General features: G+C 43.5%; 1 protein-coding gene across 1 annotated transcript; it reads left to right on the forward strand.

The window, feature by feature from the left end:
* The first annotated feature begins 24176 nt into the window (after positions 1-24176).
* Positions 24177-102906, forward strand: oscp1b (organic solute carrier partner 1b). Its single transcript, XM_087977019.1, has 10 exons — positions 24177-24393; positions 59081-59235; positions 59681-59848; positions 66539-66619; positions 68200-68303; positions 81478-81606; positions 86540-86609; positions 100358-100497; positions 101488-101551; positions 102086-102906. The coding sequence occupies exons 1-10, from the start codon at positions 24282-24284 to the stop codon at positions 102200-102202; spliced, it is 1140 nt and encodes a 379-aa protein (XP_087833145.1). The 5' UTR covers positions 24177-24281; the 3' UTR covers positions 102203-102906.
* The last annotated feature ends 368 nt before the right edge of the window (positions 102907-103274 follow it).

Consider the following 103274-nt stretch of genomic DNA (forward strand, 5'->3'; position numbering starts at 1 on the left):
GAGTCTGCTAGAATATGGGCATTTTATTCCCCGCAGCGTCGCCACAACCAACGGGTCTGGCTTATACTCACTCTACATGTTACCGGAACTGGGAGCCGTCAGTTCTCGTAGAGCGGTTGCCAACAACCCACGCTCGGCGGTTAAACGTAACCCCGGAGCAGACTCACCGAACTGGAGACTTTTCCAGCTGATATACTCTTTTCCAGATATAAACATTCATGTGAACAGCAGAGCAAGGCTAAAAAACACATTCCATTCTGGTTACATACAGATAAGAAGATTCACACGGGGAGGTGTGTAATAAGATTCACACGGGACTAAGCAACACCTCCATTCCGGTTAGATTCACACATGTATTGGGACATAATTTTTAACCGTTTCACCACATTCCACTGCTTGGCCCAATACATGTGTTACATTATGATTCACACATGTATTGGGACATAATTTTACACCACATTCCACTGCTTGGCCCAATACATGTGTTACATTATGCTTAATTCAGTTCAATTCGTTTCAGTTAATTTCAGTTCAGTCAATTCAGTGTAGTTCAATTCAGCTCAGTTCAGGTCTGTTCAGTTCAATTCAATTGTGTTCAATTCAGTTCCGTCCATTTCAATTCAATTTAGCTCAGTTCCATTTTGTTCCGTTCAATTTGATTCACTTCAGTTCCACTCAGTTCAGTTCAGTTCAATCCCATTCAATTCTGTTAACTCCGCTTCAGCTTTTTGGACATGCCCACATCCTCCGCTGTACCCCAGGCAAGGGGTTCTTCGGCAGGACTGGGATCCTCTCTCAAACAAACTGCCACGTACATGCCCACATCCATGCCATCCCGGGACGGTCGGGACCTCCACAGTTTGTTCTTCTGGTTTCTTAGTCTTTTTCCAAAACATTGTTCTGTATCAAAATCTCTCTTCAATTGCGATTGACCCTGCTCGACTACGCCAAATGTTTTAAAAAATTCTCAAGGTCAGGTTCGTAGGAGAGTAGTCTGACACAGAACAAACGACCAAGAGGCGAGTCTGCTAGAATATGGGCATTTTATTCCCCGCAGCGTCGCCACAACCAACGGGTCTGGCTTATACTCACTCTACATGTTACCGGAACTGGGAGCCGTCAGTTCTCGTAGAGCGGTTGCCAACAACCCACGCTCGGCGGTTAAACGTAACCCCGGAGCAGACTCACCGAGCTGGAGACTTTTCCAGCTGATATACTCTTTTCCAGATATAAACATTCATGTGAACAGCAGAGCAAGGCTAAAAAACACATTCCATTCTGGTTACATACAGATAAGAAGATTCACACGGGGAGGTGTGTAATAAGATTCACACGGGACTAAGCAACACCTCCATTCCGGTTAGATTCACACATGTATTGGGACATAATTTTTAACCGTTTCACCACATTCCACTGCTTGGCCCAATACATGTGTTACATTATGATTCACACATGTATTGGGACATAATTTTACACCACACAAGCCCTGAACAGTACAGACATGGTACACTCTCTCTCTTTTCCCAATTTATAAGGCAGAAGTAGATAGTTTTTTTATAAACAAATAGGTGAAAGCTCTTGGGGGTAGGTTGGAATGTGGAGCAATCAGATTGAAGTAGACTTGATGGGTTGAGTGACGTACTGCGGCACGGAGGCTCAGTGGTAAGCACTGCTGCCTCACAGCACCAGGGACCCAGGTTTGATTCCAGTCTCGGGTAACTGTCTGTGTGGAGTTTGCACATTCTCCCTGTGTTTGTGTGAGTTTGCTCCGGTTTCCTCCCGCAGGTCAGGTGAATTGGCCATGGCAAATTGCCCATAGTATTAGGTGCATTAGGCAAAGGGAAATGGGTCTGGGTGGGTTATTTTTCGGAGGGTCAGTGTGGCCTGGTTGGGCTGAAGGGCCTGTTTCCACACTGTAGGGAATCTAATCTAATCCTGCTTTGAGACTCCATGTTCATATGGCAAGGCAGCCATGAACGTGGCTCCAGTTTGAATCTGACGTAAGATAGCGATAAAGCTCCTGTGTGCCTTGAGTTAGACTGTGCTGAACAGTGATGTTAATGGAAAGTGAACAGCCTGGCCACTTGATAGACGGGAAGCCTTCTGTTCTTGGATAGTGATGCTTGAGGCCATAAGGGAGTAGAGGAAGCTCCTCTTCCCAGGGTATGTCACCCAACCGTGGCTACAGAGTCCTGGGTTGAAGTAGCAGAGGCTGTCAGTGCCTGGCATGTAAGCAGAAATAATGCAGTCAACAGGTTTAATGACTTCATATTCTCTGGTAAGTGCAACCACCCAGCCCTCAGGGCCGATATCGAGGCTTGCATCGTTAGCAAATATCCCACAAACAGAGGCCTTAGAGCACATTTTGTTCCCAAGTGTGGATAGGGAATGTGCCCAGGACACACAGATTTCTGAATGCCATGTGACAATAGCACTGCTGAGGACCTGTCACCACAGAAACATTAAGCTTCAAATGGATAGGGACAGATGTGATTGGCTCAGAGAACAGCAATAGAAATCAGAGTTAACATTTCAGGCTAGGTGATTTCTGAGGGACGGTTACTCGACCCAAAACTTTAGCTCTGATTTCTCTCCACCGATGCTGCCAGACCTGCTGAATTTTTCTAGCAATTTCTATTTTTGTCTCTGTTTCCATCACAATTTGAGGAAGAGTTCCAAAAGCTCGTGACCCTCTGTCAGAAAAAAAAAATTCAACCCATCTCTGCCCTAAATGGGTTATGTCTTCAGCGTGTGAATTGGGCTCACATTTCACTTGATCTACCTCCATTTCATTCCCTACCCAGTGTTCTCCCAAACTCCTATCCTTCCTGATATCATTTGCAAGTTCATCCTCAAATTCTCTGTTTTTTTTTGCTTTTATTTTGTTGGTTTATAAAACTTTCCCAATTCTCTGGCTTATCACTAATCCTTGCCATACTTTAAATTTAATATTATTGTTAAATTGCCTGGTTAACCATGTTGGGCTTGTCCCCTTCCTTGCTGGGAGCCATGAACTATTTTCTTAAATGTCTCCCATTGTTCCTCAATTGTGATTTCTACTAAAACCCTTTTCTAATGCATGCCTGCCAGTTTTGCCCTCATTTCTTTGTAATCAACCTTACTTAAGCATAAAGCACATATTTCCAACCCAAGTCCCTCTTCTTGAACTGAATGGTAAATTCTACCATGTTATAATTACTGTTTCCTAAGGGATCTTGTATTCTGACATCATTTATTAAACCTGTCTCATGGCACATTATCACATCCAAAATAACCTGATCCCTGGTTGGACCCACAACATATTGTTAGGGAGTCATTTGTGTCTGCACTGGTCAAAAATAACCAAGTCACTAATCTAATCCAATTTTTCAACATTTGTCCCATAGCCTTGTACACCTTGGCATCGCGAGTGTACATCTAAATACTTCTTTCATGTTAAGAGGGTTTCTGCTTCTTCCATGCTTACAGGCAGTGAGTCCTAGATTCCCACCACCTATTCTTTTTCTTCACATTTCCTCTAATCCTTCTGGCCCTTACCTTAAATCTATGCCTCCTCATCACTGATCTCTCCAACAAAGGGAAAAGTTTTTACACTATTTATGCCCTTCATCATTTTAGGCATCTCAATCAAGTCCCCTCTCAATCTCCTCTGCTCTGAGGGAGGGAACCCCAGTCTGTCCAAACTATCTTCATGACTGAAACTCTCCAGCTCAGGCAACATCCTGGTAAATCTCCTCTATTCAATCTCGAGTGCTATCATGTCCAACCTATCATGTGGATTCCAAAACTGCACGCCATACTCTAGCTGTAGCTTAACCAATGTTTTACACAGTTCAAGCATACCCTCTCTCCTCTTAAACCTTATGCCTCAATTAATAAAATTTGTTCAATAAATCATATCAGCTGCATGACACTGGGATCTTTTGTTATAAATTGTGTGTCTTATGATCCTACTCGATGATGAAGGAGCAGCGCTCTGAAAGCTAGTGCTTCCAAATAAACCTGTTGGAGTATAACCTGGTGTTGTGTGATTATTTTTATAGATTATTTTTATTGAAAGAGAGGTTTTTTATAAAATTACAAAAAAAAGCAATTGCATAACAACATCAACAAACCAATGAGACAAAAAAAATTACTCAATATGTATACAACAGCAAAAGAGGAGAAAAAAACACTACAACACAAACAAAACACAACTATACTCGTGCAAAATAGGCACATCAATAAAGGGAATTAATAAATCAATAAGTAAAACAGCTCAACACAACAAAACATTAGCTCCCGACCTTAGAGCCCTAAATGTTACACACGAATTTATCCAAAATTCTTCCTTCAAGGACATCAAGTACAGATGTACTAGATCAGACTGTCATGACTACACAGGAGCCCAAATTAAAATGGCAGATAAATCTACATCCAAATAGTCCAGAAAGGGCTGCCATATCCAATAAAAATTTACAGTTTTCCGGTGTACCACATTCATAAAAACGTCCAGAGGAATGTGTTCCATGATAAACCTATGCCAACCCAACAGACCTGGGGGGCATTTTCAGAGGTCCAACCCATTAAGATATTTTTCTTTGTACAGAAAGCAAGAATATTAAAAAGTTTATTTTTCCCATGAGAGTCCAGAGAGGATACTTTGGGTCGGCCCAGGAGGAGAGAGATAGGGTCCATCTTAACATGAACCCCCAAGACCCTGTCTATAACTCCTGCCACAGCCCTCCAGTATATACAGAACCTGCGGCAAGACCATAAACAATGAGTGAGAGTGCCAATGCTTGCTTTAGACTTTGGACCAAATGAAGACACTCCTGCCTTAAATTTTGAGAGACTGTCTGGTGTCAATGAACCCTATGCAAAATCTTTAGCTGCATGGCATGGGTCCTATTACAGATTGAAATCTTCCCTGCATTCTCGCAAATGTCCCCCATGTCTCCATAGAGGTCTCAACCCCTAATTCTCGCTCCCAAATGCCACAAAGCCCTCAATGTCTTCTGAAAGATCACCCCCTAACATAGCACCTTCTAGTGTGCTAATAGAGAGGCTACTTCTGGCACAAAGCACCTTCTTCTCCATAACAGATCTGCTGGGGTCGGTCAAAAGCGTGGTCCCTTTTTGAACAAAACCCCTGACCTGAAAAAAAATGATAAAGGTCTCAGCTGGTTAAACCATATTTCCAGATTATTTGGTCAAGGATATCATTATTTCACTTTCAAATAAATTGCCCAAACATGAGATTCCCTGAGCTGCCTAAGCCCGGGGTCTATTATCCCCGGTTGAAAGCACAGCATAGCAGCTATAGGGGTAAGCTATTTGGATGTATTACCCTCCCTCTGCAGCATTGCCCTCCATGCCTTAACAGTATTAATAATTATCGGATTACGGCAATATTCCATGACCATCTTCAATTTATCTAAAAACAGCAAGCTAACGAGGGGACATTTTGCCTGGGAGGCCTCAATATACAGCCATATTGACATTGGGTCTTTACAAACTGAGTCACTAACAAAAAATAGAAGGGAACTTACTTGATATCTTTTAACATCTGGGAAATCCACCCCTGAGGCAACTACAATTTAGCCAGCTTGACAAGAGGTCGCCTGCAGCGTCAAATAAAGGAGCTAAACCATCCATTAAGTCTCTGGAATATTTGCCTAGGAAAAATTAAGGGGAGCATTTGTATAGGATATAATAAACAGAGGAAAACAATTTTGAGAAGAGCTACCCAGCTTAGCCAGGATATTGGAAGGGCCTCCCCTCGCTGAAAATCTTGCTTAATCCTGTCGAACAAATGGGCAAAATTGGCCTTAAACAACCAATCAAAGACAGGAGTAACAAAAATGCCTAAAGAAAGGAAACCGTCCTGTGACCATTTAAAGAGGAACTGTGATTCACCCTCCAATGCAATGATATGTACTTCTTGTTAGATGTGAGTTTAAAGAAAGTTTAAGGGTTACTGTGGATTATATCTGCCATAAATGCTGTTGGATGCGAATCTTATCAGATCGAGTGGATCGGTTAGAGGCACAGATAGAAGCGATGAGGAATTTGCAATAGCAACAGTATGTGATGGATGGCAGTTATAGGAAGGGGAGAAAGTCTCAGATACAGTCACATAGATGGGTTAACTCCAGGAAGGGTAAGCGAGGTAGGCACCTAGTGCAGGGGTCTTTTGTGGATATACCCATTTCAAACAGGTATGCTGTTTTGGAAACTGTAGGGGTGATGGATTCTCAGGGGAACGTAGCACGAACAGCCAAGTTTCTGGTATTGAGACTGGCTCTAATGCAACGAGGGATACGTCGGCTTCCAAGAGATCAATTGTGTGAGGGGATTCTGTAGTCAGAGGTACAGACAGACGTTTCTGTGGCCAGCAGAGAAAAAGCAGAATGGTGTGTTGTTTCCCTGGTACCAGGATCAAGGATGTCTCAGAGAGGGTGCAGAATGTTCTCACTGGGGAGAGGGGCCAGCAGCAGGTCATTGTCCACATTGGAACCAACGACATTGGAAGGGAAAAGGTTGAGATTCTGAAGGGAGATTACAGAGAGTTAGGCAAAAATTTAAAAAGGAGGTCCTCAAGGGTAGTAATATCTGGATTATTCCCAGTGCTATGAGCTAGTGAGGGCAGGAATAGGAGGATAGAGCAGATGAATGCATGGCTGAGGAGCTGGTGTATGGGAGAAGGATTCACATTTTTGGATCATTGGAATCTCTTTTGGGGTCGAAGTGACCTGTACAAGAAGGACGGATTGCACCTAAATTGGAAGGGGACTAATATACTGGCAGGGAAATTTGCGAGAACTGCTTGGGAGGATTTAAACTAGTAAGGTGGGGGCGTGGGGGACCCAGGGAGATAGTGAGGAAAGAGATTGATCTGAAACGGGTACAGCTGAGAACAGAAGTGACTCAAACAGTCAGGGCAGGCAGGGACAAGGTAGGACTAATAAATTAGATTGCATTTATTTCAATGCAAGGGCCCTAACAGGGAAGGCAGATGAACTCAGGGCATGGTTAGGAACATGGGACTGGGATATCATAGCAATTACAGAAACATGGCTCAGGGATGGACAGGACTGGCAGCTTAATGTTCCAGGATACAAATGCTAGAGGAAGGATAGAAAGGGAGGCAAGAGAGGAGGGGGAGTGGTAATTTTGATAAGGGATAGCAATACAGCTTTGCTGAGGGAGGATATTCCCGGATATACATCCAGAGAAGTTATTTGTGTGGAACTGAGAAATAAGAAAGGGATGATCACCTTACTGGGATTGTATTTTAGACCCCCCAATAGTCAGAGGGAAATTGAGAAACAAACTTATAAGGAGACCTCGGTTATCTGTAAGAATAATAGGGTAGTTATGGTAGGGGATTTTAACTTTCCAAACATCGACTGGGACTGCCATAGTGTTAAATGTTTAGATGGAGAGGAATTTCTTAAGTGTGTACAAGACAATTTTCTGATTCAGTATGTGGACGTATACTGCAGCATGATCTGAAATAGTGATATTTCCAATTAACAGGATGTTACCGAATCCAAGGATCACGCAGGGGTTAAGAAGATATCAATCTTGGTTTGACACGTGTGCACATTAGAGAAAAAGGAAAAGTCCCTACCCCTGGGGCGGAGACACCTCCAAACATCTACCAATCCCAATTCTGCACATAAATCTACTGGTTGTTTAGATTGTGAAGAACGTGTTTAGGGGCTCCCTAGGCATTCTATCCACCGTGGGATCCATAAGGCAATTAAAGTCTCCCCCTATAATAATCTGCTGCAGTGCAAGAGCCATCAATTTGGAGAATGTATCTGTCAAAAACTTAAGGGGGTGCGCTGAGGGACAATAAACATTCAAGATACCATACACTTCTCTACATATTGAGGCTTTGAGAATGATAAACCACCCATGCACACCTTTAATCTGCTCTAGCAACTAAAACGAAAGGTTCTTCTGAATGAGTATGGCCACTCCCCTGCTCCTAGTATTGAAGGAAGGGAAATACACCCAATCAAATCCATCTGTTGCAATGTCAAATGTCCTTTATCATTGAGATGAGTCTCCTCTAAAAAGGAGAAAGTGAGGTCTGCAGATGCTGGAGATCAAAGTTGAAACTTTATTGCTGGAACAGCACAGCAGGTCAGGCAGCATCCAGGGAACAGGAGATTTGACGTTTCGGGCACAGGCCCTTCTTTCCTCTAAAAAGGCAATGTCCACCTTCTCCTTTCTAAGACTAGAAACCACCTTGTTCCATTTAATTGTCGAATGGATCCCTCTGACATTCCAGGTACACCATCTGAGAATGCAATTAGCCATGACTTTCTATAGCATTATTTAATCTCCAAAAAGGAAGAACTCAACTTATCAACTGCTGAGTGTAAACAAAAAAAGATTCACAGAACCTAAAAGAAACATAAACTAAAACTACTACAGCTAACATCTTAATAACTGCATATACAAAAAAAAGATGAAACCATATACAACACACTTAACAAGGGGCTCTATCCCCTGCCCACAAGGGGCACTTACATATCCCCAAAACACCTTTCTATCTCCTTCCAGCTTGAGCTGCATCCCAGACTCAGGCCAAAAAGGAGGAAAGTAAAAAAAAACGTAACAAATATTAGAATTTGTGTTAAAAGTAGAAAGTCTACCCATCTCCAAACATACATTATCGCTCATTAATATCAGAACAAAAAGGGTTCAGCTACATCGTCTTTAAAAAAAGGGTAAAAGAACAAGGAAAAAAGAAACACTATTGTCCACACACTTTAAGCCTATTTTAAAGTGCCCTAAACATTTTTCACTTTTTCCAAGGAGTCAAAAGAATGCACAAACCCATCGCAAATAAAGGGAAGCACTTTAGGAAATATTGGATACCAAGGTCTCTCAATTTTCTCTTGAGTTCATCAAAGATCTTCCTTTTCCGAATCACAGCTGCAGAGAAATCCTGGAGAAACTTAATCTTGCAGTCTTGGTAAATTAAGGCCTGTGGATTGTGTCTCTTTACTCTGGAGGCTTCCATAACTTTGACTTTGTCCCAATAGCTGTGGAGTTTGGAGGGTGTTGGTCTGAGCCGGGCCTGCGCATCATGACTTGAAAATGGGCCTTTCCCATTTTCACCTGGTCCAACCCGGTCTCCAGGCCCAGATATTGCGGTAGCCAGCTTTCAAAGAAGCTCATTGGCTAGTTGCCGTCTACTCTCTCTGGCCACGTGAACTTTCTTCTGTGTTCCAGATGGTTGACATGGTCCTATGAGTTAAGTACCCGCCTCTCCAGTACTCATACCCATTCCTTTTAGAATCGATTTCAATTTCAAAAGCCGTGGTCCTCCTTTCAACTTCCTCTGTTTGGTGCCTTTGGCCTTCCAGCTGCTCCTCGTGCTTTTGGAGCATGGCTGTGACCGGGTCGAGTCTGGCACAGAATGTTTCTTCAATCGACGACTCAATCATTGCTCGGAGTTTCATAAACTCCGTAGCCAGGGTCTGGTGAGTGATCGACTGCGGTCGGCTGGCAGAGGGAGCTGCAGCTGCAGCCGCGGAAGTGCCCGCATGCTCCGGGGAGTGTCCTGTGTGTTGGGACTTGCTGGCGCCTTTACCGTTCATCATGTTTCTTTAGTCCTGCAAACTTTATAATAGAATTTGGGGAAGATCTATAGGTTCAGAAGCTCTTTAAATTCTGAATTTTCATAGGAGTAATTTAATTGGGGAAGTGAGAGTGCCACTTTGCCTGAACCGGGATGCAGAGCTCAGCAAAGCAGACCGCTCAGATTGCCGCCATCTTGGATCCCCCGTTTTGTGATTTTTAATTTTGTCCACCGCAGTCCAGCACCTCCACAACTCAAATAATAAAGGCAAATGTACATTCTTAAATATTTTATCCAACTGCCCTGATACCTTAAGGGTCTGGTGTACATGCACACTAAGATATCTTTGAGCCTTGATGCCTCTCTGGGTCCTACCATTCATTTTGCATTCCCTTGCCTTGTTCATCCTGCCCAAGTGCATCACCTCACATTTATCCAGATTGCCTGATCTGCCCCTTGTAGTCTAAGGCTATCCTTCACATTATTTATAATTCTGCCAATTCTGCAAATTTACTGACCAACTCTCCTACATTAAAGTCTAACAGACTACCAGTCAGAAAAACAGTCAGAAAGACTGTCACACTCTGCTTCCTGCTGTGAGAAACAAAGCTCACTCACTTCAATAATTTCAGTCCGAGACAAGATCTGAATCAGTAGTGTCATTTATTTTACCCTTGCAAGAGGGTGTGATGTCCACTGTCTACAAGGCAGACACACACACACTGAATTCAACGAATATATTTATGTAATTTGGTTCCTTTTTTTTATCCCATTGCTCCTCCCTGTTTACATCTTCCACTTCTCTAAGACCGGCACCCATTACTCCTGTTTATCTCTTGCCTTATCCGGACTTGTCTGTGACAAAATTCTTATTTCTGGCTTCACAAGTCTGTTTGACCTCATCCCGCTGTGGCCCATGGTTAGATATTATCCTTTCTTCACCATTATCTACTCCCTCCATCTGTGCTTTCCCCAACCATACTGATCCTTATGACCTTTTAATTGGGGTTTGTTCCTGTGTTTCTGTAAAAGTGGGAAACAGATGCTTATAACTACTGCTAGTGCAAGCATTTCTGGCTTAACCTACATCCTCACAGCACCTTATCTATTTGTCTGTAACATCTACCATTGTTTTGCAGTTACGTTTCATTCTTGCATACAATTTTAGCTAATACAAAAGCAATTATGTATTTCCTCCACATAGTTTGCATTCTAGTTGACTCAGCTCTTAGTTGAAGCAATTGCACACTGGCGTGAGTTCATTTACCTTGCATAAGTAATTAGAATTGCAGAAGTAACACTACTTTACCTATATCCCCACACTGCCAATCAGCCAGTTGTGCATCTAATTTGCCAAATTTCCTTGGATTCCATACGCTTTTACCTTGGCCATCAGCCTCCTCTGCAGGACCTTATCAAAAGCCTTACTGATGTCCAAGTAGACCACATCAAAAGCACGGCCCTGATTTGCATATCTGGCCACTTCTTCAAAATATTCAATCATGTCTGTTACATATGAACTCCTCTTAACAAACCATGCTGACTATTCTTGATTAATCACTGCATCTCCAAGTGCAGATTAATTCTGTCCCTCAGAGTAATTTTCCTACCATTGAGGTTAAACTGACTGGCTTGTTCTAGGAAACTGTCTGAAATATGTATTATGAATTCTTCCTTGTGGCAACCTCTACCAACTGACTACTCCAAACTACAGGAAGTTTAAAGTCATCATAATTAATGTATTGCCGTTTCATAATGCAGCATTATTTCCTGATTTATTCTCTGTCCCACTATATAGCTACGGTTATGGGGCCTGTAGACTTTAAATGTCTTCTTCCCTTTTTTATTTCTTGTCTTAACATCTTTGGATTCTACACCCTTTGATCCTAAACGTTTCTTGCTAACAATACTACTCCACTGCCCTTTCCTTCCACTCTGTCCTTTTGAAAAGTCAGACACCCAAATATGTCAGGTATAGACAGGATACATCGAGTGAATCCTTAGAAGAGTATAGGGGCAGTAGGAGTATACTTAAGAGGGAAATCAGGAGGGCAAAATGGGGACATGAGATAGCTTTGGCGAATAGAATTAAGGTGAATCCAAAGGGTTTTTACAAATATATTAAGGACAAAAGGGTAACTAGGGAGAGAATAGGGCCCCTCAAAGATCAGCAAGGTGGCTTTTGTGTGGAGCCACAGAAAATAGGTGAGTTACTAAATGGGTATTTTGCATCAGTATTTATTGTGGAAAAGGATATGGAAGATAAAAAATATAGGGAAATAGATGGTGACACCTTGAAAAATGTCTATATTATAGAGGAGCAAGTGCTGGATGTTTTGAAATGTATAAAGGTGGATAAATCGCCAGGACCTGATCAGGTGTACCCTAAAACTCTGTGGGAAGCTGGAGAGGTGTTGCTGGGCTTCTTGCTGAGATATTTGTATCATCAATAGTCACAGTTGAGGTGCCGGAAGACTGGAGGTTGGCAAACGGGGTGCCACTGTTTAAGAAGGACGGTAAAGACAAGCCAGGGAACTATAGACCGGTGAGCCTGACCTCGGTGGTGGACAAGTTGTTGGAGAGTATCCTGAGGGACAAGATGTACATGCATTTGGAAAGGCAAGGACTAATTTGGGATAGTCAACATGGCTTTGTGCATGGGAAACCATGTCTCACAAACTTAATTCAGTTTTTTGAAGAATTAACAAAGAGGATTGATGAGGGCAGAGTGGTAGATGCGATCTATATGGACTTCAGTAAGGTGTTTGACAAGGTTAGATCTCATGGAATACAGGGACAACTAGCCATTCGGATACAGAACTGGTTCAAAGGTAGAAGATAGAGGGTGGTGGTGGAGGGTTGCTTTTCAGACTGGAGGCCTGTGACCAGTGGAATGCCACAAGGATCGGTGCTGGTTCTCTACTTTTCATGATTTATATAAATGATTTGAATGCTAGCATAAGAAGTATGGTTAGTAAGTTTCCAGATGACACCAAATTGGAGGTGTGGTGAACAGCGAAGAAAGTTACCTCACATTACAATAGGATCTTGATCAGATGGGCCATTGGGCTGACAAGTGGCAGATGGAGTTTAATTCAGATAAATGAATGGTGCTGAATTTTGGGAAAGCAAATCTTAGCAGGACTTATACACTTAATGGTAAAGTCCTAGGGAGTGTTGCTGAACAAAGAGACCTTGGAGTGCAGGTTCATAGCTCCTTGAAAGTGGAGTCGCAGTAGATAGGATAGTGAAGAAGGTTTTTGGTATGCTTTCCTTTATTGGACAGAGTATTGAGTGCAGGAGTTGGGAGGGCATGTTGCGGCTGTACAGGTCATTGGTTAGGCCATTTTTGGAATATTGCGTGCAGTTTTGGTCTCCTTCCTATCGAAAAGGGTTGAAAGGGTTGAAAAGATGAAACTTGAAAGGGTTCAGAAAAGATTTACAAGGATGTTGCCAGGGTTGGAGGATTTGAGCTAGGGGGAGAGGCTGGGACTGTTTTCCCTGGAGCGTTGGAGGCTGAGGGGTGACCTTATACAGGTTTACAAAATTATGAGGGCATGGATAGGGTAAATAGACAAAGTTTTTTCCCTGGGGTCAGGGAGTCCAGAACTAGTGGGCATAGGTTTAGGGTGAGAGGGGAAAGATATAAAAGAGAGCTAAAGGGCAACTTTTTCACACAGAGGGTGGTATGTGTATGGAATGAGGTGCCAGAGGAAGTGTGGAGGCTGGTACAATTGCAACATTTAAAAGGCATTTGGATTGGTATATGAATAAGAAGGATTTGGAGGGATATGGGCCGGGTTTTGGCAGGTGGGACTAGATTGGATTGGGATATCTGGTCAGCATGGACAGGTTAGACTGTAGAGTCTGTTACCACGCTGTACATCTCTATGACTCTACAACATGCATTCAGATAAAGAGCGATTAAGAAACTTGCATTTATATTCTGCCTTTATGATAGAAAGCCCAAGGTTTTGCTGAGGCATTGTCAGATAAAATGGACATTGACAGCAATATTTGAACAGCTGACCAAAAGCTGAGGCAGATTGAGAGTTCGATAAGACCACAAAGTATAGGAACAAGAGTAGGCTGCCAGGTGTAAATATATGGCTTCGTCCACACGGCATTCAGAAGCTTTTGATGATGTATCTGTTTCATGTGCAAGAGGAGGTCACGTGGTGCTCTGTTTCGCGGGCAGAAGGAGGTCACATGGGGTAAGAAATCCGGGAATGCGAGGGGGCGGAGAGTGGAGTCAGATCAATAGCCAATCAGAAGACAATCCCACCTCAGTGATTACATGTCGTTCTGTACTACATAAAAGACTGGGTCAGGGACAGGAATACGTCGGACTTCATGAAGTGACACACTGTGCTGTTTGTCAGGGACGGGAAGACCTAGACCCAGAGCTCTGTATACTTTATCCGCTTCCTGCTAAAATAAACTAAGAGTTTGAGACCGAATATCTTCTCCTATTGCTTCATTGAAAGAACACGCAGGACTGGGCTCACACATAGAGGAAAGTAAGCTGGTAGATTGAGCCAAAGCCCAACAATTTGGTGACCCCGACGTGATGAAGATGGAGAAGTGACGGAAAAGAGACAAAAATAGAAACAATGGACAACTGACGTCTGATGACAACAACAAGTGGCGCCGCATAAAAGGGTGAGCAGACACCTGTTTATATCGAAGTTCTGCAATTGGAGATACCAAGTTGATTGTTGTCATTATACTGCAAGTGTCCTAGTAATAGTAAGTGGATAAAGTATTGATATAGTACGCACGGGTTTAAAGTCCCATGGGGTTAGAGTCCCCATAAAAGCAACAAGGTACGTAAGTGTGAGGAGGTTTAAAGTCCATTGAGCAGGATCTCATAAAAGCAACGCTCACAAATTTTGGTTTATGATTGATGTGTTGTAAGTTTTAAAATTATATTGGGGAATGTACGGAGGATGGCAGAAAAGCCAGTAGTGTCTTGAAGACAAAGACGGTGGTGTCTCAGCGAGAGAGAGTCGGCAGTGGAAACCTAACGGTGACAACGAAACTGCTGATAATTCTCACTGAAAGGGTCAGTTGCTCGGGTGTACTCCATACAAACTGACTGGCCACCGGGTTTGTCTCTGATTGGGTTGGTTGCTCGGTTATATTATATTCAAACCAATTGACTACTGGACCGGAGGATTAAAAAAAAAACACATAAAATGGAAGAGGAATTTGATAAAGAGTGTGAAGAATACAGAGGATGTTCTTCCGACTTAATGTTGCCCGTAAAACAGCAGTGGGGTAAAGCCAGAAGTCAGTTAGTCAGTGGGCTTGCAAAGAACAACAAAAAACAATAATGGAGAAATATGACAAGGTTTGGGAAGAATTACAAAAACAGGGCAAAGTCCCTAAAGATGAGGAGAGGAAGAAATTGTCGCAATTTTTAGGAAAAGCAGAAGAGCAAGTTAAATTAGAAGTAGAAGAGCACATGAAGGGAAAGAAAGGGTCAATATTAGAAGAAAGTGGACGAAAGAAGGCAAGGAGAAAGAAGAGAGGAGGATTCATCTGCACAACATGACGTTAGCCTGTGTAGCGGTAGAAACATTACAAAAGAGAGTAGGTGGTACCGCTAAAATAGAACTGGCAAAGGAGACAGAAAAGGCAAGACCATCCGCACCATTATATCCTAAACTGCTTGGGGTACAACCACTGCCCCCATATCCTGTAACACAAATGCCACTCACGTATGTTCAAGAAGGGGTGTTAGATGTGCAAGAAGTAGGAACAAGCGAGTACAACGTAGCAAAAGAGAGACTGGCGGAAGCAGTAGAAGAAAGCATCAGAAAAGTAGAAAAACTAAGACTAGAAGCATCCTCCGGGTGCTCTGGTTTCCTCCCACAGTTCAAAGATGTGCAGGTAAGGTGAATTGGCCATGCTAAATTGCCCGTAGTGTTAGGTAAGGGGTAAATGTAGGGGTATGGGTGGGTTGTGCTTCGGCGGGGCGGTGTGGATTTGTTGGGCCGAAGGGCCTGTTTCCACACTGTAAGTAATCTAATCTAATCTAAAGCCGAACAGACAGTTAAAGAAGCGGAGGAAGCAAGCAGGGTGATAATGACGCACAGTGGAAACAAAGAACAGCCGAAACAGAGGAGATATTCATCAGTGCAAGAGCCAGATGCTCACTCGACACCATATAGTGCTGAGAGTGAAAAGAGGGGAAGATTACATAGCTCAGGTCAGTTACTAGATGATGGGTTCTTAGACAGAAGAGGGAGAGAGTTGAGGGAAGAAAGAGATAGAGAGAAATTGGATGAGGAGGTGTCTCAAAATAGTACGGAAATTGAGGACGAAGAATCCCTGACAGATGATGACCCACACACCTACCCCGTCACTTTCACAGGCTCACTCACAATGCACACGGAACATGGCCCTCCAGTGAAGCCCCTACCTGAAACAAGTTATAACCTGCGTCAAAGAGACACATTACAACAACCCACAAAGTATCAGCACCACCAAATGCCATTAATTTATAGAGGCTCTTATATGGGGGATGTTTATCAGCCCTTCACATTTACTGACATGAACTGCATCCTGGATAAAATACCCCCACCCATGGAGGGAGGTGGGCCCTGGATGACTAAATTTTGCCAATATACACTAGGCCACAAGTTAGCTATGGGCGACTGGAGAGTATTGTTGGGCAAGCAATTGAGTATGTGGGAAATACAGCAGATTGAAGCTTCTGTGGGGACCACCTCACGACCTGATTCAGACCTGTTCACGCAGCATGCCACCTGTGTGGGAAGGAGAACGTGAGGTCTGCAGATGCTGGAGATCAGAGCTGAAAATGTGTTGCTGGAAAAGCGCAGCAGGTCAGGCAGCATCCAGGGAACAGGAGAATCGACGTTTCAGGCATAAGCCCTTCTTCAGGATTCCTGAAGAAGGGCTTATGCCTGAAACGTCAATTCTCCTGTTCCCTGGATGCTGCCTGACCTGCTGCGCTTTTCCAGCAACACATTTTCAGACCTGTGTGGGAAGGGCAATGAGGGATAGATTTCTGATTCCACCGGGAGCGATCCACTCACTCACCTTCACAATGAAGGAGGGTGAGGATATGCCTGCCTTTTTGGCCAGATGTAAGGGCACGTGGACAGATACTGCGGGGAGCCATCCAGGGTCGGGTCAGCTACAGAACACGTTATTTAGAAATGCCGTTATGGCAGGGATGCCTAAGGAGATAAAAGAGGCAATGGAGAGTAATCCCGACATCCCAGGTTGTTCTACAGAACAGTGGGAAAAACACTTGACGCACCACATGAAGCGTCACAGGACAAAACAGGATGAAGATAAACAGAGCAACAAGTCAGCTCAAGTGCAGTTGCTGAAGTTACAGCTCGATGAGGCTAGAAGGGAGGCTAATGATACAAAGAAGGCCTCCCAAAAGACGACCAATCAGATGGTTCGGCAGCCGTCACCACAAAACAACCTCCCGAGTCTCGATCCAACACCTGATTGGATGCCACACCACCCCCACTATGGGGGCAGGCCTATAGGCGTAGCAGGAGGAATGCGTGGTAGAGGAAGGGGCCGCGGAGGACTCAGAGGTCAGCCACCCAACACCTGTTTTGAATGTGGCCAACCCGGGCATTGGAGAAGGGGTTGTCCCATGTTGTGGGGACCCCAGGGAGGCCAGGGATCGATCCGAGGACAGTATGTCCGCTCAGGTCAGCCTCCTTCTCAACAGGCTGTCCAGCCTTACTAAGCCTCAAATGCAGCTGTAGCCCCGGTGCAAGGTCAGTACCCCCAAACCATGCTGGAAGGGCAGGGGTACGAATATTGATGGGGCCCGAGGACTCAGGGACATGTGGGGTTGGCAGACCCCTACATGCAAATGAGGGTAATGGATAAGAATCTGTCTTTTTTGGTTGACACGGGTGCAAGATTTTCTACCATCACTTGTGACATACCTCAGTCAAACATGCCATCCTCCAGCGTCCAGTTAGTAGGGTTCTCGGGTAAACCAGAAAATCTGCCTTTGACTTCGCCACTGATCACATCAGTGGCCGGACAGACCTTCCGTCACCGGTATATTTCATCACCTGCATGCCCTGTCAATCTGATGGGCCGCGACTTACTGGTGAGATGCGGGCCTCGGTTCTGTGCGGACCAGACAGGCTGGTAGTTGACCTTTCCGAATGGCTATTCTGTCAACTGTTCTATGACAATGATTCACTCTGGATCCCAAATGATGCTATCAGCGGACACATCGACAACGGCAGAAGGGCAGTGGGCAGATATATACTGGGGACTCCTAGAACCCGAAAGCAGGCAGAACAATGGCATACAGTCTTTATACAACCAATGGCGACCTGGGTTCAGATGCTGCATCCTTATGCTCCTCCTGCAGATCCCCTCCATGTTACCCTATATTATGATAGAGATGACAATGAAATCTATCAGCATGCATTCTATCAGCACCTAGAAGGGACTCAATGGGATATTTCCTCCAGTTGCATTCTGCTAGGGAAAGAAGGTGTGGCGGGTGTTGTTGAACTAACTGCAGAACAGTTGGAATGGTATGAGATGTCAGAAGAAGCTATACCTCATGTCACATTGGCCGTGCATGCTGAACATCAGGCCAAGGATCTGGGACCTATGTCCAAACGTTTGATGGCGCTAACTGATTGGGTTTGGACTCAGCTACCCGGTTTACAATATTCATCATCAGAGGAAGCCTATAGAATTATGTACAGGACAACTGACAAGGTACTGCTGGAACATAGGCAGATTGAGAGGTTTCATGGCAGGGAAAAAACAGACCATCCACAGGCTGCAGCGATGCTTGACACTCTACCAGATACCTTGTGGTCAGCAGGTTCAACGGACGTTGGTCACTGCAAACACGTCACACCAATCACATTCGATTTAATAGACCACACTCCGATTTGGCAGAGACAATACTCACACAAACCAAAGGCTGAAGCCGGCATTGCTGACACAATTGAAGGATTGTTAGCAGCAGGGGTGCTAGAACCCTCCCAGTCAGCCTGGAACACTCCTGTCTTACCTGTAGAGAAGCAGAATACTGGTAAATATCGGATGGCGCATGATCTTAGACGGATCAATAGTGTTGTCTCTACTCCAACAGTTCCAGTTCCAAACCCCTACACTGCGATGTCTGTGCTGACCCCTGACCATAAGTGGTTCTCGTGCATTGATCTGGCCAACGCGTTTTTCTGTTTGCCTCTAGCTGATCATTTGAGGGACATTTTCTCGTTTACCTACAAAGGCCAACAACTACGTTACACAAGGGTTCATTTTGTCCCCGGGGGTGTTTAATCAGGTACTGAAACAGCAGCTGAAGGACCTGACACTCCCAAAGGGGGTGATACTGATCCAGTATGTGGATGACATTTTTCTGGCGGCACCCGATCACGTTTCTTGTCTGGCAGCTACAAAGTCGTTGCTGATTCACCTGTATAACGTCGGTTTCAAAGTTTCACGGGCTAAATTGCAATGCTGCAGACAAGCGGTGTCTTTTCTGGGTAGAGTTATTTCCGCTAAAGGAACAGGTGTGTCTCCGTCCCATAGATCCTCTATTCTGCATCATACCAAACCAGTCACTGTAAAAGACATGCTCTCATTTCTTGGGTTGGCAGGGTACAGCAGACAATTCGTTGCATCATATGAGGAGCTCACTTTCCCTCTGAGGGCCATGGTAAATGAGCAAGGCATGAGAAATTTGTCGGCCCATTTGCAGTGGACCATGGAGGCAGACGAAAGTTTCATAGCTCTCAAACAGGCCCTAACGCGGGCTGCTGATTTAGCAGTCCCGGATTACAAAGAGCCATTTTTCCTCGATATTTCTGAAAAACTACGCACAATAAATGGTGTTCTTTTTCAGAAAAAAGGGGGGGGGGGGAGGCAGGCAGGTGCTGATGTATGTAAGTGTTACCCTTGACTCAATAGAGGACAGACACCCGCCGTGTACAAGACATGCAGCAGGGGTAGCAAAACTTCTCTAAAAGGTAGCACATATAGTCATGGGCCATTCACTAACGGTACTGACGACACACAGTATAGTGGCCTATGTGACCTCAACAGCCTTCACAATGACGTCACTGCGGCAAACCAGGTTAGAGAAAATTCTGAATGCACCACATATAACTTTCACACACAAAGGAATCAACATGGCTGACAACATGGGAGAAGGAGAGCCACACATGTGTGAGGAAAGGGTACAGAGGGACGTCAAAGTTAGGGCAGACTTACGGGCAAAACCACTAGTAGACCCAGAAGAAGTGTTGTTTACAGATGGTTGCTTTTACAGACATCCAACTGAAGGACTTAAAGCAGCCTATGCAGTGGTGCGACAGACAAGTGAGGGATTTGAGGAAGTGTTGACAGGAAAAGTGACAGGCAAAGAATCAGCCCAGTTGGCTCAACTACAGGCAATGATAGCTGCGTTAGAATGGTCAGAGGGAAAAAGAGTAACATCTACACCGACTCTGCATATGTGGTAGGAGCTATACAGGTAGAACTCAGTCAATGGATCAGAGCAGGATTCTTAACAGCAGCAAAAACCCCAATCAAACATGAAAAAGATGTGAAAAGATTAGCGGAGGCCCTAATGAAACCCGCAAAAGTGGCAGTGGTCAAGTGTAGAGGACATGATAAAGCAGATACAGTAGTAGCGAAGGGCAATCAGGAAGCTGACTTAGCAGCAAAAAAAGCAGCAGGATATGCACCCCAGTACATAATGATGCAAACAGAGAGAACAGTGTATGACCTGCTGCCCACCTGCGATATAAATGTGTTAATTAAAGAGCAGCAGAAAGCCTCTCCTCATGAACTGACAGTATGGAGAGAGAGAGGGGCCACGGAGTCAGAAGGGATTTGGAGGTCACCGGACGGTAGACCAGTCCTACCCCCAGGTTTGATGGCTTCCATGCTCCAGGAAGCTCATGGGTTGACACATTGTGGAAAAACACAGATGCAGAGGTATCTGACACATTGGTGGCATCCGTTCTTGCCAGCTATGATTGAAAATTATATCAGAGAATGTAAAACGTGTACAGAATACAATGTAAAAGCAACAGTGAAACCACACGAGGGAAAATTCCCTCTCCCAAGAATGCCAGGTCAGGAAATAGTGATTGACTACACTGACATGATAGAGAGAGTAAACGGATACCGGTACCTTTTGGTAGCAGTGGATGCATACACTGGTTGGCCAGAAGCGATACCTGCGAAAAAGGAAGATGCAAAAACAGTGATCAAATTCTTGATAAACCAATACATTCCAATGCATGGGTTTCCAAAGAGAGTCAGGTCAGATAATGGCACACATTTCAACAACAAAGACCTGCAAGAAGTTGAAGCAGCTTTAGGACTGAAACATGCGTTTGGAACAGTGTACCATCCTCAGTCACCGGGAAAAATGGAAAGAATGAATCAGTCCATAAAAGGAAAAATAGGAAAAGTGTGTGCACAAACAAAGTTAAGCTGGATGGATGCCCTACCCTTAGCTTTAATGTCCATTAGAAGCTCAGTAAATTCTATCACAGGGTTCACCCCGTACGAGCTAACAACAGGGCAGCAGTTCCCGGAACCAGGAGCTGGAATACAGATGTTAGAGGGAGGAGGAGCCTCTCTAAGATACAAACCTTACTATGACCAACTAACAGCTTTGGTGTCAGCTTTCTCCAAACAGGTTGGATCGGCAAAGGGGGACCTACAGAGCCAGCCGCCATCTACCACAGACTGGGTCCTGTTGAAGGTGATCAAATGGAAGTAGTCGGAGCCAAGGTGGACAGGACCTTACAAAGTGCTGGAGAGGACATCTCATGCGGTCAGACTACAGGGGAAAGGAGAAAGCTGGTACCATTGAAGCCAGTGTGCACCCACGGAACCGCCAACGAGAACTCTAGAACAAATAAGAACAGAAAAAGAGTAGAAGGGTCTTAAACTCTTAACTTTTGCAGGAAGAGGGTTCTGGAAAAAGGGGGAGAGGTTCTAAAGATCTCCAAGGAAAGGTTTTTCTGGAGAGCGAATGTGATGTATAAAACTGGTTTGTTGGTCTCATTTTCTTGAGACCAAAAGGGGGACTTGTAAATGTATGGCTTCGTCCACAAGGCATTCAGAAGCTTTTGATGATGTATCTGTTTCACGCGCAAGAGGAGGTCACATGGTGCTCTGTTTCGTGGGCAGATGGTCACATGGGGTTAGACATCCGGGAATGCGAGGGGGCGGAGAGTGGAGTCAGATCAACAGCCAATCAGAAGACAATCCCACCTCAGTGATTACATGACGTTCTGTACTACATAAAAGACTGGGTCAGGGACAGGTATACGTCGGACTTCATGAACTGATACACTGTGCTGTTTGTCAGGGACGGGAAGACCTAGACCCAGAGCTCTGTATACTTTATCCACTTACTGCTAAAATAAACTAAGAGTTTGAGACCGAATATCTTCTCCTATTGCTTCATTTAAAGAACACGCAGGACTCGGCTCACACATAGAGGAAAGTAAGCTGGTAGATTGAGCCAAAGTCCAACACTGGGCTTCTCAAGTCTGCTTTGCAATTCAATAGGATCATGGCCAATCTGACATTACTCATGTCTATGTTCCTGCCCTTTCCCTATAACTCTTGGTTCCTCTACTGATCAAGAATGTGTCAATATTAAGTATGGTGTTAATGGAGCTTTAAGGGCAGCATAGTGGCTCAGTGGTTAGCACTGCTGCGTCACAGTGCCAGAGACCTGGGTTCGATTCCAGTCTTGGGCAAACGTGTGGAGTTTGCACGTTCTCCCCGTGTCTGCATGGGTTTCCTCCGGGTGCTCCGGTTTCCCACCAAAATCCAAAGATGTGCAGGTCAGGTGAATTGGCCATGCTAAATTGCCCAAAGTATGTTCAGGGATGTGTAGGTGAGGGGCATTAGTCAAGGGTAAATATAGGATAACAGGGGAATGGGACTGGGTGGTTTGGAGTGGACATGTTGGGCCGAAGGGCCTGTTTCCACACTGCAGGGATTCTATGTAGAGAGGCTTAGGGATGGAAATGGGTTTGGCAACTGAAGGAATGCTGGTGGTGCAGCAATTATAACTGGAAATGCACATAGACTAGAATGAAAGGAGCACAGCTATGATAGAGGGTTTGGGGGTTACAGGGGTCAAGGAGGGAAAAGGCCATGGCTGGATCTGAAAATAAGGACAGAATTTAAAATTGCTGCTATAATCAAGTGGGAGCCAATGTGGGTCAGTCAGCACGACGTGGTAAGTTTATGATTAAAGTAAGTCAACCCCCGGTGCTGGCGGGAAAAGGGACAGTCACATGGGGGTTTATTGTCGGCTGACACCAATAGACCATCCCTTTAACCCACCCCTTTAACGGCACCACGCAGCCAGCGGATTGTTGATTGGTGCCGGCGTGATTGCGTCACCGCCCTGACAACCAGAGCGTCAAGGCAACGGGGAAAGCCAGCCCCCAGCCAGGACCCGGATTCACAGAGAAACCCCCACCCCCAGCTCAGGGAGAGAGAGAGAGAGATCCCCACCCCCCAGGACAGAGAGAGAGAGAGAGAGAGATCCCCACCCCCCAGGACAGAGAGGGAGAGAGAGATCCCCACCCCCCCAGGACAGAGAGAGAGAGAGAGATCCCCACCCCCCAGGACAGAGAGAGAGAGAGATCCCCACCCCCCAGGACAGAGAGAGAGAGAGAGATCTCCACCCCCCAGGACAGAGAGAGAGAGAGAGATCTCCACCCCCCAGGACAGAGAGAGAGAGAGAGATCTCCACCCCCCAGGACAGAGAGAGATCCCCACCCCCCAGGACAGAGAGAGAGAGAGAGAGAGAGATCCCCACCCCCAGCTCAGGGAGAGAGAGAGAGATCCCTACCCCCCCAGGACAGAGAGAGAGAGAGAGAGATCCCCACCCCCAGCTCAGGGAGAGAGAGAGAGATCCCTACCCCCCCAGGACAGAGAGAGAGAGAGAGATCCCCACCCCCCAGGACAGAGAGAGAGAGAGAGATCCCCACCCCCCAGGACAGAGAGAGAGTGAGAGATCCCCACCCCCCAGGACAGAGAGAGAGTGAGAGAAATCCCCACTCCCCAGGACAGAGAGAGAGAGAGAGAGATCCCCACCCCCCAGGACAGAGAGAGAGTGAGAGAAATCCCCACCCCCCAGGACAGAGAGAGAGAGAGAGAGAGAGATCTCCACCCCCCAGGACAGAGAGAGATCCCCACCCCTCGGGACAGAGAGAGATCCCCATCCCCCCAGGACAGAGAGAGAGAGATCCCACCCCCAGGATAGAGAGAGAGAGATCCCCACCCCCCAGGACAGAGAGAGAGTGAGATCCCCACCCCCCAGGACAGAGAGAGATCCCCACCCCCCAGGACAGAGAGAGAGAGAGAGAGATCCCCACCCCCCCAGGACAGAGAGAGAGAGAGAGATCCCCACCCCCCAGGACAGAGAGAGAGAGAGAGGTCCCCACCCCCGACAGAGAGAGAGAGATCCCCACCCCCCAGGACAGAGAGAGAGTGAGAAATCCCCATCCCCCAGGACAGAGAGAGAGAGAGAGAGAGAGAGAGATCCCCACACCCCCAGGACAGAGAGAGAGAGAGAGCTCTACCCCCCTCCCCCCCAGGACAGAGAAACAGTGAGAGAAAGTACCCTAACCCCCAGAACAGAGAGAGAGAGAGACGCCTGTCCTTAGTGAAGATGTCACTGCGGACACTGCCACTGCTCTTCATTAACCTGGGTGGGGAGATGCTGTACATCTTGGACCAGCGGCTCCGAGCCCAGAACATCCCGAGTGATAAGGCCAAGAAAGGTACCTCACCCAGGGAGAGAAGGGTGTTGGGGAGGACATGCACCCTCTAAACACTGCCCTCATGGGCTTCACACTGACATCTCCTTCCTCCTTCTCAATACCCCTGTCCTTCCTCCATTTCCGCTCCCCCATCTCTCCCCATCCATCTTCTCTCTCCTCATCTTCTCCCCCTCCATCTTCCCCGCCACCATCTTGCTCCCCCGTCTCCCCCCTCCATCTCTACTCCCCCTCCATTGCCCCACCTCCATCTGTCTTCCCCCTCCCCCTCCTCTGTCTGTCTTCCCCCTTCCCTTCCCTCCCCTCCATCTGTCTCCCCCCCACTTCCTGCCATCCGTCTCCCCCTTTACCTTCCTGCCGTCCATCTTTGTTCTGTTTTGCCCCCTCCACTTCTTCCTCACTGTCTTGTTCCCCCCTTCCACTCTCTTATTCTGTAATGTTGGTTGGGTTAAAGTGTTATTTTTAATTAAAGTTGTTTGGACATGTTAGGACACACTTCTGGGACTTGAAGTGAGATCTTGTGGTGCGGGGGGGGGGGGGGGGGGGGGGGGGGGCAAGTGTTAAATCTTGCTGCACTACAAGATCCCCTTGTGTTTCACTTGAGTTATTGTTTGCCAGTTTTTCATTGTTACTATTTAGAGAGGAACTCTGCAGTTTCCTGTGGCTTTATCTATATGCTATTGATTTAGCCAACACAGTATAACTAAGAATTGATTTGCATGTCTTTGTTGTCATTTCATTTGGTAAAATTGGTGTTTTTGCAAGGATTGTGAAAGGATTTGGTAAAGTTGGTGTATTGATCCTCTGTGGTGCTGGTAAAACACAGCAGGTCAGGCAGCATCAGAGGAGCAGGAAAATCAACATTTCGGGCAAAAGCCCTTCATCTGCTGTATTGATTCTCTAACTGCTCAGGATTAGTTGATAGTCGGTAGGCCTGCACCAGTTGGCTTTGGTGTTCATGACCTACAGCAAAAGCATTGTCCAGGGCTTTTGCACTCAATGGCTGGTGACGTTTGCATCTTTGTGGGCATTTGATGAGGGGAAGGCTGACTTCATAAGAATTTCTGCCATTGTCTGTTTTGATTTCTGGCATTTGCAGCTTGCAGTCTCAATGCTGCCACCTCTGAGAGTGGAAATGAGATCAAAGATATTTTACAATAATCACACATTAGCTCTGAATGGTGACCAAAGCAGCAAAAACATCAGTGCTGGGGGTGAGAGGGCAGACAGCTCCATGACTGCGGTGCCTGCAATATGGGAGCCTGCCCTGTTCCTACCCCTCATCGCTGCATTTTTCAGTTTAACCTTTTGAAACCCATGATTATTTTGTAACTGCACCTTCTCCTTGGAGAGTGCCATTCAGGTGGTGAAAGATTTGTGGAGTGGCTGTGTTTGACAGAACGCAGAGTGGTCCTTCCTTTCATCTTGGAATCCTGTAAGAAGAGGGTTTCATTTACTGGCATTTACACACCTTGTCTGGGCTAATTTGTATGGTAGCCTTTTAATTCATATTTCTGTCTCTGGTGGCTGCACAGTACAAAAACGTAAGGAATTGGTCATTTGACTCTCTAAGCCCCCTTGCTATTCAGTAAAATAAAGAAAGATCATCCACTTGCTTCCCTTAGTACCAAAGAAATCTGTCAATCTCTATTCTAAATAGAATGAATAGCTGAGCATCCACAGCTGTCTGTGGTAGAGAATTTCAAACCTTCACAATCCTTTGAATGAAAAAATGTCTAGTTTGAGCCCTAAACTGACTCACTATTCCCGTGAATTGACTCTTTGGTTTTATGCTGTACATAGCCAGGAGAAGATCCTCCAGATCTTTGTCAAGCCCCTTAGGAATTTGATGTAACTTACCTCTTATTATTCTAAACTCCACTAGTGTAGGTGAAAGTGAGGACTGCAGATGCTTGAGATTAGAGCCGAGAGTGTGGCACTGGAAAAGCACAGCAGGTCAGGCAGCATCTGAGGAGCAGGAGAGTCAATGTTTTGGTGAAGGGCTTTTGCCCAAAACATCAACTCTCCTGCACCTTGGATGCTACCTGACCTGCTGTACTTTTCCAGCACTACACTCTCGACTCCACTAGTATAGGCCTGATCCACTCAGTGTCTTCTAATGGGCAATGCCCACATCTTGGCTATCACTCAAAGAGACCCCTTTTGTTGTACTTCGTCTAAAATAATATCATCCTTACGTAAGGAGAGCAAAACATGTCACAATATTCCATGTGATTTTCACCAAGGTCTGTATATTTTTAAGAAGATTTAGTTTCTCATAGACTGCACTCCTCTATACTGGGCTAACGAGATAGCTCTGAAAGCCAATATTATCCTGTTTGACTGTTTATCCTACTGAATTGATTAACAAATTTCTCCATATTACATTGTGCCTGCCAAGTTTTGTCCATTTACTTAATGGTATATGACAGTGACATCAGGTTAGTTCAATATGGTAAAGTTGTGAAATGAACCACCTTGCCTCATGTCGAAATCAAATTTAAAATAAAAACAGTAAGTGCTACAGAAACTCAGCAAGTCTGGCAGCATCTGTGAAGAGAGACAGAGTTAAAGTTTCATGTCTAAAATGACTTGTCTTTGCTTTTATTTCCTGATGTATTCACTGAGTTGGAATGTTATTTGTTGGTTTTTCCTCTTCTTGCCTTTCTTCTAAGTTTTTGATTCATGTTGTGGAAATAGCAGTGCTGGTCATCAAATATGGTCCATGGGGGCAAATCAACTTTCTGTTCTCCCCTGCCTCAGAACAAGGCATAATAGAAGATAAATGTGACAAATGATAGATTGATCCAATCCTTTAAACCTCTGCACCTCCCTCTCCCCATTTAAGATGTTCACTGAAGTTTATCGCTATGACTAAGCACCATATCTGTGTCAATTGTTTTCTGATGATACTTCTGTGTAGCACCTTGGAATGTTCTACTATGTCAAAGATGCTTTATAAATGCAAGTTATTATTCTGTACAGAGGATTTCATTGAACAGTGCAGGAATAGGCCATTTGGCCCAACGTTGCTGTGCTCCTTGACAGTCTGTTCCTATTCTGCCTTCCTCCTTTGCATATATTTCCTTCTCATAGGGTCACAGAGATATACAGCATGGAAACAGACCCTTCGGTCCAACTCATCCATGCCAACCAGATACCCTAAATGAACCTAGTCCCATTGGACAGTATTTGGCCCATGTCCCTCCAAACCCTTCCTATTCATACACCCGTCCAGATGCCTTTTAAATGTTATAATTGTACCAGCCTTTACTACTTCCTCTGGCAGCTCATTCCATACACACACCACCCTCTCTATGAAAAAGTTGACCCTTAGGTCCCTTTAAAATCTTTCTCCTCTCACCTTAAACCTTTTGGACTCTCCTACTCTGGACGAAATACCTTGTCTATTTACCCTCATGATTTTATAAACCTCAATAAGGTCAACCCTGTTGCGCCTGCCACACAGCGTTTAACTTTTATGTCGAGCAAAAAAAACTGTGAGTCTACTCAATAATAATAAATAATAATATTAATTTATTTGACATGATTAATACTATCACAACAAAATACACTATAAAGTAACAATGTACACTGCAAATCTATCTTGTCCTTTAACTTAACTCTGGATGATCATATACCACCACAGGAGATCTTGGCCTTGATCCACGTGGCGATGATTGTCTGGTCTTCTCCTGCTGGTCTCAGGGGCGTCTTCTCCACTCGGTGGTTTGTCTTGAGTTACTGACCTGAGTGTGGTTTTGTGGTGATTCTTGTACCTGAGAGTCTTTGCGCCCTTTCGGGAAGACCTTTACCATTCACCAGAGGATCGATTGGGCTCAATCACCCTGATTGATCAGACCCAACCAGGTGTTGGCATGTTAATGGCAGGGTGGTCCTTTGGCATTCATTCTTGGAGATGCTGGGCCTACGCAGCCTCCTCCAAATAAGGGTGTGAGGCGGTCCCGGGTCTGATACACACCCTGATGTTTCCAATTGCCCTGAAGATGATATTGTTTTGACTCTATTCAAACCTAAATTTGGATGTGTATTGTCGTGTCTGCAGCTACCAGGTTGATTGCAAACTGCCTATTGGTAACTGCTGGATCAGTGGTGCTGGAAGAGCACAGCAGTTCAGGCAGCATCCAACGAGCAGCGAAATCGAAGTTTCGGGCAAAAGCCCTTCATCAGGAATAAAGGCAGTGAGCCTGAAGCGTGGAGAGATAAGCTAGGGGAGGGTGGGGGTGGGGAGAGAGTAGCATAGAGTACAATGGGTGAGTGGGGGAGGAGATGAAGGTGATAGGTCAGGGAGGAGAGGGTGGAGTGGATAGGTGGAAAAGGAGCTAGGCAGGTCGGACAAGTCCGGACAAGTCATGGGGACAGTGCTGAGCTGGAAGTTTGAAACTAGGATGAGGTGGGGGAAGGGGAAATGAGGAAGCTGTTGAAGTCCACATTGATGCCCTGGGGTTGAAGTGTTCCGAGGCGAAAGATGAGGCGTTCTTTCTCCAGGCGTCTGGTGGTGAGGGAGCGGCGGTGAAGGAGGCCCAGGACCTCCATGTCCTTGGCAGAGTGGGAGGGGGAGTTGAAATGTTGGGCCATGGGGTGGTGTGGTTGATTGGTGCGGGTGTCTCGAAGATGTTCCCTAAAGCGCTCCGCTAGGAGGCGCCCAGTCTCCCCAATGTAGAGGAGACCGCATCGGGAGCAACGGATACAATAAATGCTATTAGTGGATGTGCAGGTAAAACTTTGATGGATGTGGAAGGCTCCTTTAGGGCCAGCCTATCTGGATTGTTTAGTATGTTCATTAGCACAGTCACTTTGGTCAAGGCTTGCCTCAGTTTCCCAGCATGCCTTGGTCATTGTCCAATCTTTGTAAATCCATCATAAATTCATTGTTTTGAGCAGCCCATCTGGCCACAGTTCCTCATGATCCTGAATGCGAAGTACGATGGATTACATAATCAGAGAACGATTTCCATGTGATGACTACATGATCATCCAGGCTCAAGCAAACCACAACACACACTAAAGCAGCTAAACTCTGATGGATAACCTGGGAGATTAAAATAAAAATAGAAACAATACAGAAAACAAAATCATATTGAAAATCAAACAGTATAATACTGTAAAATACAAACAACATCATAGCAAACTACATTTAAATGGAATTTAAAAATATACTCGTACTTAATGGCTGACCAAGCAAATGTAGTAAATTAACAAAATAAACATTGGAGAAATAAACAAATACAAAAAAAATCATAACGAGAAAAAATATTCATAACGGAAATCGATCAAACATCGTAAACGCAGAGAATATTTTATACAAACAATAGGATAACTGATATTTACTAGGTTAACAAATATTTATCCCCGGTTGTGCTGTGTTTCGTATGTGTGTTCCAGATGATGATGACAATCCCAATGAGGTATATTTCATGCGGTGATGGTTGTCCTGGGAAGAGATCAAGGTTGTTTCTGTTGTTATCCTTGTCTAATATCTGAATAGTTTTGAACAGATGTAATGCTTATGCCCTAACTGTTCCCCACTTTTTTTTTCAAAAACAAAACAAATTAACAAAAAGGAATGTGAACCTCATGTGAAATGTTAAGTTGGGTATTTAGAGGCCTGGTAGGCTCCAACCTTGATTTCTAGTGGTAGGGGGAGGGTGGTTTAAACGACCTGACCATGAAGTTGTCAGGAAAGACTGAAATGAGGTGGTCAACATGACCAATGACTTAAATGTAAGTGAAGACGGAAATGATGGTAGTCATGACCAATAGAGTCACAGAGATGTACAGCACAGAAACAGACCCTTTGGTCCAACTCATCCATGCTGACCAGATAACCTAACTAATCTAGTCCCATTTGCCAGCACCCGGCCCGTATCCCTCCAAACCCTTCCTATTCACATACCCATCCCGATGCATTTTAATTGCTGCAGTTGTACCAGCCTACACTACTTCCTCTGGCAGCTCATTCCATACACGCACCATCCTCTGCCTGAAAACGTTGCCCCTTAGGTCTCTTTTATATCTTTACCCTCTCACCCTAAACCTATGTGCTCTAGTTCTGGACTCTCTCCACCACCCTCCCGTGATTTTATAAACCTCTATACGACCACTCCTCAGCCTCTGACGCTGGGGAAAACAACCCCAGCCGATTCCACCTCTCCCTATAGTTCAAATCCTCCAACCCTGGCAATATTTTTGTAAATTCTTTCTGAACCCTTTCAAATTTCACAACATCCTTCCAATAGAAAGGAGACCAGTATTGCACGTCTTATTCTCTGGGAAGCCAGGGGGGAGATAGTGGAGCCTTTGGCTTTGATCTTTGAGTCGTCATTGTCGACAGGTTAGTACCAGAGGACTGGAGGATTGAAAATGTTGTACTCTTGTTCAAGAAGGGCAATAGAGATAACCCAGATAATTATCGACCAGTGAACCTTATGTCTGTTGTAGGAAAGGTTTTGGAAAGGATTGTAAGCGATAGGATTTATAATCATCTAGCAAGCAACAGTTTGATTGGAGAGAGTCAATATGGTTTCGTCAAGGGCAGGTCGTGTCTCACAGACCTCAGTGAGTTTTTTGAGAAGGTGACCAAGCATGTGGCTGAGGGTAGGGCAGTTAATGTGGTGTACGTGGACTTCAGTGAAGCCTTTGATAAGGTTCCACATGGTCGGCTTTTGGAGAAGATGCGGAGGCATGGGATTGAGGGTGATTTAGCAGTTTGGATTAGAAACTGGCTTTCTGTAAGAAGGCAGTGAGCGGTGGTTGATGGAAATATTCAACCTGGAGTCCAGTTACTAGTGGTGTGTCACAAGGATCTGTTTTGGGACCACTGCTGTTTGTCATTTTTATTAATGACTTGGATGCAGGCATTGGTAGATGGGTTAGTAAGTTTGCAGATGACAGTAAAGTTGGTGGAGTAGTGGACAGTGTGGAAGAATGTTACAGGTTGCAGGGGGACTTGGGTAAACTGCAGAATAGGGCTGAGAGATGGCAAATGGAGTTAAATGTGAGGTGATTCACTTTGGGAAGAATAACAGGAAAGCAAAATACTGGGTCAATGGAAAGATTCTTGGTAGTTTGAATGTGTAGAGGGATTTTGGTGTCCATGAACATAGATCCCTGAAAGTTGCCACCCAGGTTGATAGTGCTGTTAAGAAGGCGTACGGCGTGTTAGATTTTATTGGTAGAGGGATTGAGTTCCGGAGCCATAATGTCATGCTGCAACTATACAAAATGCTAGTGTGGCCGCACATGGAATATTGTGTACAGTTCTGGTTGCCCCGTTACAGGAATGTTGTGGAAGCATTGGAAAAGGTGCAGAGGAGATTTACCAGGATATTGCCAGGTCTGGAGAGAAGGTCTTATGAGGAAAGGCAGAGGGACTTCTATTCTCATTGGAAATAAGAAGGCTAAGAGGGATTTAATAGAGACATATAAGATGATCAGAGGATTAGATAGGGTGGACAGTGAGACTCTTTCCTAGGGTGATGATGTTGGCTTGTTTGTACAAGGGGGGCATAGCTGCAAATTGAGGGATGATAGATTTCAGACAGATGTCAGAGGCAGGTTCTTTACACAGAGAGTGGTAAGGGCATGGAATGCCCTGCCTGCCAATGTAGTTAACTCAGCACATTAGTGGCATTTAAACAGTCCTTGGATAAGTACATGGATGATGATGGGATAGTGTAGGGGGATGGGCTGAGATTAGTTCACAGGTCACGCAACATTGATGTCCGAAGAGCCTGTTCTGCGCTGTATTGTTCTATGTAATATTACAAAAGTGGCCTAATCAATGTCCTCAACAGCTGCAACATGACCTCCCAACTTCGAAACTCATTATTCTGACCAGTAAAGGAAAGCATACCAAGCGCCTTCTTCAATATCCTATCTATCTGTGACTCCACTTTCAAGGAGTTATGAACATGCACTCCAAGGTGTCTCTGTTCAGCAACACTCCGTGGGACCTTACCATTAAGTGTATAAGTCCTGCTCTGATTTGCTTTTCCAAAATCCAGCACTTCACATTTATCTGAATTAAACTCCATCTGCCGCACCTCAGCCCATTTCCCCATCTGATCAAGATCCTGTTGTAATCTGAGGTAACCTTCTTCGCTGTCCACTACACCTTCAATTTTGGTGTCATCTGCAAACTTACTAACTATACCTCCTATGTTCATATCCAAATCATTTACATAAATGACAAAAAAACAGGCCAGGAAAACTTTTCCAGTCGGGTTATGAAACCCTTGAGATAGGCAAGTCCAGCTATACTGTTGTTCTTGGAAGGTAAATGCTAATTTGTACTGGCAAGACCAATTTAAGTGTTTGGACCAGAAGCCATTACTGATATCAAGTACTGTGAAGTATTTCGCTTGTGGGGCTTGTTTCGTTATTGTGTTGGAGCTGGTGGCTACTGTTGGTGTAGTGAGAGGGGTGACTTTATTAAGTTCTCGATAATTGATGGTTAAACGCCATGAACCATCTGGTTTCCTGACCGGCCAAACTGGAGTATTATCACTGGAGGCTACAGGTCGCAGCACTCCTTGCTGTAACAGACCTTGTTAATCACCTTAGCCACCTCCAACTCTGCCTCTCTGGGGAAACCGTATTGTCTTTGGATTTTTGGTCATGCCCCTCAATTATCACCTCTCCCTGGATATGCCTGCAGTCATGCTTATGCTGGGCAAATACATGTTTGTGTTTCACAATCACCTCTCGCATAGCTAGATCTTTGGTTACTGTCAGGGGATTAAACCAAAATTCTGCAATTGTGTTGATTCGACTAGCCTGCTGAAATGATGGGTGGGACATTGCTAACTGGAGACAGTTGCCATATGCAGGTTTCACTGGATCAAAAGTAAGATTGTCCCTCGTCCTGTAATCAATGCCATGGATGTGTTCTGCACCTGGGAGAAGGTTGACTAAAATAGCAGGGTACTGGCATGTAATGTTGCCCAGTTTAAATTCTATCGGTTCTGTTTTGTGCCCTTCCTGTATGTGGCCAATAAACCAACTTAAAACAATCGTCCCTGTGGTCCACCAGGGTAGATTATTAAATCGCGAGGTGTTCAGGGTTGTGCGGGAACCTCTGGATTCCCAAAGGAATTCGACAGGTTGGCCTTCTACCTTGCCATTGACTAGTGGTCTACCTACATTCCCCCACTTGGTATTGCAGACCCATATTAGAGAGGTAGAAGCCTGACACTGTCATGCGGATGTCTAATAGGTTGGGAGTGGGGTGTACGTGGGGTTGGCTCGTGTCCACGACATGGACTGGAACCTGCCGGTTTGGGCCTTCTAATATGAATGGTGACTCCTTCTATCACCTCTTGGTCCCGCTGCGGTCAGTGGTCCCTGTGGCTGTGAGTGCAGACGCACTTGGTCTGAACATTCTCGTGCAGTGTCCTGTGCGCCTGCAGTGGTAGCACCACACTGGCTGCCACTTGTTCTCCTGTTGTGCCCCTCTACTTCTCCCTGTGGCTGTGTAAGGTGGAACTGGGTTCCCTTCATAAGAGCTCCCCCCTCTTCCTTCATTCCTCCACACGAGACCCTGATTGGAGGTTTAGAAAGGAAGCATTTACCCTCCTTTCTCTGCTTTACTTCTGTTTAATTCATGGGCTTCTTTCTCCCATATATGGGTCATTCTCCGCAGAATCCATGCCTCATCCATGGCTTGGCTGTATGGGACCGAAATTATACATGCCTTCCTGCTCTCTTCGGTGGTATGATAAACTAAAGTTCTGGCCCACACTGCTGAACCAGGCTCGGATAACTGACCCCTATCTAAATCTCCGTAGACTCCTGTAAAGTGCATCCATAAGCGACTGGTAAAGACAGTCGGGTGTTTCCCCTTCTTTTGTCTTTATTTGTTTAACCCATCTATGGGGTCTCCCTTATTGTGCCCAATTGCTATTATGATCACCTTTTTTGTGTTGGCAAGGGTTCTGTCTCCTATATTTAGTGGGCCTGGGATCACGAACTGCACTGACTGGCTTACACACATTACAGTGAGTTTTACTTCCTCTGTCTCATCTAATCCATGTAAAACCGTCTGCTGCCTGACCCTTTCAAAGAACATTAACGGATCAGCTGGTGGTTCAAATGCAGGAATCTTTTTCCCTGATCTCTGCTGACTGCGCCACTGTAAATGGGGTGGTCTATGTGATCGCTGGGGCTTTGATATCCCCAACCTGTCTCTCAGTAGTGATCGGATTGATCGTGACAGTGGTTGTCCCAAGGGTCACTGAAGGAATTGACTCTTCTGGAAAGGGTGGTGGTGGACCCCAATCCTCCGTGCACATGGCATACTGGTGTGTGTCTTCCCTGAGCTCATCCCAGTCCTTCTCCTTCCTCTTTAACCTTTCCACATGTGCAAATTATTCTGTTGCGGATTGAGAGCTGAGCTTTTAAATTTCTCCATCTCCTGCAGGTACTTGCTATGGTTTGTGGCTACCTGTTTCTTTTCCCCATGTGTCTGGTGCAGTACTTTGACTGCAGCTTGCAAATCTGCACAGTTGTTTCTCAATTACCTTGCTTTGTTCTCAGTGGACTCTTTCTCTGACACTGTGCACTGGGTATCTTGGTATGGTTTTTCACTCTGGGTTTGGAATTGCTTTATGGGGAATAGGTTTGCTTGATTTCTGTGATCCTGAGCTGCATTTTTCAGCTTTAAATCTGTTATTTCCTTTTCACGTCTTGTAATTCCTGACAAACGGTTTTAATTCCTGCTCTGTCCCTAATAATTGTCCTAGACAGCACATTATTGCTGTGATCTTCTCAAGTTTGGAAGTCCACTTTCCTTGAGTTCATAGAGATGTACAGCATGGAAACAGACCCTTCGGTCCAACTCATCCATGCTGGCCAGATATCCCAACCCAATCTAGTCCCACCTGCCTGCACCCGGCCCATGTCCGTCCAAACCCTTTCTAACTAACTGTACCTCTTATGCTCACATCCAAATCATTTATATAAATACCGAAATGTAGTGGACCCAGCATAGTTCCCCTAAAGTCATCCCAGTATTTCTGTCTGAGGGATCCTGGGCCTGTTTCATCATTGCAACAAAATTCTGCCCATATGGGCCATTTTTCCTTACTAATATACTGCCTCAGTTTTGTTTCCCATGTGGGACAATCCTCTTCTCCAACGCCTTTCTCATCCATTTCCAATTAAACTGCGAGGTATTGAGGATAGATCAGATTGAGGGTATGGCTTTCGCTATGCTCCAGTCCTAATCCCACCAGGTTTCTACCGACTTTCAGTGTTTTACCTTACCTATCCCACTCAGACACACAAAGGAAAGTCATTTGCTGGATCAGGAGTAAACACCTGTTGATGTTATCTTTAAAGAACAGCTCAGTTTAGACCTTTCTATTCCCTTTGATTTATTTGAATTCCTGGCCTTCGGGTGGGACAGCTGTCCCCTTAACAACCGGCTCAGGCAAAATCTCAAAGAATTAGGTTCCATGGGCTTCGATTCCGGAGTGATAAAGTCACTTCTTATCGAGGTCCCATCTATGTCATCAGTTTGTTGCACCTGCCACTCTGTTTATCTCTTGTATCAAGCAAAAGTACTGTGAGTGAACTCAATAATAATAAACAATAATATTCACTTATTTGACACCATTAATACTATCACAACAAAATATGCTATAAATTAACAATTTACACTACAAATCTATTTTGAGCTTAACTCTGGATGATCATACACCACCACATGAGATCTTGGCCTTGATCCAGATGGCGATGATCGTCTGGTCTTCTCCTCTTGATGGTTGGTCTTGAGTTACTGTCCTGAGCGTGGTTTTATGGTGATTCTTGTAACTGAGAGTCTTTGCGCCCTTTTGGATCACCATTTGATTGATCGGGCTCAATCATCCTGATTGATCAGACCCAACCAGGCTTTAGTATGTTAATGGCAGGGTGGTCCTTTGGCATCCATTCCTGGAGGTGCTGGGTCTGCGCAGACTCCTCCAAAATAAGGGTGTGAGGCGGTCCCGGGTCTGGTATACTCCCCGATGTTTCCAATCGCCCTGAAGATGATATTGCGTTGACTCTATTCAAACCTAAATTTGGGTGTGTATTGTCGTGTCTGCAGCTACCAGGTTGGTTGCAAACTGTCTATTGGTAGCTGCAGCCTGTCTGGATTCTGCAGCATGTTTATTAGCACAGTTAATTTGGTCAAGGCTTGCCTTAGTTTCCCAGCATGCCATCATCAATGTCCAATTTTTGTAAATACATCATAAATTCATCATTTTGAACAGCCTGTCTGGCCACACCCCTCAGCCTCTGGCGCTCCAGGGAAAATAGCACCAGCCTATTCAGCTTCTCCCAGTAGCTCAAACCCTCCAACCCTGGCAACATCCTTGTAAATATTATCTGAACCCTTTCAAGTTTCACAACATCTTTCCTATTGCAGGGAGACCAGAATTGCGTGCAGTATTCCAAAGGTGACCTAACCATTGTCCTGCACAGCCGCAACATGGCCTCCCAATTCCTGTACTCAATGCACTGACCAATAAGGGCAAGCATACCAAGCACATTCTTCACTATCCTATCTACCTGGGATTCCACTTTCAAGGAGCTATGAACCTGCACTCCAAGGTCTCTTTGTTAAGCAACACGCCCCCGGACCTTACCATTAAGTGTATAATTCCTGATCTAGTTTGCCTTTCCAAGATACAGCACCTCACATTTATCTAAATTAAACTCCATCTGCCACTCCTCGGTTCATTGGCCCATATGATCAAGACCCCGTTGTACTCTGAGCTAACCGTCTTCGCTGTCCACTACACCTCCAATTTTGGTGTCATCTGCAAACTTATTAACCATACCTCCTGTGTTCACATCCAAATCACTTTTATATAGATGATGAAAAGCTGTGGACCCAGCACCGATCATTGTGGCACACTGCTGATCGCAGGCCTCCAGACTGACAAGCAGCCCTCCATCACCACTGTCTGTCTTCCAACTTTGAGCCAATTCTGTATTCAGATAGCTAGTTCTCCATGTAATCTAACCTTGCTCGCCAGTGTCACGTGAGCAACCTTGTCGAATGCCTCATTAAGGTCCATATAGATCACTTCCACTGCTCTGCACTCATCAATCCTCTTTGTTACTTCTTCAAAAACTCAATCAAGTTTGTGAGACACTATTTCCCACACATAAAGCCATTTTGATATCCCTAATCAGACCTTGCCTTTGCAAATACATGTAAATCCTATCCCTCAGGATTCCCTCCAACAACTTGCCCGCCACCAATGTCAGGCTCACTGGTCTATAGTTCCCTGGCTTTTGCTTACTACCCTTCTCCTTCCCATTGAAAGCATGTGAACTATTTGATTAGATTCTTTGATTAGATTCTCTACAGTGTGGAAACAGGCCCTTTGGCCCAACAAGTCCACACCAACCCTCCGAAGAGCAACCCACCCGGACACATTCCCCTACAATTACCCCTGACTAATGCAACGGGCAATTTAGCCTGGCCAATTCACCTAACCTGCACATCTTTGTACTGTGGGAGGAAACCAGAGCACCTGGAGGAAACCCACGCAGACACGGGGAGAATGTGCAAACTCCACACAGACAGTTACCTGAGGTGGGAATTGAACCCGGTAACAGTGCTAACGACTGAGCCACGTGTGCCGCCCCAATCATTGCCTGTGGTTGTGAGGTCTACATTAGAACCACTCTTCAAATTTTCAAAAATCTTTTATCCCCCTATGGGATTTATTGACAACTCTCTTTTGTTTATTGTCCCTCGTCTTGGACTCTATTCCAAGTGGAAACATTTTTTTCTATGTTGTTCTTATCTAATCTATTGCTAATTTTAAATAAAAAAATACTGGTTACATTTTTTTGTGATAAATGTATTCTCTCATTTTTTGGTACCTTGACGTTAAATCAGCTTTGCACTTTCTTCAGTGCCCCTGAGTCTATTAAAAGAAACAAAAGCAGTGCACTATGTAATAGGTGCAGCCTGACCAGTGCCCCATAAAATAAGCAGAATGACAACACTAATTTTGATTTTTTTATATCCTAAGTTGTTTAATGCCACCTCTGAACAGATTGATTAGGAAATATCTACCCGCAGAAACAAATCCAAATGATTTGTTTTCATTTTAATTCCTTTGCTGACCGGTGATGTTACTTTTAATGTTATGTTCATCTGGTTCTTCATGCTTCTTTTATATCAATTCAATTTCTTACTTTTGAAAAAGTGAAGTGTTTTCTGTTTGTCCTACCAAAGTGTATCACTTCATATTTATCTCTTATTTTTGAAATAACTTTATATCATTCAATCTAACATCAGCCTTTTGATTTCTTTTCATTCTTGAAGCACATTCAGTGGACTTTGGTGCAATTTGTAATATTGATTGTCCAGAAATTACATCCCTTCCTTTTTTTTAAGCAATGCTGCCACATTGTGTAATTATGATATCGTTCAGTACATTTTAATGTTGTGTTAGTCTTTGACTCCTCCCCATTTAATTGCTTCCAGTATTAGATCAAAATTGAAGCACTTCTAACTAGCGTCATCAACAACTTGCATTTATGTAGCAGCTTTAGAACACAAACATTCCCAAGATTTTTGCACAAAGCCATGCAGGGTATTTAGAAAAGGAGTTTGTAGTATAATTGGAGAGCAAGCCTTTAAGGAAGCTTTTCAAAGTGACAGCTGATATAGTGAGGATTTAGGGTCAAGATGGCAAATTGTAGGCTCAACTAATGATGATGGAATTGAGCAGTATGTGGGGAAAGCCGGATGATAAGCTACAATTTTGGGTGTGTGAATGGAGAAGGTTGGGTAGATTATGTGAGTGAAGATAGTGAAGTATTTGCAAACTGGAATGAGTTCAATAAGTGAGGTTCAGGTTTGCTTGAGCTGGACGGTTGGTGAAGATCAGAGGATTGGAATATTGGATGATTGGGATGGAGAGTGAAATAGGAATTGAACACCAGTGCATCAGCAAAGTGTTGCATACACAGCTCCAATGGTCTGTCCAGATTCCCTTTAGTTTTGGAAGGACGGCATAGAATTGGACTGCTGGTGTTTTTCACAGTTCAAGTTCATTTGACACTGAAATCCCAGGGTTCTGAATTGCTCAATTTGTCTCAGTTCTCTTATGCATGTCCCAAAAAGTTTCTTATGAATCAAAGTGTTTTACAGGCTCAGTAAGATCAATGGAAAGAAGACAGCTTTTTTTTTGAAGGATGAGGTGGGTGAAAGAAAAATAAGTGCCATTCTGTGTTGCAAAAAAACCTTATTTTACATTTATTTCTTCATTAGTAGTGCATGAAATTATTATCATCAGGCTACAGTAGCTTGTAAATAATATAATTATCTTTTTAAAAAGTCATTCACTTTTTTCTTGTGCATCTTGTAGATGAGTGGCCAGAGGCAGACCGACAACAAGGTATTGTACTTTGTTTTGTTTAGCTGCGTAGTTGCATCCTGTGCTGCTCCACCTCAGCTCTCCTTCTAAATAGGTACATAAGATTGTAGAGAGAGTATTAGCCCCTCAGCCCTGGACTTTATTGTTTTGTTTCTTAGAGGAAGAGGGCAGGGCTGATGGTCATGAGAAATCAAATCCTGTTCACTGTTTAGCTTGAAAGTAGAACAGAGATAATGCACTGTTCATGCCAGCGAGCTACTGCACAGGGAAGTCCATAGCCATTCTGTCTGACTCTCAGCAGTCGGGAGATGAGAGCACTTGTGCTTTGGTGAGGTCCCACTTGTCACGAAGTGACAACACTGAGACCCATTGTAATTTCATGCGGCATCACCAGTGTCACCTAGAATAGACTTAAGAGAAACATCATGCCATTCCAGTTGAGAGATTGCATCTTTGGAAGCAGTGCAGGCTTTCTGATGCATGGTACACATGTTGAAAACCAAAATCTGTTATGTTAGCCCAGTGTTAAATTTATATTAGATTCTTTGACATTCTTGATGGAGAACAAGGCTGACTGTGATGTCTGTAAACATAAATTTAAAAATAGAAGTGGATTATAAAACAGTGGGATTTCTGATCCAACTTTGCTATTAAACCCGCAGACAAAATGGGGCATGGTGGTATTATGGTATACTGACCTCTACATCACTGAGGCCAGCGCCAACTCTGACACCTCCTCCTGCTGTCCCCTTGATCATGACCCCACCTCTCATCACCAAACCATCATCTCCCAGATGAGCAACAACCTCATCACCTTGAGAGATCTCCCATCCATTGCCTCCAACTTGATAATTCCCCTGATGAAGGGTTTATGATTCTCCTGCTCCTTGGATGCTGCCTGCCCGTCTGTGCTTTTGCAGCACTACACACTTCAACTCTGATCTCCAGCATCTCCAGTTTCCCAGCCTTTTTTCTATCTCCTACCCAAAATCCACAAACCTGACTACCCTGGTTGATCCATTGTCTCTGCATGCTTCTGCCCCACTGCACTCATCTCCTCTTATCTTGATTCCATTTTTTCCCTTTTGGTCCAGGAACTCCTCACCTATGTTCGGGACACAATCCACACAAAAGGCCTCTGTTTGTTTCTTCCTCTCTCTCAGGTCCAACCAGCCCCCCCTCCACCAACACACATTCACTTGGCAAAACTGGTCCTTGCCCTCAACAATTTTTCCTTTGACTCCTCCTACTTCCTACAAACCAAAGGGATGGCTATGGGCAGCCGCATGGGTTTAAGCTATGCCCACGTCTTTGTAGGATACGTGGAACAGTCCCTCTTCTGCAGCTACACCAGTGCCATCCCTCACTTTTTCCTCTGATGCATCAGTGACTGTATCAGTGCAGCCTTGTGCTCACACAATGAGCTTGAACACTTCATCTACTTCACCCACACCTTCCACCCAAATTCACTTGGACCATCTCTGACACCTCCCTCCTCTTCCTGGACCTCTCCTCCAACTCCAGCAACTAACCCAATACGGACATCTATTTCAAACCCACCGATTTCCACAGTTATTTTGACTACACCTCCTTCCACACCCTGCTCCACCCCCGCGCCCCTACAAAAATTCAGTCTCATACTCCCAATTCCTCCACCTCCGTTGTCTCTGCTCTTAGGATGATGGATTCCTCTCCAGGACATTCCAGATGTTTTTCTATTTCAAGAACAGTAATTTCCCCTCTCCTGTGATTAATAATGCCCTCAACTGCATCTTCTCCATTTCCCGCACCTCTGCCCTCAAACCCCCTCCTCCTAACCACAATAAGGATAGAATCCCCCTGGTCCTCACATTCCGCCCCACCAATCTCCGAATCCAATGCACGATCCTCCGGCATTTTCGCCACCTACAGTCAGACCACACCTCCAAAATGATATTCCTTGACCCACCCCATCTACTTTTTGTAGGGACTGTTCACTCCGTGACTCCCTTTGTTAGGTTCTTTTCCCGAGGTTTCACACACGAGATGCAATTCACGCACACCAACTACTACAAACAGTTAAAGTTTATTAAAGCCTGTACAAGCTAGGTGACCCACTTTGACCCTCTTCACAGGTGTGCAAAGCCGAGTCAAAGAGGCTCCGAACGAAAAAAGCACATCCCCTTTATACAGGTCAGTTGGCAATGCTCACTGATACTCTGGCCACTCCCCCACAGTCCCATATTACCCCAGGATAAATGGTGGAGTGAAATTATCCTTGGAGATAATGCAAATGTAAATACCCTAATCCTGAGGAAACTTTATGCAGACGATTTCCTGACTCGGTGATTCCCCAAGACAATAATGTAGGTTTGATATACCTAGCTTCAGGGGATGGCTATGAAAGCATGGAAGGCACTGAATGATAGCCGGCTAGGTGAATGCAGCATTCTTTGCTGCTTCTGCTCCCGCTCTGCTGTTAAATGTAACAAAGCCAACTGGCTGTCTTGATGTTAGCTTGATCAGTGAACCTTCATATCCCTTAAATGATCAAAAGGTAAAGCCCCCCACCGTTTAATGTTTGTAGGAAGGCCATTGACGATAAGCATACCGACCTCCTCTTCACTGTTGTTAGCTTCTTCACTTTTCATACTCATGACTGAGGAGCAGATTGTATCTGTTGGATCAGGTTGTGGAGGGCTGAACGGTGGTCCAAAGGCATGCTTTACCTGTGAATGGAGAAACTCGAGAGACAATGTTAGCTGCTGAAAGTAGCTTTGCATTTTTTCCCTCAATGCTTCCTTGCCAAGATGGATATCAGTATGAAGACAATCACACATTTAATTACGCTAAATTGTGTCTACCTATTTCAACATTCCTTGAATTTGCAATGTGAACGGGGTCAATGAAGTCTCAACAATAACGGCAAGAACCTAAACAGCTCAGCTTCAAGTTCTAATATTCTAACATCTTAACAAAATATCAAAGTAAAAATGCACTCTTCTTTTGGTGAATTCTCTGTATTAAAAATGCTGCAGCAAAGATATTATAATACAATACTCTCATCTGGCTAAGACTACTGACACAATAGTTTTTTGAAACAGGCGTTGTACAATTTCAAACAAATCGTGGCTCAAGGCCCTCAATCGATTTATTTTAAGGTTACATGTTTGGTAATTTTGAAAAGGACCTAATGTTGTACAATTTCAATGTAAAAACAAAATCTGCCCCATTACACAGTACACAAAACACATTGAATTGAGATCCTAATTCAGATAAGGCAAAACAGTTACTAAAAAGGATTTTCTGAACCAGTATTTCAGCAAACCAAAATATTTAAATATCAAACTCTCAGCCTGGCACAATTCCCCCCTTGACCCAAATATTAGTACAACCTTAATTTCAGCATTTCTCTTTTTTTTCATCCACTCGACGAAATTACATTTAAAAAAAGAAAACCCTTGCAATGGGCCAAATGGCGCCACAGTCCAAGCCACTCCCCTTCTCCAGAACACAGCCCAGAAACTGAGACTCCCACAACAAAAACCCAGACAAAGCTTCCCTGGCAGTCAATGTACTTTACTGTTGGGATCTGAGTGGACCAGCCCCACTTTCTTCCCCTTTCCCCGGTGATGCCATGTTGTCCTAAAAGTACTTCTAAGGGGAGCTGTAGGAACAAAGGCAATAATTTTAAGAAGTACCAAATTCTAATTGTTTTTATGCTCTGTAGCCTCAAACCTAGTGTCCGTAGAGAACATAAACACCTTTCTCACGTTACTTCTCATGGAGACCCTAACCCCAATCAAAACCCTGGGGACCTAACTCCGATGTGACCCTGGGATTCTAACCCCGATTTAAAACCCTTGTTTGTGCAAAACGGCTCATAGGTGTGCAAGTGTGCGAGTTACCTCAAAGATTCCATCACCACCAAGTCCCAGGAGATGAGGGGTTGATTGAGTAGTAGGTTTACAGAGAGAGATTGATCAAGGTGAAGCTTACCTTGTCGGCCCATCTGTTTCATGCAACGAGCACTCAGATGATTGCTTAATCAGTCCCCCTGGAAGCTCCGTGTATGTTGGAATCCCATCGCTGCCACCATGTGTTAGATTCTTTTCCCGAGGTTTCACACACGAGATGCAATTCACGCACACCAACTACTACAAACAGTTAAAGTTTATTAAAGCCTGTACAAGCTAAGTGACCCCCTTTAACCCTCTTCGCAGGTGTGCAAAGTCAAGTCAAAGAGGCCCCGAACAAAAAAAGCACATCCCCTTTATCCAGGTTAGTTAGCAATGCTCACTGATTAGATTAGATTAGATTAGATTACAGTGTGGAAACAGGCCCTTCGGCCCAACAAGTCCACACCGACCCGCCGAAGCGAAACCCACCCATACCCCTACATTTACCCCTTACCTAACACTACGGACAATTTAGTATGGCCAATTCACCTGACCCTGCACATCTTTGGACTGTGGGAGGAAACCGGAGCACCCGGAGGAAACCCACGCAGACACGGGGAGAACGTGCAAACTCCACACAGTCAGTCGCCTGAGGCGGGAATTGAACCCGGGTCTCTGGCGCTGTGAGGCAACAGTGCTAACCACTGTGCCACCGTGCCGATACTCTGGCCACTCCCCCACAGTCACATATTACCCCAGATACAATGGTAGAGTGAGATCATCCTTGGAGATAGTGCAAATGTAAATCCCTAATCCTGGGGAATCATTATGAAACAATTTCCTGACTCAGTGATTCCTAAGACAATGTAGGTATGATATACCTAGCTTCGGGGGATGGCTATGAAAGCATTTCTGAATGGAAGGCACTGAATGATAGTTTGATTTGATAATAGTAGTAGCAAATGACTGTCTAAATGGAGTTGGAAGCATCTGCATTCCTGCATGAATGTTGTTCCCACTCACTTCTAGGATGTTCAGTCAGTGCAGTTTAACCCTTTAATATTACATTAATGTCCAGAGAGATATTCTAATTTAATCTTTTAACATTCCACCTTGTAAGTTCCATACTCCCCACTAACCTCTCCTCCACACAGCACCTTTGCCTGCAGGAAGTGCAACACCTACCCTTTCACCTCTCCTCTCACCTCCATCCAAGGCTCCAAATAGTGATTCCAAATCCGGCAGAGGTTCACCTGGACTTCTAACCTGGTCTATTGCATCCTTTGCTCCCAATGTGATCTCTACATCAGAGAGATGAAACACAGCTTCGGGGACCCATTTGCAGAGCATCTGTACGCTCCAACCAACACTACCTTCTGTTGCCAGCCATTTCAACTCCACCTCCCACTCCCTTGGTAGCATGTCCATCCTGGGCCTCATTTCTCTTGTCAAAATGAGGTCACATGCAAACTGGAGAAACACCTTGTATTCCACCTCAGGAGCTTACAGCCCAATAGCCTGAACAGAGTTCATCAGCTTCAAAATCGCTCCTCCCCCAAACTCATCCCATATCCATACCTCCCTCTCCTCCCCACCTCCTTCACCTGAACTAACCTGTCCATCTTCCTTCTCACTTATCGGCTCCACCCTTCCCACTGATCAATCACAATAACCCCCACCTGCATTCACCTATCACCATCCCATCCACCTTTCCCGCACCCCACTCTCCTCTCTCTATTTATTTCTGAGCTCCCTTCCCCATTCCCAGTCCTGATGAAAGGTCCCGACCCAAAACGTCAACCTTCCTGCTCCTCCGATGCTGTCTGACCTGCAGTGCTCTTCCAGCTCCACATTTAATCGACTCTTGTCTCCTGAAAGTTGCACGTACATATTTCATTATAAACGTATCTAACCTCCTGTATCACTGCAATGAAGCTACAACTGAATTGCTACAGCTGGATGCTCTTTACACACTTATTAACAAAACATTTTTTGAAAGCCTGGTGTAATTTTGGTACTTTCAGCTCATGCTCGTCTTTATTCCATTCCAATGTGATCCTGTTGTCCATTCAGGTGAAAAACAGATTGTGGAATGGAAACTTTCATGATGGTTGTCCTCCTTCCCAGCAAAGCAAAAGAGAATCTTCCTTTCTTCTGCTTTCCTGAAAATGTACAAATATTGGAAAAAAATGACATGTCAGCTATATGGCAACTCATTTTTTTCCCTCTCCTGCAGGTAGACGTTGCAATCTATTTAAAATGTTGGTAGTTATGGGCATCCCATAGGCCTCAGACTTAATGCTGGGAATTGGTAAGCTGGTGAAAGATCTTATCTTAACATTGGCTGAATGATAGACTGTGCCACGTGCAGCATTATTAAAATATAATGAGGTCAGGCCAAGGTCATTTCATGTTTGAATATTGTTATCATATTTGCTGGATCACAGTCCACTTGTCTTCATAAAATGGGGATTCTCTGCCAGGAGCCACTGTCTAATATAAATGTTGTCAAATTGGAAATTGTTGCCCCAATGACTCAGCTCACACAAGCAACAGGAGTAAGCCATTCTGCCCTCAACCTTGGTCTGCCATTCAATAATTACTGATTCTCAATTCCACATTCTTGTCTGATCCCCAAGTTCCCTGATCAATTTAGAATCTAAAAATCTCTCATTTTTAATTTTGAATGTATTCAACACAAGAGCACCCAGGTTCAAATTCAATGAATGGAAAAAATTTTAAATCCAAAATGGCAACCCCTTGTACAGAGACTATGATCCCTGTTCTCATATCTCCATCCAGGGGAAAGGTCCCTGCAGCATTAATCTTTTCAACAACTCGCCTCAGAATTTAGTATGTTTCAATGAATTATACTTCTAAACTAGAAAGTAAGCAGCACTGCATTAATTTGTCACAAATTCCTTTTTATCGGGTCTCTATATTGGAAGAACACCTTGTACAGCTTTCACTGTCAGCTGTGGCTCGACTGATGGTGTCCTCACCTCTGAGCCAGAACTGCCCGGATTTAAATCAGTGCACAAAAATTAAAGCTGATATGCAGTATAGTACTGAAGGAGTGCTGTATTATCAGAAGTGCATCTTCAGGATTAGATATTAAACCAAGGCTACCCAAACCGGATCAACATTAAAAAAAAGTAATGGCAGCAGCACAGGGCATGTATCCCAAGTATCCTGGCTGATATTTAATTCTCAACTAATTTACTTAAATCCTGGGGGTTGGCATTGCACTTTGTGAGAGCAGCGCTTTGCAAATTGGCAGCTGCATTTCCTTCATTAGAGGATACTTTGAGATGTTCAGTGCTTGTGAAAGTTTGTGAAATGTGAATCTTTCTTTCTTGACTACACTCCTGGAATCCTGCCATCCCTGGTATCAACCTGGTGAACTGCCTCAGCTTTCAGTCTACGGCAAGTAACTCATTTTTGGGGTGGGGAAGACCAAAACTGTACATAATACTGCAGGTGTGGTCTCACCAAAGCCTTGCATAACTGCAGTAAAACATTCTGACTTCTGAACTCAAATCCTCTTGCAAGAAAGAGCAATCTACCATTTGCCTTCCTAAATTGCTTGCTGCATCTGCTTTAATTGACTAGTGTACTAGGACACCCTTTGTACATCCACACTTCCCAACATACCACCATTAAATAATCGAGGTAAAAACAATGACTGCAGATGCTGGAAACCAGATTCTGGATTAGTGGTGCTGGAAGAGCACAGCACTTCAGGCAGCATCCAAGGAGCTTCGAAATCGACGTTTCAGGCAAAAGCCCTTCTTTATTCCTGATGAAGGGCTTTTGCCCGAAACGTCGATTTCGAAGCTCCTTGGATGCTGCATGAACTGCTGTGCTCTTCCAGTACCACTAATCCAGAACACCATTAAATAATACTCATCCTTTCTCTTTTTCATAGGAGTATATAACTTCTCATTTAGCTACATTGCACTCCGTATGTCATGTATTTGCCCATTCACTCAACAAGTCTAAATCATCTGGAAGCCTCCTGGCATTGCCCTCGCAACTTTCAGTCCTGCCTAGTTTTTGTGACCTCACCAAACTCGGAAAAGTTACGTTTAGTTCCCTCAGCCAGGTCATTTATATATATTTGGAACATCTAGGGTCCAAGCACTTTTCATTGTGATACTCAACTAGTCACTGCCAGCTATTCCAACTCTGTTTCCTGTAGGTCAATCAGTTCTCAATCCATACCAAATATTACCCCAATCCTATGTACTTTAATTTTTCCCATTAACCTCTTATCAGGAACCCAAATCAAAACCTTTCTGACAATCCAATTACAGCACAACCACTGGTCCTCCCTAATCTTTTCTACTCGTTCTTTATTCAAAAACAAAAAAGACTGCAGAAGATTTATTAAGCATGATATGCCTTTCGTAAACTCATGTTGGCTTTGTTCAATCCCAGAGTTGAAAAGTGTGGTGCTGGAAAAGCGCAGCAGGCCAGGCAGCATCCAAGGAGCAGGAGAATCGACATTTCGGGCATTGGCCCTTCTTCAGGAGTGAGGCTGGTGTGCCAAGCGGGCTGAGATAAAAGGTGGGGTTGCGGAATTTGGGGGAGGGGCGCTGGGAATACGATACCTATCGTATTCAAAGTTTGTGAGAAGATTTGTAGCTCGGGTGCTCGTTGTTGTGATTCTGTTGGCCGAGCTGGGAATTTGTGTTGCAGACGTTTCGTCTAGGTGACATCCTCAGTGCTTGGGAGCCTCCTGTGAAGCGCTTCTGTGATCTTTGTAATCATTAAAAACACAGAAATAGAGAATACACACCAGATCATCAATGCCACACTCACAGGAATCCGATTCACTAGAGAGGAAGAAAAGGACAACCAACTTCCATTCCTAGACGTGATGGAGAATTCACCACAAAGGTACACAGGAAAGCCACACACACAGACCAAGTCCTGAACTACGAAAGCAACCACCCCAACACACACAAAAGAAGTTGCATCAAGACACTGTTCAAAAGGGCCACAACACATTGCAGTACACCAGAACTGCAAAAAGAGGAAGAAGAACACCCATATAATGTATTCGCCAAAAACGGATACCCACGCAATTTCATCAACAGATGCCTAAGGGAAAGACAACAGAACGAGGACATGCCGCAACCCAAAGGACTAGCCACACTACCATACATCAAGAGCATTTCCGAACTGACAGCCAGACTACTGCGACCACTAGGACTCATAACAGCACACAAACCAACAGCCACTCTCAGACAACAACTCACCAGAACGAAGGACCCGATACCCAGCATGAGCAAAACCAATGTAGTGTACAAAATCCCATGCAAGGACTGCACAAAACACTACATAGGACAAACAGGAAGACAGCTAACGATCCGCATCCATGAACACCAACTAGCCACGAAACGACACGACCAGCTATCCTTAGTAGCCACACACGCAGATGACAAGCAACATGAGTTCGACTGGGACAACACAACTATTATAGGACAAGCCAAACAGAGAACAGCCAGGGAATTTCTAGAGGCATGGCACTCATCCACAGATTCAATCAATAAGCACATCGACCTGGACCCAATATACCGGGCACTGCAACGGACAGCTGGAACTGACAACCGAAAGCGGCAGATTCAAACCACTACAAACGGCGGAGGAAAGATCACAGAAGCGCTTCACAGGAGGCTCCCAAGCACTGAGGATGTCACCCAGACAGGGGACGAAACATCTGCAACACAAATTCCCAGCTCGGCGAACACAACCACAATACCTATCGTATTCTCAGCGCCCCTCCCCCAAATCCCCCCCCCACCCACCCAGCACCACACTTTTCAACTCTGGTCTCCAGCATCTGCAGTCCTCACTTTCTCCTATTTGTTCAATCCCATCAATGCTTTCCAAATGTTCTGCTTTCACATCTTCTATAATAGTCTCTAGCATTTTCCCACTACTAAAGTTCAGCTTACTGGTTGGTAATTATGTTTTTTTTCTATCCCTCCTAGTTACATTTACCACCCTCCAATCTATAAGAACTACTCCAGAGTCTCAGAATTTTGCAAGATGACCACCAATGCATCAGATATTTCCAGGACCACTCCCTTTGGAATGTAGATTATTAGGCCCTTGGGAATCTGTCAACCTTTAGCCCCTTTCATTTCCCCGGCATCAGTTTTTTACTAGTACTGATTTCCTTCAATTCTGCCATCTCAGTTTACCCTTGCTTCTGTAACATTTCTAGGAGGTTATATGTAGCTTCTTTTGTGAAGGCACAAACCCCAAAGTTTATATACAATCTTCTGCTGTTTCTTTGTTCCCCATTATAAGTTTATGGGTTTCTCATTGTGAAGGATCTACATTTATCTTTACTAATCCATTTATCTTCTCATATTTATAGAAATATTTATAATCATTTTCTATGTTTCTAACAATTTTATTCTCATACTTCTATTTCCCGCTTGATCAATTTTTTTTATCCGCTTTCAAATCTGAATTCCAAAATGCCTCAAACCTTCAGGCTTACTATTTTTTCTGGCAATTTTGCTTCTTTATATCTATGTATATCCTTAATTTCTTTTGTTACCCGTTGTTGAAGCACCTTTCCTCTTAATTTTGTGCCAGACAGGAATTAATAATTGTTGTAATCCATGCATGCAAACTTTAAATACGAACCACTGCTTATCCACTATCAACCCATTAGATAAGGTCTCCAAATCCATCATTGCCAATTATTAATTAGTGTCCTCATAGTTCTCTTGTGTGTGACTTGGTGGCTCAGTGGTTAGCACTGCTGACTCACAACTCCAGGGACCCAGGTTTGATTCCAGCCTTGGGCAACTGTCTGTGTGAAGTTTGCACATTCTTCCTATGTCTGCATGGGTTTCCTCTAACAGTCAAAAGATACGTGGGTTAGGTGGATTGGCCATGCTAAAATTGCCCATAACGTCCAGGAATATTCAGGCTAGGTGGATTAGCCATGGGAAATGTGAGGATAGGGTAACAGGGTGGGATGCTCTTTGAAGGGTTGGTGTGAACTTGGTGTGTTGAATGGCCTGTTTCTACACTGCAGGGATTCAATTACTCTTTTGAGTGTTAAGTTTAAGCTGCACAATCCTATGCCAATTGGTGCATGGCTTTGGTAACAATCCAAAGATGATCTTGATACTCTGTATTTTCATTTTCACCCCAATGCCTTAAATTCTCTTCACAGGATTTAATTCCTAGTCCTAGACATTGTGAGGGGCATGGAAAGGGTAAATAGCCAAGGTCTTTTTGCCAGAATGGGGGAGTCCTAAACTTGAAGCCATAAATTTAAGGTGAGGGGAAAGAGTTTAAAAAGGCCTGAGGAGTAACTTTTTCATGTGGAGGGTGGTGTGTGTGTCGAACGAGCTGTCAGAGGAAGTGGTGAAGGTGGGTACAATGACAACATTTAAGAGGCATCTGGATGGGTATGTGAATGGAAGGCTTTAGAGGCATATGGACCAAATGCTGGCAAATAGGACTAGATTAATTTAAGATAAACTTGTCTGCATGGGCGAGTTGGACCGAAAGATCTCTTTCTGTGCTGTACAGCTCTTTGACTGTCTCTGGTTCTCACATGTATTTCAACAATTGAATCTTCAGCCTCAAATTTCCTCTACCTAATTCCTATAGACTTAACCCTTGAAGTCCAGGTATCATTTTTGTAAATCTACCTTGTCCTCCCTCCAAGGGAAATTCTTTGGCAAGTAAATCACCTCCTATATCCTCAAATCCTGCCCACCTCAAATCTACAAGACACAAGATGGGACTGTGATAAAATGTTGTCCATTTGTCTGGTTAAGTGCAACTCCAAGAACACTTAAAGCTCAACCCTATTCCAGACAAAGCAATGCACATGATCAACATTATCTATTACCTTAAAAATTCACTTCCTCCAACATTAGCAACAATGCGTACCATCTACAAAATCCTCTAAACCTGTGACCTCTACTTGGGGAAGGGCAATAAATGCAGGCTCATCCTACATCCCTAAATGAATTTAAAATAAATTTAGAAGAACAAAGTGTAAGCAGATGGACACAAGTTGTATGCCATCCTGACTTGAAACTACGTCACCATTTCTTCAATCTGCCCGAACAAAAATCCTGGAAATATTCGCCATAACAACAAAGTTATGGCAGTGATTCCAGAAGGCAGCTTACCTCCACCTGCTCAAATGCAATTTGGTTTAGGTAATTAATGCTGGTTTGTCAGCATTGCCCCACATATTTTGAACAAAGTGAAAAATCAACATGAGATTCAACAACCAAGTTAAAAATCAGACAACACCAGGTTATAGTCCAGCAGGTTTATTTGGAAGCATTAGCTTTAGGAGTGCTGATCCTTCATCGGGTGGTTGTGGAGCAGGACCATAAGACACAGAATTTATTGCAAAAGATTACAGTGTCATGCAACTGAAATGATATATTGAATAAACCTAGATTGTTCTTACGTCTTTCATCTTTTGGAATGGGTTGCAGATGTCGGTTCATTAATATGTAAATTCCAGAACTTCTTTTAAGTCACATTCTTGAGATAACTTAAGATTTTATTTTTAAAAAGTGACATCTCAGCTCAGGCAATGCATTAATGTTGAGAGGTCAGAATCTGTCTGTATCCCAAACTTGAGTCAGGCTGGTTCTATTCCAAAGTGGAATTTACAAAATATTACATGGATTGATGCCTGCAGATTGTGTGTTTTTTGAGCAAAATAGAATGTATCTGCAAACATAATTCTGTCACTTTTATAAAACCTTAAATTTTATTTAAAAAGTGTAGAGGTTATAGAAAGGGTAGAAAGTAGAACAATCAACATCAAAAGGGAAAAGGTACTCAGCAAACTATTAGGATTGAGGGCAGACAAGTCCCCTGGGCCTGATGGCCCACATCCAATGGTATTAAAAGAAGTGGTGGCAGTGATAGTGAATCCATTGGTGACAATAGTCCAAAATTCTCTTGTCACGGGAAAAGTTCCAGTGAATTGGAAGCATGCTAATGTAACACCTTATTCAAAAAGGGAGGGAGGCAATATGTGGCAAGTTTAACATCTGTTGGTGGGAAAGTGTTGGAATCAATCATCAAGGAAGCAATATCAGGACATTTGGAAAGTCAAATCACTATCCATCAGAGTCAGCATTGTTTTATGAAGGGCAAATCATGTTTGACTAATTTGCTAAAGTTCTTTGATGATGTAATAAGCAAAATAGTTAATGGGGATCCTGTAGATGTAATGTATCTGAACTCCCAGAAGGCTTTTGATAAGGTGCTGCACAAAAAGTTAATTCACAAGGTTGGATCAAATGGGATTAGGAATAATTTATTAGCTTGGATAAGTGACTGGCTGATGGGCAGAAGACAGAGAGTTGGAGTAAATGTTTTTTTTTCTGGATGGCCATAAGTAACTAGTGTGATGCCCCAGGGTTCCTTGGACTCCAGCTATTTTCAAGATGCATTAACGACTTGGATACAGGAATAGAAGGCTCTGTATCCAAATTTGCAGATGACATAAAATAGGTGGATGGTGAATTCCAGTGAGGAAATAAGATCCCTACAAATGGATATAGATAGCTTAGGAGAGTGGGCCAAAATGTGGCAGATGGGTTTTAATATGGATAACAGCAAGGTCATGCATTTTAGTCAGACAAATGGGAAGGAGAGCTATTATCTAAATGTTGAGAGACTTCAGAGTACAGAGGGATCTGTGTGTCCTTGTTCATGAGTCACAGAAAGCTAACATGTAGGTACAGCAGATAATAAAGAAAGTGAAAGGAATGTTGGTTTTTATAGCAAAGGCAATAGAATATAAAGGTAAAGAAGTATCGTTGCAACGATACAAGGCATTGGTGAGACCGCACCTGGAGTATAATGCACAGTTTTGGTCCCCTTATTTGAGGAAAGATGTAGTGGCATTGGAGGCAGTTCAGAGAACATTCACTAGATTGATCCCAGAGATGAGGGGTTTGTTGTATGAAGAGAGATTGAACTGTTTAAGCCTATACTCTCTGGAATTTTGAAGAATGAGGGCAGATCAAATTGAGGTTTTTAAGATGATAACAGGTATGGATAAAATATACGTGGTGCGAATGCTTCCTCTTGTAGGGCATTCTAGGGTTAGAGGTCATAGTCTTAGGATAAGGGGTAGCAAATTTAAAACAGAGTTGAGGAAAAACTGCTTCTCCCAAAAGGTTGTGAATCTGTGGAATTCAGTACCCCAAAGTGCTGTGGATGCTGGGATAGTGAGTAAATTTAAGGAGGAGTTAGACAGATTTTTAATTGGTAATGTGTTGAAGAGTAATGAGGAGAAGGCAGGAAAATGGGAGTGAGAAGCATATCAGCCATGGTCGAATGGCGGAGCAGACACAATGGGCCAAATGGCCTAAATCTGCCCCATGTCTTATGAACTTAACCAGCAACACAAAGCAATGGGAGGTTATTGAGCTATTTCTTTGATATATATTTCACAAATGTGAACAGTATGAACATGATGAAAGTTCTACAGCTATAAGAAATGTGATAAAGCAAGTCATTAATATACTTAAACAATGTGTCAGCAGCTGCTGGGATAAGAGTCTTAGGGTTCAGCAAGTACATGTTAAGATTCTTTATGATCTGTTGTGTACTGCACAGCATCAATATAATTACACTTTGGCAAACAGGCAAATTCACCCCTGTAATCCTCAAAACACCTTTGAAAATTCAATCGCCAGACTGACCAGTCAGAAAATTCATTTCCTAATGGCATTGTGGGTCAACCCACAGCAGGTGGACTGCAGTGGTTCATGGAGACAACTCACCAATACCTTCTCAAGGGCAACTAGGGATGGTCAATAAAATCCTGGCCAGCCAGCAACGCCCACATCTCACAAATTAATTTTAAAAATCCACCCTCTTACCTTCCTCCTCTTCCCCTCTAGTAAAATGGACAATATTGGAGAGTGGCTGTACCACCAGTCATTGGCTGATTGTTTTCCATTTGCTGGTTCCATTATGGATCATTATGAACCTATATGAACATTAAATGCTGGAAAGAAACATCCTGTGATTGGAGGGACAGTGAGCAGTTAGGAAAATTTTGTCAGCAGTGAGACAGTTGGCAATAGAATCCAACCTGCCTTTAGCCCTCTCTGGGAGGCTGGTGAGGGGACAACCTCTTGTCAAGGCTGTGATGGGGAGCTAGGAGCTGCTCTTTGTCAGTGCAGCTGTCTGCCTTAGGGAACGGTGGCTGCACTGTTACAGTAACTGTCTCAAGGAGGGCAAATGGTGGTGGTCGAGAAGGCAACAGTACAAAGGTGAAGGTTAGAAGGAAGGGATGGAGAAAGGGGGGAGGTTGCAGGCAGGGGTCGGGTTTTGAGCAGGCTGTGTGGGGCTCTGAGGAGGGAGCCTACAAAAGGAGATGACATTTTTAAATGGATCTGCAAAAGAATACTCATTTAACAGGATCTAGGAGTTGTTGAAATCATTGATACAATGAATTCTTTACAAATGAATTGCAAAAACTACACATTTTACTTGAAAGTGTAAGCCGGAAAATGGATGTTTGGATTATTAGTTTTCTTTTTACAATTGTAGAGAGAGTGCCACTGCGTGTTGTTTTCCTGGCACTGGATTTTATACTTCAGGGATTCACACTGACACCCCATTTGTTTGGGGGAAAAGAAAGTAACTGTCCAAAATCAGTTTGTGCATTGATTGTGCAAGTCACTCAAATCATTTGCAAAAATGACTGCTAAGTCAAAACAAGAGCCAGGTCCAATTGATTAGCAAATTGAGGATGGTCATGGTTAACAATAATGTGATATAATTGTCAAAAACCGAAAAGGAACTGAAAACGTCACCCCATTCAATCTCTTTTGGATTAGGCTCAAGTGCAGAATTTATGCCTATTTTTCATTCACAATATTCTTGGTCTTGTCAGTTCTGTAGATAAGTTTGTTATAATTTTTTTATTTTACATTTTATTGGTGAAACCTGGTGTGAGTTTCTTTTATTGTAGAGCTTAAATCAGTCGTATGTGGCAACTCGTGGAATAGTGGGGTGTGATTTCCAGTATACTATATTCAGAGTCAAACAGAATGTGGAATCTCTAGCTTAAAGTAACAGTTGCTCAGGAGTTCACGTTCGAGGAAAGCCTGTCATGCAATGCTGTAGTAATGAACACTGGATTCATTGTTAAATTTAAATCCACCATCAAGATTGGAGATGCAGTAAATGAGTAGTAACCGGATTTAAAAATTCTATCTTTGTGCATGCTTGATAGAAGTAAATTATTTGTGATCTCACAGGGAATGAAGTGTGAAGAATTTCAATCAAAATGGCAGTAGAATTCATTTTGAAAAAGCTTTTGCTTAATTATGCCTGCTGTGTTTTACCAATTGAAACACTGATTTAAGAAATTAATGGTCTCCTTGTGTGTTGTGGCTTCAAGTTAATTGTGGGTTGATATGGGTGACGTGGAAATGCAAAAAATGGAGGAGAGACCCATCAACAGCAGTGGACAGGAATCATTAGTTGAGCAAAAGGGAAGATATTTTGGAAGCATAATTGTTGAAAGTGGCATTCTCAGAACACTTAAAGAGAAATTGGAAAATGGAATTTAGTCCTCACAGGGAATGAGGTGTGAAGAATTTCAATCAAGGTGGCAGTCAAATTCAGTGGCCTTGCAATAGATAATGGTGGACAGTCCATTCCCTTTAAATAGAGATTTTTTAAGAAGGGAATGGAAGAAACAGCGAAGGTCCTGCATTTAAATAGATATTTACTCCAGGATACTGACAGTGTTAATATGGGTCAAACTTGGGTTGAAAGTGATTACAGCAGAAGCTATGCTGGAGAGGCCTCAAAATGTGTTTAAAATGAAATTTTAAATGCAATTAACATCCTGCTCACCCACCCCTGCAAGCACTCTCGACCACTGGACCTTATGGGCTGCTGACATCAGAGTGTGCATGCCCTCAGTGCTCTATGACCCATGGCTGCCTTTGAGAATGATTCGATCTTTCAGCTCCTGGTAACTGATGTCCTGCGCCAATATCTTCCAGATCCCAATGAAACATAGTCAACCTGAAAATTCTGTTGCTGCAGATCCCTCTTGACCTGCTGAGTATTTAAATTTTCTATTTTTGTTTAAGATTTCCAGCATCTGTAATAATGTATACTTGGTTTGATATTAATACAGTCTGCGAATAACAGTTTTGTTTCTCTTTTCCATAATGGTAGGATCAAAAAAGGGTGGATAAGCAAGCTTTTTGAATTTTTGTGCATGTTTGTATCCACTTGACCCCCCCGCAATTTGCAAAGGTTGGTATCTCACCAGGTTGAGTGCAGCACGACACAGAAGTCATCATAAGTGACCCAAACTTAACATTGATCAAAGACTCTGTGTCTAGGTAAAACCTGAACTACCAAAACAAAATGCATCATGTGAGCCGCAGGAGACTAAAACAGAAAGTGTGGCTCTTATGATATATGTTTTGACATTTCCTGAAAAAAACTGTAATAAGTGTGAGGGAGGTTTTATGTCTTGCTTATGCTAGTCTCGCACATATTTCCTGGCAGGTAATATACTTCCAACTCTCTGTTTGGTCTACTGTACACAACCTGTGGATACAGCATTTTGGTTATTTTTCTGGTCACCAAACTCCCTTAAAGGCCTGCAAGGAAAGCAGCTCAACACATTCTCAAACCTGTAATGGTGGATGTGAATGTGAATTCTGCCTGAGCTCCAAGACTGTGTCACTGTACTGTTCCTCCTCACCTCCTTTTAAGTGTTCATTCATTTCTCCAATTTATTTCCTTCCTTTGTGAAATAACTGCATAGAGGCTGGTATCTTGTCACCAAGTCCGCTTTATTTACTTGTGCACAGTACATTGGCTGCGGCCAGCCAGCTCAGTCCCCTGAACTGAGGAGATTCTAAATTCCCTATTTATAATTTATTTAACAGAACCTAATTTTCCAAATCAACCTGTTCAGAAATGTTATTACACACCTGTGGGGCAGGTGGGACTTAAACCTGGGCTCCTTGGTTCAGGGCTAGGGACACTACCTCTATGCCCCAAGAGGGCCCCTATCCTCTGCTTATATAGTTTTTTAACGTTAGCAATTGTTTAATACTCATTTGCAGATTGTTAATTACATATTTTTTTCAAAGCATTTAATTCACCTTCAACTATTTGCGATGGTGGGGTTCAAATTTGTGTCCAGAGAACATTAGCTGAGTTTCTGGATAAATTGTCTCAGGCTAATACCACTAGGCCATCAGTTCGCCTGCTTCCCGGTTTTTTTAATTCAACGTTATACAAATTTACAAACACGTGATACACTAACAATTAACAGTTACAAAAAAACTACAAAAAAAGGGTCCCAACAACAGATATCTCAAGTCCCCCCAAAACCAGCAGGAAAAGCAATACACAGAAGCAATAAAGCAAACCACTTAGCAATCCTCTAAAAAACACATTGCAAACAGCTGGAAAACAGGGCATAAAAGGAAACCCACACACCAGCACCCCCAGCAAAAATAACTCATCCCAGAGATGCACAAAACACAATGGAAACACGGTTCAATCAGAACCTACACAACAAGATACAGTGCATACACAGTAAAAAAAAGTGCAAACCACATTAGGCAGAATCCACTCATAAGGCAGAGTCTCCCCTGTTTATTTATTTATTTATTGTTTTTGATTAGATTAGATTCCCTACAGTGTGGAAACAGGCCCTTCGCCCAACCAGTCCACACTGACCTTCCGAACAGTAACCCACCCAGACCCATTTCCCTCTGACTGATGCACCTAACACTACGGGCAATTTAGCATGGCCAATTCACCTGGCCTGCACATCTTTGGACTGTGGGAGGAAACTGGAGCAAAACCCATGCAGACACAGGGAGAATGTGCAAACTCCACACAGGCAGTCGTCCGAGGCTGGAATTGAACCTGGGACTCTGGTGCTGTGAGGCAGCAGTGCTAACCACTGAGCCACCGTGCTGCCCCTCGCCCTTGTTTATATTGGTCAGCCCAAGTTAACAACCCCAATCAAGGATCTTGTAGTCGACAAGTTCCCCCGGTTCCAATCACTGCACTTTGGTAAAGTGATGACTGTTGTGTAGATTCATAGTTTTCCTCCACTAGCTGTTCTTGTTCCTATCACATGCACCTTTTTTTATCAAGTCAAATATTGTAATCAGGTAACTATACTGGGCAAACCCCTACTGTCACCCTGAGCCCAGCTCAATTAACTCAGGACTGATTCAGGATTACATTTGTGGTCTTAGTTCTAGCTACATGTGATTGAGTTCTACCTTGGGCAGTTCCTCTATCTAGTACATCAATATAAAGGATTCTGATGAATTATTCATTAAATTATATGTAACTCTTTCTCTTTTTTCTTAGTAATGAATGACATTATCAGCACTATGTTTAATAAGAAGTTCATGGAGGAATTGTTCAAATCCCAAGAACTGTATTCCAAGAAAGCCCTAAGAACAGTGTTTGATCGGCTGGCTCATGCCTCCATTATGAGACTTAATCAGGCCAGCATGGACAAGGTGAATGGATCAGTTCAATATAATTGCAATATTTAATCCTTGGAGAAATATGGGAGTATTTTGGTTATAACATATGTAAATACAAATGGTTTCTAGTCTCCTCTAACAACATTGATCAGACAAAGCTGTTGGGAGCAATCACTGTTCATTCTTTTTGACACCTGAGTATTAAATATTGCTATAGGAAAAAACAGGGATAATCTGTCAGGCCCTCAACTGTGCAATCGATGAAAATTCACAATGCTAGCTCAAATACTAGCCCTACTTCACCCTTCACAAAAAGATATGGATGATGCCGTTGATCGCCAATGCCAAGTGTCCATAGCTGAAGGGGTGGGAAAAGAATAAAATAATTCCAAGGTGATACTTGTTTCCAGAAAAGAATATTGTTCATGTAATTTAATGTGCAGTAAGTATCTGAGCTTTGTTTCTCTATAATCTCCAGCTCTATGACCTGATGACAATGGCATTCAAGTACCAAGTACTGCTCTGTCCAAGGCCCAAAGACATCTTATTGGTCACATTCAATCATATGGATGCAGTTAAGGAATTTATTCGTGACTCGCCAAGCATTCTCAACCAGGTAGATGAGATATTCCGACAGCTGATCGAGGTGGGTTTTATCTTCACTTGATTCGAAGTCGGTGTGGCTGAGGCCGGTGTTGGCCCAGGCATGCGAATTGAAAATGTCACGTCATATTGGCTGCAAGGGTCATTATGTGAACCACCTATCAGGAATTACGGAGACAGATGGTGAGGAGGACTGTTTCTGGACAGGTTACTTGACAACATGCAAAAGCTTTGGAAAAATGGTCAAGGATCGAATTATTTTGAGGAGATGGGTAATGAGAGCAGGAAGGGAGGGACCCAGGAACTGAGCAGAAAGGAAAGTTCACAAAATTGGTTGTCAGGGACCATTAAAGCAAGTTGGGTGATCAGTAGTTCTGTGGGAATAGGTTTAACACAAAATTGTGAGGCCATGCAGAGAATTAAAAGAGAAGTTAGCAAAATATGCAAATTTTGCATTGAAACAAGGAGGGAATCTTAGAGGGTAAGGCAAAGCAATGAGCAACCCAGCAAGAGCGAAAATGCTACTTGACCTAAATCTGACTAACCTACCTGTTGCAGATACATCTGTCCATATCCATGTTGGACTGGGATGGACAAAATTAAAAATCACACAACATCAGGCTGTAGTCCAACAGGTTTATTTGGAAGCACTAGCTTTCGAAGCGCTGTGTCTTCATCAGATGGTTGTGAAGCAGGACAATAAGACACAATTTATGGCAAAAGATTACAGTGATACAATGATACATTGAACAAATCTAGATTGTTAAATCTTTCACCTTTTAGAATGGATTTGCAAGTTTCAGTCCTTTAATATGTAAATCCCAAAACATTTTTTAAATCACATTCTCAAGATAATTTAAGCTTTTATAACAAAAGGTGACATCTCAGCTCAGACAATGCTTTAAAGGTGTGAGTCAGACTAATCTTGAGGCAGACTGGTTCTGTTTCCAAAGTGGAATTTCCAAAGTGTGCATGAGTGTGAGTACACATCAGAGTGTGTTTCCATGTGTGCAAGTTTGGTAAAGTGTTTGTGCGAGTGTGTTGGGGCATAGTCGTGTGTGTGTGTGTATGAGTGTGAATGAGAGGGTCACCTGTAGTGTGACATGACCCAAGGTTGAGGCCATCCTCATGGCTATCAGCCTCTGCCATCCGCCTTGGAGGTTGGTCACCCGAAGGTCCAAGGCCGAATATTCTTTACCGCTGAAGTGTTCCCTGACTGGGAGGGAACACCACTGTCTGTTGATTGTTGTGCAGTGTCCATTCATCCATTGTCATGAGCATCTGCTTGGTCTCACCAAAGTACCATGCCTCAGGGCATCCTTGCCTGCAGCGTATGAGATAGACACCATAGAATGAGTCACATGAGTACCTGCTGTCTATATGATGGTGGTGTCCCCACGTGTACTGGTGGTATCCATGTCAATACTCTGACAAGTCTTGCAGTGGTTGCCATGACAGAGTTGTACGGTGTTGTGGTTGTTGTCCTGAAGGCTGGGCAGTTTGCTGCGAACAATGATCTGTTTAAAGTTTGGTGGTTGTTTAAAGGCAAGAAGTGGAGATGAAGGGAGGATCTTGGTGAGGTGTTCATCTCATTGATAATGTGTTGCAGGATGCGAAGAACACACTCACTCTGTCTTTCGCTCCTGCACGTGCGCACACATATAGGTTTATGGGGTGAATTTGTATTTGTCGAATTATATTTGCAGATACTTTCTATTTTGCTCAAAAAATGCAGAACCTGCAAGCAGTCAGTGCAGGCAGTGAATCCATATAATATTTGTAAACTCCACTTTGGAATTAGAACTGGTCTGACTCACACCTTTAAGGCATTGTCTGTGCTGAGATGTCACCTTTTGTTATAAAACCTTAAATTATCTTAAGAATAGAACGTAAAAGAAATTCTGCAATCTACATATTAAAGAACCAAAGCCAGCAAATCCATTCTAAAAGATGAAAGACTTAACAATCTAGGTTTGTTTAATGTATCATTGTAGCACTGTAATCTTTTGCTATAAATTGTGTGTCTTATGGTTCTGTTTCACAACCATCTGATGAAGACGCAGTGCTTCAAAAGCTAGTGCTTCCAAGTAAACCTGTTGGACTATAACCTGGTGTTGTGTGATTTTTGACCATGTCATTGTTGGCAGGAGTAACCACTGCATAGTCCGTCTTGAGACAAAAGTCTAGTTTTGGTAATGAGGACACTCAATGTCATGTTGTGTGGCGCTATACTATATTGGATAGATTCAGAATCTATCTAACAACTCAAAATTGGGCTTCCATAAGGCACTGTGAGCTGTCAACAGCAGCATAATTGCATTTGACCACTATCTGTAACCTCATAGCCTGGCACATCCCTCACTCTACTATTACCATTAAGCTGCTGGCAATGCAGAGGCAGGACTAGGCATAACTAAAAATATGTTCCCAACCTGCTGAAGGTACAAAAACACAGGACTACAAACATACTAAACAGCAGAAGTGGCACATTATCGACGGCTAAGCAGTTCCACAAGAATAGACCAGGTCAAACCTCTACATTCCTGTCGTATCCAGTTGTGTTTGGGGTCAACAGCTAAACTGCTAACTGGAGAATGAGCTTTGACAATCATTCCGATCCTCATGGATGGGGTAAACCAGAATATAAGTGCTAAAAATGAGTCTAAAGTATTGACAATCATCTTCAACCAGAAGTACAAAGGGATGATCTGGTTTCAACCACTTCCTGAGATCTCCACCATCACAGATGCCAGTCTTGGGCCAATTTGATTTTCTCTATGTGAGACCAATAAGCAGCTGATTACATTGGATACAGCAAGGGTTATGCACTCTGATAATACCCCAGCCAAATGTTGAAGACTTGCAGTTCAGGACAAGCTATGCCATGAATCAGACTGTTCTGTTTCAGCTGCAACAATGGCAACTACTTGGGCATGTTGAAAATTGCCCAAGTGTGTTCTATCCCCAAAGTGTAGTAGTATTAATCCTCAAATACAGGACTTAATCAAGATGATGGCGGAGTGGCATGGCTGCATGCGGGCTCTTGAGCCTGTGATTCGTCCGCACCCGTCTGCTTGCTTCTTTTTTTTGCTTCTGTTCTTTTTTGTCCTTTTCATTTTCTCGTTCGGTTTTCTTTTCTTTAAAGGCTTTAGTAGTAGGTTAATCAGAAGCATCGGCATGGCAACGAGAGCAGGTCGTGCACAGACTGGCAGCAGCCTCTTGGCAGTCAGCAGTAATGGACGTGACTCCTCTGAGCGATTAGAGGCAGCAGCAGCAAGGACACCCTCTCAGTGTTCAGGGCGACGGCAGTGACATTTCAGAGGAGGGTGGCTGGAGCAGAACTCGTGGCAAGGCAGTGGCGGCCTAGCCTGGCATGGCCTAGAGTGGAGCAGAACCCCCAGTGACTCCTGGTTGCGGTTGCAGCAGGGATTCTTGTTTATTGACGAGGTGGCGGCAGCGGAGCAGGGACTCCTGGTTTTGGGGCGAATGTAGTTCAGCACGGGACCTTGCAGTGGTATCGATGAGGTCAGACCAGTACCAAAGAGATGGTGCCTAAAGTGTGGTGACTCTCACATTGCTGCATCCGGTGCAGGTAGTGGCGTGGAGGCCTGGCGTTGGAGGCACAGGTGGTGTTCATGAGCCAGCTCAGGATTCACGGTGGAGGCAGCGGAGGGGAAGATAGATTCTCTTTCAGTTATATCTTTTTATTCTAAAACTATTCAAAATGGCACTGGATTGTGGTGACAGTTGAAACTTTTCGCTGTATTTTCACTGTAAAATGCAAATGACAATAAATCATTCAAATCAAATAATCCAATTCATCCATACCTATCTTATTAACTTACTTTGGTTCATCAGAAAATTAATGAATGGTGTTGCTGACAGCGTTCTTGAGCAGCACATACTCAGCAATAATTTGAATTCTGTTTATCTGTCACTCATCTCAGATTGCACTACATCATTTGTCCAAACATAGAAAGAAAAGTTAAGTTCCAGAGGGCAAGTGAGAATATCTGCCCTTGAAATCAGGCAACATTTGACCAACAAAAACAGAAGTTGCTGGAAAAGTTCAGCAGGTCTGACAGCATCTGTGAAGAGAAATCAGAGTTAAAGTTTCGTGTCCAGTGACCTTTACTCAGCACAGTTCTGAGGAAGGGTCACCAGACCCAAAACATTAACTCTGATTTCTCCTCACAAATGCTGCCAGACCTGCTGAGCTTTTCCAGCAACTTCTTTTTTGTTTTTGATTTATAGCATCTGCAGTTCTTTCAGTTTCTAATTCAACATTTGACCAAGTGTGGCATCAGAGAGCCCTGAGAAAACTGAAGTCAATGGTAATCTGAGGAAGACTCTCCAATGGTTTGAATTGTACCAAGCACAAAGGAAAATGTTTGAGAGTTTTGGAGGTCATTCATCTGGAGTTCCTCAAGATCGTGTCCTCAGCCTGGCTATCATTGGTTTCATCAGTGATCTTCCTTTGTAAAACCAGAAGTGGAGAATAGTTCATTATGAAGGATGATTTTGTGGAGTAATTGGAAATCCATAGTGAAATAGGGCTGTGTTGGCACAGCTTCATCAAAGGGAGATCATGCCTGATCCATCTGTTAGACTTCTTTGAGGAGGTAACAAGCAAATTTGACAAAGGAGAGCCATTGGATGTGATCTATTTGGATTTCTAGAAGGCCTTTGGCAAAGTGCTGTACAGAGGCTGCTGAATAAGATGATAATCCATAGTGTTGGCAGGTATTAGCATGGATAGAAAATTTAGACCACACTCATTCATATTACAAATTAACAATCTGGACAAAGGAACTAAGGACATTTTTGCTTAGTTTGCAGATGATACAAAGATAGGTGGAGGGACAGATAGTATTGAGGAGGTGGGGAGGCTGCAGAAGGAGTTGGAGAGTGGGCAAAGAAGTGGCAGGTGTAATAGAGTGTGGGAAAGTGTGAGGTTATGCACAACATAAGGAAGAATAGAGGCATAGACTGTTTTCTAAATGGGGAGCAGCTTCAGAAATCTGAAGCACAGAGGGATCCCTTTACTGCTTAAGGTTAAAATGCTGGTTCAGTTGGCAGATAGGAAGGCAAGTGCAATATTAGCATTCATTTCACGAGGGCTAGAATACAACAGCAGAGAAGTACTGTAGCAGAAAAGGGTCACGTCAGACCACACTTGGAATATTGTGAGCAGTTTTGGGCTCTACCTGAGGAAGGATGTGCCGTGAATGGAGTCCAGAGGCAGTTCACAACAACGATCCTGGGAATGAAGAGCTTATTACATTAGGAATGGTTGAGGACTCTGGTTCTGTACTGGATGGAGATTGGAAGGATGAGGGGGGGCATCCGATTGAAAAAGACAGAATACCAAGATGCTTGGTACTAATAGGAGAGACTAGGACCCTCAGACTGAAGGGATGACCCTTTAGAACTGAGATTAGAAAGAATTTTTCAGCAAGAAGGTGGTGATTCTGTGGAATTTATTGCCGCAGAAGGCTGTGGAAACCAAGTCATTGAGTGTCTAAGCTGGAGACAGAGACAGGTTCTTATTCCGTAAAGGGATCAATAGTTTTGGGAGAAGGCAGGAGAATGGGGTTAAGAAACATATCAGCCATGAGTGAATGGTGGAGCAGACTTGATGGGCTGAATTGTCCAATTCTGCTCCTATATCTTCTGGTCTTATGTTTGCTGAGTTTTATATGATATTTGCAACTCCTTTGATAGCGGAACAATCTATGACCATACAAACAGGGACAACGTTCAGGTTTGTGCTGTTAAGTGCCAAGTTATACTACTATAACAGAGGTGAAAGGTAATGACCATCTCCAATGTATAGGTGTGTCGTAGGAGATGGAGGGTAGGGTAAAAGGTTTAAAGAGATGGTGTAGTGGAGAAAACTCGTGGGGGTTCTGTTTGTGAGATCCTGGATTTGTGATTTTCACAGAGGTGAGTAGTACTTAATGGGACTTGTTGTAGTCCAAGCTGACAATGAATAGCCAAACTGGTTGTATTTCAAACTCCAAATGTGACTCTTGGAATTGAAAGTGAAAGTTGTAGCCATAACAAGAGGAAAGACTGTGCTGGATGTGTGTGTATGATTTTGCTGGTGACAAGTGCATCAGAGTTGGGATGAGATTGTGATTGGACTTTGTCCACTGACATAAGCTCCCACAGAAATGCATGACCCCAATTCTCACCAACATACTGTTTCTTCATACAAAAGATGTGAGCTGCCAGACAGAAACCCCTGCCCCCACCCCACTCCCCACTCCCCCTGCAATCATTCTCCTCACATCTATCTCCCATGAATGCTTGCAAACTTGGAAACTGTAGCCTCAGCTCTTCAAATTTCTGAACTTGAAAAACAGATAAATATTGTCCTCTTCAAGGTTAATGTCGATCAGTCAGCAAGATGCTATTTTGCAGCAATGAAAGGGAAGTTGTTTTCTACTGTTCAAATGTGGAAAACTTAAGGAACTCTTCAATTAAAAGGAATATCAAGATAGCACAAGCATGCAAAGATAATAGGAGCCATCAAAGATTACCAGCTGATGAACATCTCTATACTAGGCCTTTGGAGGAACTGTATAAATTCTGACTTGGGCACTTACACCGAATGATAGCCCTGCACTTGGTGGGGCATCTAGTCAACTGTGTTTAGTGCTGTGAAACAGATTGCATGTTTCTGATTTGGAATGTAATACATGTCTTTTTGCCTTTCTCTGATTAACAGACATACAGCTGCCTACCTGCAGGAGAGTTTCAACTCATCAGACAAACCCTGCTGGTTTTCTTTCAGGATCTTCATATCCGAGTAAGTGTACCAGGTCCCTTCAAGGTCTGTGATCCATCAAGCACATAACAGATAGAACTTACTGAGCCCACAGTTTCACAGTTGTGTTGCAAAATATTTACTGTGCAGGCAAAGATATTTGGTGAATTTCTGCAGTGTATCTTCATAATATTACATACTGCTGCTATTGACTGTCATTGGAGGAGGGTGTGGTGCCAGTCATGCAGGCTGTTTTGTCCTGGATGGTGTCGAGCTTCTTGAGTGTTGTTGGAGCTGCACCCATCCAGGCAAGTGGGGAATTTCCATTGCACTTCTGACTTATGCTGTGTAAGTCGTGGACAAGGTTTAAGGGAGTCAGGAAGTGAGTTTCTCACCATAGTGTTGCTAGCCTCTGACCTGCTCACTCAAGCCACTCACTATCCTGACTTGGAAATATATTGCTGTTCCTGCAGCGTTGGTGGGTTGAAATCCTGGAATTCCATTCCTAATAGCATTCTGGGTCTACATACAGCACACTAAGTGTGGAAGTTCACCACATCTCCTCGGAGGCAATTAGGAATGGCCAATAAATGCTGGCCAGCCACTGATGCCCATATGCTAGGAATGAATTTTTTAAAAGTCCAATATGGAATTCCAATGCAGTTTCATCACCTGAAGAGTGGTGAGAATGTGGAACATGCCACTGTGTGGAGTGACTGAAGTGCCTATTATAAATTAGCCATTCCCAAGAAACAGCAGATAAGGTCAGAAGACACGAAGTGACATTAATCCCTCCTCCATGACCACACTTCCCAACATTGTCGAAGCAATGTGATGTATCTAATCGAATTACTAGTGTTGGACATTATCTGTGGCAGTTCTAATCAGATGTTCTGTGCTGTAGTTATGCATTTGCTTAATTATATCAAAAGATTCTTGAGTGGCTTCTGAAAGCAGCACTGGTGAAGGTGGATGCTGATTTAGCAGCCTACTGCACCCTGCTCACACAGAACCTGGGATTCTCATTGCAGACGTTTATATTTATATGATGTGTTACGTGTTGACCTATCATTTGCTGACATTAATAGTTATATGCTTAGTGTTACCATGCTTCATTATTGGTCTGTTGTCTTTGTGAGCATCTGAGACTATGTTATCCGTTTGGGAATTAACAGATGAATTTCAAGGGAACCTAGGCAAATATGAGGAAGGAGGGATTATAGGGCTACAATGATACATTTAAAGGCAGAAGGATGGGAAGATTTTCGAGTGGAGCACAAATACAGATTGAACAAAAGCAGAAATTACTGGAGACACTCAGCAGGTCTGACAGCATCAGTGGAAAGAAAGCAGAGCCAATATATCGGGTCCAATGACTTCTTCAGAACAGAATGGACAAAGGGTCACTGGACCCGAAAAGTTGACTCTGCCTGCTCACCACAGTTGCTGCCAGATCTGCTGAGTTTCTCCAGCAATTTCTATTTTTATTTCCGATTTCCAGCACATCTGCAGTTCATAGTTTTATTTTCATGATAGATTCATTGTCGAGTTGGCTGACTTAGTGCTGTATATCTTGTGCATTATGGCACCGTCAATAATGGCGATAAATGCTTTCTTCACAGGTGTCCATCTTTCTGAAAGATAAAGTTCAGAATTCCAATGGACGATTTGTGCTGCCAATTTCTGGACCTGTTCCTTGGGGAACAGAGATCCCTGGATTGATCAAGTAAGTTACATCGTCTTCCTTCTATAAACTCTATGCTCATTGTAATTTTTCCATTCGTGATCCCCTGTGCACACTCTCACCAATTTAATTTTGATCTTCACTGTGGTAGAAAGAAGACAATTTGGTTCAATTGTTTATGATTTATTGTTCCTTGCTCCTCCATAAATCCCACTATTTAGATCCTGGCACGTATTTCCATGGCCACAGAGGAGTATGTTTTCTTTTTGAGTGTTGTTTAGTCATCTTTCTGTGCAGCAGATATAAAACATCAAAAGGCCACTGATGGTCCACCCTATGCTTAACCATCCATGAAAGGGAATTTGTATTTCCCTACCATACCATTGAAGTTGTCCTCAAATAGCAGTAACAGGATAGGTCAGAGTCAGCATGGATTTATGAAGGGGAAATCATGCTTGACTAATCTTCTGGAATTTTTTGAGGATGTAACTCTGAAGATGGACAAGGGAGATCCAGTGGATGTAGTATACCTGGACTTTCAGAAAGCCTTTGATAAAGTTCCACATAGGAGGTTAGTGAGCAAAATTAGGGCACATAGTATTAGGGACAAAATACTGACATGGATTGAAAATTGGTTGGCTGACAGGAAACAAAGAGTAGTGATAAACGGCTCCCTTTCGGAATGGCAGGCGGTGACCAGTGGTGTGCCGCAGGGATCAGTGCTGGGACCGCAGCTTTTTACAATGTACATTAATAATATAGATGAAGGTATTAAAAGTAATATTAGCAAATTTGCTGATGACACAAAGCTGGGTGGCAGGATGAAATGTGAGGAGGATGTTAGGAGAATACAGGGTGACCTGGACAGGCTAGGTGAGTGGACGATGCATGGCAGATGCAGTTTAATGTGGATAAATGTGTGGTTATCCACTTTGGTGGCAAGAACAGGAAGGCAGATTACTACCTAAATGGAGTCAAGTTAGGTAAAGGGGCAGTACAACGAGATCTAGGTGTTCTTGTACACCAGTCAATGAAAGCAATCATGCAGGTACAGCAGATAGTGAAGAAGGCTAATAGCATGCTGGCCTTCATAACAAGAGGAATTGAGTATAGAAGCAAAGAGGTCCTTCTGCAGCTCCCTGGTGAGACCACACCTGGAATATTATGTGCAGTTTTGGTCCCAAATTTGAGGAAAGACATTCTGATTTTGAGGGAGTGCAGTGTAGGTTCACGAGGTCAATTCCCGGAATGACTATCTCACGCTGAAAGATTGGAGCGGCTGGGCTTGTATAGGTTTGAGTTTAGAAGGCTGACAGGAGATCTGATTGAGACATATAAGATTATTAAAGGATTGGACACTCTGGAGGCAGGAAGCATGTTTCTGCTGATGGGTGAGTCCTGAACCAGAGGACACAGTTTAAAAATAAGGAGTAGGCCACTTAGAACAGAGTTGAGGAGAAACTTCTTCACCCAGAGATTGGTGGGTGTATGGAATGCTCTGCCTCAGAAGGCTGTGGAGGCGAAATCTCTGGATACGTTCAAGAAAGAGTTGGATAGAGCTCTTAAGGATAGTGGAATCAAGGGTTCTGGGGATAAGGCAGGAACAGGATACTGATTGAGAATGATCAGCCATGATCATAATGAATGGTGGTGCTGGCTCGAAGGGCAGAATGGCCTACTCCTGCACCTATTGTCTATTGTCTAAATTAATGATTTTGTTTCCCCCATCATACACCAAAGCTCATTCCAAGCATTTCTCTCACTTGTATTGATACCATTCTTCCCAGTATGTGCATAAAATAATGTAGTTCCAGGAGATTGGAATGCTATTCTATTTTAAAAAAGGTGAAAACAAGTTAACTATGGGACAGTTATCTTAATATTTGTTTATGGGAAAGTCTATTATAAAGAATGTAATAGCAGAGCACTTAGAAATATATCATATAATCAAGCAGAGTCAGCATGGCTTTATGAGGTGGAAATTATCCCTGACAAATTTACTCACTCTGCGGAGATAATAAGTATGTTAAAACGGAAGCACTGGATGTAATATATTTGGATTTTTAGAAGGGGTTTGATAAGGTATCATACATTAGACTGCTTGAGATAGCATAGATGGAATATTCTGGATTAGTGGTGCTGGAAGAGCACAGCAGTTCAGGCAGCATCTAAGGAGCTTCGAAATCAACGTTTCGGGCAAAAGCCCTTCATCAGGAATAAAGGCAGTGAGAGATAAGCTAGAGGAGGGTGGGGGTGGGGAGAGAGTAGCAGAGTAAGAGCTTCAGGGAAGAGGAAATGACCTGGGAGTTGCAGTGGGAGAGGGACTCCCTGAGATTCTTGTAGAGAGAGGAGAAAAATTTCTTCAAGGCAGGCATCCTTGCAAGAGGATTCGCAGTAGGGTTAAAATCAACAAGGTAAAAACAATGACTGCAGATGCTGGAAACCAGATTCTGGATTAGTGGTGCTGGAAGAGCACAGCAGTTCAGGCAGCATCTAAGGAGCTTCGATAGATGGAATATTGGCTAAATAATAGAGCTGGGATAAGAGAGACATTTTCAGGATGGCAACCAGTAACTGGGTGGAATGCCTCAGGAATCAGTGCTAAGGCCACAGTGATTTACAACACATTAATGACTTGGTTGAGGAAAACGAATGTGCGGTTCCAAATTTGCAGATGATACAAAAATAGGTGGGAAGGAGTGTAGTGAGGAAGATTCAGTCTGCAGAGGGATTTGGCAGGTTAAGCAAGCTGGAATACAATGTGGGAAAAACATGATATGTACTTTGGCAGGAAAAATAGAGGAGCCAAATGTTTGAATGGAGAAAGATTTCAGAAAGCTACAGAACAGAGACTTTCAGATTGCTCATGCATGATTCACAAAAAACTAGCATCCAAGTTCAGTGAGTAACATGGAAGACAAATGGACTGTTGGCCTTTACTTCAAAGAGAGTGGTGTATAAACATCTTGCTAAAACTGCGCAAGGCACTTGTCAGACTGCACCTGAAATACTATGAGCAGTTTTGGTCATCTTATCCAACGAGTGATATACTGGCATTGGAAAAGGGTCCAGAGAAGGGTCACTAGGCTGATCCCAGGTTTGAAAGAGGATTGTCTTAGGAGATGTTGAGTAGGTTGGGCCTCTAGTCATTGGAGTTTAGAAAAATGAGAGGTAACCTTATTGAAATGTTCAAGATACTTAGAGAGAGATTGTTTCCCCTTGTGGCAGGGTAGGACCAGAGGGAATAATCTCAGAATAAAAATATGCCCATTTAAGACAGATGAAGAGGAATTTCTGCTCTGAGAATGGTGAATCTGTATGTTTTTCACAGTGGAAGACTGTTGGGGCTGTTTTGTTAAGTATATTAAAGGCTCTGACATATTTAATCAGTAAAGTAATCAAGGGTTATGGGGAACAGGCAGGAAAATTGATTTGAGGATTATCATATCAATCATGATCTCGATGAATGGCAGAGCAGACTTGATGACCTGGAAGGCCTACTTCTGGTCCTATATCTTATGGAGTTATCAAGAACAACTCGATGACTGTGTGTATGATGATAGCATGGTAAGCAGCCAAGATTGATTAGAAGGGGAAGATCCTGCCTGACCAATTACTTGTACTTTATTGAGGTGATTAATGCCAATTGGTCCTTGTGATGTATACATTTAAACTTCCAAAAAGCCTGTAACAAAACTCCTCATGACAGTCACAGTCTACTCTCGAATGTCAGTAAAATGATAAATGACGTCATTATCAGTGCTATCAAGCCACACCTACTCAGCAATAACTTGCTCAATGCTGACCAGTTTGGGTTCTGCCAGGGCCACTCTGCTCCTGTCCTTCTTATAGCCTTGATTCAAACATGGACAAAAACACTGAATTCCAGAGATGAAGTGAGTGTGTGGCATCAAGGAGCCCTAGCAAAACTGGAATCAATGGGTATCAAGTGGCGAACTCTCCAGTGGATGGAGTCACACGTGGCACGTAGGAAGATGGTCATGGTTGTTGGAGGCCAGTCATCTCAGGAGTTCCTCAGGGTAGTGTTCGAGGCCCAACCATCTTCAGCTGCTTCATCAATGACCTTCCCTCCATCACAAGATCAGATGTGGGGATATTCAATGATGATTATGCAATGTTTAGCACCATTCATGACTCCTCATATACTGAAGCCATTCATATTCAAATACAACAAAATGTGTACAGTAGCCAGGCTTAGGTTGACAAGCAGCAAGTAACATTCATGCCACACAAATGCCAGGCAATGACCATCTCCAGTAACAGATAATCTAAAAATTATCCCTTAACATTGAATGGTGTTACCATTACTGAATCCTCCACTATCAACATTCTAGGGATTACCATTGGCCAGAAACTCAACTGGACTTCCCACACAAATGCAATGGCTACAAGAGCAGGTCAGAGGGAGGTATCCTGCAGTAACTCACCTCCTGACTCCCCAAAGTCTGTCCACCATCAATAAGGCGCAAGTCAGGAGTGTGATGGAATACTCCCCACTTGCCTGGATCACTGCAGCTTCAACAACACTTGAGAAGCTTGACACCATCCAGAGCGAAGCAGCCCCCTTGATTGAGACCACATCCACAAGCATTTATCCTTCCACCAGCGACGCTCAATGGCAGCAGAGTGTGCTATCTACAAGAGGCACTGCAGAAATTCACCAAAGATCCTTAGATAGTACCTTTCAAATCTGCAATCAGATACATGGGAACACCACCAGCTGCAAGTTCCCCTGCAGATCAGTCATCATCCTCACTGGAAATATATCACTGTACCATCACTGTCACTGCGTCGAAATCCTGGAATTCCCTTCCTAAGGGCATTGTGGGTCAACCTGCAGTGCATGGACTGCAGAGGTTCAAGAAGGCAGCTCACCCCCACCTTCTCAAGGGCAACTAGGGATGAGTATTAAATTCTTGCCAGCCAGCAAAGCCCATGTCCCAGCAGTGAATAACAAGCCGTGCAAGAATGAGCTGCAACTTGCGACACTGCAAATACTAATCAAAAGGGTTATGTCAGGATGATGGGACATTGTTGCAGGTATCATTTTAATATCCTTACTGGTTCTTATTTGCACCAGTGACCTGAACTAATTGGCAAAGGTTAAAAGTTTCAAGTCGGGGGATTCAAGATGGCGGTGACCCAGCAAGTCTGAGTCTGTAGTACTCTGCCCAAGACTTAGGCAAATTGGGGTACCCACCTCCAACACACCTGCCAAACCATTTAAAATAACTCTTACCCAGCATATTTAGTCATTTTGCACCAAACTTGAACAGTTTGGTGCTGTGCTTAAAATGACTAAAGGTAAAAATGCCCACAGCTCGCAACAGGCAGGGACCCTGCCCCCACCCCCTCCAGCAGCAGCGGAGATGTCCGTATCCGCCTGGGGGGGTTTTACCTGCGGAGGTGAGCCTGATCTCCGTAATTAACAAGCTGCAGGAGAGGATCGATGCCTTTATTGAAGAGTCCAGGAGCAGGTAGGAGTCGCTCTCGGTCGAGCTGCAAAAGCACGACCGAGAAATTGAAAAGCTCGAACATCGCGTTGGAGGGGTGGAGCTAAAGGCTGGGACCTCGGAGACTGCCGCTGAATTGGCTGTGGGTGGGGTCTGGGCTCTCGAACAGTGAGTCTGGACCTTAAAGGAGCACATTGACCACCTCGACAATCGGGGTCGTTGAAAAATATTCGGTTGCTGGGCCTTCCCGAACGGGAAGAGGAAGGCCAGCTGGCAGTTTCTTTGGAGCAATAGCTCCCCAAAATATTAAAGTTGGAGTCCGGACCAGGCCAGGTATGGGTAGAGTGGGCCCACCGGGTTGCTATACACAGGCCCGGGTCGGACCAGCGCCCCCGCCCGGTCCTGTTCTGGCTCCAATGCTACAGAGAGAAACAGATGTTTCTGGAAGCCTCTAGAATCCTGGGGAAGGACCCCCAGGCCATCATGTACAAGGGCTCTAGGATTATGCTGTTCCAGGATTTTTCTCCAGCCGTGGTCCGCAATAGGAGGGCATTTGAAGAGGCGAAGAAGCGTCTGAGAGACTTAAACATCCAATATTCCTTGCGTTACCCAGCAACACTGCGCTTCAGCCATGAAGGATCCATTTATAACTTTGGATCACCGGAGAAGGCTAAAGAATTTTTGGACTCTCTTAAATAGACAGTAAGAATTAAACCGTATGGCTAATGATGCAATTTTGCCTCCTCACCCAGGTTTATCTTTTCTTTCCCTTTTCATCCCCCCTATTGTTTAATATCGTCTCCGGGGAATAGGGAGGGGGGCTTATTTGTTATTCACTATGTGATTTTCTTTTTTTTAACAGGCCGGGCGGCTTATTTGATTTGTGTCATTGGGGGGGGGGTGCGTTTTCTCTACCTCAATTTTTTTTAGAGTGGGGGTTCTTTTTTCTTCTGTTATTATACTTAGTTATCTATTACTTGCTGGGATTGTAACTTTATAGTTTTATATGTTTATACTTTGTATTATCTTTACTAAATGTATCTAAGTGTTGGTGTGGGTGGGGGGGTGGGACACTCACTTTTAACTTTGGTTTTATAGTACATTTGAATTTGTTTATTATGTGGTGCCTGGGGTCAAGGGCGGGGCACTGGTTGGGAGAAGATACGGTGGGTTTACTGACAGGTAGTGATGCCCCCTGGGAGCAAGGGGGAAAATCTCCTTTTAAATGTATTTTATATTTTTCTTATTTAGAAATAGTTTTTAACTATATCGGCATTAATGTATTAAAGAATCTCTACTTTTGTGAATTTTCTATGGTCTATGCTCGGGGTGTTTTGGATGGGGTTCTTCCTCCCGGGGGGTCTCGGACTTGCCAGGACGATCATGGTTAGTCATTCGATTAGGTGGTGCACCTGGAACGACAAGGGGAATAATTCACCAATCAAAAGGAAGAAAATACTATCAAGTCTCAAAAAAAAGAAAGGGTTGATATAGCTCTCTTACAGGAGACACACCTTATGGATAAAGAGCACTTAAAATTACAACAAGGAGGATTCAATCAGGTTTTCTTTTCATCTTTTAGTTCAAAAAGTAGGGGAGTAGTCATTCTCATTTGGAAGAACCTTCCTTTCAAACACTTAAGTCAGATAAAAGATCAATCTGGACGGTATATACTGACTAAAGCCCTCATAAATGGGAGGATTGTGGAATTTTGAATCTTTATTGTCCCCCGGCACACCCCTTCAAATTTATAACGGAAGCATTCTCCAAACTGATGGCTTTTGGGGCTTGTCACACAATTATAGGAGGAGATTTTAATTGTACTATGGACCCTGAGATAGACAGGATACTCAAGAGTACTGTGGGCATATCTCTTAGATCCAGGCAATTGGTGGATTTGAATAAGGAGCTAGGGTTAGAGATGTGTGGAGGTGCCTTAATCCGCAAGGCAGAGACTTTGCTTTCTACTCTAACCCACATAAGTGTCATACTAGAATTGATATGTTTTTTGCTCCCTTGATCTTTTTGAACCCCATATTATCCTGCAAAATAGGTTATATAATAATCTCTGATCATGCTCCAGTATATATGGAAGTTAAAACTAGGGACAATGAGACAAGCCCCAACATTGGCATATGGATTCCTTCTTAATGAAGGATAGTAAATTCGTAAAATATTTCTCTCAAGAATTTAAAACCTTTTTGGAAATTAACTCAGGTACGGCCAGTAACCCGTCGATGATGTGGGAGACCATTAAGGCTTATGTGCAAGGTCTCATTACTTCATACTCGGCGACACAGAAAAATCAAAAGAGAGAACAATAGTGTCTACTCGAGGTTCACTTGAAGGCAGCTGAGATAGCACATGTTGATAGGCCCTCTATTGCTAAGTTACAAAGGATTACAGCCCTTAGGACAGCCTTGAATACCGCAATTACCCAAACAGCAAAGAGGGAAATATTATTTGCAAAGCAAAGGTTATATGAATATGGTGATAAGCCTGGTAGATACCTCGCGTATCTCGCAAGGAGGAGAAAAGGTCCCTCATGCTATCACATCCATTAGGGAAAGTGCTGGTACTTTGACTCATGACCGCAAAAGGATCAGTACAACCTTCAGGAAGTTTTATTCTGATCTGTATAAATCACAGGATTGTGAAGACAGAGCTAAGAAGATGGAGTCCTTTTTTAAAAGCCTGGCCTTTCCGGACTTAGCCACAGAACAGGTGTCGATTCTGAATGCTTCCCTAACAACCCAGGAAGTACTTGATGCAATCAGGCAGCTTCAGAGCAGTAAAGCACCTGGCCCAGATGGATTCCAGGCTGAATTCTACAAAGGGTTTATAGGGGTACTGGCTGGTCCACATATAGACATGTATAATTATTCATATAGTCAGGGCTGTCTCCCGCCTTCGTTGAGAGAAGCAAATATTTCTCTCATTCTTAAAAAAGGGAAGGCCCCAGAAGATTGCACATCATGCAGACCAATATCTTTGCTAAATGTAGATTTTAAAATTCTTTCTAAAACATTAGCATTAAGGCTGCAGAGGGTTTTACCATACATCATAAAAGAGGACCAGACGGTTTATCAAGGGCCGTAGATCATCTAATAATATTAGAAGGGTTTTGAATGTGATTCAAGTCTGTCATCAGGAAAGAATACTGGGAATAGTAGTCTTTTTAGATGCGGAGAAGGCATTCGATCGGGTTGAATGGTCATATCTGTTTTACACACCGGAAAAGTTCAGTGTGGGAGAGGTATTCGCTAAATGGGTCTCAATATTGTACAATGACCCCAAAGCAGCCATGATTAGGATAGCTTCAGTGTGGGTAGGGCTGTCGTCAGGGATGTCCTCTCTCACCGTTATTATTCACGCTAATAATTGAGCAACTAGCGGAAGCTATACGGGCCGATTCCAATATCGTGGCTCCGAGGGTTAGTTCGGGTAAACATAAAATTACCCTTTATGCAGATGATGTTCTCTTTTTTCTTAGTAATCCTTTGATATCCGTGCCCCGCTTGATCCAAGTAATCAATTTATTTAGTGCGTTCTCAGGTTACAAATTCAATTTCACAAAATCGGAGGCCATGCCGATCAGTGGTCTGGTTAGTATGTCCAATTTATCGGACGGGTCTTGCTTTCCCTTTCAGTGGTCTCTAGAGGGTTTTTATATTTAGGTATTTTTATCACCCCAGTATTTGGTCAGCGGTATAAAGCCAATTTTGTGCACCTATTAGAGAGGATAAGGCAGGACCTTGAACGCTGGGGGTATCTCCTGATATCTTGGTTAGGCTGAATAGATCTAATTAAGATGAATATTTTGCCTCGTCTCTTATACCCTATGACAATGCTCCCTCTAATGTTGCCGAAGCCGGCATTGTGTAAACTATCCGTGGCTTGGTTCTTTCATCTGGAATCATAGACGGCCCCTTATTAAATTAAAGAAGCTGCAGCTTCCACAAGCAAGGGGAGGGCTGGATTTTCCAGACTTTAGGAAGTATCAGCTGAGTTCGCTGTTAAGCTACATAACTGATTGGGTCTTGTGTGACCTGCAATCAATCTGGCTGGACATTGAGGCTTCTCAAGTAAAGTGTCCCCTCATTTATCTCTTATTTTTAGATAAGATGAAAGTTATTATGGACCATTGTAAAAATCCTATTGTATTAAATACAATTAAAGCTTGGAAGATAATGCGGCAAGATGAGGGTAATTCACAAAAAACTCCCCTTATACTCCTATAGTGGGAGCATGGGATTTTCAACTGGGGCTCACAGATGCTACATTTAAAACCTGGAGGTCCAGGGGTATTTCTTGCTTAGGGGATCTGTTCGATGGGGAGGTTATGATGTCTTTTGAACAGCTGCACCAGAAATTTGGACTGCCTAATGGAGATTTTTTCGATATTTCCAAATTTGAGATTACATACAGAAGAAGACTACGTTATTAGATTGCTCTTATAAATCGGATAGGGAAAGAAGAGTGTTATGGCCAATGGGTCCACCCTCGGTCAGCACCCTTTATCACTCATTACAGAACAATGATTCGAAGATGCCGGTGTTGGACTGGGGTGTACAAAGTTAAAAATCACACAACACCAGGTTATAGTCCAACAGGTTTAATTGGAAGCACACTAGCTTTCGGATTACCTGATGAAGGAGCGTCGCTCCGAAAGCTAGTGTGCTTCCAATTAAACCTATTGGACTATAACCTGGTGTTGTGTGAGTTTTAACTCATTACAGAACAAAGTATCGAAAGACATGGAACAATTGTTTAAAACATGGAATCAGGAATTGGGGTTGGAAATCCCTTCAGAAATGTGGGACGACATCTGGGAAAATGCCAGAAAGATCTCCATTTGTAATAGAACCCAAGCTATTCAATTAAAGATACTCCATAGGACTCATATAGCACCGGAATGATTCGCAAAATTTAGGGCAGGAACATCTCCAATGTGTCCTAAATGTAAAATAGAAGTGGGCACTCACACACTGCTTATGGACATGTCATAAGATCCGCAAATACTGGATCAGAGTAGCAAATGCTCTGACAGAAATCTTGGGAGCGGAAATTGGAGTAGATCCAGTATCTCTTCTCCTGGGCTTTCGAACCTGCCCTCCCTGGATGTGCATGGGAGGAAATTATTTTCCATTCTCTCCTTTTGTGCAAGGAAAAATATCTTAGTAAATTGGGTAGCTGAGGGCCCTCCAGGACTTTCGAATTGGCAAAGGTTAATCATGGAATGTATTCCCCTTGACTTACTCACAAATATGGTGAACTAAAAAATTGAATTATTCTATAAAATGTAGCAGCCCTTCCTGAATTATTTAGATACAGATATTTTGGCCATATTGTCAAGGGCTTTTATCTAGTTGTGGTAGTGGTTCTGGCTGGTCCAGGGGCCCTTCGGGGAGGAATCCTGTATGAATATGGGTTTTATTATGACTGGATGTTAATTCATTCTGAGCATGTACTTCATTATTTAATTACTATGTTATCTTTTCTTTTGAGTAATGTAAGATATTTTATGATATGCTTTGGTTATTTGTAGGTTAGATTAGTATTTTTTTCCCTTTGTTTGTTGTGTTTTGCTTATTATTTATTTAATATTTAATTCTATATTAGTGTTTATATTTGTTTGTGTTATTTTGTAAGTTTGTAAAAAAAGTTTTTAAACATTTCCTTTCTCTTCAATAAAAATATCTATTAAAATAAAAGTTTCAAGTCGAAAATGCTCAGCATACTTTGTTAGTCATACAGCATTTGTAGAGAGAAGAAGCGTGTTAACATTTTGGGGCAATGACAGATTTTTCAGAACTGAGAAATGTTTCAGAGATGCCCTAGATTTTAAGCAAGTGAAAGAGAGGAGAGTGGGAAGAACACTAAAAGGGAAGGTCTTTGATAGTTTGGAATTAATAAATGTTTAATGGTACAAGGCCAGAGTGATTGTTAATGGAACATGGAAAATAAATCAAAAATCTAGAGTAGGTATGAATCATAACATTTGCTTTCTGCTTATTGTTATTTAGTTTATCCTGCTTTCCAACTGACATAGACCCTCCCTTTTGTTCAGAAACCTTCTGATACTTTATTCATTATCCCCTAAATCTTCTTCTGTTGAAACCTGATCCTCAATGGGCCACAATGCTTCCAAAAACCTGGTCCAGCAAGATCAGCTTTGTTGTTGGAAATGTACTGATGTAGAAGATTGTCCTGAACATAACCGAAGAACCCAACTGTCCTATATACTGCTAATATTCCAGTCTATATTTGGATAAATATAATCCCTCATTCGAAATATATTAGAAATCTTGCATTTCAGTAATTGGCTTATGAATTGTTCCCCTACATTTTTTCCCACTTGTGGCCTAAACGCCACATCAAGTAATCTAATTGCAACTTTTTTGTATATTCCTTGACTCTAGCAAAGTATGTTCTGTCCTTGGACCATCTTGGACATCTTCTCTGTCCTCCTTTTCCTATCTTTCTTGAACGCTTTGTATCCAGGAAAATCTAACTGTCAGGCCTGTCTTCCTTTGAGTCAGGTTTGCATTATTGCAGTATCACATTTCCACATGGGGCCATCTCTGCCAGTGGCTCCGCAAAGTTGTTTACCGCATTTTTCACATTCACATACCTGCACAGTCACCCAAATTTCAATGTATTACTTTTCTCTTCATATTGATGCCCCTTATTAAACTAGTATTGCCTATTTTAATGCCATCTGTTTCTCCCAGTACTCTGTGCACCTCTCTAATATAACTTCTTGGCTTCCACATCCCTGCCAACTTAGTATATATCCTCCCTACCAGCACCAGCAGATCACCCGGGAAGGATATTAGCCCAGCTTTAGCTAGGTGCAACCTGTCCATGCTTTTAAGGGCTTATCTTCCACCAAGCTGATCCCAGTGTCCCAGGAATTATAATCCTTCCCTCTTGCACCATATATGCAAACTTCCATGGACCTATGTCTGTCTGCACTCCGATTAACCATCACTGCTGTTAATATTCCAAATTGAATACATTTTGGAGAGCAGATGGACTTGAAATTCCTGAGCTAAGTAGCTTGTTTCTTCTTGACAGGTCCCAAAGCATCCTCTGATGTGTTCATATCATAGACCAGTAACTGAATTATCTAAATGTAATGGTTGAGAAATTGTTGAAACTATGTGGTAAGAAGGTGAAAGAAGACTGATGAACCTTCCAGGCTGAGCTCTCTTTGTGGGAATCACCTTATTAAAGAGTGTTCCTACAAAGTATTACCTTAATGTCTTTTTTAAGATGCTGGCTTGTGTTGTGCAGCCTTTGGCTTATTTTTTTCAGTCTCCATATGCTTAAAACAAAAACCTGAACTCTTAGACAAAGTTGTCCCTGAGACAGTTTTACAGTACATTGAATGTATGGATAGACATGAGCTGAGCATGTTGTGATGTCTATTCCAGCTTTTACATACATCAAACTTTCCAAAAAACCCCTCCTGCATAATCCACAAAGACACGAGTATCTATCAAAGTGCAATTTTAAAGGCGTCTTATGGGGAGAAATGGGAATATGGCATTGAGATAGTGGAGCTACTATAATCCTATGGAATGGTGAAACAGGCCTGAGGGGTCAAATGGCCTACTCTTGTTCCTTGTTTCTATTTGTCTGTCGTTTTACGGTAATGAAAGTGATTGGAATTTGATGTTTGGAAGCTTCTCAGGTAAGGACAATACTGACGTCTAGTATTTCTCCACTTGTTACAGAATGTTTAACTATGTTGGAGAAGAGGTGAAACGAGCAACTTTCCCAGTCAGTGGCAGTTACACGAATGTGCTGACAGAAGGATCTTTCGATCTCTTTGGTGACAGAGTCATTAAACTTGGCACTAATATGTAAGTTGCATCATTATCACATCCTAATGGTCTCTTGGGTACCAGACCCAGAGGCTCTAGGCTGGCCCAACAGTCTCCTGCTTTATAATAGGAACCCTCTGGAATGAACCAAGAATCAAGGAGGGCTATTTCAAAATTATTCATTTGGTGTTCTCTATTGCTTAAAGTTCTCATTTGGACCAAATGCTGTTCACCCATCACCCCTGTGCTATATGACCTACACTGACTCGCAGTTAAGCAATGCTTCAATTTTAAACCTCCTGTCCTTATTTTTAAATCCCACCGTGCCTGGCTGGCTCTGTTCTCCGTGATCTCCTGTATCTGTACAACTTTCCAAAGTGTTGGTGCTCCTGCCTCTTGGAATGGAGCTGGTGGCCATGCCTTCAGTGGTGTGGGCCCTGAAATTCACTCCATACACCTCTCAGCTTTGCTAACTCACTACCCTCCTTCAAAACCTGCTGCTTTCACTAATCTTTGCCTTAATATTGCCTTACAGGACTCAATGTCATATTATTTTAAAATGTCTCTGAAACACCTTAAGATGCCATGTGATATTGTTGCCCCTATACACACACAAATGTTCATTGCTGTTGTAGCACTCAGAGATTCAGACGAACAGGTCCCAGGTTTGATTTTCTGGACCCTGTATCTCAGTCCCTCAGTGGGTGATGCCGTTACCTTCCAGATTTACTAATTATTCTCATCACTCCAGCTGGCCTTAACATTCATGGACCAGGAGGGTTAAGGTATAGCAGTGTTGTTCTGCAATGTTATGTGTGTGAGGAGGGTTTGCTGAGCTGGAGGTGAATATCCTGCCACAACTCTCACTGTTTAACTTCTAAATGAAGTGAAGGCTCTTCACTTAACCGTCACTCAAAATAGGAGAAAATAAACTACCATAAGGACTTGAGGTTGCACAAAAGACGGTTGAATCAGTTGAAAAGTTTTAAACAGTGCCAAGTTAGAAGTTACAGGGTAGTTAGTGAAAAACAAGAAGAGGATGGAGGTGGTGTAAGGATGTGGTGGGGGTTGCAAGTGTAGAGAGGGAAGGTTGAGCGCGTAGCTGAGGGATGAGAGTGACGGGGGATGGGGAGAGAGTTTGGCAGGCACACTGGACAAACGAGTGACAATGAGAAGAGGGGTGGTTAATACAGGACTGAAGGTATTATATCTGAAAGCACGCAGTACTGTATAAGGAACAAAGTAAATGGGCTTGTGGAGCAGATCAAAATTGCCAGGTATGATGTGGTGGGCATCACAGAGACGTGGCTGCAAGGGGATCAGGATTGGGAGCTGACTGTTCGAGGCTGTACGTCCTATCGAACAGGCAGACAGGTGGGCGTGGTAGGGGGGTGTTGCCTTACTGGTAAGAAATGAAATTAAATGATTAGCAAGAAATGAAGTCGGGTCAGAAGGTGTAAAATCAGTGTGGGGAGAATTGAAGAACCGCAATGGTTAAAAAAAACATAGTTGGAGTTGTGTATGCCTCCAAACAGTAGTCAGGAGCTGGCATGCAATATACATCAAGAGATAGAAAAGATGTGTAGGAAAGGCAAAATTACAGTGATCATGGGGGATTTCAATATGCAGGTAGACTGGGAAAATCCGGTTGGTAGGGGATCACAAGAAAAGGAATTTGTGGGATGTCTTCGAGATGGCTTTTTGGAGCAGCTTGTGGTGGAGCCCACCAGGGAACAGGGCAATACTGGATTCAGTGTTGTGCAGTGAGGCAGACTTAATAAGGGAGCTTAAGGTGAGAGAACCCCTAGGAGGCAGTGATCACAATGTGATTGAATTTACTCTGCAATTTGAGAGGGAGAAGATTGAATCAGAGGTAATGGTATTACAGCTGAATAAAGGCACTACAGAGGCATGAAGGAGAAGCTGGGTGGAACTGACTGGGAGAGGAGCCCAGCAGGAAAGACAGTGGAACAGCAATGGCAGGGCATTCTGGGAGTAACTCAGGAGACACAGCAGGAATTCATCCCGAGGAAAAGGAAGCTTGGTACAGGGAGGATGAGGCAGCCCTGGCTGACCAGGGAAGGCAGGGATAGCATGAAAACAAAAGCAAAAGCATATAATATGGTGAAGGGCTGTGGGAAACCAGGGGATTGGGAACCTTAGAAAGAAAAACAGCGGGTAACAAAAAAAAAGAAATAAGGAGGGAGAAGATGAAATATGATGCTAAGATAGACAGTAATGTAAAGGAAGACTGTAAGAGTTTCATTAGATATATAAAGGGCAAAAGAGAGGCAAAAGTGGACATTGGGCTGCTGAAAAATAATGCTGGAGAGATAGTGGTGGGGAACAAGGAAGTGGCTGAGGGACTGAATAATTACTCCGCGTCAGTCTTCACAGTGAAAGGCACGACTAATATCCCAAAACTTCAAGAGAGTGAGGGGGCAGGGCTGAGTATGGTGGCTATTGCCAAAGTGAAGGTACGAGAAAAACTGAATGGCCTGGATAAGTTACCTGGACCGGATGAATTACACCCCAGAGTTCTAAGGGAGATAGCTGAAGAGATAGTGGACGTGTGAATGGTCATCTTTCAGGATCAGGGAGGGTCCCAGAGGACTGGGAAATCGCTAACATGACAGCTCTATTTAAAAAAGGAGTAAGGCAAAAGACAGAAAATTATAGATTGATTAGCCTAACCTCGGTCATGGGTAAGATCCTGGAATCCATTGTGACGGATGAGATTCTGAATACTTGGAAATGCATGGTAAAATAGGGCAAAGTCAGCATGGTTTCATCAAGGGGAGGTCATGCCTGACAAATCTGCTAGAATTCTTTGAGGAAGTAATGAACAGGTTAGACCATGAAGAGCCAATGGATGTTACCTACCTGGACTTCAAGAAGGCCAAGGTGCTGCACAAGAGGCTACTAAGTAAGATAAGGGCCCATGGTGTCAGAGGCAAGGTGCTAGCACGGATGGAAGCTTGGCTGTCCGGCAGAAAGTAGAGAGTGGGGTTAAAGTGGTCCTTCTCAGGATGGCAGCTGGTGACAAGTGGTGTTCCGCAAGGCTCAGTGTTGCGACCACAACTTTTCACTTTATATATTAACAAACTGAGGGCATTCTGGTTTAGTTTGCAGATGATACAAAGATAGGTCGAGGGACAGGTAGCACTGAGGAAGTGGGGAGGCTGCAGAAGGATTTGGACAGGTTAGGAGAGTGGGCAAAGAAATGGCAGATGGATACAGCGTGGGAAAGTGTGAGGTCATGTACATTGGTAGGAAGAATAGAGGCATAAACTATTTTCTAAATGGGGAGAAAATTCAGAAATCTGAAGTGCAAAGAGTCTTCGGAGTTCTCATCCAGGATTCTCCCAAGGTAAACTTGCAGGAGCAATATGCCTGGAGCATGTTCAGAGGAAGTTCATGAGAATGGTCCCAGGAATGAAAAGCTTGATATATGAAGAATGTTTGAGGACTCTGGGTCTATACTTGATGGAGTTTATAAGGATGAGGGGGGAATCTAATTGAGACATACAGAAACTAAATGGCTTGGACAGGGTAGATGCTGGGAAGATATTTCCATTGGCAGGAGAAACTAGGACCTGAGGGCATAGCCTTAGAGTAGAGGGAAAACCTTTTAGAATGGAGATAAGGAGAAACTTCTTCAGCCAGAGAGTGGTGAATCTATGGAATTCACTGCCACAGAAGGCAGTGGAGGCTAGGGGAGAAAGCGGAAGAATGGAGTTGAGAAATTTATCAGGAGAAAGTGAGGTCTGCAGATGCTGGAGATCAAAGTTGAAACTTTATTGCTGGAACAGCACAGCAGGTCAGGCAGCATCCAGGGAACAGGAGATTCGACGTTTCCTGAAGAAGGGCCTGTGCCCGAAACGTCGAATCTCCTGTTCCCTGGATGCTGCCTGACCTGCTGTGCTTTTCCAGCAATAAAGTTTCAACTTTGAGAAATTTATCAGCCATGATTGAACGGCGGAGTAGACTCGATGGGCTGAATGGCCTAATTTCTGCTCCAATGTCTTATGGTCTTATTGAGAGTTATGGGTCTGGGTTTGAGAGTGTAGTGGGGAAGTGAGAGTGTGGTGGGTTGTGGAAGCAGAAAGAGCATGGCAGGGGTTGTGGGGTGAGAGGGCAGAGGGAGGTGAGAGGGCAGGTGTTTGAGAAGGTAGAGGGGGTGAGAGAGTGGTGGGGACAGGGGGTGAGAAGTCATGGGGGTTGAGAGAGCAGAGGTCAGCTAAGGAAACGGATGGATTGTTGAATTTAGATGGGGGGGCAAGGGTGTATGGAGTGGGGTTTGCATGACGGAGGTGTGTGGATGGGTTAATGTGGCATGTGTGTGTATCAGGGAGTGGTACTGGTTTATCTGTCCGTCTTGTAGCCATTAGGTTGGAGATGCTGTTCCTCAGGATGCTGTCGGATTCAGATAGGTGGGGTCTAGGCCGATGTACAACAGAGCAGACCATGACCTCTCCGGACCCATAGATTTGAGTAAGAGAAATGTTGTGCACAGGCTTCTAAAGGAACCACAGTTCTGTTGACCAACATGAATCAGTTCACGTTTAAGTAATGAATCAGTTCACGTTTAAGTAAGTATTCATTCGTTAAATTAACGTGCAAAGATGCCATCTCTGAGAACATCATGTGTACGTTTAGGGATCGAATGGGATGAAACTGATGGCAAACTCCCACACCATGTTACAATTTGTGTAGCTAATAGCTCAACTTTTTTCATTTGTTATTAATTCCTACATTTTCAAGAACGAATGCAGAATAAGCAGTGCCTAGTCTGTGCTTTAGTCATGAGTGTGAATAATCATTCATTGTTCCAGGGAGCTGCCACTGGTGCCTGCTCATTATATACACTTTGCTACTGAATCTTTGAGTGACAGATACAACAGATTGTTTTATTTGTTAATGTTGTGCTGTGTGCCTTTTTAAATCTCATGCATTATCTGAATGGCCACAGGTACAGTGTTTCGCGGCCCGTGGAAACACATATGTCAGGGACATTAAAGAATTCAGCTGCACGTACAAAGGTCAGTGCTCAGTCCACTGCTATTTGCTGTTTCTAGCTTCCTTTTGTTTTCACTGGGTCTTCCCATTTTCTTTCATGTGTTTCCCATATACCTGTGTGAATTGATATACAATGCACAACAAGGCATTTTGCAAATTAAATATGGATTGAACAGCAGCAGCAATAATGACATGTATTTTAATGTAATAAAACATCTCTAGGTCCTTCACAGGAGAGTTGATGCACAAACTTTGACACTGACCCATATGACGTGCCTCGGAGGAAGATAACCCAAAAGCTTGATCAATGAAGTGGGTTTTACGAAATATCTTAAAGGTGGAAAGTGAAATTGAAAGGTGGAGAGTTTAGGGAGAGAATTCCAGTTTAGAGCCAAAGGAAATAAATAGGAATATTCAGAAGCCCTGAATTATTCAAAAGATTTTGGACCTGGGGAAGATTACAGAGAGAGGAATGTTACGGAGGTGAGGTATGAAAATGCAGATGAGAATTTTAGCTGAGACCATCCTCTGTCAACTCATAGAGGGAAGATGGTTTCAGATGAAATGCTTCAGATGTTCTTCAGAATGTTAACTTGTGCACTCTGTCTGATGCAGGTTGTCCTACAGTATTTCCAGGAGGTTACAGTGTAGTTGAACAGATCAGTAACTCCAGAAATATCATGGTGAATAGAAGACCAAAGATTGGATACTTGGGAGTTTGAAAGTGCAGTTCTAAATTAATTGGGAAATAGTTTTTCTGAGCAGTGGCCACAGATGGAAGTAGGATTGCTGACAGGAAACAGAAAGAAAGTGACTGAGAGAGGCCAAAGTTACTGGAAAATAAGAACCCCAAAGAGTTTGATAGTTGGTATCCAGGAAGGAGGGTTGATAAAGCATGGTATTGGAAGAAACACAGCAGGTCACACAGCATCCTGGGTACAAAAGAGTTGACATTTCGGGCAGGACCTTTCTTCAGGACTGGGGAGGGGGAAAGGGGCTGAGAAATAAATAGAGGGAGGGGGTGTGGGGTAAGGGAAAAGGTAGATGGGATGGCGAGAGGTGGGCAAAGGTAGGAGGTGATAGGTCGGTGGGAAGTGTAGAATGGATAAGTGGGAAGGAAGATGGACAGGTAGGTCAGGTCAAGAGAATGGATCTGAGTTGGAGGGTTGGATCTGGGATGGAGTGGGGGGAGGGAAGATATGGAAACTGGTGAATTCCGTGTTCATGCCATGCGATAGTAGGCTGCTGAGGTGGAAGCTGAGGTGTTCCTCCTCCAGTTTGCGGCTGGCCTTGTTTAGGTGATGGATGTGGCCCAGAATGGATATGTCCTCAGGGGAGTTGGACTGGATGGCCATGGGAAGGTGGGGTTGTTTGGTGTGTACGGACCAGAGATATTCCATCGGTCTGTCGGATGTAGAGGAGACCACGTTGATAACACCAGATCATTAAATGAGGTTGGAGGATGTACAAGTAAATCACTACTGGATTTGGAATGATCCTTTGGCGTCTTGGACTGAGGTGAGGTGAAAGGTGTGGGTGCTGGTTTTGCCAACTCTTTAAGCAGCAGGGGAAGGTGCCAGGTGTGGAGGGGTTTGGTGGGGAGTGTGGACCTAATGAGGGAGTCGCGGAGGGAATGGTCCCTATGGAATGTAGCTAGAGGTGGGGAGGGAAATATATTTTTGGTGGTGGGGTCTGACTGTGAATGGCAAAAATTCCAGAGGATGATGTGCTGGATTTGGAGATTAGTGGGTGGATGTAGGTTGTAGGAAATGGGAGGATTGAAAGAAGTTGTTCAGCATACGGATCAGTTCCGCCAATTGAATGAGAAAGGCAGTGGAGGGGGATTGGATGGTCGACGGGAGAGGAAGAAATGGAGGCAGCCTATGCCCCCTTTAGAACTGTGGTACAGGGGCATTTAATTTCAATTCAGATGCTACTATCCTGTTCTTAAAGGGTATTATTCCATTAGACTTGGTTAAGATCATTGAAACAGACTGGAGGATCTTATGTGAATATAATTCAAGCCCTAATATAGTTTACAGAACGTTCTGTTCATGTAGTGTTCTTTGACAAATATTAATCATGAATGTTAGGCAGCACAGTGGTTGGCACTGCTGCCTCACAGTACCAGGGACCCGGGTTTAATTCCATCCTCAGGTGACAATATGTGTGGAGTTTGCATGTTCTCCCTGTGTCTGTGCAGGTTTCCTCCGGGTGCTCCAGTTTCCTCCCACAATCCAAAGATGTGCAGGGCAGGTGGGTTGGACATGCTAAATTGCCCCCAGTGACCAGGGATGTGTAGTTAGTTAAATTAGCCATGGAAAATACAGGGTTACAGGGATAGGGTAGGGAGGTGGGTCTGTGTGTGTTGCTGTTCAGAGGGTCAGTGTGTACTCAATGGACCGAATGGCCTGCTTCCACACCTTAGGGCTTCAATGATTCTTATATACAGGCCTTAATTTAACATCTCATCAATTTCACATTTCATCTAAAAGATGACATCCCTGACAACGCAGCACTATGTTCTGATTGGCGAAGTTTTTTTCACTCCATGAGAGAACTTTGATCGAAAATATTCCATCCAGACTTTCATAACTGTTTATTGAAGAGGTATGGAGATAGTAGGGACTGCAGATGCTGGAGAGTCAAGAGTTGATAAAGCTGGTGCTGGAAAAGCACAGAAGGTCAGGCAGCATCCGAGGAGCAGGAGAGTCAAAGTTTTGGCAGGACCCTTCATCACGATTGGGAGGAGGAAGGGGACTGAAAAATAAATAAGGGGAGGGAGGGGCAGGACTAGGGGAAAGGTAGGTAGGTTGCAATATTCTATTTAGTGGGGAAATAAACTAGTAAGAACAGTGATCGTGTCACCCTTGAATTTTCATATTGCTGAAAATGTGATAAGATCTTCATTTTTGTGGATCACCGGCTGTTTCCGATGGTTGGGCTTGTATTTTACTGTATTAGGACATGGAACATAGAACATTACAGCGCAGTACAGACCCTTCAGTTCTCGATGTTGTGCCGAACTGTGGAACCAATCTGAAGCCCATCTATCCTACACGACTCCATTTTCATCCATATGTTTATCAAATGACCATTTAATTCCCTATAGATTTGGCAAGTTTATTACTGTTGCAGTCAGGCCGTTCTGTGCCCTTACTAGCCTCTGAGTAAAGAAACTACCTCTGACATCTGTCCTATATCTATCAACCCTCAAATTAAAGCTGTGACCCATTGTGCTAGCCATCACCATCTGAGGAAAAAGGCTCTCACTGTCGACCCAGTCTAACCCTCTGATTATCTTATATGCCTCAATTAAGTCACCTCTCAACCTTCTTCTCTCTCATGAAAACAGCCTCAGGTCCTTCAGCCTTTCCTCATAAGACCTTCCCTCCATACTAGGCAACATCTTAGTTAATCTCCTCTGAACCCTTTCCAAAGCTTCCTCATCCTTCGTATAATGCGATGACCAGAACTGTAAGCAGTACTCCAAGTGCGGCCGCATCAGAGTTTGTACAGCTGCAGCATGACCACGTGGCTCCGAAACTCAATCCCTCTACCAATAAAAATAGCACACGGTATGCCTTCTTAACAACCCTATCAACCTGGGTGGCAACTTTCAGGAATCTATGTAAATGCACACCGAAATCTCTTTGCTCATCTACACTACCAAGAATCTTAACCATTAACTCAGTACTTTGCATTCTGGTTGTTCTTTTCAAAGTGAATCACCTCATACTTTTCCGCATTCAAATCCATTTGCCACCTCTCAGCCCAGCTCTGTAGCTTATCTATGTCCGTCTGCAATCTGCAACATCCTTCAGCACTATCCACAACTCCACTGACTTTAGTGTCATCCGCAAATTTACTAACCCATCCTTCTAAGCCCTCATCCGGGTCATTTATAAAAATGACAAACACCAGTAGACCCAAAACAGATCCTTGCAGTACCCCACTAGTAATTGAACTCCAGGATTAACATTTCCCATCAACCACCACCCTCTGTCTTCTTTCAGCTCGCCAATTTCTGATCCAAACCGCTAAATCACCCTCAGTCCCATGCCTCCTTATTTTGTGCAATAGCCTACCGTAGGGAACCTTATCAAACCCCTTACTGAAATCCATACAGTACATCAGTTACTTTACCCTCATCCACCTGTTTGGTCACCACCTCAAAGAACTCAATAAGGTTTGTGAGGTATGATCTACCCTTCACGAAACCATGTTGACTATCCCTAATCAACTTATTCCTTTCTAGATGATTATAAATTCTTTCTCTTATAACCTTTTCCAATACTTTGCCCACAACTGAAGTAAGGCACACTGAGTATAATTACCAGGGTTGTCTCTACTCCCCTTCTTGAACAAGGGAACAACATTTGCTATCCTCCCGTTTTCTGGCAGTATTCCTATAGACAATGACGACATAAAGATCAAAGCAAAGGCTCTGCAATCTCCTCCCTGAGTTCCCAGAGAATCCTAGAATAAATTCCATCTGGCCCATGGGACTTATTTATTTTCACACTTTCCAGAATTGCTAACACCTCCTCCTTGCGAACGTCAGTCCCATCTAGTCTTGTAGCCTAAATCTCAGTATTCTCCCTGACAACATTGTCTTTTTCCAGTGTGAATACTGATGAAAAATATTCATTTAGTATTTTCCTTATCTCCTCGGACTCCAAGTGCAATGTCCCACGACTATCCTTGATTGGCCCTAATCTTTCTCTAGTCATTCTTTTATTCTTAATATACCTATAGAAAGCTTTCGGGTTTTCCTTGATCATACCTGACAATGACTTCTCATGTCCCCTCCTGGCTCTTAGCTCTCTCTTTTGACCTATTCTGGCTAATTTGTAACTCTCAAGCGCTCTAAGTGAGCCTTCACACCTGATCCTAACATAAGCCACCTTCTTGCTCTTGACATGAGATTCAATTTCTTTAGTAAACCATGGCTCTCTCACTCGACTACTTCCCTCTTGCCTGACAGGTGCATTCTTCTCAAGGACACGCAGTAGCTGTTCCTTGAATAAGCTCCATATTTCAATTGTGCCCATCCCCTGCAGTTTCCTTCTTCATCCAATGCATCCTAAATCTTGTCTAATTGCATCATAATTGCCTTTCCCCCAGCAATGCGTTATATACGTATCCCCTTCCATCACTAAAGTAAACATAACCGAATTGTGGTCACTATCATCAAAGTGTTCACCTACCTCCAAATCTAACACCTAGCCAGGTTCATTATCCAGTACCAAATCCATTGTGGCTTCGCCCCTTGTTGGCCTGTCTACATCCTGTGTCTGGAAACTATCCTGCACACATTGGACAAGAACTGACCCATCTAAAGTACTCGAACTATAGTATTTCCAGTCAATATTTGCAAGGTTAAAGTCCCCCATAACATCTACACTGTTACTTTCACTCCTGTCCAGAATTATCTTTGCTATCCTTTTGTCTACATCTCTGGAACTCTTCGGAGGCCTCTGGAAAACTCCCAACAGGGTGATCTCTCCTTTCCTGTTTCTAACCTCAGCCCATACTACCTCAGTAAATGAGTCCTCAAACATCCTTTCTGCCACCGTAACATTGTCCTTAATTAACAGTGCCATACCACTCCCTCTTTTATCATCTTCTCTGTTCTTACTGAAACATATAAATCCTGGAACCTGCAACAACTATTCCTGTCTCTGCGCTATCAATGTCTCTGAAATGGCCACAACATCGAAGTCCCAGGTACCAACCCATGCTGCACGTTCATCCACCTTATTCCAGATGCTCCTGGAGTTGAAGTAGATACACTTCAAACCACCTTTCTGCTGGCCAGTGAACTCTTGCGACCTTGAAATCATATTTCTGACCTCACTACTCTCAACCTCCTGGACACTGGAACTGCAATTTAGGTTCCCATCCCCTGCTGAATTAGTTTAAACCCTCCCAAAGAGCTTTAGCAAACCTCCCCCCATCCCCAGGATTTTGGTACCCCTCTGGTTCAGGTATAGACCATCCTGTTTATAGACCTACCCCAGAATGAGCCCCAATTATCCAGGTATCCTAAACCTTCCTTCCTGCACCATCCCAATAGCCATATGTTCAACTCCTCTCTCTCCCTATTCCTTGCCTTGCTAGTATGTGGCACGAGCAACAAACCAGAGATAACAACTCTTGTTTGTTCTAGCTCTAGGCTTCCATCCTAGCTCCCTGAATTTCTGCTTTAAAGACCCATCTCCCTTCCTACCTAGGTTGTTGGTCCCTATGTGAACCACGACTTGGGCCTACTGCCCCTCCCCCTCGAGGATCCCAAAACACAATCCGAGACATCACGAACCCTGGCACCTGGGAGACAACACACCGTCCGTGAGTTTGTCTTGTTCCCACAGAACCTCCTATCTGTCCCTCTAACTCTGCTCTGCTCCTTTTCCCCTTCCCTTTTGAGCAACAGGGTCAGACCCTGTGCCAGAGACCTGTACCCTATTGCTTACCCCACCCACAACAGTATCCAAAACGGTATACTTGTTATTGAGGGGGACGGCCGCAGGGACCCCTGCACTGTTTGCTGGTGCCCTTTCCGTCCCCTGACTGTAACCCATCTGTCTCTTTCTTGCACCTGAGGTATGACCCCTCTCAATAACCCCCTCCGTCTCCCGAATGATCCAAGGTTCATCTAGTTCCAGCTCTAGTTCCCTAATGTGGTTATCAAGGAGCTGGAGTTGGGTGCATTTCCCGCAGAAGAAGTCAGCGGGGACACTAGTGATGACCCTTACCTCCCACATTCTGCAAGAGGAACATTCAACTGCCCTAACCGCCATCCCCACTGTTCTAAATTCCCTAAAAACTGTAGAAAAATAAAGAATTTAAAAAAAACAGTTACCTTCCCAATCCGGTGCACAGGATTAGAGGAGGAGGATGGGAGGGAGACACTACCTAAGTAGTGTTTTGAGTAACGCAACCACCCAGATATATTCCTTCATTTACTCAGCAGTCCCGTGTCTGCTCCTGCTCAGGGTGCGCTCCACCTATTCATGAGCTAAGTTTATATAATTTTAAACTTACCCTCCCAGCAGGCCCCTGGTCCTCGCTGTCCTTCCTCCCACTGCTGGCTACTGGGAAAAGGTATTATAACCTAAAGGAAGGTAACAGGAGATTAAAGGAAAGATATTGAGAAGTTTGCAAGTTACATCTCTCATTGTAATGTGCAGGGCTATCTTTTCAACTCTAGGTCAATCAATCCGAATGACATGTTTGAACATAAGCCACCTCTCCCAACAGCCACAGCTACAGTCAGTCTCTTAATAGGAAGTGAATTTCTGAAGTGAATTTCTAGTTAATACTCACTATCTGCCTACAATTAAATACAATTAAGAGATTCCCTTCTCTCTCTTTTTAAATAAAGACTAGAATCTGTACATCCAACCAAATTTCAAAACACAGTCAAAAAACCTCCAAGTCCTGTGGTCCCAAGATGTTCCTCTTCCAAGACCCTATCATTATCTTCCTACATAAATTTCTTTCAGTAGGATAATCAGAGAGTTGCTCTCTCCATAAATTCAGTGGGTCTACTATCTTCAGTACCGATGTGGAGGAGCCGGTGTTGGACTGGGGTGGACTAAGTTTAAAATGACACAACACCAGATTATAGTCCAACAAGTTTATTTGGAAGAAGCGCTGCTCCTTCATCAGCTAGCTAGTGGAGTAGGATCGTAGGACACAGAATTTATAATAAAAGATCAAAATGTCATACAACTGAAGCCATATATTGAACAAACCTAGATTGCTACTAAGTCTTTAATCACTTAGAATAGGTTGCAGGTTTCGATTCATTAATCCCAGAAGTGCTTTCAAGTCACATTTCTGAGATAATTTAAGGTTTTATAAAAAAAGTGACAACTCAGCTCACACAATGTATTAGAGGTGTGAGGTTAGAGTCTGTCTGTATTCCAACCTTGAGTCAGACTGGTTCTGTTTCCAAAGTTGAAATATATAAAATGTCACGTGGACTGACTGCTTCCAGATTGTATGCTTTTTGAACAAAATTGCATGTATCTGTCAATACAAATCTGCAAATGCAAATTCACACCATAGACTTATATATATGTGTGTGTGAGGGAGTGAGTGAGTGAGTGTGTGTGTGTGCATGCATGCACACGACTGAGTAATATCCAAACCATCATCTCCCAGACCATCCACAACCTAAATACCTCTGGGGATCTCCCATCCACAGCCTCCAACCTCATTGTCCGCGAACCCTGCACTGCCTGATTCTACCTCCTCCCCAAGATTCACAAACCTGAATGCCCTTTGTCTCAGCCTGCTCCTGCCTCATCTCTGCGTACCTTGACACCATCCTGTCCCCCTTACTCCAGGAACACCCCACATGTGTTCGGGACATCACACACGCCCTCCACTTCCTCCAAGCTTTTTGTTTCCCTGGCCTCCAACGCCTCATCTTCACCATGGACACCCAGTCCCTGTACACATCACTCCGCCATGACGAAGGCCTCCAAGCTCTCCATTTTTTCCACTCATGCTGACCCAACCAGTACCCTTCTACTGACATTCTCATTTGCCTGTCTGAACTGGTCCTCATGCTCAACTTCTCCTTCCAATCTTCCCACTTCCTCCAAACCTAAGGGGTGGCCATGGGCACCTGCATGGATCCCACCTATGCCTGCCTCTTCCGGTATGTGGAACAGTCCATCTTCCGCAGCTGCACAGGCACCATTCCCCACCTTTCCCTCCACTACATCGATGACTGTATCGACGCTACCTTGTGCTCCCACGAGGGGTTGAACAGTTCATCAACTTCACAAACACCTTCTACCCTGATCTCAAATTCACCTGGACCATCTCGGAAACCTCCCTCCCCTTCCTAGACCTCTCCATCTCCTTCTCTGGCAACTGACTAAACATGGACATTTACTACAAGCCCACCGATTCCCACAGCTACCTGGACTATACCTTACCTCCTGTAAAAATGCCAGCCCTTATTCCCAATTGCTCCACCTCCACCGCATCTGCTCCCAGGAGGACCAATTCCACCACAGGACATCCCAGACGGCCTCCTTCTTCAAAGACCACAAATTCTCTCCCACATGGTCAATGATGCCCTCCAGTGCATCTCCACTTCCCGCTCCTCTGTCCTTGAACCCCACCCCTTCAATTGCAACAGGGATAGAACCCCCCCTGGTCAGCACCTTCCACCCCACCAACCTCCACATGCATCGCATCATCCTCCGCTACTTGCGAACACACCCCACCACCAGGAATATATTTCCCTCCCCACCTCTATCTGCATTATGGAGAGATCATTCCCTCTGCGACTCCTTAGTCAGATCCATGCCCCCCAGCACCTTACCCTGCCACTGCAGGAAGTGCAAAATCTGCACCCACACCTCCCCTTTCACCTCTGTCCAAGGTCCCAAAGGACCTTTTCACATCCGACAGAAATTTACCTGTACTTCCACGCACGTTATCTACTGTATACGTTGCACTCGATGTGGTCTCCTCTACATTGGGGAGACAGGACGCCAACTTGAAGATTGTTTCAGAGAACATCTCTGGGATACTTGCACCCACCAACCCCACCGCCCCCATGGCTGAACATTTTAACTTCCCGTCCCACTCCACCAAGGACATGCAGGATTTGGGCCACCTCCATCGCCAAACCCTTGCCACCTGATGCCTAGAGGAAAAACCCCTCATCTTCCGCCTTGGGACTGCAACCATATGGGATCAATGTGGATTTCACCAGTTTCCTAATTTCCCCTCCCCCTACCTTATCCCAGTCCCAAGCCTCCAACTCTACTCAGCTCCGCTACCTTGACCTGTCCTACCTGTCCATCTTCCTTCCTTCCCACCTATCCACACCACCCTCCTTTCCAACCTATCACTTGCACCTGCACCTTCATCTACTACCACATTCCCAGCTACCTTCCCCCAGCCCCACTCCCCTCCCATCTATCTCTCAGTCCCCCGGCCCACAAGTCTCATTCCTGATGAAGGACTTATGCCCAAAATGTTGATTCTCCTGCTCCTCAGGTGCTGCCTGACCTGCTGTGCTTTTCTAGCAATACACTCTTGACTCTGATTTCCAGCATCTGCAGTCCTCACTTTCTCCTGACCCAGTAATATGTCTGTAAGAAGGTGTACACATGAGTGTGAGTGTGTGTCGGAGAGAGAGCATGAGTATGAGAGAGGGCCTGCATGAGTGTGTAAGTGTGTGTTTAGGGTGGTGGGGATCACCTATAGTGTAGCTTCACTAGCAACCCTAATGAAGGAGAATGCTCTGAAAGCTTGTACTACCAAATAAACCTGTTGGACTATAACCTGATGTTGTGTGATTTTTAACTTTATCTTCAGTACACCATTGTACAGAATTTTATAAGAAAGATTTGATAAATTGTATCCCATATGCCATGCCTCCACAAGAGTGAGTATTTTAGTCACTAAACAACTAATTTTCTTAGCTTCCCAAGCTAAACCACAGCATTTCCCATTCTTTGGCCTTTATAAATATTGGTCCAAGTATTCTGATATGTGGAGCAGCCTCCACTGCATTGGAATGTGCACTCTTCTTTTGCAATTGGGCAGGACATTTGAAGCTCTGATTGTCAATTTTATCCTGCTGTAATTGCTCTGTGATTCCGTGAGAGGGGGTTGAAGATTATTGGGGGTGAGTGAGACTTAGAACTGTTGACTTTGGCAGCTCAATTTAAACAGTATCAATTAACCAATACCAAGAACTGCAGATGCTGGGAATGTGAAACACAAATAGAAATTGATGGAGAAACTCAGCAGGTCTGGTAGCATCCAGTTTTAATGAGGGGTCACAGGACTCAAAACGTTACTTCTGAAAGCAGAATTATGGAAGTCTAAGTATGTGGGTTAATGAGCATAAAAGCTGTGTTCCTGCAGGTTGTGACTTTTCAGAGAAGAGAATTTCTGAAACTTACTTCAAAAAGGCAACAGATGCAGAAGTAAAACTCAGGAAACGAAATAAACTTAGTGGCCTGAAGATTGTTTCTAGAGTGTAATATTATTCTGCCAGATTTAGTTTTCTAAAAATATACATGTGAACTGAATGCAATGCTTTGTTATTGTAGAATCATACAGTGTGAAAGAAGCCCTTTGACCCATAAAGTTTGTCCCACCAAGGCTACACAAAATCTATATCAGTCGCACTTTCCAGCACTAGACCCTGAGCCTTGAATCTTACAACATTTCAAGTGCTCAAAAGAGAAAGGGAAAATATACAGAATAATGATGGAGGTTGAATGTTTCTTGTTGGGATTTGATAAATTTATTATTAACAATACAATATCATTCAAAATTGGGAATCAATTTTATATATTGAGTTTGATCAGGATTGTGTTATGAGGGAGGCAATGTCCTAGTGGTATTATCGCTGGATTGTTAATCCACGGATCCAGAGAACATCCTGGGGACCTGGGTTCAAATCCTGCCATGGCAGTTGGTGGAATTTGATTTCAATAAAAACCTAGAATTAAGAATCTAAATGACAACCATTAATCCATTGTCAATTGTCGGAAAAACCCATCTGGGTCACTAATTTCCTTTAGGGAAGGAAACTGCCATCCTTACCTGGTCTGTTCTACATGTGACTCCAGACGCACAGCAATGTGGTTCACTCTTAACTGCCCTCTGGGTAATTAGGAATGAGCAATAAATGCTGGCTTGGCCAGTGATAACCTCATCATGTGAATGAATAAAAAAAAAAGCCAGAGTCCAGCCTGCTGAAGGTTTCTGTCTAGCCCTTGCCTATGTACGCAGGAGTGCATTCCAAGTTATAACCACTATCTGCACAAAATAGTTTTGCCTCATGTCGCTAATTTTTTTTTGCTAACCACCTTAAGTCTGTATCCACTGGTTCTCAGTCCTTTAAAAAATGAGAAGTTTCTCCCTATCTGCTGCCTAGCCCCCTCAGACATTCGAATATTCAATCAAACATTCTGTCAGCTTCCTCCTCCAGGGAAAATAGCTCCAGATTTGAATTTGCAGCCACGACGTGAAGATTTCACCTTGTTTAAACATTTTACTGTAAGAACTCACTAAAAACACAAATGATAAAGGCTTTTCTTTTTCTAGACAACTTCTACTTTAAACAAAATGAGGAATAGTATCCCCTCAAATGTGACTCATGTTGCACCCTTCACAGAATAACAATTCTTATAGTAATCAATTAAAAATTCCTCCCACTTTCCAAAACGGTGTTTCCCATTTACTCTCCTCGCCAGTAATCATAATGTTGTTTACTAAAGCAACTTGTATTCTATCTCTCCATAAATAATTCCCCATTTCAGCAGGCATCAAATTAAATAAGCTTAAAAGAAAAGCCGTTTAGTTTTATGGTGGTCTGTTTTACTTGCCTTCCCATTTGCTGTTCTACTGTTACCGATCTCATCACCTATGTATAGTCATTCCACTCGCTGTGCAAATGAACCATTAAGCAGGAAAATAAAACATACAGCACTAATTTATTCCTTTATTTGTTTCAATATGACTAAATATAGTGGACGTCTGTTCTAATGCAGATCAATATATAATATAAATTTGCTTATAATAAGGGGATCTCACAGCTACCAAATGTATTTATTTGTCGGCTGAAATAATGATGCTCACGAATGAAGTACAAATGCAATCTGAGATGGCACTGATATTGGGCCTGAATTTAAAATCTTGTGATGGTCTAAGGGAATGCAACTGTTTCCAACCTTGGCTTTTACCTTCACATGCATCACCAGGATGAAAAATGTTGACTTGATATATACCTCACAGAGATGCAAAAGGTTTCTCTCCCGCCTCAAATCAATCAGTGCACAACTTGTAGCTGTACCCTGTCCCCAACGGACACACGCACACATTCTCACAATTACATGTAATTATTCAACTAAAACAAAGAATTGTGAATACTTGCAATCTGTAAGAAAAACAGAAATTGCTGGAGAAATTCAGCAGGTCTGGCAGCATCTGTGGAGAGAGAAACAGAATTAACATTTCAGGCCCCGTGACCCTTCTTCATGTGTTCTGAAACCAGGGAGTTGGTCAAGGAGAGAGAGCAGACAGGAGTTTGTATTGAACTAATAAATACAAATAAACAGTTGTGGAAGACTGACAGACTCTTACTTCCTGCTTTGGTAAATGGATAATCAGTGATACAACATTCACTACACTTTGAGCATTTATTAGATTACCTGCAGTGTGGAAACAGGCCCTTCGGCCCAACAAGTCCACACTGACCCTCCGCAGAGAAACCCACTCCCCTATATTTACCCCTGACTAATCCACCTGACACTAATTTAGCCAATTCACCTAACCTGCACATCTTTGGACTGTGGGAGGAAACCGGAGCACCCGGAGAAAGCCCACGCAGACACGGGGAAAATATGCAAACTCCACACAGACAGTTGCCCAAGGCGGGAATTGAACCCGAGTCTCTAGCACTGTGAGGCAGCAGTGCTAACCACTGAGCCACTGTGCTGCCCCTCTGTGTAAACCCTAAAATCATCAAAGGCAAGAATATATTTTTCCTTTGCCAGTCACTGCACCCCTGTTTAAAATCCTGTTGCCAATAAGTACCAGATGATCTCTGCTGAGAGAGAACCCAAAATCTTCCATGTAAATTAGCACATTGTCTCAAAAGTTAGATACTGATGCTGTCACAACAGTACAGTCTGTGTTAGATTCCAACCTTATAATCATCTATGTTCTTGCTTGTTTTATTTTCTCAACGTTTCATTTTCCTTATGCTATGTTTCAGGAGAATACAGCACCCAACCCACTGGCTAAGGAAGAGCTGAATTTATTGGCGCAGTTAATGGGAGGTCTAGAGATCAAAAAGCCTGTGGGCACTGAACCAGGATTTCGGCTGAATCTGTTTGGCACAGACGAAGAGGAGGAGTAAGTTGGCAATATTGTTTTGTGTCATTCACAGGAACAAGATTTATAAACATACACGGCTCTTTCTCTTGTGCATGGTCCTTCCCTCTTACTCGCATTGTATCTTTACATCATCTTTCCTGTGCAGATCAACTTTCACATACTTTATCGCCTCAGCATCCACATGTATGTTTTCCATTGTGAACATACACTTGGGCGTGAAGAACAGAATGGTCACATTCCGTGCTGTAAGATGCTTTGAAAATGAATTTTTCACATCTGACTCTGCCTTTGAGAGCTGGAATGTTACAACTGAGAGTCTAGTTGGCACCAGTACCTTGTACCTTCTAGTCAGAAGCAGTGTTACCTGTTTATATGCTTAGCTGGGGAATGATACATAGAGCAGGTTAACCCCAAGCAGCAAGTAAAACATCTTGGAATACTTTAATCCTCAGCACACACAGGAACTGAGTTGGTGTGATACCGTGCTGTAAGGTTAGAGGGACAGTGAGAAAGGGCAATTTAAGATGCTTGCCATCACTGCCTCCGTCTAGGCCATGCCTTCAGACCTCTGTTCAGTGGAGACAGCTGTACCACTGTGTTATCCTAAAACTCTATCAGTAAGAAACCAGAGCATCACTATAACACAACAAAATTAACCAGGTAAAGGGAAGACAGAAACACTGCTCCTACTATGTTGGATGAGCAAGGGACAGCTGTTTGTCAAAGATTTTTGCAGATCAGTGAACTGGAGGAAGATCTGTATAGGTTGTGCAAGTGTCTTCTTGATATTTTTTGTGTGCGCATCTGTGAAAATCAAATCACACCAAGTAAAACTGGGACTGTGACTGATTAGATAGCCATGGATGGAAGGCAGAGGAAGGGCAAACTATATGAATGGTCAGAAAATATATCACAGTTAAAATCGGTCAGTGAGGTTGTAGTAGGGCTGTACTAAGACAGGCTGTTTGTCACAGGAAATTTCATTCTGATTTATTTTTATCGTTACAGCCAAGCAGCAGCCATAAAGTCTCCAGAGCTTTTTGATGAGGTGATTGACATACAGGTCTCTAAGGTAAGCGAATATCATTGGATCACTATTTGCAAAAGCTGCCCCTTTTATTTTAGTGATTGGACACATCTGTGATGCCCTACCTCCCACCTTCCTTCTCCAGCTTTGGCAGCTGAAAGCACTGGATCAACAAAGATCTTCAAACCTGTGGGAACCAGCAGACCCTTTGCTAATTCAGCTAAATGGGCACATGAATTCATTTTGTTATGTAAGTAGTGAGCAGGGGCTAGGTGGTAACATACAAGCCCAATCCTGGTTTGTGCCCCCACATGTTCACTCAGAGTGGCACTGAATGGCCAGAGCTGAAGGCTCCTCAGTTGCTTCATAGCCTAAGTGGACAGTGACAGTCATTGTCCTGCTCCCCCACTACCAACTTCTCTGAGGAGGGCCTGCTTAGACATGGATCTTGCCTCAGGCACAAGTAATAGCGCATCGTGGACAGTGCATTTACTCTCTCAGTCAATCAAGGATCTTGTTTTATTAAGGAGTAAAACGGCAGACTGCCACTTGGAACATATGTGTTGTTCTTCTCTGCAGGACCAGCAGCAGCATGAAGAATTAGCTCGAATAATGGAAGAATTCCATGTCCAGGAGCAGCCGAAGCACAGCTGCAGTAAAGGAGATGATCTTCTGGCCATGATGGATGATCTGTGACACCCTCTGAAAGCTGAATTCCCATTCTGTGCAATTCTGTGCACTTTGGCACTGTTGCATTCAGTTTAACTCATTGTAAATAGTAAATATTTAAGCAACCAGGCTGTGGCTCATAATTCATAAACATTTGTGACCTTCAGAACCTGGATGGAGGTCTGGAAAAGAATTGGGATAAGGGGTAACAGAGATGTTGGCTTGGCTGTGAATTTTTGCAGACCAGTGAACTGGTGGAAGTTTTATACAAGTGTTTTCTTAACATAATTTTTGAATGTGCATCTGTGAAAATCAAATCACACCAGATAAAACTGGAACTCGAACTGATTAGTTGGCCATGGGTGGAAATTAGGGGAATGTAAATGTGGTATGTGGATGGTCAGTAAGTATGTTGCAAAATTTAAACCAGTCAGTGAGGCTAAAGTAGGCTCACTGTGTGTGACTGGTATCACAGTCTATGGCAGTGGAGCCATTGGGCCACACTAAGGCATCTTGCTGGCAGTTGGATAAAAATCTGGTTGGACAGTTGATATTTGTACATCTGATCAAACAGACAAAGCTTTGTTCAGCTTTTAATATTGAAGAACAGAGCTGGCCTCAAGATTTGGGCTTCAGAACTTAGAATTTCTAAAGATGAATTATTAATTTCAGACAGTAAATGTTTTTAAATAACTTTGAACACTAACAACCTCATTAAAATATTACATGTACATTTAAGTGTCAGCTTTAATTTGTATTTAGCATATCTGATTCATATTTATTTTTGATTTAATATTTATTATTTTAACATTGAGGTTTAATGCTTTCATTCTATACATTTTTATTCTTCCCTATTTTGGATGTTGGACTGGATTTGATTAACTTTATTTTATTTGCTAAAGTTAAAATGTTTAAGTAAGTAATCTTTTCAGTATTTGCTTCAGTATTTGCTCTGCAAAAATATTTTGTCTTTGTCTTTGACAGTGCCTCATGGAACTAAATAACTAGGGTTGTAAAGAGGGCTTTAAATTAAATAAAGGGATGGGTTGTTGAATAATGCAAGGGAAGATTTGGGCACCATGTTTATAATTCTCTGGTC

Source organism: Chiloscyllium plagiosum, unplaced genomic scaffold (genome assembly GCF_037043375.1).
Source record: "Chiloscyllium plagiosum isolate Xiang-an unplaced genomic scaffold, Cpla_swu_hap1 HiC_scaffold_30, whole genome shotgun sequence".
Classification (NCBI taxonomy): domain Eukaryota; kingdom Metazoa; phylum Chordata; class Chondrichthyes; order Orectolobiformes; family Hemiscylliidae; genus Chiloscyllium; species Chiloscyllium plagiosum.

What these genes read in the sequence shown, in the direction of transcription:
- oscp1b (XM_087977019.1), top strand. Translation starts at nt 24,282, where the DNA reads ATGTCACTGCGGACACTGCCACTGCTCTTCATTAACCTGGGTGGGGAG. An exon ending in TATTCCGACAGCTGATCGAG is followed by an intron (nt 59,849 to 66,538) that starts GTGGGTTTTATC and finishes TCTGATTAACAG; the next exon opens with ACATACAGCTGCCTACCTGC. An exon ending in TTGACATACAGGTCTCTAAG is followed by an intron (nt 101,552 to 102,085) that starts GTAAGCGAATAT and finishes TCTTCTCTGCAG; the next exon opens with GACCAGCAGCAGCATGAAGA.